This window comes from Gossypium hirsutum, chromosome A11 (genome assembly GCF_007990345.1).
Source record: "Gossypium hirsutum isolate 1008001.06 chromosome A11, Gossypium_hirsutum_v2.1, whole genome shotgun sequence".
NCBI lineage: Eukaryota > Viridiplantae > Streptophyta > Magnoliopsida > Malvales > Malvaceae > Gossypium > Gossypium hirsutum.
In genome coordinates this window covers 38,092,190-38,231,932 of record NC_053434.1, presented here as the reverse complement: position 1 = coordinate 38,231,932, position 139,743 = coordinate 38,092,190, and the positions used below count along the sequence as shown (strand labels likewise).

General features: G+C 34.5%; 2 protein-coding genes and 1 non-coding gene across 3 annotated transcripts; all 3 read right to left on the bottom strand.

Moving 5' to 3' along the window:
- Positions 1–3,213: 3,213 nt before the first annotated feature.
- Positions 3,214–9,996, bottom strand: LOC107897666 (probable inactive receptor kinase At5g10020). The gene is made up of 3 exons (XM_016823191.2): positions 8,701–9,996; positions 5,924–7,591; positions 3,214–4,026 (listed from the first exon to the last, which is right to left on the bottom strand). The coding sequence occupies exons 1-3, from the start codon at positions 9,635–9,637 to the stop codon at positions 3,449–3,451; spliced, it is 3,183 nt and encodes a 1,060-aa protein (XP_016678680.1). The 5' UTR covers positions 9,638–9,996; the 3' UTR covers positions 3,214–3,448.
- Positions 9,997–20,526: 10,530 nt separating this feature from the next.
- Positions 20,527–20,633, bottom strand: LOC121210488 (small nucleolar RNA R71). Its single transcript, XR_005905606.1, has one exon. It is a non-coding gene; the product is annotated as a small nucleolar RNA R71 (small nucleolar RNA).
- A 32,502-nt stretch (positions 20,634–53,135) lies between these two features.
- LOC121210004 (uncharacterized) lies at positions 53,136–83,033 on the bottom strand. Its single transcript, XM_041082063.1, has 2 exons — positions 82,906–83,033; positions 53,136–53,568 (listed from the first exon to the last, which is right to left on the bottom strand). Exons 1-2 carry the CDS (start codon positions 83,031–83,033, stop codon positions 53,136–53,138), a joined length of 561 nt encoding a protein of 186 aa, XP_040937997.1.
- Between the last annotated feature and the right edge of the window lie 56,710 nt (positions 83,034–139,743).

Below are 139,743 nucleotides of genomic sequence, written 5' to 3'. Positions count from 1 at the left end.
AATTAAAAAATAAACTAAATAGAGTGGTTTATTGTAAATGATTATTTGATTAAATCATTATAAGATAATATTAAATATATCATTAGTACATGCATCATTAATTAACCAAAACAAATCACCCTCGACGATATAGTTTCTTGATTTAAAGATTTAGAGTTTCCGTTTCTTCATCTTTAAAAATGATTTATAACTATTATTTCCCCGTCTTCTTTGTGTATTTATTGTACTACCATTTCCAGATTCAATGAATGTATGTATTAATTAGGTTATGAAATGCTATATGATGATGGGAAAGGTTCGGGATAATGTTTTCACGTATTTTCATTTTATTGTCATTTCCATTAATCCATTTCAACTCTTAATGATATAAGTACGAGAAAGTTTGAGATCAGAACATATTCAAGTCTAAAAAATTTGACTCTAATAGAATTCGTGTTCGATAAAGTTTAATCCGTAAAAATCTGAGTCTGAATGTTACGAGGCTAAAACTTTAGTCTGGCAAACCACATGGCCTTAGGCGATTCTTTTGCTTCAAATCCTCCCTAGTGTTTGAGTAAATATTCTCAAAAATATTTTATTACTTAAGAATCAACTGATTACAAATAAATGGGGTGACTTGATTTATAGTTGAAGCCTCTCAGATTTAGCGGTACAATTTAAATTAGATTAGCGGTCAAGATTAAAAACTTATCTACAAGATGAGAGTACATTATTATCCTTCAGGATTACAAAATATTCGTCTTGGTAAAATATAAATTACTAGAGTGTTTACATATTCTCTAGACTGAGTAGATGGGCTTTAGTCTCTCTAAGAAATAGGTCAATCCTGTCACATCGAATGACCTTAAATAAACAAAATGGATCATCAAATGGTGTCTTGGTCGTGGGCTCCTTCACGCGGTTCATGACATTCTCCACCATCTGTTCTCACGACTCCTTCATCGCGTCTGACCACCTCTAAACATGCAAACATTTAGAGTACAAAAATTGTGAAAATAAATAGATATAAAATTAAAGCGGCATCTGCAAGCGAACAGGTAAAATTGTAATATAGAAGTGTTACAACAGAACACCAGTAAGTATTCCAAGGATCATACCTAAGGGGTTGCAGATTGGAGAATTTTATCATTAAATTAATTACAGAAGATAATTAATAATCTAATCGAGTCACAAATTAGTAGTGTGAATCCAAATTAGAAGATTAATTAAATTAATTGCTCTAAATTGACCTAATAGAATTTCCTATTCCTAGTGCCGACAATGTGAGTTCTCGACCTATGATCGATTAACAGATAAAAGATTAACTTAACTTCATGGTCGTAATTAACTTCAAAACTCGGTTTTTTATTAGAGAATTAGCGTTATTATCTAGATAATATTACCTCTCGACTTCTACTGCCTAACTAATCAACCAGTACACGCTTACCTCTTGACATCACTCTCTTGACTAGGATAAATACACGATTTACTCGGCAACCTCATCTCTTGATCCATTTACCTATATTACTTTCTATGTTTGTCAAATCTAGGACTTAAAAACACATGTATTCATATAAAGAAGTGATTGCAGCCTTACACCAATCCTAATTGCTACAGATTACTCATCCCAAAAACCTCACTTACATCAAATATAAACTCTCCAACAAATTGTCTAACACAACAGTGCAAAACACACAAAGTAAAGTTAATAAAATAAACAACCAAAAGCACTCCACAAAACACACCCATGTCTGCGGTAGAACAACCTATTTGTAGGCTTAACATGGAGACTTCCCTTATCAACTTTGTGAAAATAAATTCATCCTTTTAGTTGCACAATAATTCTAGATAAAAACCTTCAATCTTTATCCTAAGATAAAAGCCTTATAAACCAAGTAAAATCAATAGATAAATCACCAAGGACTAAGGCTTAGAAGACAAGGATAAGTCTTAACAGATAAGGCATGTCAATCTCATAGTTTCTTCAATCATCCAAATCCAATTACCATGGTTTGAGATGAAAAATGTTCTAAGATTCAGTTGCTTATGGAGAAAAACATCCACGGAGGTCCAAGTAAAAAATACTAACATCCACCTCTATCCAAGCTGTCAAAGTCTTTGTTCAAACAATTGTTTAAACAGGTTGTTTCAGCATCAACACTAAATAGCAAAAAGCTCAAAGCTACCATTCTTTCCTTCACTTCCTTTCCAAATCCAATCAACAACGTTTCGGATGTGATAAAACATGTTTTGAGACTCATTGCTTATGAAGAAAACAATTTTGGAGAACCAAGTCAAAAAGCCCAAATGCAACTCGACTTGAGCTGTACAAGAGTCTATTGTTCAAAAGTTTGGATGGATAGTTTATTTAAATGAGTTGTTTAAACAAGATGTTTAAACATGAGAGTGAGCATGAGCAGTTTAGCAAGTTGTCTGAGCAAGAGTTGAAACATTAGCAGCGAGACAATGAAAGTCCCAACACACATATATATAATTATTAATTAGTCCAAAATCAAAATCAAATTTACTAATTGATTTGATTAAATTGGCTCGATAAATAATTTAAAGGAAAATAGTATATGTTGATAAACTTTGACAGATGAATTTCTTGAGTCTCCTCATCAGCCATACTGAGTCACAAAAGAAGAATGAGGGACTTCAATCAGGTCGAAGATGGCGGCGGCATATGTTATGCATGTGAAGCAGATGCACAGTTTGAGTTTGCACCATCTTCCCATACATCTTGCTATGTTTACATGGGACAGAGCAGCGAAAAGGAAAATGGGAAATTTATTTTTGTTTTTTTGTTTTTTTTTTAATTTCTTTCTTGTTAATATTTGATAAGTTGTTATTAATATAATTATTTATATTCTCGTGTAAGCGTTTGCAAGCTTAAAAGTAAAGGGGGTTGAGAAAATAAATCTTTGGTTCATTGAGAATTTTGTAGGCTGAGGCCATTATTCTGTAACATGTTATTTACTGATTGAATTGCTTCTTACCATTGTAAGAATTTAGAGTTTGTAAGTTTAAACGAGGGATCCATTATAGGAATTGAGAATTGACGGGATAATGAATAGTTTATGCATGGGTTTAAAAAATTCATTTCCCATTTTATCTCCTATTTACTTTTGTGTTAGAAAAATGCCATTTTTCCTTTCAACTTTTTTTTTTCTTTTCATCCATCCATCCATCCAAGTACATCCTAAGATAATAAAGTACTGATCAAAACAGAACTCAAAAGAAAATTTGCAATGTCTTTGAATTGATGATCAAACTGGAAACACTTTCAAATAATCAATGGCAATGGATTAGTAGTCACTTTACAAGAAAAATTTCCAGAGGAAAAGAAATGTGATAGCCCAAAATCACAAGGCTGAAAACCCCAAAAAAGAAAAAAAAATTAATATGAAAAAAAAAATCAACAAAGAGAATGAGGAAAATGAATATTCCACGATGAATGTACAAAAATTCAAACGGATATAGAACAGAGATCCTCAAATACTTGTCTAATGTTAGGCCTTTCATTTACAGGAAGAATACACTTGAGTGATATGGCTAGCAATTCATCCATCGCTTTCGTGTGTTCTTCCCCACCTGCAATGTCTCTATCAATACAGTCCATTCCCCGCCCTTCTTCATCACACAATTTAACCCAATCTGTCAGATCGACCGCACCTGATTGTCCCGATATTATGTCTCCCGCACTTCTTCTCGTTAACAATTCCATCAGGATCACTCCAAAAGCATACACATCTGCCTTCAGTGATGGGACTGGTTTAGATGCAAGAGCCAGCTCTGGAGCACGATATCCAAGGGCTCCCAGATTCAATATCTGCTCTGCAGTGCCAGTTGGTGTCATCAGCCGGTGAAGGCAATAATCAGTGATGCAAACATGGAAATTGGAGTCAGTAAGGAGTATATTCGTCGGTTTTAGGTTTCCATGTGCCAGGCCTCTATCATGGAGGTATAACAAACATCGAGCAACTTCTATGCCAATTTTCAGTCTTTGGCTAAATGATAACGGGGAGTACCTCCGAGGAGTAGTCTCTGCAGTGCCACAGACATGTATATATTGATCAAATGAAAACATAAAAGCAGAATCTCGATGCATTCATGAACACTTGCAACATAAGTTCATAACCTAAATTGCAAGACAATTGTAATGAAACCCTGCTCATCTTAAGAGTCAAATCAATTTATGGCAACAATGCCCGGTTGTAATAAAAGCTCTAGCCATGATAGAAACCTAACACTGTGAGCCACTTGCAAATTTAACACTAACCTTCACTTTTTGTTAGTGACTTGGTAAAAGAAAACCATAAAGCTTCATTCCAATAATGTAAGCCAGTGTGAATAATCAAATAAAATAACAAACATCTTCTCTTTGACTAAGTCACATTTCAAAGAGATGAGACTAGTCTAATGTTTCTATCTTTGTAACAATGTAATTTCATTTGATTATGAAAAATTTTAAGAACCTAAACCTATTGTTATTAAGACCAAACGTTTGAATATTTCTTCCACATTTAGCCTGTTACTCTTGAACTCTGATAGATGTTGCAATTTACCAATTAGGTGACCAAAGAGGAAGACTCCATCATTTACGACAATCAAAGATGAACTCCTGACAGGTCAATGACACTGCAAACATTCTTTTCAACTTCCAGCTCCATCTTTTTGCAAGGCAGAAAAACAGAAGGCATGGTAGTGGGGATGTGAAAAGAGCCAAGTTTAAAAGATGTTAACCTATAGGACTAACATATCAGAGGCATTTGATTTTTCTTCCTCTCAAAATCAGATTTAAAGCATCTATATTTTCTTCCTCTCAAATTAGTGCAATCATTTCTTGCCTACTGCCATGTTGTTTGACCTCCAAGATTTTGTACAAAAGATTTCCCTGTGCTGATTGATGACAATTTCATCAGGAGAGGATCTAAATAGGTTTTCATTTGAAACAACTATATCTATTCTCCTTGAAGTAGAGGCATTTGATTCTATTCTAAAATCAGTAGCCAACATTGATGCAAAGATATAAGCACAAAACCACAAGAAATCTTACATGTAACAAAATATCACCCAACTCATACTTGGGGCGGTAAAGTCCAGCATCAGTAACTGTGAATACTAGCAACCTAAAATGATTATAGAATGATTAAGATCACCAAGTTTTAGATTTAATTGATAAGTGACAGAAATTATTGCTACAAGTTAGGTTCATTTGACACTGATCTAACATAATTTGATCTCCATGTAGGAGGTCAAAATCCAGTTGAGCATCAGCGCATCACTTGCCTCTCCCATAGCTAGTTCAAAGAATCACAATAGACCTCAACAGTGACCTCATACATTCATCGATACACACATATTATCCTATTTAACCTCATAATCATTTGATGGCAAACTGCCCTATAGGTAGAGCAAACACATTTCAAGATTATATTTCTAGATCCTGCTACAGATATGAGAAAGCGATAATTACGAGACAACTCCCCAAATCCCCATAACATGCACGCTAATACAGTGTTCATATTGAATAAGGTGAGTAAATTTCCTCCTGTCACAACTGAGTTATGACAGCACTCAGCAAATATTCCAATAACATAAAGCTAGAAATATTTCAAAAAGAAAAAAAAACCACTCATCACAAATGTGCTGGCTAAAGTAATTTTAATATGCAATATCTTGACTTCAGTGTCACCATAACTTGCAGCAGCTAAAGAAAAACAAAGGACTAACAGCACGCCTATAAATATTAACATGCACAAACAATGACCAAATCTAGCACAAAAGGGAGAAAAAGAGATGACAAAGAAGACCACAAACATCATAATCCATTTCATAAGATAACTTCGAAACTAAAAAGGAAATAAATAGCCAACAGGCACTAGGACTTAGTTAAACAATCACAAACATTAAAAGGAAAAGAAAAATTAAAAGCTCTTACCATAGAGATGCAAAGCCAAGCTATCACAGTCAATATAATCTGCTAGGAGAAGCCTCTCTTGTTCCCTTGGCCCCCAATAGTATGCTCGGACAGGAACAAAGTTAGGATGCCTTACAGATCCTATCCTTTTTACTTCCTTAGCAAATTCTTTCTTATTTTTAACCAATCCTACACGCAACCACTTCACAGTAAACATATGTCCATTACGCAGAGTAGCTTTATATAGAGTTCCATGGCTGCCTCTGCCAAGAACTTCTGCTGGAGCTCGAGATAACTCCTCAATAGTGAATTTTAAAGAAGTATCCAGAAAGAACAATTCTCCAACCAAACGATCTGGTGAGTACACATCCAATATCGCAGGCTGTTCACATGATTCTATAAAATGTGGCGATGATGGTAATGGAGAGCCTGGGGAGGATTTCCTCCCAGATGTTGTTGGCTCATTATCTACAAGATTAGTATTCACATATGCTGAAGAGGTTGTGGCTCTCTCAGGTGCATCATGCTCAACAATTTCAGCAACAAATTCTTGCTGTCCAGACAATGACCTAGATTTTGAAGTAAGCAAGTGATCATTTGAAAAGCTCAACGAAGTTTGTGGTGTTTGAACATTAGAGTGGAACTTGAAAACAGAAGGTCGTGAAAACCCGCCCAACTTAGCATCACCTACAGTAGTCGTTTCACTAAATCCACTTCTTCCACGAAATTCTTTAACTTGCGCTCGGTGATAAGCCAATAATACAAAAACAATCATTACAGCAGCTACAACTGAGCCAACAATAATTGATACTCTAACATTGCTCTTTGAGTTATGATGTCCTGCATGATCAGGGGGCTGAACTTGAGCAGAGTTTGCTGACGGCATGCCATGAGGGAAAATTAGCAACCTGTTTCCTGGAGAAAATGAAGATCGAGGGAAGCCTCTCAAATTTTCAGGAATAGGACCTGAAAGATCATTATAGGACACATTAAATCCATTAAGATCGGTCGAAAGCCTGTCAGGGATTTTTCCTTTAAAGTTGTTTCCAGATAAATCAAGGTATTCCAGATTACTAAGTTTGCTTAATTCACTAGGCAACTGGCCTGATAAGTCATTGTCTGCAAGATTCAGCAGTTTGAGGGCAGCTATATTACCAATCTCTGAAGGCAAACCACCAGTCAAAGAATTGTAGGAGAGATCAAGAGACTCCATTTGCAGATAAGATGACATAACAAGTAATTCATTAACACGTGAACCTTGAATAGGAATTGCTCCACTTAAATGATTTCCTGAAAGATTCAGGCTTTTCAATGTTGTAGAAGTGAAGAAACTACCAGGAATAGGCCCAGTGAGTTGATTAAAACTGAGTTCAACAACAGATAATCTTGGAGAGGTAACCAATAGAGGAGGCAATGCACCGGTAAGGGAATTATTCCTAAGATTTAAGGTGTTTAAGTCTTCAAAGTGAGACGAGTTTGACAGGCTTCCTGACAACTTGTTTGAACTCAAGTCAAGAATAACCAAAGAGGCTTCCCAGTTCTCCATAACAGATATGTCACCAGAGATCGTGTTGCCACTTAAATCGACTATTTCACAGCTTCTTAGAGATGAAGGCAAATCACCAGACAACTGATTAGAAGAAAGGTTCAGAACTTTCAAAGTTGTAGAGTTAATTACACGCACTGAACCTGTACAGATTTTGAAAGATATAAAATATCAGATAAATTCGGATTTCAGTACATTCAGATGGGCTCAGGAGAATTTCAGTGAGATGTAAAATATCAAATAACTTCAGATATGCATTCAGCAAATGGGCACAGGAGAATTAGTGCAACATTAATTTACTCAAAGGACAAACACTATAGGGATTCAAGGTTGACATAGCAAGAATATTTACCATCAATGTAACACTAACACAAAGACTAAACTACTGGTTTCTGCTACAGTTAAATGTTTCATTTATGACACTCAGTGATTCGCATTTGTCAGATATCCATGTACATAAAATCTTCTGCATTGACTAAATCACTACAACAAAACACAAGAAGATTAGAGCATATCAGAAGGTGAATAATTGATACACTCCTTGAATCCCCTTAAGCAAGCATTGTATTTCATTTGAAGTAGTCTTGAGCATGTTTATGACGCAAGAAGAGTGCATCACACTTTCATCGAAAGGCAAACAGTGCATATAAAGCAACAAACAAACAAAAACACTTTCCTTCGTTTACACTCTAGAGCTTACAGGAACAGCCATGATGCCTTTTTATTTTGAACTTTCGTATTTTAAAGATCCCACAATTGTTTTATTGCAAGATGGAATATTCAACTTTACATTCAAGTAACCAACATGACTCAAGAATCTTTTTTCCCCCCAAGTTTTTTAAGACCATGAATTACAAAGAGCTTACAATCTGACTAAAGGATCACTATTACACTCAAAACTCAATCCCCAAAACTCATGAAATAAAAGAGAGTAGCACTCCATGAAATCACTTCAAGTTCGTACAATTCTAATAAAACTCAAATATTAGACAAGACAACTAGTAAGTACATATTTCAAACCAAAAAGGCACAAAAAAGGGACGTGCATGTTTAACTAACATTACTTTCTCTGGACACAAAAAAGACATTGCTTTCATGGAAAATCATACTCCATAAAATTAAATATTAGCATTAATTTGTATCGTCAAATAGCATCTATCAACAATTAGTAGCCCATTGACTACATAGTCAAACTTCATTATAAAATATAAATAAACAGAAAAAAAGGAAACGTAGACAAAAAAAGCAGTACCAGTAAATCCATTGCGACTGAGATCCAACTCTTCCAGCGGAACAGAGCCCTCTAACAACTCCACTGGCACCGGGCCGAAGAGCTGATTTGTTCCCAACCTCAAAACGCGTAAACCCGGCAAAGACCCGAAACTTGGCAACGACCCAGCAATCAAATTATCACCCAAATCCAAAACTTGCAATTTCTTAAACAACCCAATCGCTTCCTCTTTGAAAAACCCACCATTCAACTGGTTATGACTCAAGTTCACAAAGCGCGCTGTATTGGCCAAACTAGACACATTTTCAACTGCCACAGACAGGCCCCCATAAAACGCGTTATAACTTAAATCAACGTGTTCAACATTCCTTAACTCAGTGAATAACTGGCCTATATCGCCTCGAAGCGCATTGTTGTGTAAATCTAACACTCTTAATTGCTGTAAATTTCGGAACCCAGCCGGTAACCCACCGTCGAACTTGTTACCCGACAAATTCAAGTAATTTAACTCGTAAAGGTCCATGATCCGGCCAGGGATCGTGCCGATGAACTGATTATTGGACAGATCCAAATGTTGCAGAGAGGTTATCGACCCCAATGCGGGTGCGACCCGACCCGTGAAAGCGTTACCTGACAAGGAGAGGTTTTGGAGGTTCTTGAGGGGAGTGAGAGTGTGGAACTTGAGGTCTCCGACAAGGCCGAGACGATCTAAGTTGAGGGAAACGATAGAATCAGAATTCGGGTCGCGGGTGACGCCGGTCCATGAAGTAGGGTCGGGTCGGGAATCCGGATCCCATACGGAGAGTACCTTATCAAAGGGATCGGTTTTGATGCCTTTTTTGAACTCGAGTAAAGATCGGAGCTCCGACGGGTCGAAGCCAGATGCAGAGGCTACTCCCGAAAACAACAGTAACAAAAGAAGATAAGAAGAGAAAGCGAAAGAAATAGGGAGATTCATTTAATTCATTGATTAGAAAACCCAGCAACTGAAGCTTTTGCGTGACAGACAAAGAGCAAGTTAGGGTTTTCAAAGGAGAGGGGAAAAAAACCTCAACGCGATTTGTTTTTTTTACTAAATTCAACAATGGGGGGGGGGGGGTAGGGGATAGAGTTAGAGAAAGATGGCTGGTGGGAAAATGGTAAGTACAGTCTGTAAAGGCCTTACAACTTACAACCTTAGCTAAGAAAGAGAAAGAGGGAGAGAAATTGTCGATTTTCTTTCCATTTTTATTTTCTTTCGGATTTTGGTTTTGCTTGCAGGAGATATATGATAATATGCTAATAATCTTAGTTGCCCCCGCTATTCTTTAATCTTTTCTTTATTAGCTACTACTAACTGATGTTGCTTTCCCCCAAATCTCGCTCACTTGTTAGAACTTACGTGTTTTTTTGCTAAATTACACTCATGGTACTCAATTATTACTAAATTTATACTTTGATTACTAATTTATGAAAACTTACAATTTAATCATTTAATTAATCGAAATTTATCATTTAACTTATCTCTTTATTAACTTGCTGCTTAATCACTATTCCTCATTATACTACTAATTTTTTTACCCATGTGTATTACTTAAAATATATTAAAATATTTTTTTTAAAATTTAAACGTTTCACTTAGAATTTTATAAAAAGTATTTAACAAAATAAATGTTTCATTAATTAGTTTGAATATATGATATTAAAATGATTTAAAAATTAAATATATTTTTTTATGTTCTTATATATAAAAAAATTAACATGAAATTGATAAAGAGTTTATAATTTAAATAAACAAATGTGATGTTATCTTTATTTCAATGATTTATAAATTTGATTGATTAATTCAATTTAATTAAAGTAAATATAAAAAATTAAAAATAAAGGTATATTAAGTGTGTATTAATTAAATTTTATGTTCTTGGCTCGGCTTAAATTTAATTAAATAATTTTTTTATTTTTTATTTAAATTTAATTATAAAATATATAAAATTATATATTTTATTATTTTAATATTGTAAATTATTAAAAAATGAAATAAAGGTAAATCAAATTCTCTTTTTATGAAAGATTACACCATTATTTTATTATTTGCTAAAAATAGGTAAAATAATATTTTTTTTCTTATTTAAAAAAACAAATGTAGATTAAAATAATAGTTACTTTATTGTACTTATTGATTAATATAAATTATTATTAAAATATTTGTAAAAATAAAACCCACATTAAATATAATTAAAAAAATATTTTAAAACTCTCTATATTATTTCCTTCACTAAATAAAACAACCTCTCAAATGTCTTTTAAATTTTGCATTTGCATGTAGTTATTATCATTTTTATTATTAATATATAATTTTGGAATTCTAATTATATTATTTCAAAATTTTAAAATTAATATTGATTTGATTTTAAAATTACCAATATTGCTTAAAAGATTCTTACTTGAATCCTATTAATTTAATAGTTTATATTGTTTAAAATGGAAAAAGGGTAACTGCTCAATTCTCATGTCTTCTCTCTGTGAAAACGCTGGTAATGAGGATTCATCTGTAGAAGATTTAATTTCTAAAAAAGTTCGATTCAGAGATAAAGATGAGATTATGGACAGTGATATGCTGATCGATCTATCCACTGAACAATAGATCTCTTGGAGAGACAAGCTTGTAGGGTATCCTTCCAAAACTGTTAGTAATGGCTCAGAGGAAAAGGAAGACTTTGACTTCCTGGAAAGAGACATATAGAAGTCTCCTATAAATGGGGTTCCCTCTATTAATTATTCGAATAGGATCCATCAAATTCTCATCAAAGGTATGGATAATTGACAAACCATAAAAGTAACATGTTTTAATCCCATGCTTGACATGTTTTTGGATGATTTATTATGTGAATTAGTGAATTTGATGCTCCTAATCCTTTAAATTTATGTTTTCATACTTAGTTGAGCATAAGGAAGTGAAAGGAGCGAAAAATGGGCCAAAATCGGACAAAAAAGCTATTTTCAAGAACCACACGGCCTGGGCACTTCCACATGGGCTGGGCACACGCCCATGTGAGCCACACGAGTTGGCCACATGCCCCTGTGCTAGCCCATATTGATTTCGAATCCTGCTTCTCTTTTATGCGAAAAAAACCTAATTTTTAGGGTTTCTGAGCATTCCAAAGTTTATAAATACATATTAAAAGAGGACTAAAGGGAGGACGCAGAGTAGAACGAAGAAATTACTTGAAGAACACCACCAGAATCAACTTAGAAGTAATCTCCTTTAAGATTGAAAATCTCCATTCAAATTTCCTTAGTAGTTTTATTGGATTTCTTATGTCTTGTTGTTATTCTAATTTTGAAATGTTTCCGTCCCAGATTATAAACTAAATTCCCTAGATATCTAGGGAAGATGAAACCTATGATGGATCTTATTATTTTATTTTCTGAATTATATGATAAATACTTGATTCTTGTTCTCAATTATGCATGTTTATTTCTTACTTTAATATTTTTAGGATATTAATTCAAGTGTGATGTGCTTATTTTAGTGGAGCAAAAGTCCTTGTTTAATAGTAAATTTGGCATAATTGAGTGAAGTTGCATGCAATCCTAGAAATAGAATGAAAAAAATCTACAAGATTAGAGTCAAATCTAATAGGGGAATCCACAGATCGAGTTAATGCGACAATAGGGGTTTTAATTAGAAAGAGATTTCAGTTAATCAACCTAGAGTCAGTTGTTAGAAAGAGATTTCAATTAATCAACCTAGAGTTAGTTGTTCTTACTCTCGAAAGAGATATTAACATAATTTAGGTATTTCTACGATCAAGGCACAAGTGAATAAATTGTTTAATTCAAATTCAGAATAATAGGTGAAGTCTAGGTGGATTTTTTCTTGGGTATTGTTGTAACTCCCCAAACTCGACCTAGAAGTTAGGCCCGAATCTGGCATGTCATTTTGAAGTGTTTTTCGAAAACCATGTTCTCATTGAAAACCCTTCTTACTATTTAAAACCTCTGGCCATTTTAAAACTTATGAAACGTTAATTCCCTTAAAACCTTTCTTGTTGTGGAAGCTTAATTTTAAACAGTTGAGGAAACGTGATATTTTGAAAACCAATTGTTGTTTTGGAAAACCGCGTCCTACTTTTAATAGATATTAAGCGTACTAAATAAATTTCCCAAATAAAAAGTTAAGAAAGTAAAGAAGCCTTAATACAACCCAAATTAAAAACCAATGTGCTTAACTAAATAAACGAAATAGAAAACATGTGCAGTTGTGTGGTCGTCTCCGAGTCCCTCTGCGACACCGATCCACCTAACGCTGGGATTACCTGCACAATTAATAAACGGGGTGAGTTTATGAAAACTCAGTGTGTAATCCCCTCCTAAACTAAAACAGTTAGTAAATAGAAAGAGTTTAGAATTAGTCTAAGCCGGAGCCCATTACAGTAACAGAACAATGTGTGTGGGCCAAAGCCTAGTACAATTTCACTTGGGTCTCAGCCATTGTCAGAATCAAACCATATGCATAATGCAAAAATGTATGCTAACCCATCCCATCCGACCCTGCACTTGCCTCTGTCCAACCCTGCACTACCTGCGAGGAATAAATCACTCGCGCCATCCCTACACTTACAATGTTAGCACCGGTTGCAGCACTAAGTCAACAGAACAACTCAAGGCCGTAAATAGGACAGCACATAGCCTTAAACAAGACAGCACATAGCCGTAAATATTGCAGCAACGCTGCCAGATAACAGGACGGCTGGAAGCCGTAAGTAGAATGGCACAATGGCACAAAGCCATTGATAACTACATCATGTTAGGCACATAGCCATCAACTAGAGTAATATAACCGGTACACAACCCTAGATAAATGTGATCGACACAGAGTCGTCAATAATCATATATTGGCACATAGCCTTAGGCAAATACGTTTGGCACACAACTATAATTAGGTTGGCACAGAGCCATATATAGGTTGGCACAAAGCCATAATCAGAATAATTGGCTTTAAGCCATCGATAGGTGTATCATGTTAGGCACATAGCCATCAGTGACGGTAATATAATCAACACACAACCTCGGGTAAATATGATCGACACGGAGTCGTCAATAATCATATATTGGGCTTAAAAGCCACCGGCGAATCCACGATCGTCAAGCAACCATACGATCCTTAATCGGCGGATCCACGGTCGTTAAGCAACCATGCGATCCTCAATTCGATGGATCCACGGTCATCAAGCAACCATGCGATCCTCAATTTCTTCCTCCGTTTCATAATTCCCACCCATGTGCAACATCATATTATATGAATGTAGCAAATATACACATGGCATACAAAATCATACAAATCACAGTCACAACAGTCCAATCATAGTCATACAATCTCAGTCAAAACAAAGTCAAATCAATCAAATTGTATTATCAGTGAGTCATATACCTTGGAGGGGCAGAACGGTCTTTTTACCTATTAGGGGTATTTTAGTCATTTCACCTTACAAGGGTGTTTTGGTAAATCTACAAACCAAGGGTATTTCGGTAATTTTACAAACCAATGGTATTTCTGTAAATTTTGAAAGTCAAAGGTATTTTTGTAATTTTGTAAAATTAAGGGTATTTCTGTAATTTTCCAAATCAAGAGTATTTTAGTAATTTTCCAAATTAGGGGTATTTTGGTAATTTTACAAATCGAGGGTATTTCAGTAATTTTACAAGTTAAGGGTATTTTAGTAATTTTATAAGTCGAGGGTATTTCGATAATTTCACAAACCAAGGGTATTTTGGTAATTTTACAAACTAGGGGTATTTAGGTAATTTTACAAACTAGGGGTATTCAGTAATTTTGTAAACTAAGAGTATTTCAGTAATTCTACCCTACAGGGGCATTTTAGTAATTCTACCCTACAGGGGTATTTCAGTAATACTAGCCTACAGATATGAGATTCAAAGAGTCCAATCCACAATTTATCCACTTAGGCCCATGAGCCCATTGGGCCCACATGGCCCATCCCGGCCCAAAGTAACCTAAGCCCACGAGAGCACTCATGATGGCATCAACCATCACGTCAAAGCTCCCACACGTTCGCTCGCACGCTAGTGTGTCTGCCATCGCCGTGTGACAGACATTTCGGCATTTGCCATTCTACAGTTAGAGTAGTGCGAAATACACACCTGTTTATGAGAACACGCCGAAGTCCACGATCACCAACTTTGGCACATCCTGCATTAAGTCTTAATCCCTTTTTCCCCCTCCAACTCATCTGGTTCTCTCTATTTAAAGCATGCTTCTTGCCAATACTCATGTTAGCTTCCCAATGTAGGATTACTTTCAACCATTAAGAAAATTCCTTATTTATTATGACCACTTTAACCACAGAGTTCCAGTCCAACTCCACCTCCTACACAGCTCCAATAGCAAAATAAATACCCCATTGCGCATCCCAAGACTTGAACCTTAGACCTCATAGTTACACAACACGCCACCTTGCCACTCTACCACAAGCTTTTTGTGTGTCATATTTCATCCTCAATTAATTATAAGGCATATGTGCTAACGTCCAAATTCCTTTAAAAGAAAAACCAAAATAAATTGCAAGAGCCAAGACTTGAACCTAGACTCCCTTGCAACCTTAATGACGCCACAACCACTAGACCACATGCTTCCTTGTGTCATTTATTTACCATAATAATTTAAAGGTCTTCATCCAAGCACCCAGGGTTTTATTCACTTAAAACCAAATTTTTTGCTAAAGCCTAGGTTTGAACCCAAGACTTTTCGAACTCCTCTCAGGACCCTTAACCACTTAAGCAGACTTTTAATTGTGTCATTTCCTTGCATAATTAAATGCTTATATACAACCTCCTTACGGACCCATACTCAAGGCCCAATACTTTTAGGCCCAAATTCGGGGCGTTACAACTCTACCCCCTTAAAGAAATTTCGTCCTCGAAATTTCCAACTATCTGAAGAAGCGCTTAGCTCAATCTACACCACTTCGCTTCCGCTGCGCACTCTAGTTCCAAACTACACTAATACACTTTTAACTTAATCTCAAAAGCTCTCACACCCAACCAAACATCTAACCACAGAAGCAAACAGATATTTACCACACATGCATACAATTTTTATATTCAAACATCACATCCAAACAAAACAAACCTAGCTTAAAAGGAATTGTGCAATCCCGAACCCGATGCTCCTTAGACCTGCATCTGAGACACACTCTTAACTTCCTCTAGCATTCACCTGGATGGCACCTTTTGTAACGCTCGTAAGCCAGAAAGTTTAGACACGTCTTAACGCGTTTCACAAAGTGAGGCTCCTACTTCAGAGGGCTGTGATCCCTCTTTCTGTTGCACTCCAAGCGTCTAGCCTGAAGTGTTTCACCATACGCCTTAACTCTTGCCTTGAACACTTCTTCCAGCACTTCCCTTACCAACTGGGTCAGTGCCTCCGTACCAAGCTCCGAGTTATTGCTACCCGAAGTTGACGGACTTACCTTGACTACAGTTTCTTGAACCATCTCATGTTCCAGGGAGACGGGCAACTCCTCGCGACCTTGCTTGCCTTCGGAATCCATCACAGTGCTGTTGCTAACTTTAAAAAAATCTAATTTCTAGAACATACACTGAATAAATACAAAATCTAACTTTAAGTACAATCTAACAGAAAACTTACGGATTCGGCGCCGGAGACTCGTTAACCACACTTTCAGGGAAATATTCAGAAAAACATTTCAAATACTTCAAATCTTTTCAATCCTTTTTTGAAACAACTCTTTCAGAAATCTAATTTTAAAACCATTCCACAGCCGAGTTTTGCAACTTGGCTCTGATACCACTAAATGTAACACCCCAAACCTGGCCTAGAAGTTAGGCTCGAATCTAGTGTGTCACTTTGAAGTGTTTTTCGAAAATCATGTTCTCATTGAAAATCCTTCTTACTATTTAAAACCTTTGGCCATTTTAAAACCTGTGAAACGTTAATTCCCTTAAAACCTTTCTTGCTGCGGAAGCTTAATTTTAAACAGTTGCGTAAACGTGATATTTTGAAAACCAATTGTTGTTTTGGAAAACTGCGTCCTACTTATAACAGATATTAAGCACACTAAATAAATTTCCCAAATAAAAAGTTAAGAAAGTAAAGAGGCCTTAATACAACCCAAATCAAAAACCAAAGTGCTTAACTAAATAAACAAAATAGAAAAATATGTGTAGTTGTGTGGTCGTCTCCGAGTCCCTCTACGACATCGATCCACCTAACGCTAGGGATTACCTGCACAGTTAATAAACGGGGTGAGTTTATGAAAACTCAGTGTGTAATCCCCTCTTAAACTAAAACAGTTAGTAAACAGAAAGAGTTCAGAATCAGTCTGGGCCGGAGCCCCTTACAGTAACAGAACAATGTGTGTGGGCCAAAGCCTAGTACAATTTCACTTGGGTCTCAGCCCTTGTCAGAATCAAACCATATGCATAATACAAAAATATATGCTAACCCATCCCATCCAACCCTATGCTAACCCATCCCATCCAACCCTGCACTTGCCTCTGTCTAACCCTGCACTACCTACGAAGAATAAATCACTCGCGCCATCCCTACACTTACAATGTTAGCACTGGTTGCGGCACTAAGTCAACATAACAGCTCAAGGTCGTAAACAGGATAGCATATAGCAGTAAACAAGATAGCACATAGCCGTAAACATTGAAGCAACGCTGCTAGATAACAAGATGGCTGAAAGCCATAAGCAGAATGGCACAATGGCACAAAGCCATCAATAACTGCATCATGTTAGGCACATAGCCATCAACTAGAGTAACATAATTGGCACACAACCCTAGGTAAATGTGATCGACACAGAGTCGTCAATAATCATATATTGGCACATAACCTTAGGCAAATACGTTTGGCACACAACTATAATCAGGTTGGCACAGAGTCATATGTAGGTTGGCGCAAAGCCATAATCAGAATAATTAGCTTTAAGCCATCGGTAGCTGTATCATGTTAGGTACATAGCCATCAGCGATGGTAATATAACCGGCACACAGCCTCGGGTAAATATGATCGACACATAGTCGTCAATAATCATATATTGGGCTTAAAAGCCACCGGTGGATCCACGATCGTCAAGCAACCATGCGATCCTTAATTGGTGGATCTACGGTCGTCAAGCAACCATGCGATCCTTAATTGGTGGATCTATGATCGTCAAGCAACCATGCGATTCTCAATCGGTGGATCCACGGTCATCAAGCAACCATACGATCTTCAATTTCTTCCTCTATTTCATAATTCCCACCCATGTGCAACATTATATTATATGAATGCAGCAAATATACACACGGCATACAAAATCATACAAATCACAGTCACAACAGTCCAATCATAGTCATACATTCTCAGTCAAAACATAGTCAAGTCAATCAAATTGTATTATCAGTGAGTCATATACCCTGGAGGGGCAGAACGGTCTTTTTACCTATTAGGGGTATTTTAGTCATTTCACCATACAAGGGTGTTTTGGTAAATCTACAAACCAAGGGTATTTCGGTAATTTTACAAACCAATGGTATTTTTATAAATTTTGAAAGTCAAGGGTATTTTTGTAATTTTGTAAATTAGGGGTATTTCTGTAATTTTCCAAATAAAGTGTATTTCGGTAATTTTCCAAATTAGGGGTAATTTGGTAATTTTACAAATCGAGGGTATTTTGGTAATTTTACAGGTCAAGGGTATTTCGGTAATTTTACAAACTAGGGGTATTTTGGTAATTTTACAAATCAGGTGTATTTAGTAATTTTGTAAAGCAAGGGTATTTCAGTAATTCTACCCTGTAGGGGCTTTTTAGTAATTCTACCCTACAGGGGTATTACAGTAATACTAGCCTACAAATATGAGATTCATATAGTCTAATTCAATGTTTACTACACAATTAAACAATTTATCCACTTGGGCCCACATGGCCCATCTCGGCCCGTCGTGGCCCAAAACAACCTAAGCCCACGAGAGATCTCATGATGGCCTCAACCATCACGTCAAAGCTCCTACACATTCGCTCGCACGCTAGTGTGTCTGCCATCGCCGTGTGACCGGCATTTCGGCATTTGCCATTCTACAGTTAGAGTAGTGCGAAATACACACCTGTTTATGAGAACACGCCGAAGTCCACGATCACCAACTTTGACACATCCTGCATTGAGTCTTAATCCCTTTTTCCCCTTCCAACTCATCTGGTTCTCTCTATTTAAAGCATGTTTCTTGCCAATACTCATGTTAGCTTCCCAATGTGGGATTACTTTCAACCATTAGGAAAATTTCTTATTTATTATGACCACTTTAACCACAGAGTTCCAGTCCAACTCCACCTCTTACACAGCTCCAATAGCAAAATAAATACCCCATTGCGCATTCCAAGACTTGAATCTTAGACCTCACAGTCACACAACACACCACCTTGCCACTCTACCACAGGCTCTTTGTGTGTCATATTTTATCCTCAATTAATTATAAGGCATATGTGCTAACGTCCAGATTCCTTTAAAAAAAAGCCAGAATAAATTGCAAGAGCCAAGACTTGAACCCAGGCTCCCTTGCAACCTTAATGACTCCACAACCACTAGACCACATGCTTCCTTATGTCATTTATTTACCACAATAATTTAAAATGCCTTCATCCAAGCACCCAGGGTTTTATTCACTTAAACCAAAATTTTTGCTAAAGCTTAGGTTTCAACCCTAGACTTTTTGAACTCCTCTCAGGACCCTTAACCACTTGAGCAAACTTTTAATTGTGTCATTTCCTTGCACAATACAATTAAATGCTTATATACAACCTTTTTACGGACCCATACTCAAGGCCCAATACTTCTAGGCCTAAATTCGGGGAGTTACAATTGTCTTTCTATTTGGTTATATTCGAGTATTTTCTCACTCTATTCTCTATTGCGTTCTTAGTAATTAGTTTAGTTAATTTTAGATAAAAAAATATTCCCTTTAATTTATAGGCTAAATAATAGAAAAAGGTAATTATTAGCACTTTTAGTCCTCGTGGATACGATATTCCCGACTCACCATAGCTGTACTACTATGAGATAGGTGCGCTTGCCTTTGTCGTAATTTTAGTTAGTTTGGGAACTCATCAAGTTTTTGGCGCCGTTGCCGGGGACTAAAATATTAGGAACACTCGATTTTTGTTAATTTAGCCATTTTTAATTTATTGCATTTTTTTGTTTTTAGTTTAATTTTTTTTTGTTTTCTAATTTTTCTTTTGTTTGCTTCTAGCACCTTTAGTTTATGACTAGAAGAAACCCGTTAGGACCTTTAGTATTCGATAGGGAGATTGAAAGTATAGCTCGTAGAAACTGTAGAGAAGCAAGACAGAGTCGACAAAGTGAAATGGAAGAGCAAGAGGACGTTATTGTTATTACTGAGGAGATAACTGAAAATCAGAATAATCAACTACCTCCTGTGTTTGCTACGAATCCGGAAAATCCAAATCCTGCTCCTCGTACTATGCACGATTATGCCAAGCCTACTCTAACTGGGGATGAATCAAGTATCGTGAGACCTGCTATTGTTGCGAATAACTTTGAACTAAAGCCGAACACCATTCAGATGATCCAACAATTTGTTAGTTTGATGGTTTGCAAGATAAAGATCCAAATACTCATTTGGCCAACTTTTTTGAATTCTGCGACACTTTGAAGATAAATGGCTTTTCTAGTGATGCCATTCGCCTTCGGTTGTTTCCCTTCTCATTGAGAAATAAGGCTAAACAGTGGTTGAACTCCCTACCACGAGGTTCTATCACTAGATGGGATCAAATGACCGAAAAGTTCTTATTGAAACATTTTTCACAGGTTAAGACAACTAAGTTGAGGAATGATATCTCTTCCTTTGTGAAAATGGATTTAGAGACCCTATATGATGTATGAGAGAGGTATAAGGATTTATTGAGAAGGTGCCCTCACCATGGGTTACCTCTATGGCTAGAGGTTCAAACCTTCTACAACGGTTTGAATCCCTCAACTTGGAAATTGATCGATGTAGCCGCTGGTGGGACTTTGAATAACAAAACACCTGAAAAGGCTTACGAATTTATAGAAGAAATATCACTGAATAATTATCAATGGCAAGTCATGAGGACGAAGCCGATGAAAGTAGCCCGCGTTTTTAACGTAGATGCGGACATCATGTTATCGAACCAGGTAGAACTTTTAAGTAAGAAAATTGATGGTTTATATGGTTCTATGTAGGTACATCCGGTGATGCAGTGCGATACGAATGGAGGAAGGATGAACAATCTAGAATGTTGATCCTACAGCCCTAGCATGGAGAACAAACAATTCAACTATATGGGTTGTGACAGCCCAAAATTGACCCTAGTCGGGAAGTGGTTTCGGGACCGCTAAACCGAGTCATAAAAATAATTAGCTGTCATATTTGATGCTTATTATATGTATATATGCATGTGTGAAAATTTCATATTTGAATTTTGTTTAATTGTAGGTGAATTTTAGTAAATAGGACTTATGTGAGAAAATTTTGAAATGTGATAGGTCAAAGCATAAGGATCTATTAGTGCATGTAAGAAAAAGGGGGGACTTGCATGTCAATTTCCCCCCTAATTAGTAGTGGCTGGCCATGAGCATGAGAGTGGACAAAATGTTATGGGGTGAAACATCTGGGAAACATGTTGTGTTAGTGTGTTATGGGAGAAAGAATATAATAAAGGGTTAGTAATAAAGAAATGAAAAGGGAGGAGTGATGAGAACAAAGTTGTCTCATCCATGTTCTCCCCCCCCATTGCCGTGACTTGAGAAGGAAAGAAAAGAAGAAATCGGTTCTTCTTGACCGAAAAAAAAATGATAGAAGGAAGAAATATGTTCTGAGGATTTTGGCAAGATAGCAAGCTAAAAATTTGAGGTAAGTGCATTCGGTCATAGAGAAAATTGAATCAAAAGTGGGTTGATCCTTGTCCTTCATTGCCGTAGCCTAAAGGGAGGGAGAAGAAGGTTTGGTTGCCTTGATTTTTGGCTTAGAAGATGGCTAGAATGAGCTCAAGAGCTTAGAGGATCAAAGTCGGATAGGGGAAAAGAGAAAGTAAACGAATAGCCGTGGATATCTAATCGTCGACCACTTCAGAGGTAAGTTTTAAGTGTTTAAACGTTGAGTAAATTCAATTATAATAGGACATGATGAGTTGATTTAATAAGATAAGATGTGGCCATGATATGTTCTAAGCTCAAATGGTAAGTTCTTAAGTGTTTGAGCTTGGGAATTTAAGGGTAATTTGAAATAGTCTCCTTCGGACAGCAGCAGTAACGTGACTTTAGAAGATCACCATAAATTCATGGACTTGAATTAGAGGCTGAATGAGACATGAAATTAAAGCTTAATGAGTCTAGTTTCTTATAAAATAAACCGTGTAAGCAAAGGAATTTCCGATAATGAGATATTTAAAGTTGTGTGAGACGGTGTCAGAATGACTCCGAAATCCCCTGTTCTGTTTTTAGAAAATCATTATAAATTGTACAAAAATGGTTATAAGATAAAATTTATATGCTTAGACTCCTTAATGAGTCTAGTTTCAAAGGAAATCAAATACAACACATTTTGAATTCTGTAAAATGAGAAATTTGATTCGTAGTGAAGAGTGGTCAGATTAGTCAAACAGTGAAACAGGGGAAACTTTAAGAAAAATCTGGTATTGATTGGCCAAACATAAAATTCTGGAAATTTTATGGATGGAAGATATACGAGTCTATACTCAGGAAAAATTAACGAAAAGTGATTTGGAGTTTTGTAGCTCCAGTTATAAATAATTTAGTGACTATTGCTCAGGAAAAACAGCTTGTGCTGAATTTGAGATTATGTTGTGAACCTTGATAAACTTGTTTTAGTTGCTCATAAGCTATTGATTAAACCCATACTTGAATTCTAAATCGTGATATTGTAATTTTATGAGTATTCGAATATGAAATGATAGTAAGGCCTAATGGCCAATGTGATGAATGTGAAAGTGTATATATGTGATAAGGCCTAATGGCCGATGTGATGAATGTGAAAGTGTATATATGTGATAAGGCCTAATGGCCGATGTGATGAATGTGAAAGTGTATATATATGTGATAAGGCCTAATGGCCGATGTGATGAATGTGAAAGTGTATATATGTGATAAGGCCTAATGGCCGATGTGATGAATGTGAAAGTGTATATATGTGATAAGGCCTAATGGCCGATGTGATGAATGTGAAAGTGTATATATATGTGATAGGGCCTAATGGCCAATGTGATGAATGTGAAAGTGTATATATGTGATAAGGCCTAATGGCCGATGTGATGAATGTGGAAGTGTATATATATGTGACAGGGCCGAGTGGCCAACGTGATGGATGTGAAAGTGTATAAATGTGATAAGTCCCGAAGGGCATTTGTGTCAGTACTATATCCGGGTTAAAACCCCGCAGGCTTTATGCGAGAATATTATCACTGATTAATGTCCTTAAGCTTCGTGCTTGTACTATATCCGAGCTCTAAAGACCCGATGACTACGTGTGGGGATTTTGTCCGGGTAAGACCCGATAACTTCGTGTGGAGATTATGTCCGGGTAAGACTTCGTAATAAGAATTGCTTATAAATATATTCAATGCGAAAGGTTAAACAGGTATGTACTCCAAGTTTATATGTGAGCTTGATTTGCACTAAATCATAAGGTAGTTATGTGATGCATACGAGAGCAATCTATGAGACTATTCCTATGATTATGTGACATCGGATCAGTGTGAGAGGTGATGTGAAATCATACGATATATCTATGTCACATGAGCTCACTTTTATGTGAAAGTTTATCTGCCTATTGTATATGATGAGATGTGCAGATTCGGTAAAGGGATGGTATGCCCGAAGGAAGAGTGAAATAAAAATACGAACAACTATGTTATAATTTGATTGTTATCTATTGACACTGCTTAAAACTTACTAAGCATTGTAATGCTCACTCCGTTTACTCTGTTTCCTCTGTTTTATAGATCTCATTGCGAAGCTACAGGCTCGGGGATCGTCAGCAACTAGTCACACTATCACTATCCACTGTTTGGTACTGCTATGTTTCGGATTGTCTTATGGCATGTATAAAATAGACTAGTGGCGGAAGAATATTTTGGTTAATGTATATAGCCATGCGAAAATGGCTTATATATGTTCGAGCATAATGTTATAATCATTTGGTATGGAATGGTTAATGGCTATCATGATTTGTGCTATTTATGCAAAAAGGGCTAGTTGAATCATGGAAACTATGAAATAGGTAAAGTCTACCTTAAAGGCAGATGCTGGCAGCAACAGTGATGTAGATTTGGAAAATCACTAAAAATAGTAGGATTAGAATTAAATAGTGAATAAATTATGTAAACGAACCTTGATGAATCTATTTTCATAGAAAAGTAACGAAATGATCATATGGATAGTATGTTAAGAGATATTCAGGTTCTCGTGAGACAGGGTCAGAACGGTTTCTGGATTCCCTGTTCGGACTTTGGAAATTCATTATAAATTAACCAGAGATAATTAGGAGTCATGCCATATATGTCTGGATTCCTCTCTGAGTCTAGTTTCTATACAAACAAACGGAATCAGTATTGAAGCTCTGTGCAGGGAGATATCCAAGTCGTAATGCGCAAAGGTCAGTGTAGTCGATACCTGTAACATGGGAGACTTTGACTAATAAACTGTATTAATTGGTCCAACCAAAAATTCTAGAAAAAAATATGTAGATGGGAATATGAGTCTAGTTTCAGGGAAAAATCACGAAACTGATTTTCAAGTTGTGAAACTAAAGATGTGATTTTTAAGGTGACAGTGACGCAGTTAGCCAACTGCCTGGAAAAATTTTAAAATGGACTGCAATAGTAAGCGAATCTAGTCTGTGAACCCCTCGTGTCCGACTCCGGAAACGGTCTCGGGTACGGGGTGTTACAATTTTATTGGTATCAGAGCTACGGTTTAGTCGGTTCTAGGACTAACGTAGCACGCGTGAGTCTATTTATACATGCTATAAAGTGATAAAATGATAGTGTGATGATTTTTGGCTATTAAAATGTGTTTGCTGTATTGTAATGAATCTTGATCCCGATCGAGCTGTAGCAAGCTTCTGACTATGAGAATTTGCGATATAACTTCACTTAGATATGCCTAAATTATTAAGTTGATCAGGTACGTATCATGTACTCGTATTTGAATTTCGATTCGGATTGAATTATAAGGGTATAAGTGATGCAATTTTGACGGAGTGTTATGACTATAAATGTGATTTTTGTATGTGGCCATGGAACTGGAAGTTGAATGGTCGATAAACATGTCGTGTTTGTATTCAAGTAATGTAAATGATATACCAATGTGTATTGCTATATGTGTATATGTATGTAGAGACGAAATTGTCGAATGTAAAAAGGCAGTGAAGCGTATAGAGTGGTTGGTTTTCAGCACTAAGTGTGCGGGCAATAAGTGTTCACGGTTGTGAGATTGGCACTAAGTGTGCGGGCAATTAGTGTTCACGGTTGTGAGATTGGCACTAAGTGTGCGGGCTTGAAATGCATGGCACTAAGTGTGCGAGTTTAAAGTACATGGCACTAAGTGTGCGTGGTTGATTATTAAGCACTATGTGTGCGAACTCACTATATATATATTTCTATCAATTATTTACATTAAGGGTGCGACCTTACCGAGTCGATTTCGGACAGCGGAAAGGGGTAAGTTCTTGAGTAATAGAGCTTAAATTATGATTTGATTAGATCATGTTTTAAGCAAATCAAAATCATGCTCTTTGTGTGTGGCTATTGGGCCGAAATTGCAAGAATGATAAGTGTCTTGTGTTTGAGTTTTGCTAACGAAAATGAAATACGAATGTGCCATGATTTATTGTTAAATGTGCATGGTTATTTGAATGATGTCCGGGCTAAGTCCCGAAGGCTTTGTGCTAAGTGACCATATCCGGACTAAGATCCGAAGCCATTTGTGCGAGTTACTAATTTCGGGCTAAGCCCGAAGGCATTGGTGCGAGTTACTAAAACCGGGCTAAGTCCCGAAGAGCATTCATGCTAGTGATGTTTTCGGGCTAAGTTCCGAAGAGCATTCGTGCTAGTGAGGTATCCGAACTAAGTTCTGAAGAGCATTCGTGCTGGTGTTATATCCGGGCTAGGTCCTGAAGAGCAATCATGCTGGTGACGTGTATTCGGGCCTTCGTGCCTAGTAGGCTTCGTGCCGGTAATTTGAGCAAAGTTTAAGTATTCATTACTATACGAATTCAAATTTAAATGAGATGATATGTTTAAAAGTGTACATACATGATGTTTATAGACTTGGTTAAGTCATATCAACGTGTATTAACGAATGAATAAGAGCACTATGTATGTGAATAATTAGAGGCACTGTGTGTGTGTGCGAATTCCTTTAACCGAGCACTATGAGTGCGAGATCGGTCAGTGGGCACTAAGTGTGTGAAGTGGAATTCATGTAAGACCTTGTTTGGGACGAAGGCATTGATTTGAGATAGTGTGTAAGACCATGTCGGGGACATGGCATCGACTCGATATGTGAGAATATGTAAGACCATATCTAGGATATGGCATTGTAAGAGCTATATGTGCTATTGTTGAATGGACACTATTTTGTTAATCTTGTTCAAGAAATTATTTTGATTAAGTTTCGACATTCGAAAGTTTGAAAGAATTTTTTTTGAATGTTGATAATTTTGGATATACGAGTTATGCGCTAGAATAAATCTCATGCCAGAGTATTATATTAGGCTTTATGCCTATTCGACTGTATACGGGTAACGTTAACTATGATTGAATGTGCTAAATGAACTAAATGTTCAGGTACGTGAAAGTTGACTTTTCTTTTGGAAATGAAATAAGTTGAATAGTGAGATACGATGGAGTTATTAAGGATATTTATTGGGATGTTTGAGTATATGTGTACTTTTGGTCAGATTACAGCTTATACATGAATGAAAATGTGGGTTACAAATATGTGGGTTGATGATGTGAATTATACATGTTAATATGTGCTTAATATGTGTTTGAAATACATTTGTGAATTAAATTAAGCGATTATTGCTTATGAAATCAAGAAAATGAGATATATGTGCATACTTGTAGAAATGTTTATGTATTTGTCTTAGGATAAGAAAATGATTTTATGGATCGATGCGAAATCAGTAATGAATTACAATTGCTATCGATGAACTAATGTTTATATGGATATAATTCAATAAGAGGACGTTATCCTAAACTATGCATCGGTAGAAATTTTCGGGGACGAAAATTTCTTAAGTGGGGGAGAGTTGTGACAGCCCAAAATTGACCCTAGTCGGGAAGTGGTTTCGGGACCGCTAAACCGAGTCATAAAAATAATTAGCTGTCATATTTGATGCTTATTATATGTATATATGCATGTGTGAAAATTTCATATTTGAATTTTGTTTAATTGTAGGTGAATTTTAGTAAATAGGACTTATGTGAGAAAATTTTGAAATGTGATAGGTCAAAGCATAAGGATCTATTAGTGCATGTAAGAAAAAGGGGGGACTTGCATGTCAATTTCCCCCTAATTAGTAGTGGCCGGCCATGAGCATGAGAGTGGACAAAATGTTATGGGGTGAAACATCTGGGAAACATGTTGTGTTAGTGTGTTATGGGAGAAAGAATATAATAAAGGGTTAGTAATAAAGAAATGAAAAGGGAGGGGTGATGAGAACAAAGTTGTCTCATCCATGTTCTCCCCCCCATTGCCGTGACTTGAGAAGGAAAGAAAAGAAGAAATCGGTTCTTCTTGACCGAAAAAAAAATGATAGAAGGAAGAAATATGTTTTGAGGATTTTGGCAAGATAGCAAGCTAAAAATTTGAGGTAAGTGCATTCGGTCATAGAGAAAATTGAATCAAAAGTGGGTTGATCCTTGTCCTTCATTGCCGTAGCCTAAAGGGAGGGAGAAGAAGGTTTGGTTGCCTTGATTTTGGCTTAGAAGATGGCTAGAATGAGCTCAAGAGCTTAGAGGATCAAAGTCGGATAGGGGAAAAGAGAAAGTAAACGAATAGCCGTGGATATCTAATCGTCGACCACTTCCGAGGTAAGTTTTAAGTGTTTAAACGTTGAGTAAATTCAATTATAATAGGACATGATGAGTTGATTTAATAAGATAAGATGTGGCTATGATATGTTCTAAGCTCAAATGGTAAGTTCTTAAGTGTTTGAGCTTGGGAATTTAAGGGTAATTTGAAATAGTCTGCTTCGGACAGCAGCAGTAACGTGACTTTAGAAAATCACCATAAATTCATGGACTTGAATTAGAGGCTGAATGTGACATGAAATTAAATCTTAATGAGTCTAGTTTCTTATAAAAGAAACCGTGTAAGCAAAGGAATTTCCGATAATGAGATATTTAAAGTTGTGTGAGACGGTGTCAGAATGACTCCGAAATCCCCTGTTCTGTTTTTAGAAAATCATTATAAATTGTACAAAAATGGTTATAAGATAAAATTTATATGCTTAGACTCCTTAATGAGTCTAGTTTCAAAGGAAATCAAATACAACACATTTTGAATTCTGTAAAATGAGAAATTTGATTCGTAGTGAAGAGTGGTCAGATTAGTCAAACAGTGAAACAGGGGAAACTTTAAGAAAAATCTGGTATTGATTGGCCAAACATAAAATTCTGGAAATTTTATGGATGGAAGATATACGAGTCTATATTCAGGAAAAATTAACGAAAAGTGATTTGGAGTTTTGTAGCTCCAGTTATAAATAATTTAGTGACTATTGCTCAGGAAAAACAGCTTGTGCTGAATTTGAGATTATGTTGTGAACCTTGATAAACTTGTTTTAGTTGCTCATAAGCTATTGATTAAACCCATACTTGAATTCTAAATCGTGATATTGTAAGTTTATGAGTATTCGAATATGAAATGATAGTAAGGCCTAATGGCCGATGTGATGAATGTGAAAGTGTATATGTGTGATAAGGCCTAATGGCCGATGTGATGAATGTGAAAGTGTATATATGTGATAAGGCCTAATGGCCGATGTGATGAATGTGAAAGTGTATATATATGTGATAAGGCCTAATGGCCGATGTGATGAATGTGAAAGTGTATATATGTGATAAGGCCTAATGGCCGATGTGATGAATGTGAAAGTGTATATATGTGTGATAGGGCCTAATGGCCGATGTGATGAATGTGAAAGTGTATATATATGTGATAGGGCCTAATGGCCGATGTGATGAATGTGAAAGTGTATATATGTGATAAGGCCTAATGGCCGATGTGATGAATGTGGAAGTGTATATATATGTGACAGGGCCGAGTGGCCAACGTGATGGATGTGAAAGTGTATAAATGTGATAAGTCCCGAAGGGCATTTGTGTCAGTACTATATCCGAGTTAAAACCCCGCAGGCTTTATGCAAGAATATTATCACTGATTAATGTCCTTAAGCTTCGTGCTTGTACTATATCCGAGCTCTAAAGACCCGATGACTACGTGTGGGGATTTTGTCCGGGTAAGACCCGATAACTTCGTGTGGAGATTATGTCCGGGTAAGACTTCGTAATAAGAATTGCTTATAAATATATTCAATGCGAAAGGTTAAACAGGTATGTACTCCAAGTTTATATGTGAGCTTGATTTGCACTAAATCATAAGGTAGTTATGTGATGCATACGAGAGCAATCTATGAGACTATTCCTATGATTATGTGACATCGGATCAGTGTGAGAGGTGATGTGAAATCATACGATATATCTATGTCACATGAGCTCACTTTTATGTGAAAGTTTATCTGCCTATTGTATATGATGAGATGTGCAGATTCGGTAAAGGGATGGTATGCCCGAAGGAAGAGTGAAATAAAAATACGAACAACTATGTTATAATTTGATTGTTATCTGTTGACACTGCTTAAAACTTACTAAGCATTGTAATGCTTACTCCGTTTACTCTGTTTCCTCTATTTTATAGATCTCATTGCGAAGCTACAGGCTCGGGGATCGTCAGCAACTAGTCACACTATCACTATCCACTGTTTGGTACTGCTATGTTTCGGATTGTCTTATGGCATGTATAAAATAGACTAGTGGCGGAAGAATATTTTGGTTAATGTATATAGCCATGCGAAAATGGCTTATATATGTTCGAGCATAATGTTATAATCATTTGGTATGGAATGGTTAATGGCTATCATGATTTGTGCTATTTATGCAAAAAGGGCTAGTTGAATCATGGAAACTATGAAATAGGTAAAGTCTACCTTAAAGGCAGATGCTGGCAGCAACAGTGATGTAGATTTGGAAAATCACTAAAAATAGTAGGATTAGAATTAAATAGTGAATAAATTATGTAAACGAACCTTGATGAATCTATTTTCATAGGAAAGTAACGAAATGATCATATGGACAGTATGTTAAGAGATATTCAGGTTCTCGTGAGACAGGGCCAGAACGGTTTCTGGATTCCCTGTTCCGACTTTGGAAATTCATTATAAATTAACCAGAGATAATTAGGAGTCATGGCATATATGTCTGGATTCCTCTCTGAGTCTATTTTCTATAGAAACAAACGGCATCAGTATTTAAGCTCTGTGCAGGGAGATATCCAAGTCGTAATGCGCAAAGGTCAGTGTAGTCGATCCCTGTAACATGGGAGACTTTGACTAATAAACTGTATTAATTGGTCCAACCAAAAATTCTAGAAAAAAATATGTAGATGGGCATATGAGTCTAGTTTCAGGAAAAAATCACAAAACTGATTTTCGAGTTGTGAAACTAAAGATGTGATTTTTAAGGTGACAGTGACGCAGTTAGCCAACTGCCTGGAAAAATTTTAAAATGGACTGCAATAGTAAGCGAATTTAGTCTGTGAACCCCTCGTGTCCGACTCCGGCAACGGTCTCGGGTACGGGGTGTTACATGGGTAATAATTTTAAACCCCAGAATAATCCATACAGTAACAGTTATAATGGAGGTTGGAGGAACCATCCTAATTTTTCTTGGGGTGGTCAAGGAAATCAGAGCCCACAACCCCCTCCAGGCTTTCAACAACAACCTTACCAGCAAGAGAAAAAGCCGAACCTTAAGGACATGTTGATAAAATTTATTTCGGTGTCAGAAACCCGCTTCCAAAACACCAAAACTATACTTAAAAATCAACAAGTATCGATTTAAAGGCTCGAGAATCAAATAGGTTAGCTTGCTAAGCTAATTTTAGAAAGACCACAAGGTAGCTTGCCTAGCAACACCGAAACTAACCCAAGAGAGCAGCTTCATGCAATTATGGTTCGAGATGAAGAAGGGTTAGTTGAACATGAACCAGAACTAATGTAAGAAAGCGTGGTAAGTCAATGTAAGGTTGAGGTGAGCCACAGTGAACAAAAATCAATAGGTAAGGAGTATAAACCTCGTGTGTCATATCCAAATACGACAAAGAAAGACTATACAAATGAACAATTTGGTAAATTTCTTAAACATTTGAAAAAGTTACATATCAACTTATCGTTTATTGAAGCTCTTTTGCAAATGCCCAATTCAGTAAAATTTTTAAAGGGGCTTTTGGTAAACAAATAAAAGTTAGATGATTCGTTGCATGTAGAGTTAAATGCAGTGTGCTCAGCCATTTTGCAGAATAAACTACCCAACAAATTGAAAGATCCAGGGAGTTTTATTATTCCTTGTTTAATTGGTAGTTTAAATGTTAATAATGCTTTAGCTGATTTAGGGGCAAATATTAATGTCATGCCCTATAAAATGTTTAAACAATTAGGTATTGGGAAACCTAAACAAACTAGGATGAGTATTCAATTGGTAGATAGAACCATTAGATTTCTTAGGGGTATTGTTGAAGACGTTCTTGTCAAAATTGACAAATTTATATTTCCAATTGATTTTGTTCTTTTAAACATGGATGAGGATAGTGACCTACATTTAATTTTAGGAAGACTCTTTTTAGCAACTGCCAGAACTGTTATCGATGTTGGTACAGGTGAACTAATACTTCGTGTAGGAGATGACACGATTACTCTCCAAGCTCGTGATTTTGCTAAGATATCTAGTGATTGAGATGATTATATGAGTTTTGTTAATGTGAGTAACCTTATGGCTCAACCTTCTTTCTAGGAAATCCCTTGGAAAAATTTGATGGAGTCACGTTTTAGCTTATGCCACAAAAATAGAACAACTCGTAAAGAACGAATGCTACAAATTGATGAACAAGACGAATGACGGACACATGTCAAGGAGAAACTGAGAATACACGATGCAGAACTGAAGTAACTCCATGACAAGCTTAAGGATGGAACGAACCACTTTAAGGTTGGGGATCAAGTGTTATTAGATAAAACAGACCCTCGAATTGCCACTGTAGAGTTTAATAGGAATGGAGCAACACTTTTTACGGTACTTAATATCTTCCCATACGGTACAGTTGAGGTAAATCATTCTGAATTCGACACTTTTAGGGTAAATATTACTTGACTCAAACCTTATATTGATAATAGAATTGACAGCGAGAAAGAGGAGTTTCGACTCCGCGAACCACCGTGATCGTACGAATGTGAGGTAAGTCAAGCTTAAACTTTAAATAAGCGCTTCTCGGGAGGTAACCCAAGTGTTAACATGATTAATTTCTTAATTTTATCTCATGATATTTTTAAAATTAATTTTATATAAAAAAATATGTTTTTCAACCCACACAGCCTAGACACATGGATGTGTCCTTGGCCGTATGGATCCTATGACTTAGTTTTAAAATTTTTTAGAAAATCGAAAGTAAGTTACACGTCCAGGCGACACAATTGTGTAACCCACACGGCCTGGACATACGGGCGTGTCCTTAGCTGTGTGGAGCCTAAGACTTATTTCTAAAAACCGATAGAGACACGGCCTAAAGTAGTCCATACAGGCGTGTGACACGGTAGTGTGGACCACATGGCCTGGACACACGAGCGTGTGCTAGGCCATGTGAAACCTGGAGCTAATTTTCTTATTTTTAAAACAAGTCAAAAAGTTACACGAGTAAGGCACACAACCGAGCCACATGGACGTGTAGAAGGTCACATGGGCGTGGGAGAAGTGAAGAGGCTTGTACACGGCCATGCGACACAGCCGTGTGTGCTAGACGGCCTGGACACATGGGCGTGTCCGAGGTCGTGTGAATACTGGGGTATTATTATTAATCGACAAGGGCTAAACAGAAGCCGTGTGCCCAACACGGGCCTCATATGACCGTGTCCCCTTTTAACCCCCAAACCCTAACTTTTTATTTTTACTTTACCTTCTTCATCCCTTACCTTCCTAAAGCTGCCGCCACTCTTTCTTCTCTCTATTCCAGCCACCTTTCACCACCAATTACCGTATAGCACCCCCTCACCTCGTCTTTCCCTTCCTCTACATGCCCCACGAGTTGACCTCGACCCCTCTTTTCCCATTCCTTTTACCCCCGTCGAACCACACCACCCTAGTGGCCAACCACCAAGCTACAACCCACCCTCACGAACTAGCCCTTCCCCCATTTCTCCTTTTGACTCGCGCAACCCAACACCCTTACCAGCCTCGTCAGTCCTCTCACCCACCTTCCTTTTTCCTTTCCCTCAACTTGCAACCTCTATGCTGCAGCTACCTATTGTGCATGTCGACCTAACCAACTAACCCTGCACCGTCCCCCTTCGAGTTTCGGCCACCGCCTCTATCACCGTCGGTCAACTAGTTTTGCCCCTCTCTTTTATTTAGTTATTAATATTATTACTATTATTATTATTATTATTATGATTATTTATTTCTTTATTATTATTTTCTTTTTATTGGTTTTACTAATTTTATTTATTGCTTGGTTCATGTTGTGTTTATTTAGTTTCTTTATTAATTGATTTTGGATTGATTCTTGATTTAGTTGTTGGATATTCTTACTAGTTTTTTTTCTTTTATTTTATTTTTCATTCTGCAGTTTATACATCCATTTTAGTTACTTTCATTGTTGATTTTATTCTGGCTAGTTTTACTTATTCATTTTTATTGATAATTATCGGTTTTATTTTTACTATGATTTTATTTGGTATTGGCATTTTGCTTATTAGTTTCATCATGTTATAAGTCCATTCTCTATTTAGTCGAAATGTTGAGCTGAACTTGGATATTTATTTCTTGTTAGCTTGCCTATTATGTTGATTCGTCAATTTTATTTCTTTGATCATTTTATTGTAGGCATTTTATGATGAACACTTGTGGCAAATCCAAAACCGCCGTCCCTGCTTCGAAAAAGTAGAAGAGTCATGGTGTGACTTCCTCAAGCCCACCACCCTTATCTCTGATTTTCAGCGGGCTCCCAGAATGATTTATATTAGCTCTTTCAAGCACAACCACTCGACCTAGGCTGCTATATCAATTGGGCTGCATTGGAGCAGGTTCGACTAATTGATGATGTTTGCACCTTCATTACCAGAACTCCATGGGACAGATTCTTCACCATCGTCGAGCACACCTACATGGAGCTTAGTTTGGAGTTCTGCAAGATGTTTCTTGTACAACAGGTCATGACAAGCCAGGCACCATCACTTTTCAACTTGGTGGTTTAGTGCACCACATAAGCGTCCCCAAGTTCGGTGCTGCTATGGGACTTTACACAGAAGAATTTATGAGCGCCGAGAACTTCTTTCGACTTTATCGACACATCTATTACTCTTCACCTCATTGTTGGACTGAGCTTACAGTGAGTCAGACAACATACGACGCGAGTCGCTCGAAAGCGACCTCTCTTTCTCCAGCCTTACGGTACCTTCATGCATTTTTAGCTCACACTCTGACTGGTAGGAGGGAGAGCACCAGAGTCGTTAGTACTCATGAAGCATACTTTCTATGGAGCATGACCACCAGGCATGTATTTGATTTGGCGTACTTCATCGCTCTAGCCTTCCGCCATCAGACTGATCACCACAGAAAGGGCTCCATCTATTTAGGCCCTTATGTGACTCACTTCACTGACACTTCAGTCTTCTAGACAGACTGGAGCAGTCCTCTACACTCACACTAGTTAGCCAGATATCCCCTCAGGGAATTTCGAGCATGATATACATGAGGATGATCGAGCGGGGTCGTGGAGTGGATCTCCCTCAGCATCCATTGTTTCATTCTGAAGCTCAGAATGAACCCGAGGACTTCACTTATGATGATGTTCCTCTCCATCATGAGGACGCATCCACCTTTGAGTCACCTCCCTATTCCTTCTACTCCTACTTCAGAGGACATCTCAGAGCTATTCACTCGATTCGAGCAATACTGCACTCAGAGGTTTGACAGTCATAACGCAACATTGTAGTGGATTTGTCAAAGTTTCCATATCTCCTCTCTAGCGCTGGCTACTCATGACACCGATGTGTCTGATGATGAGGACCATTGAGTCCATTTATTTTTATTTTTAAGTTTTATTTCTATGTTTATTGTTATTTTCTTAGATTTCTTTTGCTTTTATATTTTGAACGATATTTTTATTTATTATGGTTTTTCTAATTGGGTTAGTAACCCTTTAATCTTCTTCACCATTTGTGTTTATTTTCTTATTAGTTGCTCAGAATCATGCACTACATTTTGTTTACAATTCCGCTTTTCACTATTCTGGAGATGTCATCCAATATTTAGGGCAGTTTCAATTCTTTCCCTCTCTTATGATATTCTGTTTCTATTGTGATTATATCTATTTGTACATTGAGGACAATGTACATCTTAAGTCTGGGGAGGTGATTTATATAATTATTAGAAAATCCCTGAATTATGTCTTGTGTTCAAATAATTTTCTCATATTAATGTTAGAATGAATTCTTATCGATTTGTGATTATCATTGATATGTTTTAGATTAAATTCATAGATATTTGTGTATTGATTTTTAAACTTTAAGACATGCGAGAACCCAGCATGATAAGTCTATTTTCAGAACTAAATTTTTTTAGGTTGTTTCCCTGAATTGAGGTATTACCTTGAAGTTTGAGATTTGCAAGATTGATAACAAAAACCATAATTTTTTGTGAGATTTTGAGCCTTTAGAGCATACACTTTTCTTGCTCATTTTATTACTAGTTATGAATGTGTCAATATTGATTTGTTATTTTAGAACTTTCTTTGATTATGCATGTTGAGACCACACCTTTGATTTGATATACTGAGATGATAAAAGCACTTAGGTTTTAACCCACTTATCCTGTAAATAGCCTACCTTCATAATTAACCCTTAGTGAACCCCTTTGAGCCTAACACACCGTTTCTTGATTTACCCATTAATGATAACCTATAACTCAATTTTTTTGTTCATTGAGAATTTTTCCCGTTTTATTGGCTCCATTTTTTATCGAGATTTGATTTGGCTAATTGCCTGATTATGCCTTTTGATTAAGTTGGTGAATTATTTCTTCTTATTTACATATTAAAAAAGTCATTAAAAAAAGAAAAAAATATACATATATAGTTACTTAGTTATTTGTTAATTGAGCTTGAACAGTTAAATTCATAATTTGAGAAGAAGCACGTGTTATTATTGAAATATTTCGATTGATGTAGTTATTTGTAATTCAACAGTTGTTATTTTTCTAGTTTGGTAATTTATCAATTCAATCTCGATTCTAACCCTCTTTTTCAGCCTTTCTCCACACCTTTAACTTAAGCCTCATTACAACCTCTTAAAGACCTTTTTATTTGTGTATCATCTCATTTTATAGTGGTGGAGATTTGATTTTCATGCAAGCCTATGGTAATGACTTTTCATGTTTGACTGTTGAGTGCTTAATTTTTGAACCTTAAACACTTTGAGTGATTTGAGTGAATCTTTAGTGAGGATGTCAATTCTTGTCGATTTTGACTTAAAGGTAATTACTTAGATAAGGGGAAATACCTATGTTTTCATGATTTAAAAAAAATGCTCGACTTGGATTATTTGAATTTTTAATGCTCTTTTAGTTGAATTATCAATGTATGATTATTTGTGAATTATGGAAAAACATTATTGATGAGAATTATGAATTGAGAAAGTTTAATTTTAATTGTGAGTTGAGGATTTTGCTTGAGGACAAGCAAACGCTTAAGTGTGGGGATATTTGATAAACCATAAAAGTAACATGTTTTAATCCCATGCTTGGCATGTTTTTGGATGATTTAGTATGTGAATTAGTGAATTTGATATTCCTAATCCTAATCGATAGGTGTGCTTGCCTTTGTCGTAATTTTAGTTAGTTTGGGGACTCATCAATAATACAGTAATTGTAAAACTTCTAGGTCGTAATATTGGTTTTTCGGTTTTACAGAATAAAGTGTATAGCTTGTGGAAACCCTTGACACCTTTTGGGTCTAGTCAGAACAGTGGTTTCGGGACCACAAATCCGACATATTAAACTTTATTTTTATCATATTTTTATGGTCTACAATTTTATGGAATTGTTTTGTGAAAATTTCGTTCGAATATCTTGACGTTTGGGCACTCAATTTAGTCAAAAGGACTAAATTTTAAAAAGTGCAAAAGTTGAGTTCTACATGCTAGAGGTGTCCAATTGTTATGAAATTTTAAATTGGAGGTCCTTATATGGTAATTAAACCATTGGTTAAGTTGGTGGACAAAAATGGACATGGTTAGGCATGTTTCCAAAGTTTTTCACTAAAGGCATTTTGGTCATTTAGTTATTAAAATGAATTAAAAACAAAATTAAAAGTCAAGTTAACCCTTGGCTAAAACTTGCATGGAGAAACCATGGATAGGGTTTTTCAAGCTTCCAAGTTTGATTGTAAGTCCGTTCTAGCCCTGCTTTTAATGATTTTTACGTTTTTGAAATCCTCATAACAAGATCTATCTATTTTTACCACTAATTTGAGATATGGTTAAAGTCTAGAGTTTTGACCCATGATGAATATATGTGTATTTTGATGTTTAATGGTAGAAAATTCATATTTATGGTTAGAGAAATGACTTTTACTAAGTGATTTTCGTTAAAAATGCCTAAAAGGACTAATTTGTATAAGTTATAAAATATGTCATAAAAGTGCATTTTAATGGAAATTGTGGGCTGTTATAGTTATGAAAATGATTCGGCTAGGCTTAAAGTACAAATAAAATGAATGAAAATCATTTTACGAGCCTAGGGGTAAAATTATAAATATGACAAAGTTTAGGGGTAAAACTGTAATTTTTTCAAATATGATTTTTGGGCTGAGTTGATTAGTATAATGATTAAATAAGTTAAATGTGATGTTTTAGATCAAGAAAAACAAGGTTAGGATCTAGATCGGGGGAAAACAAGTAATTGACGAATAAGTCATTTTTAACGATTTTACTTTCGAGGTAGGTTTGTATGTAAATAATGCATCGTTTTTACTTACGTTATCACATTTTATTATGTTTTATGAAATGTGGCTGAATATTGAATGAAATTGACAAGTATCAAAAGGTAACAAATTTCCCGGTTGAACATTAGGAACAAAATAGGATGCAAGTGACATGTCACTAGTGACTCAAGTATGGTACTATGTGAAGGCCACTTTGGAAAGAGATAGCTTGGTAACAAGTGTGGCACTATGTGAAGGCCACTTTGTGAAGAAAGATAGCTTTGGTCACAAGTGTGTACTATGTAAAGGCCACTTTGTGAAGAAGGTAGCTTTGACTACAAAGGTGGTACTATGTGCAGGCCACCAGGTATCCATTATTATTCCAATGTGTTCGACGGGAAATGACTAGGTGTAATTTAATATGAATATGTATGAATAAGTGCAAGTACATGTGTGTAAACTTATGAGCAATGTGCTTGATATGTGACTGAACATTGGTAAGATTGATATGGAGTAAGTGTTACAATGAAAGTTACTACAAAGAAAATATGAAAGAGTGAAATTTAGTAATGAAACAATTTTGGATAGCATCAGTTGTGTGACTTTGAAAAATCATAAAAAATGGTGGAAATCAAATTAGAGGTTTAATAGGATATGAAATTAAAGCTTATTGAGCCTATTTTCATATAAAGGAAACAGTGTAAGCAAAAGAATTTCATATTATGAGATATTTGAATTTATGTGAGATAGAGTCAGAATGATTTTGGAATCCCCTGTTCTAATTTTGGAAAATCATTAAAATTTGTACAAAGATAATTATGGGTTATAATTTATATTTTTAAAATCCTTAATAAGTTTATTTTTAAAAGAAACAAACAAGAGCATCATCCGAATCCGGTATGATGAGATAATTAATTTTTAGTGAAGAGGGGTCAAAATTGTCGGATAGTGAAACAGGGGTGATTTTAAAGAATAAACTGTACTTATTGGCTAAACCAAAAATTTTGAAAATTTTATGGTAAGAATATATGCGAGTCTAGTTTCTGAAAAATTTAGCAGATCTTAATTTGGAGTTCCATAGCTCCAAATATAAATAATTTACTGACTGTGACTCAAATAGACAACTTATTTTAAACTTGAGTAAAATAGTGAAATTATGTGCAATTATGATTGTGTTACCTTGAGAATATATTGTGAGAATTGGTGAAAACATGTTAATAAATTGCTTATTATTTTCATACGGGCTTACTAAGCTATATAGCTTACCCCCTCCCTTTTCCTCATTTTATAGGGTCACTAAGCTAGCTTGGGTTGGAGATCGTCAGAGATTCTATCACACTATCAAGCTATCATTTGGGTATAAGTAAATGCAAGTATTTTAATTCTATGGCATGTATAGGGACTTAGTCATTTGGTGTATGAGTCATTATGATTTGGCTAAATGTATTAGCTTGTGATGGCTAAAGGTTGGATGTAATTCGTAGCCATACAAATTGGCTTATATTGGCTAAATGGTTGTAAGCCCATATAAGTATGTATGTGCATATGTCAATGTTTTGCGATGTGGTTTGTATTTGCTTGATATATGATGGTTATGAGTTTATTAATATGTTAATATCCTTTGAGTGCAAACTTAGCATTGAATGATTTGGCAAGGCCTAATGTTATAATGCATGATAGTTGATAGTATGAAAATGATACGACATTGCTTGATTATAGTTGTTTTTGAAGGCATTTATATGCCATGATTTGTGCCATGTGATGTTGTGTGAATGTGTGTAAGTAAGGGTGACAAAATGGCTTGGAAAATAGCCTTGTTTTTGTCTACAAGGGTAGACACACGAGTTTGTGTCTAGGCCATGTGTGACACACGGTCAGCCCCATGGGCGTGTGATCCGGCTGTGTGTCTCTTGCACCTTAATTTAGGCAAGACAAAATGTCCAGAATTGAGCACGCGGGCAAAGACACGAGTGTGTGTCTCAGCTGTGTGTGCTATACGGCCTAGCACACTAGCGTTTGACTTGGCCTTGTGACCTAAATTTGATGATGACGTCATAAACAGAATGCACCCTAAGATGGACACGGCTTGAAGCACGGGCGTGTGATATGCCACACGTGCGTGGCTCTTCACTACACGGACCTGTGGACTTGTTTCATGATGAAAAATTTTTAAGTCTCCCGAGAGTTTCTAAAGTTCTCGGTTTTGTCTCGAACTGTTCCTAATGTATGTCTTGGGCCTCGTAGGCTCATTTAAGGGACGATGTGAATGTTTATGAAAATATTTAAAATTGAGTGGAAATTCGTGTCTCGGGTTTGTATGAATGTTTGTGTTTAAGTCCGATAATGCCTCGTACCCTATTCCAGCGTCGAATAAGGGTAAATGGTGTTATAATTTATATAAATGCAAAATTTTGATTGAAGTAGAGAGATTGGTTGGGAAGGTGGCCAAATTGGATATGATTATAGACAGTAGGGCAAGAGGTCACTTTGCCCAAATGGTTGTTTACGTTAATTTGGATAGGCCTTTGGTGTCCCAAATCTTAATTAATGGTAAAGCACAAAGAGTGGAATATGAATTTTTACCATCGATTTTCCTCCATTATGGAAGATATGGTCATGTGAAATAGAGTTATACCTTTAAAGTTCTTGAACCCAACTCGGGAAAAGAGCGAACACCATTTGAGGTGACATCGAAAAACCACAGTATACTTGTGGATAACCAATAGGAGAGGAGCGACTACGGGCCTTAGATGCTTGTGGAAAGGAAGCCAAGGCAGAAGACTAGGAATTTTGTGTAGAAAAATGTTGGAATTCAAGGGAAGGATATAGAAAGTTCTTGTTTTAGATCCTTGCTTGATGGGATTTTGAATTTAGAATCAATTTCTGGGGAATTGAAAGATATGGTTGTTACACGGCGTAATAAAGGGAAATAAATCCCTAATCAAAATTAGCAAGGAAGGGAAATTTTATTACAGTCCAATCGTAGGATGGCTACTGGGTCAAGGGATAAAAAAAAACTTGATGTGTTAGGATTTAGTAATAGTGTAGGCCCAATAACTATTCCTAAAGGTAACGTTGGGCCATTTTTTAGACCCAGCTCATCAAGAAAAAATAATGCAGTGGATTCGTTTTTGGACGAGGGTTTTTCCAAAAACCCAAGGGATAGAAATATCTGTGTGGGTTTTGGTGGACCTTTGGAAGAAAGGGTCCAATCTATTCTGGGCCAATTAAGGAAAGGCTTGAGAAAGCAGATTGAATCCACTGTTGGTAGTAGTGTTGGTAGTCAGGCAGCGGTGACTGAAACTAATAGCTTGTGCATTGGAGCACCCATCAGAAATGGGGCATTTTATCTGAACTCTTTATAGGTCCGAACCCAGCCTTTGAAGGACAATTGGCTGACGTGGCGTTCGTAGAGGTTGGTAACTTGGTTTTGGAGCAGACTGAAGGCTTTGATAGAGAAAGGGGAATTAAGAACAGAGGCGAATGAATAGTTAAAAATTAAACAAAGTTACCCATGGTCACAACTACCATTTCAAATAAAATGGTGGTTCAAGGGTGCTATTAAGAGAGTTAATGACTCATTTGTCTGAGAGTATTTCAATACACCTCAGTGAAGAAAGTGCTTCAGTAGGCCCCTTTAATTTTGAGGATCACTAGGACAAATTTGAGTCTCTTAGGTAGTAAGACTAGGGGTGTTTTCTTTTATTTTATTTCATTACGTCTAAACTTTATTATATTTAATTTTAAAATTTTTTATGGATTCAAATCTAAATTTTTTTACGTGGAATTGTCAAGGTTGCGCTAGCAGGAAATTTATCTGAGTTTTTTGGGAATACAATGCGGAGTATTGTCTGGATATCTTGTGCTTGTTAGAATCGAGAATTAGCAGTAAAAAGGTAAATTATTTTGAAAAATTGGGTTTTAATTTTTCTCACTACATTGAAGCTATTGGATTTTCAGATGGTATTTGGGTGGGATGGAAAGACTTCATTTAGATTAAATCCTTCAAAATCACCCTCAATTCATTCTCCTTAATCTTAATGAACCTTTTTCTATTAATTCATTTTTTATTTCTTTTCTCTATGATAGTCCTAATAGAAAGAAAAGAAAGTTAATTTGGGACGCACTAAAATCTGTTTTACCACTTTTATCTTCTCCTTGGCCTATATTGGGGGATTTCAATGCTATTCTGTCACCTGAGGATAAAAAAAAGCGCTTGTTCCATTGGTAAGAGATGTAATCTTTTTGGTAATTTTGTTGATTCGTTTGAATTATAGGATCTGGGATATAGTGGACCTTCCTTTACTTAGAAAAGATGTGGTACATTTGTAAAACTTGATCGGGCTTTAGCTAATGATGTTTTGGTGTTAGCTTTTCCGCAGTATCTTGCCTCTCATCTCCCACATATTAAATTTGATCATAGACTTATTATGCTCTGTACAAGACTAGATTTTAGTTTGGCTAAAGGGAGACCCTTTAGGTTTCTAGCGGGATGGACGAAGCATACCAAATTTCTCACGTTCGTAAAAGATAAATGAAACTTTATAGGGAATATTGTTGATTCTCTTAGTACTTTCACCTCTTATATTAGGGATTGGAATAGAAATGTTTATGGCTTCTTGGGTTCTCATAAAAGAAATTTCATGAGGTCGCTTCACAATATTCAAAAGGCTTTGGATCAATTTAATTCCAGTCATCTTCTCAACAAGAGTAAGATATTCATGACGGGTTAGAAAATGTGCTTAATCATGAAGAGCTGTTATGGAGACAAAAGGCATGATGTGGCTAGCTTTAATTTAGGGATTGAAATACAAAATTCTTCATAGTCGTATGATTAAAAGGAGAAAGTTCAACCGTATCATGGCCTTATGTCTTGTAATGGTGAGTGGTGTTCTGATTAGGAAATTCTACAAACAAAGGCAATAAGTTTCTTTCAAAAATTATATGGTAAAGTTTCTCAGAACATGGGAGACTATCCAACCAATTTCTTTCCACGTCTCAATCCTTCAGATATTACTTTTTTGGAGGAAGGGGTCACAAATGAAGAGATTAAGAGGATTTTATTCAACATGGCTCTGTTGAAAGCTCCTGAAAGCGATGGTTATCATTTACACTTTTTTCAAAGTCAGTGGGATACGTTGGTAATGATGTTTGCGAATGGGTGAAGGGTTTTTTTTCTGAGAAACCAATTGAACTAGAGTTAAATAATACTCTCATTATTCTAATCCCCAAAAAAGGTTGCCTTGAGGATTTCAGTCAGTTCCAACCCATCAGTTTGTGTTCTGTCTTGGATAAACTGGTGATGAAAGTGATTGCAAATCGATTTAAATTGGTCTTTCCTAATTTTATTTCCTAGGAGCAAGCCAACTTCATAGTTGGTAGAAATATCACTGACAATATTATTCTGGCACAAGAAGCCATTCATTCTATGCGCTGTAAATGTAAGGGGGAAAATTGGATACTATTAAGCTGGATTTGGAAAAGGCTTATGACATAGTCAATTGGGGTTTTATTGACACGTATTTGACTATTGCTCATAGTCAGATGGGGTTTTATTGACATGTTTTTGATTGTTGCTAGGATTCCTAATTTTCTTCGAAAAGTGATAATGTCGGCTATATCTTCTTCTTCTTCTTCTATGCAGGTACTTTGGAATGGAGTTCATACCCAGAAGTTTAAACCGGTTTGAGGGATTTGTTAGGGATGTCCATTATCACCATACCTTTTTGTCTTATGCATGGAATGACTTGGTCATATTATCTATTTGGAAATTGGTATTGGCAGGTGGAGACCAATTCATCTCTCAAGAACAGCCCCCGCAATTTCTCATTTGTTCTTTGTAGATGACTTAGTTGTCTTTGTGAAGTTGAGCTTAATCAAGCCCGTTTATTGGAGAGCATTCTGAATCACTTTTGTGACTTTTCGAGTCACAAAATCAGTACTAGAAAAAGTAATATCTACTTTTCAAAGGGATTGAAGATGACACTCGCAATCGAATTACACAAAATTTCAGCTTTCAGGAAGTTCAAAACCTTGGTACCTATTTAGGTGTCCTTTTTCTTTAGCACAGGATTACTAATAGTACTATGAGTTTTATTGTTGATTAGGTAAAGCAAAAATTACATAATTGGGACACGAGGAAGTTATCCATAGCGGGAAATTCACTTTGGCTCAGTCTATTTTTATTTCCATTCTGAATTACTTTATGGAGTCCATATTGATACCAAAAGGGGTTTGCATAGAAATCAAGAGATTGGTTAGACAATTTATCTGGGAGAGCATTGAGGATCACCCAATAGTGTCATTAGTAGCATGTGACTTAATTTATTAGCCACGGTCTTGAGGTGGGCTTGGTTTACATCATTTGAATGATCAAAATATATTTCCTAATGAAGATCGGTTTCAATCTAGTCTCCAAGAATAATACATTTTGGGTCTATGTCCTTTGGTCAAAATATGGCTAGAAAGAGCAATTCCCAGAATCTATTGCCAGGAGCAAATGCTCGCATTTATGGAGATTGCTTTCTAAGATATGACTATTACTTTGTGAGAATTTAGCTTGGTCCATTGGTGATGGAAAAAGCATCCGATGTTGGAAAGATCCTTGGATCCTAGGTATTAGTCATTTACTTTCACAAATTCCTTCTTTTGCTAACTTTGATCTGGATTGTTCTGTTAGGGATCTAGTTAACTAGGACAGAAGCTAGAATCTAGACCTGTTTCACTTATGGTTACCTGAAGATGTGATTGGAACGACGAAAATGTGCAAGTGTACACAATTGCAACAAGTAATAAAATGACAAGTACATGTCGAGTTATCGTACCCACAGGGACTGTGAAAATAATTATTTATGAATGCTATTTAAAACACTTTGGTGAAAAAAATATTTTGTTTGAAGAGGGTGATTAAAAACTAAGATTTTAAACTAAGTAAACTAAAGAAATAAATCTCAAATGCACGATTTCAAAATACGATTTAATCAAGATGACATAATTGTGTTGGATTAATTACATTTCTTTAACTTAGAATTATTAAACTTATGTTTATGTTATTACGAATAAATTCATGGGAACTCGATAATTTGCTAACTTAGGAACATTTTCAGCTACACAAATCCATTCATCTCTTAACATATCCCTATGTTAATTCAAACGATTAAACATATTTTAATAAGTAAACATGTTTTGCACATACATACTCATTAAATTGAACTAATCTCTTGCGTATCCCTATGTCAATTCAAACGATTAATTAAATCTAATAAGCACATAAAAGACTATGTGAGGTAACAAGGTATCCTTACCTTGAAACAGTTTAATTACAATAATCTTGCAAATTATAAAAGGCAAATGTATCGCCAGATACAATGCTAATTTAACCTTCAGCTACCTTAGAAGAATAAACATGCACTAATTAAGTATTGTGTCCATTAATTGCAATTTCAATCCGTTTAAATGACTAATTCATTAGTTACCTCACAATCGTAATGCAAGAATAACTTAGGCATGATTTTTCTTAATCAAACATTTTACCGAGGCCTATAACAGCATAAACACAATTTTAATAATTTAAGCATATGAAATGCAATCAAACCAACACGGATTAAATTTAAGCTAATCTGATTAAATTAACCATTCCAACAACATAAATATTCATAGATATGTTCATCATAACAACAACAAAAATTAAAGAGATAGGGAACAAGAATCAAATCCGGTGTTTCTCCGTGGCTTGACTAGTTTGCTCCGTCTTCATTCTCTATTGTGCTTGCCGATCAAGGATGCTATGAACACTTCAATGTTGCTCCAAAATGGCTGATGAATGCCCCTTTTCCAAGAGGAGAAATTGGAAAGAGAGCAAGGGACTTGGAATGGGAAAATGAGAGGAGAAAGTGAGAGAATGGAGAGGAGATGTGAATGAATGAGGGATGCTTTAAATGATCAGCCAAGGGGGGTTTTTTATAGCTGAATGTGGCAGCTAAAATTTGCTAAAAATAGCATCCAAAGAGCCACCCCTTGGCCGGCCACCTATGTGGCAAAGTTGATGGCTTCAACTTTGTTAAATATGGCTTGGGGCAAATCTACAAAACCACCAATTGTGGAGGGGTTGAATTGCAATTTGAACAAGTCTTCAAGGGTCTCTATGAAAGCTTAAATAATCAGCTAATGAGCTAAATTGGGTCAGCACTTGGACGGTTTTGGGCAATCCTTTTCTTGGCCGGTTCGGTTCACTCAGTTCGGTTCAATCGAACCATTTTTCATAATTAATTAATAATAATTTATTAACCCAAATTAACTTGGATATAAATTAAAATTAATTAAATTATGAATTAATAAACATAATTTTGGACCATCTTAGGCTAAAAATTAATTTTCCTCGGTACTTCAAATTGCTTCTTGGTTTTGTGCTTTTAGCAATGTCTGCCGAACCATTTTTCGCCATTGTGCAATTCTATCGAAAATAACTAAAATTAATCAAAAATAATTATGAAATTAACTAAAATTCAATATGTTCATATTTGAAGTGCACTTTAATTATTTTATAAAAATTAATTATTTTTCGACAAGAATTTAACTAAATTTGTATGAATTTAAGTTAAAAAAGGTATGAAAAAGTGTGTAAAATTTTATGTTTCTAGTGATCAACAGGATTGTCAATATCCCTTCTCCACATCCTGATTCAGGCCTAGATAGGGTGATGTGGACTCGCTCAGCATTATGCACCTTTTTAGTATTGAGTGCTTATTGGTCCTTAAGGGAAGAAGATTGGAATTCAAGAAAGAATTATTGGAAGATTACCTGGAAATATCAGGGACCATAGAGAGTGATATTCTTTCTTTGGTTAGCTTTTAAGCAGAGACTCCTCACCAATTCGGAGGATAGACAGGGGATTGGACATAGTAACTCATGCACTGTGTACGGACATGATTTCGAAGACATTATTCACGTCTTTCGAGATTTTTCGATAGCGAATGATGTGCAGATGCATGTGCTTCCAAATGATCTCCAACAAAGGTTCTTTTGTGACACTTTTCAGGATTGACTTTTTTCTAACCTTTGCTATCAATCGAGATTGCAAGATAGTGGGGTCACTTGGTTGTGCCTGTTTAGATTAATCGCTTGGCGCATCTAGAAAAACATGAATCTCTTTATCTTTCAAAATATTTCTTGGTCGGCTATTGAAGTGGTCAGAGTCTTTATCAGTTGGGCTCGTCAATTCAAACTACATATTGGTAGAGGTAAGAATAATATCCCCAATAGGGGATATGGCATATATACTAATGATACGTGGGTTCTTTTATCCACTGATGGTGCTATGGCCAGAGATACGGGTAACGCGGTTGTAGGAGGTGTATTACGAGATTAGCTTGGCAATTGGATTTTAGGTTTTTTCACTACTTCGGCAATTGTTCTCCATTCGAGGCGGAAGAACAGGATATCCTATATAGACTTCTTCTTTTATTAGACAAAGGGTACGAACGGGCCATAGTTCTGATTGATAACCTTGAGGTAATTCAAGCCTTGTCTGATTTGGGATTGCAGAATCCATGTATTACTGTGCTTAGGAGGACCCATCGTATGATGAGAGCTGATGGACAATGGAAGATCATACATCTGTTGAGAGAACATAATCTGGCTACGAATCAGCTGGCTAAACTTAGTCTGATGTGGAAATCAAGTGAGGTCTTTAAAGAGACCTCTAAGGAAATTCTAGAGTTACTACAAAAAGATAAAGAGAGTGGTGCTTTTATGCAATTGGTTTGATGTAATTTACCTTTCTTTTTTTTTTCACATACACAAAAAAGAAAAACAGTTAATATCTTAAATTATGTGTAGAATTTTTCCTATAATTTGATATCTGAATTAAATTTTCGAATTCCATTAAGTTATGATAAATAAATTTTAGTGTTTATATTAACTCATCATAAATAAATATTACATTAAATGTAAAATTTTTTGATGTTGCTTTAGATGGAAGGATTTAATTAGGTAATTGTTTAAACTATCCCTCTGCATTTTCTTTCCAATAAATAATGTTTCTTGTTCCTTATTTTTCTCCAAGCCAATATTTCCGTAAGCAAATTTGGTGGGTAAAATTAAAATTAATTTCACTAATTAAATTAATTGGACACCATAATTTTAGCTTTAATTTATCATATTTTAATGATATTTTGTTTAATACGTGCATTGGTAGTTTATTTATTTTTATTCTATAAGCAATTTTGAAAAATTTATATGTGTTATTATTTTTAATATTTTACTATATTCTTATAGTATATTTGTCAACTTATTAACCTTATTTATAGAGTTTAAAAATTTTATTGACAGTGTAAATATAAATGTAAAGAATTACTATTATCAGATTTAATAATTTTTTAATATAAATGATATAAGGAATTTAAAAAATACGTAAAAGGGGAAAAATATAATGAAGAAATAAAAAAAATTAATTATTCTAACACATAAAAATCATAGATTGAATGTTTGCTTATTTCAATTACAGTTAGGCATTAAAATACCGATTTAATAATAACCTTTTAAAGAAAAAAAATATTTAAGTGTAGCTCAACATTTAGAATTAGGAAGGATGAAGATGAAAAATAATACTATTTTTAAGATAAAAAAGAATATTATTTATCCAATATATATGGGTTGCAGAGTAAGTTTGATTTTTATTTTTTATGTGATTGCAGAAAAATTTAGAATTAAAAATGATGATATAAGGAAAGAAATTAGTATTACTTTGCCATTCAATTTGAAATTCATCAATCAAATTATTTTGAAACGGTAAATGAACATAAATAATTTAAAAATAAAGGTTTTATTGTAGGTATTAGTTTCGTTTTGGTAGGTAAATAACATTTAAACTGATAATATAAAGTATGAAATATAATGCAGTTTTTCATTTTTTAGGATGAAATATAATGTAGTTTTTCATTTTTTAGGACTAATTTATTAAGTATAATATATAAATATATATATAGCATTTAATTTTATGTGGAAAGAAATATTCAATTTTTTAAAATTTGTTTAATAACTTATAATTTGTATTTAACTACTACGATAATTTTATATAATTAAGTTGAAGGCAAATCATATCTAAGAAATGATGATAGATGAACAAATTTGGCACTTTCAGTTTCTTGGATAAAATGTGAATATATGTGTATTGAAAAAGAAGTACACATGTGGGTGTGGATGATGAATATGCCATAATAACAATAGCAAAAGCGAAATGAGAAAAAAAAATGTAAATAGATTATCCTCCAAATTCTACATTTACAAGACAAGAAAAGAGAAAGAAAGGCACTGCAATTAATAATAAATTTAGGGTGACGTATGAATTTAGGCTTGCTTTTTTTTTTCTTGAATTACCCTTATATATTATGCTTTATATAAAATTATTAATTGCTGTATATAAAAGAATTACCCGCTATCCGGACTAAGGGATTAATTTGTTACATATACAATATATTAATAAAAAGGGTATGACTAAGTGAGATATTTATATTTTAGGAAACAATGAAAAGAGTTAAGATAATTACTACAATTTCTGAAATTAATTTTTAAAAATAGTTATTACAATTGAAAACATTATGATTTGAAAAAATATTTATGTTTATGAGTGAAAGTTTTCAAAACCATTTTTTTAAATCAACTTTTTTATTTTGAAAACGAAAATGAGAGTCGTCACCAATCCTTTTTATATGAGGTGTGATTGGATCACCTCGAAACTTGATCTTTTTAATAAAAGGTTTAATTTATTAAAACAATGTTTTTCGGTCTATAAAAATCCAGAAAATGGGTTTGGGAGTTGGTTACACACGAGGAAGAATTAAAACCCTCGTGACGCCCAAAATTGGTACCTAGTTGATTACCTAATGTCTTGGTGTCGAAAATTGAAAACTTGAAAATAGTTTAAAATACGACCCCTCTTTGTATTAATTAACTTTACTTAAAAACTGTTTGAATAATTGAAACGAATGTTAAAGACGCTTTTGTCTCGTGAAAGCAAGATGTCACATCCCGTAAGTTAGGACACGACACCTTGAACCTTTGAGAATAAGCTTGCCTTTATTTTTTTATTTGAATTCTCATGTATTTTAATTTTAAAAGGATATTCGGTCATTTCGGTGCAACGGGAAAATCGAGACCCCGTAAGTTAGGATATGACCTCTCGAATCTCTAAATACAAAACATTGCATATATTTTAAAATTTTTGAATAATAATAAATGTAATATTTAAAACGATATGTATTAGTTTATTCAGGTATGGTGTAAAAACGGGCAAATATATTCGAATGTAACATTTAGCACAAGTATTAGCACCATATAACGGATAAAAAAAGATGACATAACAAGTGGATAAATCAAATAAACGAAAATATTATGCTAGTAAATAATGATAATGGACTATAATGATGATAGAATAAATAAATAAATAATTTTTTTAATAAAAATAGCAATAATTATACTAGTAACTATCATAATACTAATATAAATAATAATAATAGTAATAAGAACAATATATGTACAAGTAAAAAACATAAATAATCTAATTTTTAAAAGTATAAAAAGGGGTAATAAATAAATAGATGAATAGATAAAAAAAAATAATAGATGATAAAATAGTAATAATAATGAATGCATAAATAAAATAAATAATCAATGAAAGAAAATAAAAAGTTAAGAAAAATGAAAGAATAATAAATAAATGAATACAAGGATTAAAAAAAAAAGTAAATAAATAAACAAATGAACAATATATAAATAAATAAGTAAATGAACAAGCAAATGAATAAAATAAAAGAAATAATGAATAAATAAACAAACAAACAAATGAATGAATAAATAAAAGAATTAAAATAAAAAGGGCTTAGTTGTAACTTAAATGAAATTAAAGGGACAAATTGAATAAAATAACAAAAGGGGCTAAAATGTAATGCGTGAAAACAAGTGAGGGCCAAATGAGAAAATAACCCAATCCTCTGGACACGCGTCCCTTCTCCAGGAGACAAGTGAGCCAGGGAGTAAATTGAAACGCGCGAAAAATTTAGTAGCCAAATCTATAAAATAAAAAAAGGACTAAATTGAAGTGCGCCGCAAAAGCAGAAGGACTGATTGCACGAATATACCAAAAGTTGAAAATGCGCGGATCCTTTGGAGTGGGTCGAGTCGGTGCACGGGTTAAGGGCGAAACGACACCGTTTTAGGGCTATTGCAGCCAGCCCTAAACAACGCCGTTTAATGAGCCTATAAAATTCAATTTTTTTTTAAAAAAAATTCATTCTCTTCCAACCTTTTCAAAAAAAAAAAAAAAAACTAAAAAAACCCTCTCAAACTCTCTCCCCCTCTCCAAGCTCCTCTTTAAGTCTGACCAAGGGTCCAGTCATCGGCCACTCAGGCGGCCACAGGGCGCCGGCGCCGGCGACTCCGTCCACAGCGGTCGAAGAAAAAACATTTTTTTAACTCCCCGATCCCAAAAATGCCCTCTTTCATCGGAGATGGCGGCCTCTTCCCCCACGACGGCGCAAACGCGAGAAAAAAAGGGTAAGATTTCAGCCCCTTTTTTATTTTTGTTTATTTCTTTTAAAAAACAAGTAATAAATAAATAAATAAATAAATAAATAAGATATCAAATAAAAAAACCACCTTTGTTAGATTTTTTGATTTGCTTTTTCTCTTTTCTTGTATTTGAATCACTGTTTTTTTTATTTCTCTCCTCTGTAAAAAATTACATTGATATGTTCGTGGCTTTTATAGCCGAATAGATACAATATGTTATGCTATTTTCACTACTATTTTCGCTGCTTCTCTACTATCTGTATTGCTTCTATTTTGCTTGCTTTCGTTTCTATTTTTTGTTCTTGCAGGCAAGGTCATCTGAGGAGAAAGGTTGACCCTTTCCATTTTGGTGCAAGGGAGGCAGTCCTCAAGCGATGAGTGCGGTGATGCGGCACGTGGAGGGGGTGCGGCACACAAAAGAGGCTAAGGTTTCTTCTGTTTACTGAAGATGTTTAGGTTTTTGGGCCATTTGGGCCATTAGGGTTTTTCATTTATTTGGGCCATTGGGTCATATTGTAAATGGGCTTATAATTTTTTGTCTGAATTTTTAGACTGTTATTTATTTTTTATTTTATTTCTTGGTTTATTTTTGATGGGCCCGAGAAAATTTGGGCGTTTACAAAAATCATGTAAAAAAAAAGTTAAATAAGGAATATAATATAAAAGTTTGTGATTTTTGAGTAAAATTATAAATGAAATTTTGATTTGATTCAATTCTTGTAAATTATTAACACAATTATTGATATAACATCATTTTATGTTTATACATTGCATACATAAATAATTATATTTATCCAATATAAAAAAAATTGATGTATTTTTTTTTGCATGTGTATGATTAAATCAAAACTAAAGTTTCAAGTATACATTTGAACCACAATTAGTGTTTCACGTGTATAATTGCACCAAATTAAAGCTCATGTATACAATTGCACATTAAATCAAAGTTCAAGTATAATTTTGAGATTTATACCATATATATATTAGTCATCTAATTGCTGATAAGTTTTCATTTTGGTTACCTAATTACGAAAGGTTACAAAATAGTTAGTAACATTATTAGTTTATAACATTTTGGTCACTCATCCATTAAGTTAGTGATGAATTAAGGATGCGACACATTAACTCATATGCTTAATAGCTAATTTGATCCCAACTATAACTAAAATATCAATTTAATTCTTGATTATTTTAGATTATTTTAACAGTACTTCAAAAACAATTCCAAAAAAATCAAAATATAAAAAATCATAATTTATTTTTTGAAATTATATTTTTTAAAAAAATCACATTTATATGACTAAAAAATTAAAAAATTACCTAAAATGCCCAAAAATTCTAATAATTGATATTATCATTTACTCCACAAGTTATCCTGTTTGAGAGTTATTTGTAAATTATTTTTTGGTCAAGAAGAAAAGGAAACAAATTACAACTAAATTATACTAGTCTTAGCTAAGACATACCTTGGTAATCTTTGCTGAAGACTTGGGCAATTTCTGTAGGAGGTGAGTCAAAGGTGTAGAACTTAGGTGGATAGTCAAAAGCCAATGTTGTAATCTTATTTGCTAGTTTATTTCCTTCTGGGATACTTTGATATCCCAATTGCTCTTTATTAACCTGTGTATGACTCTCACTGTTGAGTTGAAATGAGGCTCTTCCTGGTTACTTTCTAACATCTTAATTGCAGCTAGACTATAAACTTTCAAAAGTACATGCCTAATTTCCATATCCCATGCTTTGCATAAACCATCAAACACATTCGACAATTCTACATCAATCACTGAACAACATTCGACATTCCTTGCAAAATCGACTACGCTATCACCATTAGAGTCTCCAATGACACATTCACAAGAGGCTAACCCAGTGCTAGTGCCAATAGCTCCATCAGTGTTTACTTTGCAACATCCTACTGGTGGGATATCCCAACTGATTAGATTAATTTCTCTACTTCTTGTCTTTGCATTGTTACTTCTATCCAAGACACTTTCACCTTTTCTAAAAACGTCATTAAAAATTATAGCATTCCTCCACAACCAAGGGTTCTAGGAAACGAGCCTGAACAAAGTGTCCTAGTCTTCTCCATTTTTCGCAAAATAGTGTGGGTTAGGTTGAATGAAACCCATTCTTGTAAGTTCATACTTAAGAATTCATGCAATTTGTCACTTTTCTCTGATCTTTTCCAAATTGATATGGTAGTGAAACAGTTTTGCAAAACATGCTCAATGCTTTCAACCTGAATTTTACAAAACCTATTGATTAAATCAGTGGTAAGGTGACCCCTTGCACGCTTTTTATTGATAATCAACTTGTTATGGGACACATGTTAGATTTGTAAAATAAATCTAAAATAAAACTGAATAAACCAGGATCTATCATGTCAAATCATCAAGAATAAATCAAGAATAAAACTAAAAGTAGAAGCGTACCTAAATCCATGAATTCCTTGAAGTTTTTTTCCCGATCTTGGAGGTTTGATCTACCAAATTAGTCAAGAAACTCAGAGAATATTTGCTCTCTTTTTCCTAAGAATGGGATATTAGAAAAGATATCTTGTGGATAATTTGGGGACCATAACCTTAATATTTATAACCTTGACATATTAGTTCTAATTCCTAATTAGCCCATCATTAATTAGAATTTGATTAGAACTCAATTACTAGAGTATCTACACATATTTGACCCATACTTTATTTAATAATTAAAGCCCAATAAATTTCTAACCAAATTAGATCACTTTTAATTTGGGCTAACCTATCATGATAGTAAATAATAACATGTAATTACCTTTATTATATATGTGATGTCCATATTTTCCAATAATCTCCCAATTAGGCCACACACACACACACATATATATATACTAATTCCTTCATAATTACATGTCATTATACAACCTTATGAGCTCAAAATTTTACTATCATATCCAAAAGATATTCCGAATAATCTCATCCATTAATTATGCTAACATAGAACCAAGGTGACTTTCGTTACATATATCGTAACTAAATCCATTTCTGATCACGTATATTAACACAAATAAATGACATAGATCAAGTATGGATGTGTAGCATGGAAATTACATGCAATATGATCTAAACATGTCTGTTTCCAACTGGTCCTCCTTAGTGAGATCAAACCTTACCAAAATTAGAGTGTGAATAAACCAAATAAACTTTATTTTTGCAAAAAATAAACTTAATATTTTTAAACTGGAATAACTGAAAATGTGTCTATAACATAAAAGCATTTAAAAATACAAAATCCCATTAAAACCAAATATCTTTTAAATGACATTAGACCCATATGAGCCTTAGGTGTAGTTCCTTAGTAAGCGGATCCGCAATCATGGAATTTGTCCTAATATGCTTTATAGGCACCTAACCACTCTGAACTTTTACTTTAACAACCAGGAACTTAAAGTCTATGTGTTTTGATTTTGAAGTGCTCCTGTTGCTATTGGAATAAAAGATTGCAATTTGTTTTCACAATTTGCACCTTAGTGACAAAATCTTGTATCCATATTCCATCAAAATCGGAGTCTATATACTTGATAATATTTAACTGATTAGACCTTCGATATGTGAGCATGTAATCTTTTATTCTCTAAAAATTACTTATAACCCTCTTAGATGCTATCCAATGGTCCAAACCAGGGTTGCTTAAAATATCTGCCTAACATCCTAATAGTGTACACAATATTCCAATGTATACAAACTTGAACGGACATTAGACTCTTCACTGCTATAATGTAAAAAGTCTTATGCATTTGTAATCTTAAAATCATTCTTAGGGCATTAATTGAGACTATACTTGTTATTGACAAGTAGTATGGGATTAACATATAAAACCAAATATAAAACCTTACTCCCACTTGTAACAGCCCGTTTTTAGTCAATTAAAACAGTGGTTTCGGGACCACAAATCTTAGGTTAAAATATTTATTTTATTATTATTTCAATGCTTACAGTATGATATTATGTTGGTGTGAAAATTTTTTTAAGAAATTTTATCGTTTGATTTGTCAATTTTAGAAAAAGGACTAAATCGCGTAAAGTGCAAAACTTGTGTTCTATTAGCTAAAGGTATTAAATGGCTAAGAAATTAAATAGTGGAGGTACTTATGTGATAAATATAACATTTTTAATGTTAGTGGGCTTTTATGGACATCTTTTAAGTGAATTTCAATATTTTAATTAAAGGCTAAATTGGTAATTTATGTTTTAAGTTAAATTAAAAATAAGTAAAATAAACATATCATCTTCTTCAACGGTTTCTTCAACTAAATTTGAAGAACAAAATACTCCATTTTAGGGCTCACACATTTGACACTTTCCTTGGCTAGCATGTAAGTGATTTTGACTCGGTTTTTAATGATTTCTATGTTTTTGTGATCGTTGCAACTAGTACTAGCTAGCCCAAGGACTATTTTACAAACTTGTTAAAGATTTTAAATGATTCCTTTGATGAATACATGTGTATTTCGAAGTTTCTTGATAGATTATGAATGCTTGTTGATAGATATACAAGTTTTGTTAAGTGATTTTTAGTGAAAATGCAAAATAGAGATTAAATTGAGAAATATGTAAAGTTAGTGGTTAAAATGTGTAATAAATGAGAAATATGGGATACTAGGGGTATTATGGTAATTCGGCTATCATGGGTATTGAAGAATTTCATGAATTTGTGATTTTGTGTAATAAGGACTAAATTGTAAAAATGTGAAAGTTTAGGGGAAAATGTGAAAAATAGACCTAAAGTATATTTTGAATTGAATTGAATAAATAGATGATTAAATAAGTTAATTTTGAATATATTTAGATCAAGAAAAGCGAAATTCGAATCTAGATCGAGGGAAAACTAAAGTTATCGACTAATCGACTTATTTCGTCGTTTCCACATTCAAGGTAAGTTTGTATGAGATAAATTTCAATACAAATGTATTTTATATGATTCGATATTACATAAATTGTGAATACAAGATTGTGTTTATGAACGATATTGATTTGACGACGATTCAACATACGAAATCCCGGTTGAACCTTAGGAATAGTTTAGAATGCTAGTGACATGTCATTAGGAAATATGTTGAGTTGGCTTCGGGCCATGATATAGCACTTCGGGTGCGAGTTATACCGATTTGGCTTCGGGCTATGCATATCGGCTAATTTGGCTTCGGGCCATGATATCAATACTCGGAGATAAGTTACCTTGATTTGACTACGGGCCATGGTATAAGTACTTATCGTGTGAGACCCTTGAGTATCCAACTTCTATTCCGAATGGTTCAACGGGTAAACATAAGACGAGAATGTGTATGAGATTTGTACGAGCTGGCACAGGTATGTGCATAAATTATTTTAGCATTGAATCAAAGAAATAATGATGAAAGTATATAGTTTTGTGAATGAGTATTTGAAATGTTTGTTAGCTAATGTAAGCTACATGTTGATGTATTAAAATTATTGAATTATATTTATGTGATTGCATTAAGTTTATTTCATACGAGCTTACTAAGCTTTATAGCTTACTTTGTTTATTTTTCCCATGTTTTATAGTGTTAACAAACTAGCTCAGATTCGGGGAACGTCGGAGATCGTTTCATACTACCACCTATCACTTGGTACCTTTGAACTTTGGTATTTTAAATATATGACATGTATAGGTATTTTGAGTCATTTTGATTATGGGTTATAGTGATTTTGCTTATTTGTAATGACTTGTAATGGCATATGTTTTGGTTTGTAAATATGGTTATGAGTGTTGGCTTAATTTAGTGGATTTGGTTATGTGCATATATATGCATATATGGTTGATATTTTGAGTTCATGGAGGGATATGCGAATGGTTTATATTATGAAGCTTGTGGATATTGATATAGTATATGCTAAATAGTTGATATTATATATGAATTATGTTTGTGAATTGGTGCAAAATGATGTATGTTTGGTAAAGGTTTAGTTAGTTGATTTATATATGTGTTTTGGTATGTTTTGATTGAGGAAGACTTGAGGTTATAAGTATGCTGGTTGTTAGTATTGGAAATGGTATGAATTAGCCTTGTTTGTGGCTAAATTAGATGTTTATTTATGCTATGAATTGGTGCCATTTTGGTTGTGTAGGTATATGCATATTTGGGTGGTAAATTTGCTTGGTAAATAGCCTATTTTGTCCACATAGGCAAAGACACGGGCGTGTGTCTCAGTTGTGTGTGACACATGGTTATGTTACAAGGCTGTGTGTCCCCTGATGTTGAAATTGAAATCAAGTTAGTATGCTCCACACGGCCTCATACACGGGCGTGTGACTTGGCCATGTGGCATAAGTCAGTATATACCCTATAGGTTTGGCACGACCTAACACACGGCCTGGCACACGGGCGTGTGTGCCCATTTTTAGGGCACACGAGCTAGCCACACGGGCATGTGTGTTGGTAATGTGACCCAAGTTAGAGAGTTACATGGGGTCAGACACGGGCTGGGACACGGCCATGTGCTCCCATTTGGAATGTCTACATAGCCTGTGACACTGACATGTCTGGTGGCCATGTGAGACACAAGGCCTGGCCACACGGGAGTGTGTCCCCTATTTTGAGAAAATTTTTTAAAGTTTTGTGAAAGTTTCTTAAGTTATCGATTTAGTCCTGAACCACTCCCAATGCATGTTTAGAGCCTCGTAGGCTCATATTAGGGACAAATTGATTGAGATTGAATGATGATTATATGATTTGATTAAATATATGTGAAAAGCATGTTTAAATATGTTATCAGTCGGGTAATGCTCCGCAACCCTATTCCAACATTGAATATGGGTGAGGGGTGTTACACCACTAAACTTATGGTATATACAATTATAGACAAAATTCATCTCTAAACCGAATGAGATAATCATTTGGTAAAATTGTAATACTATTGACGAGAAGTATGCTTAAACCCATAGATGAAGTTCTTTAATTTGCAAATCATTAACTTTGCATCATTAGACACAAAGTTTACTAGTTGCACCATATAAATGTATGATCATTATTACCATTGAGAAACTATTAACTTAATATTCATCTGACGCAACTTAAGGTCAAAATATTCCATAAAGCCATTATAACCCTTTTTCTAGTGGACCTTTTTAATGGAATTCATTCTTGAGGTTGTTGAGTTCTTTCTTCTGGAACAATGACCTCATCTTGAATAAGGAGTTGTTCAACACTATCTTATTGAGTTTCTAGATTCACTTCTTAATCAATAATAGGTATGAGAACCTAAACATCATAAAAAGTGATAGTATGAAATGAATTAGAATTCAATTCTTCATTAAAAGCAATGTCTCTAACCTTATTTCTCCTTTCAAACTCAACATCCTAAAAGAATTTTGCAATTCTTATCTTAAAAATATTCCTAATTGTGGGATCATAAAACTCATAGCCCTTATATCACTCAGAATTTCCTTAACCCTTAACTTTATAGACATCAAAGAAGTCAGAAGTAATGTCATTTCAACCTTATCATTTTTAGCAAAATGTTTCTCAATTTCGTCAAGGAAACCTTGGCCTGAGTAATCTTTTCAGATTTTGTGCCCCTAAAGGCTTCTAAAATGCTGTGCTTCATGATCATTAAACTCTTGCAATTTGAACAATCCCACCTCTTAAAATCCCTTTTAACATGGGGGTGCTTTCTGCAGTGAGAGGTACGAGTTGTTCTTCCCTTAGTGCAAGGTCTATGTTCATACAGCCAAGCACTATAAGTAAATGCCTTTTCCATTCATTAAAATTAGTCCCATTAAGCATGGGTATATAATTTATATTAGCAGATATTGTGGTAGTAGAAGATGAATTAGTTGAATATAGAACAAAAAGTAAATAAAAATAAGCTCACATCAATATTCATAAGTAAATAATAAATTCAGGATAATGGCTAATCCCATCTCAAGATACCAAACACAACATTAATATCAAGTCTTTGGACAGTAATATTAGTAGTAAGCGATACTCTTGTTGTAGCAATCAAGCATTGACAATAAATTATGTTAAACAATTAACTAATCTTTGGACTAACTTATTGCTCACATAAAACACCTCATAATTGTCACACATTTATCACCACGGATGTCGTTGAAATTTTACCAAATATTAACTTACCTTTGGGTCAATTAATAAACGCATGAATCACAAAAACATATAATCATCTTGATATTTCAAATAAACTAATCTACACAAAAGAGGTCACTTTGGCGACATTTTGTTTCAACTAATCTATTTAAAATATTAGACATCCTTAATTAAAACCTAAAGTCAAAATCTAAATTTATTTGTTTCTAAATATTTCTCTTAATTTCATCTTCAATCAAATTAAAAGATAATAGTATATATATGTATATATTTATCCCAAAACAACATACAATGATGTTGGCAAATATAACAATAGTTGAATAAATCATAAACCATAAACCATAACCAACTTCATATAAGACTTCAAATTTAAAACAAAATAATATGAATAAAGGTAAACCTTATCTCCAGATATCGGACACTCCATTAATATTTCATCTTTGGACAAAATATTAACTTGTAAGTGATATATTAGTGTAATAATCAAATATTGACAATAAGAATGTGTCGAACCATAAATCTTCCTTTGGGCCAATTTATTATTCACATGTAAAACCGAATAATTATCACATGTTTATTACCATAGTTGCACATTTAATATTATTAACTTTTATTTGGGCCAATCAATATTAACATAACTTAAGTTATATGCACACAACCTTTTGTATTTTAAAACAAAATAATTTATATATAAAAAAAATCACTTTGATGACATTTTGCTTTAATTAAGTTATTTTAAAATATATATAAATATACCAATATTCAAATTTAAAATTTCCCTAATAGTCAAATGTCAAAACTATTTTTTTATTTCTTTATAGACTCTGAAATAACCCAAAATAAGGTTGTCTTAATAATGCAATAAAAAACTGAAAACCTTAATTTTTGACTATTTCTTTTTTGTTTCAAAACCATATATATCAAAACCAAATAGAAATAATGTAGTGGTTCAAAGCCAAATAATTAATAAGTACATGTATTCATAATTTTGACATGGATAAAAATACCAAAGCAATTCACGCATATACATGTATTCACAATCAAATAGAAAAACTTACCCTGAATTTACCATGTAAATCCAAAGTTGTATTTATGATTAAACAAAATATTCACATGAATACTTGAAAAATATTTTCAAGCCAATAAATCTCAAAAAAAGAAAATCATAATAGTTGGCATATCCCATAATTCATACAATAAACCATATCATCATAATTTAATCAAATATTTGGAATCATAACATGTCAAAATCTAAGATTATAGAACTAAAATTAAAATTAAAATATTTAAATATATATATAATTGACATGAATTTGCATCAAAACCTAATTTCATCATAATTAAGTCATAAAAATATAACCGTGATTGACTTGCTTGCATATCTCAAGCAAATCCAAATCCAAAATATATGCTTAAATTGAATAGTATGAAAAGAATTAGCATAGAAATTCAATAATAAATATCAATGGATTAATGTTATTCCGACAACCCAGCCATAAACAAATAAAACCTTAAACATGCTATTAACAAAACTTTTATAATAAAATTAAATATTCTATTTATCCTAAAGCTGCAATAACTAAACAAAAGAGAGTCAAAGACTGAGGGTGAAAGAGCAAACGAAATATATATTGAAAAAGCAAATTACAATTATCACAAAATTTATAAAAATATCACTGACTTTTTCAATAATAGATAAACGTGCATTCAAATTTAACATTCAAAACTAAAATTTAATAAAATTAGACGAAGACCAAAATTCATAGCCATTGTGGATTGCAATTATTGCTTAAATCAAATATTGAACCATGTTTCAAAAGTCTGTAAAACTGAAATGAATAATGCATAATAAAATATAATCCTCAAAAGAAAATGCAAATTTGTAAAACCAAACTGAATAAAGTTTTCAATAAATGGTTTGATAATGAAATACAATATATTAGGAATCAAAACTCAAAAATTTATCAAGAATCTCAAAAGGTTCAACTTAATATATATTTAAAATATCAAATTCACAAAATTAAAAAAGAAAAACGAATCAATCCAAAAATAATAAAGAATCCATTAATTTTCAATGCTTCAACATGACAAAGCTCTAATACCCCTTGTTAGATTTGTAAAATAAATTTAAAATAAAACTGAATAAACCAGGATCTATCATGTTAAATTATCAAGAATAAAACTAAAAGCGGAAGCGTACTTGAATCCATGAATTCCTTAAAGTCTTTTCCCGATCTTGGAGGTTTGATCTTCCAAATTAGCACACAAAAAATTTAGAGAATATTTGCTCTCTCTTTCCTAAGGATGAGATATTAGAAAATATATCTTGTGTATAATTTTGGGACCATAACCCTAATATTTATAACCCTGACATATTAGTTATAATTCCTAATTAGCCCATCATTAATTAGAATTTGATTAGAACTCAATTACTAGAGTATCTACACATATTTAACCCATACTTTATTTAATAATTAAACCCAATAAAATTCTAATCAAATTAGATCACTTTTAATTTGGGCTAACCTATCATGATAGTAAATAATAACATGTAATTACATTTATTATATATGTGATGCTCATATTTTCCAACAACACAAGCCAAAGAAAAACCTTCACTCGTTGAGTTCCATACATGCCTCCAAGAATCGTTAATAGTACCTATTATGTTATTAAACCTGTAGAAAAAATAAATTTAGAAAAAGTTTTTGTTTCCATAGTGAGATTTTAAAAATTTTCTAAAACTAAGGAAATAATTTTTATCAAATTTAGTACTCGTGTTATTCGTATAGCAAGATTTGTCAATTCATAGCTTTCAACCAATATAATCTTCTCCACTATTTCGAACCCTCGGTTGCTTAGGGAGTGGGCTCTAATTCCTAAACTGATCACATAATGAAAACTTTAACTTTCTAGTGAGAAAATTTAATTCTCTCTATAGGTAAAAGAACAAAATTAAAAATTCTCACAAAAATAAAAATTATTTTGGGAAAATAATTCTCACTATTCAATAGAGTAACTACTCTAAGTAATATGTGTTTTTTACTTAATCCATGGTCCTTATATTTATATTTATATGAAATATCACAAGAGTTCTACTAGAATAAGAAGAGTCAAAATGATAATATTTTAATAGAAAACACATAATCCCTTAGAGATTATACCAAGTGGGTAGCGCACACTAGGCTCCAGACTCAATGTGCCACCTACCCCTTATATTGTGGGCTTATTGGGCCTGCCTCATGTATTACATATAATTATATATGCTATTTAGTATTAAAACAAGCTCATATAATTTATCTAACCCAATAACTAATTTTCTATTCTCAAAATATTATTTATTTAATTAAAATAAATTTAATTAATCTTTCAATTAAATCATTTTTTTCAAACCAATTTTAATTCTGTTAAAGTCATGATGACTTTACCATACTAGAATCTATGAGTAAATAAATTTAATTGTCTCGTTCTGTTAAATTGCTATGATTATTTAATTTAATTTTTCACTTTGAACTCAAATATTTAATTAAATTTAATTATTTAATAGTCCCCAACTTCGATTTTGTTGTCCAACCATAGCCTAGTGGTCAAGTTTCTGATTGGAGGTGGTTTTAGGGGTGTTTTGAGGTTTCCATTACTGTTTCGTACTGTTCACCATTTGGTTGTTGTTTGGGGTGCTATTTTGGGTGTTGTTTAGTGTTGTTTCAACACTAATTTTTAATTGGGGGTTGTTTTATTGGAAAAAAAATCTAATTTGAAAACGGTTTTTGTACACAACTACGAAGCATGTCTTCAAGAATTTGGATCACCCTCTTTAATTGACCATCAGACTGTGAATGATAAGCTGAACTGAAATGAAGCCTCGAACCCAAAGCCTCATGCAATGTCTTCCAGAATCTCGAAGTAAACTGCGGATTTTGGTTTGATATGATCGAAACAGGAACTCCATGAAGATGAACAATCTCTCGGATGTAGAGCTCAACTAACTCATATAGACTAAAAGTCGTACAAACCGGTAGAAAATGTGTAGACTTCGTAAATCTGTCCATAATCACCCAGATTGAATCTTTACGTGTCGAAGTCAAAGGCAAACTCGAAACAATGTCCATCGTAATCCATTCCTATTTCCATTCCAGAATCAGATTAGGTTGAAGCAAACCTGATGGACGCTGATGTTCGGCGTTCACCCTCTAACAAACCAAACATCTCGCAACAAAGTCGACAACATCCTTCTTCAACCTAGGCTACCAATACAGAACCTGAAGATCCTAATATATCTTATTCCCACTGGGATACATAATAAAAGGACTGCTATGAGCCTCGGTAAGAATCGAGTGCCTCAGATCCTCGTCTCTCGGAACACACAAGTGACCTTGGAAATACATAACACCATCGAAGTTATGATCATAATCCCCCTGAACACATGACTCAACCTGAAATATCTGATGAGCCAAACTCTTACCAAAAGGCTGACGCTCATGAATATGCTGCGAAAGAACCTACCTCACCTAAAGTTCAACCAACAAACCCCTATCCTCAGAGACAAACAACCTCGTAAACATATCCTTCAAATCAATCAGAGACTTGAGACTCATAGCATCTGCAACTAAGTTCGACTTCCCCGGATGGTACTCGATCACACAATTATAATCTTTCAACAACTCGATCTAGTGCCTCTGTCTCAAGTTCAACTCCTTCTAGGTTAGGAGATACTTAAGACTCTTGTGATCGTGTATATCACACACTTCTCACCATACAGGTAGTGACGCCAAATTTTGAGCGTGAAGACTATGGCAGCTAACTCCAGATCGTGAGTCGGATAGTTGCACTCATGTGGCCTTAAGTGCCTCGACGCATAAGCAACTACCCTACCCTCCTGCCTTAATACACAACCCAATCCCGTATAAGAAGCATCACTGTAGGCCACATACTCTTTAACGAATACTGGCTATGTCAACATAGGCTCTTCGATCAAAACTGACTTTAGCTTCTCAAAGCACTTCTGCATCTCATCAGTCCACTCAAATCTAGTGTTCTTCTAAAGCAACTTCGTTAAAGGAGCAGTAATGCTCGAAAACCCCTCGAAAAAGCTACGGTAATAACCAGCTAACCTCAAGAAACTTCAGACCTCAGAAATAGTCCTCGGTGGCTTCAAATCTAAAATATCCTCAACCTTATTTGGGTCAACTCGAATACCCTCAACTGAAATGATATGACCTAGAAAAATCGCAGCACTAAGCCAAAAATCACACTTGCTCAGCTTCACATACAACTACTTCTCCTGCAAACTTGCAGAACCACTCTCAATTGCTCATCGTGCTCATCCTCTGATCGAGAATACACCAATATATCACCTACGAAAACCACTACAAACTGATCGAGGTAGGAATGGAATACTCGGTTTATCATGTCCATAAATGCGGCAGGTGCATTCATCAACCTAAATGGCATGACAAGAAACTTGTAATGACCATACCGAGTCCTTAAAATAGTCTTCAACACAACTGAATCCTTAACCTTCAACTGATAATTCCCAGACCTCAAATCAATCTTCGAGAAGACTGAAGCTCCTCGAAATTAGTCAAATATATCATCAATCCTAGGTAACAAATACTTTTTCTTGATAAACTTATTTAGCTGGCGATAATTGATGCACAACCTCAAAGTCCTATCATTCTTCTTCACGAACAACATAGGTGCTCCCCACAGATATGCACTCTAACGAAGGAACCCACGATCCAACAACTCTTGCAAATTAAATTAAAAGGATTAGCAAATTGTCAAACTCCATTGGGAAATTCAAAAATTTTAGTAGCCTAATTACGATTAATTGGATCTCAATTCTGGTTCGGTTAGGATGGATCTGATTAGTTCCATAGTGGGAGATAAAATGATTGAGTATGGAGGGTTGAGATGGGTGGTGAAGTCTATGCCTAAAAGAGTATATATAGGTGTGTGTGGAGATAGAATTTTTTCAATCCTTTTTAAAAGATGTGCACTTTATGCCTGATATTCCCTAATACTTTGGGTGTAAGTAAGAAATAAAATCTCTGAGAATCTGTCAAAATATGGTTACCAACGTCATCCTTGCTTGGAACCCACATTTAGGCTTTATGGCACAACACAAGTTGATGTAGCTCAACACAGGACTGCTGTGGCTCAACACAAAGTTGTGTGTTGCAACATAGACCTTTCGTGTCACGCCACACACATTGTGTGTCACGCCATGCAAGGCATTTTATGGTTTTGGACATTTTTCTCATGCTTTGATGGCTTAAGAAGCTTGTGTGTCACTCACCCCAAGTTTCTTCATCAATTGCGCCTAAAATTTAGCCTCATGTACACTTAAATACCCAAAATTAAACCTACCTAAGGCCTATGTTGGCCTAATAGGTCATCAACACTTAAAAATGTGCTTAAAACACTTATTTTTTTATTAAGTTTTAATCCTAAGTCATAAATACTGAAAATGCAATTGTAAATACTAAATTGATTAGAAAACAAACTCCTTAAGTGCGAAATTGACCTGAACTAACTACTACATTTGACGACAGGTCACGGTGCTTTAGGTATACATACCCATATCTAGAATAGTCATCATTACATAATACTCATAACCACCTCTTACACTAACGCTCATTGGGCCACATACGTTAGTATCCACAAGTTTTAAGGGTTTTTTTTCCTCGTTCCTTTTGTATTAAAAGATCACTTAGTGATCTTGCCTTTCAAGCAATATTCACATTATGGAGGATCAACTTCTTTAAGTGAACTTAAGATGCCACCATTCACAAGTCTAGTGAGTCTTTCTTGGTTAATATGATTAAGTCTCAAATGCCAAATGTACGCCTCATTAAAGTGAGATGTTTTAAGTCTTTTATTCGATATTTCAATTTCAAGCAATGTGTACATATTTGGTTTAATAAAATAGAAATTATTTGACATCTATCCATTACAGATAAGATTACGATTTCTAAATATTGCAATTTTATTATTAAAAGTCATGGTCAAGCCTTCTTTATATAAAAATGCAACAGAAATTAAGTTTTTTTTTAAAACTTGGCACATAGAAAACGTCTTTCAAAATGATATTCCTAAAGTTATCAAAGTAAAGATGTACATCTCTCATTGCTTCAACCACTGTAGTTGTCTCGTTTCTGGTCCACAACAATAGATTCTTATATCTAAGATATTTCGTCTCCTTGAACCCCTATTGAGAAACACAAACATGATCAGTGGCTCCCGAATTAATGACCTAGTAGTCTATCAAATCCTCCACTAAACAAGCTGCTATAATAAAGATTTCCATACCTTTACCTTTGGTGGATAGGTATTCTTTCCACTATTTATAGTTTTCCTTGAAGTGACCTTTCTTATTGCAAAAGAAGCATTTAAACTTGGATAAGTCTTTAGGCTTCTTGGTTCTCTTCCTTTCCAACTGTGGTGGTTTAGAGACCTTAGTGTTGCCTTTCTTAACTCGCTTTCCCTTTCCTTTTGAGGAAGAAGTGACAACTATGTTTGCTTCTGCTCTTCGGACTAGCTGATCGCTATTCAACATCAACTTATAGGATTGTAACTCCTTTATGAGTTGTGTAAGCGTTAGGTTTTTGTTGCCAATGTTATATACGACCCAAAAAACAACAAAATCCTTGCACATGCTCTTGAACACCATCTCAATTTGAGAGTTCTGGTCCAAATTGGCTTCATTGCCTACGACCCCAACAAAATATCCCATAAGAGTAATCATATGGTTTTTGACTAAAGTGTCAAGTTTTTGCTGAACATTTTGTTAAACTAAGCCTTATTAGATAATATGTTTTGATATAAAAAATTAAAGTGTTTTTGAAAAAAATAAAGTTGAGCAATTTTATAAAATCAAGTTAAAATGGTTTCAATTGAGTCAAACATTGAAACCATTTTCAAAAAAGTTAGAATTGCTTCAGGACAAAATATCGATACTTTTTTGTCTAAGTATCGATATTTTACAAGATATCGATACACTCTGATAATCGTTACCAAATTAACATTCTGCCATTTTCAAACCCTAATAGGTATCGATCCAGTATTGATACGTTTCTTAAGGTATCGATATATTTCCTAAGGTATCGATATTTTTACTCCAATGGTCACTGAAATTAGCATTAATTACAAAAAATATTGATACCTTTTTAGTAGATATCGATATTTGTTGCTACAGGTGAAGTTAATGGCCTAGTATTTCATCCCCAACAACTACATTCACTTTTACAACAACCACAATATTTGGAAATAAATTAGAGGGTATAAATACCATCTTCTAAAGGTTTAGCAACAACAAGAAACATGTGCAAAGCTTAAAGATTAATCAAACAACCTAGAGCTTAATTCTTTCATACCCTTTACCTTAAGTGTTCTTCTTTGTATTTGTGCTTAATTGGCAGACATCCTAATCTTGTAAAGATTGTTTCTTTCTTTGCTTATTTGTTTCTTTCTTTGTTTACTTGTTTCTTTTTGAGAGAGGGTTAATTTTTAAGGTTTGGGTAGAAACCTTAAGGAAGTTATTGTAACACCCCTTACCCATCTCCATCATTGAATTAGGGTTACAATATGCTACAACAATTAACAAAACAAACATAGGCTATTTCAATCCAAAGTTTACTTTAAAATAATGATCAATAGATTTTCATTCAATTAACATGTCATTCATACAAGAACAAGACTTAAATTGAGCCTACGAAGCTTTAATTAATTTAGGAACAAGTAGGGACTAATTTGAAACATAACATAAAAGTAGGGTAAAATATGAAACTTTTCAGAACAAATGGCTACCAATCATTTAATTATATTAACAAGATTCATAAATAATTCAAAAAAGAATAATCATACATTTACGGACCTTAAATCAGGCATTCGAGGTCTTAAAAATAGTTTAGAAACAATTAGGGGCCAAGTTGAGACAAAACAAAAAATTTTGGATAAAAATGAAAAATTTCAAAACAGGGGTCACACGACTGTGTGTTTAAACCGCGTGAAGACCCCAGATCACATGGCTTAAGACATGGCTGTGTGGCTATCTCACACACCTGTGTTCAACCTCACACGCTTGTGTGTATAGACTGTGTAACTCTCTGATTTGGATCACACGGCCGTGTGTTAGTCCATATGTATCACACAGCTGTCTGACAGCTCATGGGTGCCAAAAAATGACCTATTTCAAGCTTATCTCTCAACCAATTTCACAATTAATTGTACCATTTCATAACATGCATAAACAAGCTTCCAAAGAACACCATAAGCACCCCTTTTTATGCCATTTCATATTAGGTCATTTAAGCACCAACTTGAATGAACCATCCATACCACCTATAGTTGTTCAAAAAAATTATATCAAAGCATAACACTTACAACCAAAAATAAATTATGAACCTTTGCAAACATAGCCAAATTATCCTATTACATGCTATATAAGCTAAGTTAAATTCAAGGTTACCAAAAGAGTCCCCGGATAGTGTGATTTCTTCATACTGACTTGATCTCCCGATCCGCAAAATGTTATCTACAAGAAACACAACAAAATATGAGTAAGCTTTTATAAACCTTAGTAAGTTCACTGATTAAACGATAAAGCTTACTAAATTACGCATAATAATTCGATTAATAAAACTTGTAAACAATGTTTCTGACAATAAAGTCCGAAACAGAGTTCCTAGCTATAAGGTTCTTAACAGAGTTCCTATGAACGAGGAAATTATCAGAATTTCTGTCAATCACAACTCACAACATGTGAGAAATGCTCAGTACAATAATACAAATTAGTTTCCACATTTCAATAATTTTTCAGAGATTAATAAAACATAGCTTGATGAACAATAAGTGGATACAAGTACACGGTTAACCATCTAGCATAACAGATGCTCAAATAATAATTTTAGGAAAACATGCATGTCCGCAACGGAGTCAATTCAAGATATCAAGGAAAAGTCATGCCATTCAAAGTCATTAAATAAGTATATTACAATAATTTACGATATGATGAATGACTTACAGATACGAGCACAGTAGTCCTACTGAAAACACGCCAAATGCTCATAAGAGCTAATTCAATTAATAACACAACAATTGCTCCGAGGATCTAGTCCAACTGATATGCATTAATATCTTTGTATTAAGAAAATGTTTGAAAATGTTTTGAAACATTGTGATGTGCATTAAGATTATGCATGCATTTTAAATTAAACCTTGAAAACATTTGTAAGCTGTTGCAACGATAATTCCTACACTCATTGAATCAAGCCACCTTGGGGTGATCATGGTCAACTAGTAAGAACATAAATTTCCATCCAATTAGTACATGAATCTAATTCCTTAGACATTCATACATACTAATAATCGTGTAACATTTGACCATCATTCTGACTTAATTATAGTTCATTGGGGAATTACTTAACTAGATGATCTTAAGAGTATAACCATCAACTCAACACCTATCGCATCATGAACCACAATGAGTCATCTTGGGACAATCTTATTGAGTAGCATGCTGTGACTAATTTTCCTCTTTGAAGACATAATTTCTTGATGTATCGCATGATAATACCTACCACAGAGGTCGATCCAACTATCATACAATCATAAGAAAATTCTACTTACTTTTAGGAGATCTCCTCAGTGAGATCCACATGGGGTAGGTCCGTTTCATGCCATCATAAGAAACCATTGATGGAGGTTGTAGGTCTTGTTTAGGGACCTCCTCCTACTAATATTTTAAAAACATACAAGGTTTTTAATTTTTGGTTTCAATCATGAATGATCAATATATGCCCGACAAGTACATGTGGCATTCTCCCTTAACCTATATAGCATGCTTATCTCATGAATATACATTTGTAGTCATAAAAATATCATCATGCGTATCTCATAAATATAAAAGCATAAAATTTAAATGACTCAAACTAGTAAAAGTTTCTATGATTCCATCCTAGAAAAAATAATAAAAAAATAAATTACAAAATTCACCCCAAAGCATAATTTGGGTCTTCAATATTGCCACCATGGTCTTTTGCTACGTATCGATTCACGTTTCCATCATCACTATCTTTATGTTATCATTTCCATGTCACCTATAACACCCCTTACCCATGTCCGACACCGGAACAGGGTACGAGGCATTACTGGACTTAAACATACACATTCATGCAAAAATCAGGCCATAAAATCTCTTTTAATTCAAAACCTTTCAAACAAATGCATGTCGTCCCTTATTTGGGTCTACGAAGCCAAAAACATTCATCAGAATAGATTCAAGACTAAACCGAGAACTTTGAGAAGTTTCAGGAAAACTTAGAAAATTTTCCCATGAAACAGGGTCACACGCCCGTGTGGACATAGGGACACGCCTGTGTGCCTTTGGCACGCCAATGTCCTCAGGCCGTGTAACTCTCTATTTATGACATCAGCATGCACATCGAACCACACGGTCAGGCCACACGCCCGTGTCTCCAGGCCGTGTCCCTCACACGATTGAGACATACGGCCATGTCTCAGCCCGTGTGGCCAATACTTAGGCTATTTTCCAAGCCTTCATGTTACCCATAATCGCTTACAACCTTATGCACATCAAATCACAAATCATGACATCATTTTAGTGATTAAACACTTTTATTTAAGACATATCCTTAACATTAACATGTCCTCTTACAAGTAATGCATCTACTCATGCAATACCAAGTCTAGATTCCTTATTTCACATTCATAAGACTTGTCATTTTGATGAACACTTTTACCATTATACTATGGTTACCAACTTATCCATCAAGCACTCAAGTTCAATCATTATCACGTTGTGTTTATAACGTGTGATTACTACATGGCTATGACCACCTCAATTGGTCATAGAGCATACACCCAACACACATGTCATATTACTAACCAGGCATGGCAAACAAACATAATCACCTTATAAACATTAGACATGACATGAATAGCTAGGCTTACAAGCCAAAATCAATATGAGCCACATCTCATGGCCATATACATATAACTCAATATAAGCCAACACATTTGGCCAAAGCAAAATAGTACATGTCAATCAACTAGATCCCTATACATGCCACTCACTTGAAATTTCTAATATATGCTTCATTATTCCAAACGTAGTGACTTGATAGTGTGATGCTGCCTCTGACGATCTCCAACCCTGAGCTAACCTGAAAACACTAAAGGAAAGGAAAGGAAGTGAGTAAGCTTTATAGCTTAGTAAGACCGTATGAAGATAATAAGCAATTTATCAACTTGCTTCTCATGGAAATACAACCCTATTTGCATTTTTACTCATGTTCTAGTCAAGTTATTTTCTCGAGTCATAGTCACTAAATTATTTATATCTGAAGGTACGGAACTCCAAATTAAGTTCCACTAATTTTACCTGAAACTAGACTCACATATCTTGTTACCATAAAATTTTTATAATTTTTGGTTTAGCCAATTAGTACAGTTTATTCCTTAAAGTTACTCTTTTTCATTGTCTAAAAGTTCTGACCCCTCTTCACTAAAATCTATTATCTCATAATACGGGACTCAGATGATGTTCCCGTCTATTTCTATTGAAAATATACTCATTAATAATTCTAAGCATATATATTATAACTCATAAATATATTTTTTAAAGTTTCAATGATTTTATCAAATCAGAATAGGGGATTTCGAAGTCATTCTGACTCTGTCTCACAACAATTAAAATATTTCATAATATGAAACTCTTTTGCTTACACCATTTCTTCCATGTGAAACTAGACTTATTAGGATTTAATTTCATATTTTATTCAGCCTCTAGCTCAATTTCCACAATTTTTGGTGGATTTTTAAAGTGGACTATGGCTGCTGTCTAAAACTGTTTTAGTGTAATTAACGATACTACGTTTATCACACTATATTATTTCATTTTCACCACATTGGTAGGGTTACATATTCATAAATCATAAGTATAGACCTATAATCACAAGGTCATAACAAAAATCATTCTCATAAGCATGAATTACCTATTTACATCTTCACTAAATGTGCATCATAAACTGAAATCATTTCTCGTGAGCTTGGCATACATACTTGTGTTACTCAACATGCTCATATTCATTCCTTACTAATCATATAACATGAATTGAATTCACATCTCATCAATTTCATGTAAGTACCTGTACCACTCACAATATGGTCACAACCTTTCTCATTTAGCTTAAACCATAACTCTCAATGTTGAACCATTCCAAAAGCTATCGGATATTCACTAAGCCTCAAACATAGGGTATAATGCCGACGCCATGTTCTAGACGTGGTCTTACATTGGCTCATCCATCAAGTCGATGCCATGTCATAGACATGGTCTTACAATGACTATCAAAATCAAGGCGACGCCATGTCCCAGACATGGTCTTACACTAGCTCACATATCCGTGTCGATGCCATGTCCTAGACATGGTCTTACACTAGCTCTCATAATGTAGCTGATGCATGTCCCAAACATGTCTTACACTAGCACACAAATAACCCGAATGTCATGGCATGAATATCTGAATTGTTTCTTAAAGTTCAAACGGGAATTCTACTATCTCAATATTCATCATGCATAATCATTTCCACAACCAAGCAATTCATGCTATATCCATTTAAACACATATAATAACAATGTAGTTGTATTATTTTCATACAACTTACTCGTTTCAATGGAATATCCTATTCCATCAAATCTCCAAGCATTCAATCAACACATAAATGTTATTTACATTTGACATCAGTTTCTCATATACAATATTATCAACATAAAATTTATCACAATCATGGAAAGATATATTTTCAAGTATAATAAAAATGGCATAAATATCATGCTCATTTAACCACACGAACTTACCTCAAATGCAGTTTCAGCTAATTATTCTCTTTTTGTCTTTAACTATGCACTTTCTCGATTTAAGCCCAAATATCGATTTTCTTGATCTAACATGATGAAATTCACTCATTTAATCACTAAATAAATTTGGATGATCAAAATTCATATTTTTTGCAAAATGACCATTTTGCCCCTAGTCTTTCAGAAAATGACCATTTTATCCTTAGGCCCGAAAATCATTTTTTATTGAATTTCGTTATTAGCCAAGCCTAACCGACCAATTATTAATCTTATGACAACCAAAATTTTCACTATTTCACACAATTACTACCTATTTTATAAATTTTACAAAATGGCCCTTTTAGGTGTTTTCCATGAAAATCATTTCACAAAAGTTGTTTGTTATACAACCAAGACTCATTTTCTTCCATAAAAATTCAACAAACAACATAAATGCTTTCATGGAAAAACCCTATACTTTCAACCATTTTGCAAAATAGTCCCCCCTTTAGTTAGCTTATGCTACAAGGGTCCGAAAAACACAAAAATCAACAAAAATGATCATCAAAATCACTTGCAAGGGATGGAAGTTGCTGAAATTTTGAGCTTTCAAAACTTCTATTTTTCTGGTATTTTCGGTGGGGGAAGGAAGAAAGATGAAAAGATGACATCTTTTTCTTTTTCTTTTATTTTAATGCCAAATAAGCTACCTAATACCCACAAACTTTGATTTTTCAAGTTCTCTCTCTATGGCCGGCCAAGCACCCTATTTAGGGTCTATTTTCACTTTAAACACCTTAAATTTTGGTTCTCTAGCTATTTAACATATTTAGCTAGCAAAACAAAACTTTTGCCCTTTATGCGATTTAATCCTTTTTCGCAATTAAGCATGAAATCGCTAAAATTATTTCACCAAAATTTTCATGCACTTATATATTCATCCTATAAAACATAAAATAACATTAAAAGTAACTTCTCTGACCCCAAAATAGTGGTTTCAAAACCACTATTTTGACTAGGCCCAAAATCGGGCTGTTGCATCACCGCCACCATCAGGCCACCACCGACCACTGTTGGGCCACCGTTGACCACTGCCGCTGGACCACCACCGGCTCCACTAGGCTAGGTTTTTGTTTTCTTGTTTTCTAGGTTTTTTTCGGGAAAAAGTTTTACAAAAATTCCTATAACCATTTTCAAACCTTACCATCTTACGTAGTCAGTTCGCACCTTATCTCGGTGAGCACATAAGTAGATTACGGAGTCAGTACGCACAATGATACAACTTAAACATTGCCATAACACACTCATCAATTTGAATTGCGCATAATTACCTTTTTTAGAGAGCTCGAGTTCGCACGTACATGAATACTTTACAAAATCCGTTGACGTAATTGGTTGGCTCGCACATAACCATTTACATAGAGCTTAGATAACATGACTTGCATATTCCATAGCTCACATATTGTTACAGCTTGCTTGTCATCACAACTCACATATACATTACAATACACCTGACACGTGCTTTACTATATAGATACAATTTCTATACAACTATATTGTAACATCAGCCAATACATATGTTACAGTGCTAGTGCACATATAGAACTTTACATAATTAGTATGCACATACTTTGCATAAACAATTTACAGATAAAACTTTACATAATTAGTACGCACATACGTTGCATAAATAATTACACATAGAACTTCACATAACCAGTACAGACATACTTTGTATTCACATATAGAACGTCACATAACTAGTACGCACATACTTTGCATAGACAATTCAAACATAGAACTTTACATAATCAGTACGCACATACTTTGTATAGACAGTTCACACAGAGAACTTTATGTAATCAGTGTAACAGCCCAATTTCAGTGAAATTAGAATAGTAGTTTCGAGACCACAAATCCGAGTCCGAAAAATGAAATTATTTAAATTTCATAAAATGATAGGTATTATGATAGGAATATTGCATGAAAATTTTTATCAAAATTTTTTTATCAATTATGTGTTTAATTGCAAAAAGGACTAAATTGAATAAAATGTCAAAGTTGAATTCTAGTAGTTATAAGGATTAAATAGCTATAGAATTAAAAGTGAGAAGTCCTTATATGGAAATTAGACCATTGATGAAAAACATGTAGATATTTTTAATGAGTCATCCATGGAAAAATTGAAAAAGGTTAAGAACTAAATTGGAAATTGAATTAAATAAAGTATGATAAATGATTAAACAAAATTAAATCCATTTTATATCATCTTCCTCTTCATAAAATACATGGAAACCTTAAGAGAGAGAGAGGAAATTTCTCAAGCTTGATTTGGTAAGTTCTATGCCCCGTTTTTAGTAATTTTTATATTTTTGAGATCGAGAAAGCTTAATTTCTTTATTTGGGTGATTAAATTGAAAGAAAACAAAAATTTAGAAAATTACCCATGGAAGAATATGCTGTAAATTGAATTTTTTTGATATAAAATGAAAGATTATTGATAGATAAACCACTTTTACAAAGTGTTTCTTAGTGAAAATATGTGTAGGGACTAAATTGCAAAGTAGTGAAATTCTTGGAAAAATTCTAAAATTTATGAAATACATGTGTTGTAAAAGTTATGTTAGAATTTTGAATAAGCTTGGAATAAGGAGTAAATTGCATGAATTTCAATTTCCGAGCCTAGGGACGAAATTGGAATTAATTAAAAGTTTAGGGGCAAAATGGTACTTTTGCCTAAAATGTGAAATGGGCTTGATTGAATGTAAAAATCATAGAATTGATTATTAAATTTATTTACATAGATCCGGAAGGTCGAATAAAGAAAAAGATCGAGGGAAAGAAAAAGTTTCGGATTAGTAGATTCGATCAATTGTCAAGGTAAGTTCGTATAACTAAATTAAGCATGTAAATGTGTTGAATTGATTGTTGAATTATGTGTATCATGCTTTGTAATTGGTATGTACATGTAATAAACCAATGTTGATTTGTGATTTACATGTAAATGATGAAATGGTACATGAATCCGTTTGAATATTGATTTCCGATTGGACAGGTGATTACCGTGTATATGAGATCCTGCATATGTTGCAGTAAAGGTTCTTCCGAAAGAATAATCTTTTGATCTCATTATGAAAAGGAATGTAAACTGAAAGGGTAATACATGAAAAGGATTTGTGTACTCAAATGGTACAACTTGAAAAGGTTATGTACACTTTGTGTGTAAACTTGGAAAGGTTAGGTATACTTTGTGTATACCATATGAAAGGGAAAGGTATACTTTGTGTGTACCATTTGGAAAGGAATGTACACCTCAAGTGTACAACTAGAAAAGGAAAGGCCCATCAGAAATTCAATAATTCAGCGGTAACGACATACATAGTGATATAAAGAGAAATGGCATGATGAGCTCATCTATGCATTTTAGTATTTTTGGAAACAAATCAATTGGTTGAATGATTGTGCAGAGGCCTTATTTGCTAATTGACTAAGTTAATAGACATATTACTTAATGTATGAATTACTTGATGAACATGAATGGTAAGTGTATTTTGGTTATATGAACTTACTAAGCATTAATGCTTACTAGGTTTATTTTTCCTGTTTTACAGTGCTCAAAACTCGTGAAGGTTGGATTTGGGGTCGGAGTTATCATCAAACTATCAATCCTTTGATTTTGGTATATATGTTAAACTTATTTTAATATAATGGCATGTATAGACTAATATGGACAAGTAATACTTAAAAATGTTGGTTTGTAATCTAGCCATTGGAATGGCTAGTAATGTATGTTTTAATGATGATGTGGTATGGTGTTGTATCATGAGTTGTTTTTGGTTAATCAAGTTAAGTAAAACCATCCATGAACTTAAATTTTCAAATTTTATGTAAGAGTAAGTTTAGAAACATGATTGAAAAAAATTACATATCAATTTGAATATCGAAAATTGATTAAAATGGATGGTATATACTTGTAAGTTTTCATGCAGGAAAATGGTTAAGTTTGGGTGAGGAATAGGGCTAGGAAATGACCTTATTTTGTCCGTACGAGTAAGACACACAAGCGTGTGTCTAGGCCGTGTGTGACACCCGGATAGCCCACGGGCATGTGAAATGACTGTGTGTCCCCTGTATCTTTAAATATGAAGTCAGGATAGTACACGGGTAAAAGACACGGCCATGTGTCTTGATCGTGTGAAGAACACGACTTTCAAGCATGGTCGCGTGTCAAAAATCGTGTGAAAATAACTTAAAAATGGTGAAAATTTAGTTTACCACACAACCTAACCACATGGCCATGTGCCCCTTTGATGCTAAAGAATTTGCAAGTCAGAACTGCCCACGGGCTGGCCACACGGCCATGGGAGCCACAGGGGCTGGCCACACGGGCGTGTGCCCCTAACTTCAAGAAATTTTTTTCAAAGTTTTCCATAGTTATCGGTTTATTTCCAAATCACTTCTAAAGCATATATTGGGCCCTGTAGGCCCATATTAGGGACTTTTTGATGAAATTTGAAAAGTTTGATTTGGAATACAAATTTATGACTCGGTTTTGTACAAATGCTAATGTATAAGTTTGATAAAACAACCCTATTCCAGGGATGGATACGGGTTAGGGGTGTTACAATCAGTACGCACATAATAGTTTATTGACCCTTCCTTGTGCTGGCTTTTGATCCTTTCATTGCTCCGAAGAGCCCATATTTTATTTATACCAATCTACCTCTACAGATCCTCATTGTTAATTTAAACACATTCGTGTTCCTTTGTAAGGTCGAGGTCTTTCGCCAATCTATGCATTTACATGCCTTACCGGAGGCAAAGCACACATCATTTCATATCATTATTATCCATTCGATTCTCCCATCACAACCACACTTCAACAGTCACATTTATTTCCTTTATTTCCTTTATCTCGGGTACTAAGCTTGTGCACCAAGGAAGGAGTAACCATTTCGATCTTTCATAAACACATTCAATATAATTGTTACCATTTTCTAACACAAGAATGCTTATATGAGAATCAACTCATGTAGGTTGGTAACATTTCTATCAATCAATACTAATAAATTGATAGAAAACAAGTTTCACATAAACTTAAACAACATATAAGGAGTAACAAAAAAAACATAACCAAACTTCACCTAGTCATGTGACATCTTTAAGTTATATCATCAATATTTAAGCACAATAGTTAAAAGAACTCACTAGAAATCTGTTAAGGATGATTTTATCTACGCAACGAGCTCATTCCCTTTTCTACTAGGACCTGCACCACTTCTTTAGCTATATACATTCAATATTCACAGTTACAATGAAATTAACCACAACATCAACTAATTTCTTTAACGTAGATAAGAATCTAAAAACTATGTAACATGCATCATTTACAATAGAAAGGGAGATTCCTATCCATTCCAAAACTTTCAGATAAGCTCTCTCTATTATAATTTCCAATTGCAACTTAAATAACAGGCTACAACCAAAAGAGTTTTCAAGAAATTTACCAATACCACTCGAAAAAATAGCCTCTAAGCAAGCCAAAACCACAATTTCTCTAACATGCAATTGGAGTTTCCCCAATCAAAATTAGTCAATGGAAACAAAAGGAAAAACTTAGAAAGACAATGAAGTCTTCTTTCACTGTGTAATTTATACTGGACGAAAATTTAAATTAAATATTCTTCAACCAATCATTGTTCATGCACACACAAATCTACTAACCATTTCTATAATTGAGGGCCTGGACTAGCCATGCACAGTGACACATTTCCTTTCCCCAGGCGTAATACATACCTTAAAATGTGTTATACACACTGCGAGGTACTGATGTAACATACGAGGTTGTAAGCTAATGAGCTCGAGGAGTGGCAAACTCCCGAACTGGCGAGTTTGCAAAGTAGCAGAGGTAGTTTGCCACATGCGAGGTGGAAAACACGGTACAAAAAAGAACAACTACTGGCTTGCGAGGAGTGGTTAAAATATTAGCAAAAACATGCATAATAAACATGTTCACTAGTTCCATTTCAATCCCAATTGGTCAAAGAAATCTAGTTTATCGATTTAAATATCCAGGGTGTGTCATTTATGGGCTCGGTTTATAAAAATGAGGTCCCAAAATAACATTTTTCGGCACCATGGAAAGTCGAGTCGTTACAATTGAGTGTTAATTTCATAGACTTGTCCCCATTTGCCTAAAAATTATTTATGTCTTTAGAATTTTTGCATATGAGCCAAGATTAGAATCCCTATCTAAATATCCATAATAAACAATATTGGCAACAAAAGCAATAAAAATTCATTGATCTTCTTTTAGATAAGATCCACTAGATGAATCCTCATCACTCCTAGTTACACGGAGTGAATTCTTTTTATTTTTCAGAGTGTTAGCACACTCAGATTGGATATGACTATATCCTTGGTACTCAAAACACAGTGCCCCCTTCTTTTTCTCTTTCTCAAGTTCTTCCTTAATGACTATTCTCTTTGACTTATTTATGGGAATATTAGCATTGACTTTAAACCTTTTGAATCTTCCAGTCTATTTCTTTAAAGCTTTACTAAAATTCTAAGTAAGGCTACATTCTCCTAAAGATCTTCAATGGTGGCTTGTTGGGAGTTGGCATTTCCTTATTTACCTTTAAAACAATATTTTTATCTCCTTTTGGCTCTACTACATTTAGTCTCATCAAAATTTGTTTCAAAGGTTTGTAAGGAACTAATGAGTTTATCAATAGTTAACCTTTAAAATCTTTAGCCTTTTTAATAGCTTTGACCTTAATTGAAAATCTTTCTAGAAGAGATTTTAACACCTTTCTAGTCAGCTTGGTATTTGAATATTCCTCTCATAGAGCAAAAACCTAGTTTGGCATATCACACAACTTTGCATAGAATTCTGAAATAGTCTCCTATTCTTGCATTCTTTGGCTCTCAAACCTCAAAGTCGACATGCACATTTTTGACTGCTTGATAGTGGATATTCCTTCAAAATCAATCTCCAAGATACCCTAAGTAATCTTCGAAATAATGCATTTGGCAATACTTTTAAACTTTTGCGAGTCAACTCTACAAAAGATCACATACAAAGCTTTTGAGTTAGCATTTGCCAACTTTTTTTCCTCAGTTGTCCATTGCGCTTTAAACTCAATAACTCTTCCATTTTCAGTATCCATTTTGGATGGATCCTATCCAATTAACACAATATGCCATGCTTTCTCATTAATAGGCTTAATGTAAGCTTTCATAAGTACTTTCCTATAAGCATAATTGCTAACCTCTAGTAGAGAGAGTCTTGAAGTAAATGTACCTTCCATAGCTTAAATATGACGATGTTGGGGATTTTTCTTTAGCTACTTTAAGTGGCAAACTCTGATACCAATTGAAACTTTAATACCACTAGTGAGATATAAGCTATGTGCTTGGAAGGAGTAAGAAGGGACTGAGCACCCTTTCAAGCATTATAGTACAAACAATGAACAAACAAAAGGCATAATAGTTGTTTGCGTAGTGTGGTTTTCATGTGCCTGCGAAGCCTAGCTTAATGAGAAATATTCATTATCTTTAGTGTCGAAACCTTATTTTTTGAAAAGGCGTCGACTTTTATTTAAAAACAAAAATGGGAGTAGCCACCGATTTTTTTGAGGTGTGATCGGATCACAGAGTAATTTTGTCGTTTTAATGAAATATTTTGATTTATTAAAACAACGATTTTGTTCTATGAAATTTGAGAAAATGGGATCGAAAGTCTGTTACATACGAGGAAGGATTAGCACCCTCGTCACGCTCAAAATTGGTACCTAATTGATTAATTAACTTCTCAATGTCAAATGCTGAAAATTTTGAAAAGATTTTAAAACATGATCCTTTTTTTTATCAATGTTCATTTTAAAAATGCTTGAACAAACCTAAACGAAATGCTACAGACTCTCTCATCTCGAGGTAATAAAATATCATATCCCGTAAGTTAGGACATGACACTTTGAACCCTTGAGAATAAGCTTGCTTTTAAATTTTATTGAAATTTCACGTATTTTGAAATTTAAAAGGATATTTGGCTATTTAGGTTAAACAAGAAAATTGAAACCCTGTAAGTTACGGTATGATTTCTTGAATTCCCAAAATGCGAAATATTGCCTTATTTTGAAAATTTTTGTTTTTGAATAATAATGAGTACTACATTTACGATGTGTGTTTATTTTGTTTGGAGTAAAACCAAAATGTTCTATATTGGATAAATACATTGGAGCTTAATTCACGATGCAATGACATGAAATAAAAATATAGTAATGAGCATGAAATAATAATTCATGAATACAATATTGTACAAGTGAATGACAATGATATGAAAAATACGAATGAACGAATTATAATACACACAATGGCAATAATCACATAACATATGTCACTTAAACACCAACATTAATAATCAAAAGAATGAAATAAATAACATAAAACAATTTAAAATAAAATAAAGCAACTTAAAATAAATAATATATATAACAATTTAAAATAACATATAGAAAGTCTAAAATAAATAATATGTAAAAAGAAATTTAAAAGAAATAATATACATAAAAAATAATTTAATATAAATAATATATATATAAAAATAAAATGAATAATGTATAAAAGAGTTTAAGATAAACAATATATAAAAACTTGAAAATAAATAATCTATATAAAAAAAGAGTTTAAAAATAAACAGTATATATAAATTTATAATAATAAAACAATTCAAAAATAATATATAAAAAGAGTTTAAAATAAATAAATAAAGCAATGTAAAGTAATTAATATATAAAATAATTCAAAATAATATGTATTAAAACAGTTTAAAATGAATACTATATAAAAAAATTTAAAATGAATAATATATAAATTAGTTTATAAAAGCTGAAATTGAATAAAAGAGGACTTAATTAGAATAAGAATGCAATTAAAGGGGATAAACTATAAATAATAAAATAATTATAACAAAACCTAAGATTAAATGAAATACGCGAAGAAGTGGGGATTAAATGGGAAAATATCCCAAGCCCCAATTAAACGCGTCGTTTCCTCGACAAATCAAAGGACCAGATCACGCAAGAAATAAAATGAGACGGGAAATTTAAAAATAAAAAAAGACAATGAGGCAAAATTGAATAAGAGTGACAATGCGGAGGGATTAAAACAGTAATTTTCCCATTTGGGCCTTGAAAACGGGCCGATCTTCAGCTAAACGGGTCGGGTCGCACGAGTCACCTTAAACGGCACTATTTTGGCGTTGGTGACCTTGGTGCAAAACGGTACTGTTTCATGCCTCCATTTAAGCTCAAAATTTTTTAATCATTCATTTCAGCCCTCTTTTAAAAAAAAAAAACTAAAAAGAAACCTTTGAAACCCTCTCATCCTCTCCTCTTGTCTCCGGCCAAAAGGGTTCTCGACAGTCCACCGCGTCACTGTCGTGGCCAATGGCTGGCATTGCACGAAGCCCCATTCCAAATGGACTCGGAAGGCCATGCTCTCCAAACCTGAAAAATGCAAAAGAAAAGGGCCTCTCCCCATACCTTTTAGATCCGATCCCGACGATGGAGAAGAGATCTTCGACGACGTGACCATGAGCGATTCTGGTGAGATTTCCCCTTCTCTTTCCTTTTATTTATTTTCGTATATATGAAAAAATAAAGAAAAATAAACTCAAGATTATAATAAAAGAAAAAATAAAGTGAAAATCACCTTTTATTTCAACAAATTTCTATTCTTTCTGTTCGAAAGTTCTTTTGTATTTTCTTTTTTTTTGCGTAAAAAAATACAAAGATGAAGTTTTGGGCTTTATAGCCGAATACAAGACCGTTTGTTTCTATTCTTTGTCTGTTTCTTAGTTGTTTGCTATTAGTTTTTTTGTCTTCTTCTTCGTTGTTTTCTTGAGTATTGTCTTTGTCTTGTAGGTGACGTGAGCAACCAATCGGTGGTAGCTCGTGTGTCAGACGCATGCAAGGCCGGCGATGGCATGCAAGGGAGGCCTGTTGATGTACGGCGTGCATGGGGCGGAGCAGTAGTAGAGAGACCTAGGTGCGTCGCACCTAGGGTTGTTTCTTTCTTCTGCTTACTTTTGTTTTGGGCTGTATTGGGCTATTAGGGTTTAGATTATTGGGTTTGTAATTGGGTTTTAATTTGAGCTATCTAATTTGTAAATGGACTGGGTCATGGACTGTTAAAAAAACTTTGGACTTTTTTCTATTTGTTTGGGTTTTATCCATTCAACTAGGCCAGGCCAAAATTGGCCTATTATAGCTGCCCTCATTGCTCGTTGACGTGTAACGTGAATGGTGAAAAGACTTCAAAAAGGGCCAATTTTGTCTGGTCTTATCGAATCTTGACTTTTGGTGCTTCTTTCCTTCAAGTAGCCTGATTCCATCTCGTTGCATCCTAAAGAGTATAGGAATTAGTGCTTCGATGCACTCCACTAAAACTTTAGAGATATTAGACCTGTAACTTCAATCTTCTTCACTATAACTTCAGGAAGATAAGATTTGTCGTTTGTAGATTTAATCAGCTCTACTGCAACTTTAGAGAGATAAGATTTGCTATCTTGAATATGTTCCTCTGTAACTTTAGGGAGATAAGACTAATGGCTTCAATATGCTCCATTGCAACTTCAGGGAGACGCGATTTGTAACATCAACCTGCTCCACTGCAACTTTAGGAAGATAAGGTTTATGGTTTTAATCTACTCTACTGTAACTTTAAGGAGATAAGATTAGTGGCTTCAATCTGCTCCACTGCAATTTCAGGGAGATAAGATTGGCCACTTGAACCTGCTCCACTGCAACTTTAAGGAGATAAGGTTTGTGGTTGTAACTACTCCACTGCAACTTCAGGGAGATAAGGTTTAACATGGTGGATTTGAGCTGACCTACTGCAACTTAAGAGGTATAGGATTTGTGACTTGTAGCCGTAACCTATTCCTCTGCGACTTCAGGGAAATAAGAGTTGCTATCTTCAATCTGCTCCACTGTAACTTCAAGGAGATAAGATTTGTGGCTTTAATCTACTCTGTTGCAACTTCAAGGAGATAAGATTCGCCATAGTGTTTTCAATTCATCCCACTGTATCTTCAGAGGTATAGGATTTGTTACTTTAATCTACTCTACTGCAACTTCAGGGAGATAAGACTTGTAACTTTAACTTGCCCCCACTGCAACTTTAGGGGGATAAGGTTTGCTATCTTTGATCTACTCCACTGCAACTCCAGAGAGATCAAATCTGTAACTTCAATCTACTCCACTGCAACTCTAGGGAGATAAGACTCGTGGCTTCAACTTGCCCCACTACAACTTTAGGGGATAAGGTTTGCTATCTTCGATCACTCTACTACAACTCCAGGGAGATAAGATTTGTAACTCCAATCTATTCCACTACAACTTTTGCGAGATAAGATTAGTGGCTTCAATCTACTTCACTACAACTTCAAGGAGATAAGATTCGCCATGGTGATTTCAATCCATCCCACTACATCCTCAAGGGTATAAGATTTTTTGTTTCTCTGGCTTGTTACGTCATTCTTTGGGGAACATGACCTTTAGAATCTATTTCATGGGCCTATTTATTCCAAATGATTAGGATGTCATAATCAGAGTGAATCAAATGCTCCTAACTAGATGTGTATGAATGATGTTTGCATTAATGCAAAAATGTCATTTTTAGCCTGATCTTTTTTTAATGCTTGTGTCGACATTGCTCGTTGTTCATAGAGGTTTTTTTTACCGATGCACTACTCTGTCTTCTTCTTCAGCTGGTATCTCTAACAGAAGACCCGAAGAATAATCACAATTTGGGCTATTCTTTTCCCAATGTTTCCAACCCTTAGGCTTGGTTAGTTCTAACTAGTGGTCCTGCTTTAGGTCCTTGTACCATTTAGAAGCTTTCAGAGAAATATGCAAAACCCCTTTTACTTGAATATTATTAGTCCATTAATCGTTATTTCAATGAAAAATGCTTGAAAATGACTATCACAATGGACAAGAGGAATTTTATTGAGAGCGAAGCTCGAAATGAATAAATTGATCAAGATAGAAAATTTTGTTAAAATACAAAATGAATAAGATAAACACAGACACCCCAGATATTGCAGCATGGGCTTCGTTGCACAAAACTTCTTGAGGACCCTTTGAACTTGATATGTGCTTAGAAAACCTATAGTACTTTGTTAATGCCCCAAGATGTAGCATCCTTTCTTCTTGTTAATTTAGAGAAAACAAGATTACCACATGCCCCATCTTTGATCAAAATTTGAATTGCCCATTCTTGGGTTTTCAACTCAAAACCCCTTTGGTTTCAAAGCGCCCTTTTGCGGGTTTTCGCCTTGGCCTCTCCATTTTTTTAGGTGAAGTACCTCTTAACTAAATCTGAATTCATAGGATTAGGAAGGTTTTTTCCATCCATCTCAGTTAAAATCAGCGCTCCTCTAGAGAAAGCCTCCTTTACCACATAAGGTTTCTCCCAGTTTGGCATCCATTTTCCTCTGAGGTCTCTTTGTACAGGGAGGATCTTTTTCAAAACAAGGTCTCCTTCATGGAATTCTCTAGGGTGAAACTTCTTATTATAAGCCCGCATCATTCTCTTTTGGTACATTTGACCATGACGGATAGCTTTCAGCCTCTTTTCTACAATTAAGTTCAGCTGATCATATCGAAATTGGATCCATTTTTCTTCACCTAACTTTAGTTCTGACAGAAATCGTAGAGAGGGAATCTCAACCTCAATAGGTAGAACCGCCTCTATTCCATAAACCAAAGAGAAAGGCGTTGTCCCGGTGGAGGTTCTGATAGGTGTTCGATAAGTGTAAAGGGAAAATGGTAACTTCTCGTGCCAATCTTTATAAGTCTCAGTCATTTTTCCCACGATCTTCTTGATATTCTTATTGGCTATCTCCACTGCACCATTCATTTTTAGGCGATATGGTGACGAGTTATGGTGTTTGATCTTGAATTAGCTACATACCTCCCTTTATCGTGCAATTGTTCAAATTTAATGCATTGTCAGATATGATCCTTTCCGACATTCTATATCGACATATGATCTCCTTCTTTAAGAACTTGCTGACTACAAACTTCGTGACATTGGCATAAAAAGTGACCTCTACCCACTTGGTGAAGTAATCGATGACCACAAAGATGAATCGATGCTCATTAGAAGCTTTTGGCGAGATCGGCCGAATGACATCTATGCCCCACATAGAGAAAGACCACGGATAAGTCATGACATGAAGCGGTGAAGGAGGCACATGAATTTTGTCTCCATAAATTTGACACTTATGGCATTTCTTGGCATAACTGATGCAATCACATTTCTTGGCATAACTGATGCAATCCTTCTCCATAGTGAACCAATAATATCCGAATCTCATGATTCTGGCCATTGTGAAGCCATTAGCGTGTGTTCTGCAGACACCCTCATGGACCTCTTCCAAGATTTGCTTAGCCTCAACATCATCCACACATCTTAGTAACACCTAATCCTTCCTTTTTTTATATATAGGATCTCTCCATCTAAGACATAGTCATTATCCAGTCTTCTCAATGTCCTTTTATCATTCTCAGTTGTTTGGTCCAGGTATTCACAATTCCTCACATATCACAATATATCGTGATGCCAAGGGTAATCATCTTCTTCTTCTTCTTCTTCGATGTTGTAGCAATGAGCTAGAGCCTCATAATACTCATTTGGATTGGCTTCATATCCTCTTGCTTGTTTATTCTGATCATAAAAGCTAAGGTAGCTAAGGCGTCAGTCATCTGGTTCTCATCTCGTGGGAGGTAACAGAAAGTGATGTCGTCAAACTCCTCGATTAACTCCAAAACTATATTTCGGTAATTGATCAATTTGGGGTCTCTTGTTTCCCATTCACCTTTGAGCTGATAGATCACTAGTGCAGAATCCCCATATACTTCTAGCACTTTGATTTTGCATTCAATGGCTGCACGGATACCCATGATGCATCTTCATATTTTTCCATGTTGTTTGTGCAATCAAAATCCAATTTACTAGTAAAGGGATAATGATCTCCGTTTGGGGATACCAAAACTGCCCCGATTCCGTTGCCCATAGAGTTTGAGGCTCTGTCAAAGTTTAGTTTTCAAGGATCACCTTCTTGAGAGTATTCTTCAGTGATTGCAACATACATTAGATCTTCATTCGAAAAATCAAAGCTCAAAGGCTCGTAATCTTCTAGAGCTCTACTGGCTAGAAAATCTGCTATTGCACTCCCTTTTACAGCTTTCTGGTTCACGTGGACTATGTCAAATTTAGAAAGAAAAATTTTCCATCGAGCCATTCTTCCATTCAAAGCAGTTGACTCCATCATGTACTTCAGAGGGTCTAGTTTTGAGCTGAGCCAAGTTGTGTGGTACAACATGTACTATCTCAGTCTCCGGGTCGTCCAAATCAAGGCGGAACACAACTTTTTAATTAGAAATTATCTTATCTCACATTCAGTGAACTTCTTGCTGAGATAGTATATCATTGTTTCTTTTCTTCCTGACTCATCATGCTGGCCTAACACGCATCCCATAGAATTTTAGAATACTACCAAGTACAGTATCAATGGCTTATTTAGGCAATGTGGCATTAGTAATGGGGTATTGGACAAGTATTGCTTGACCTTATCAAAAGTTTTCTGGCACTCCTCATCCCATGCACTTGGATTGTGTTTCTTAAGGAGACGAAATATGGGGTCACATATCTCAGTTAGTTGTGAAATGAACCGGGCGATGTAATTTAGTCTTCCTAGGAAACCTCTAACTTCTTTTTGAGTGCACGGTGGAGGCAATTCTTGTATAGCCTTGACTTTGTCTGGGTCAATCTCTATCCTCTTTTCACTGACTACAAATCCTAGCAGCTTCCCTGACCTATCCCCAAAGGTGCATTTTGCTGGGTTGAGCTTTAACTGGTACTTTCTTAACCTTAAGAATAGTTTCCTCAGAACTAGCACATGCTCCTTTTCTGTTCGGGACTTTGCGATCATATCATCGACATAAACTTCGATTTCTTTGTGCATCATATCATGGAACAGGGTTACCATGGCTCTCTGATATGTCGCTCCTGCATTTTTTAGCCCAAATGACATCACTTTATAGCAAAATGTTCCCCACATGGTTACGAATATGGACTTTTCCATGTCTTCAAGATGCATCTTTATTTGGTTGTATCTTGAGAAGCCGTCCATGAAAGAGAAAAGTGAGTAACCTGTCATGTTATCCACTAAGGTATCAATGTGAGGCAACGGGAAATTGTCTTTTGGGCTGGTTTTGTTCAAATCCCCGTAGTCTATGCATATTCGTTCTTTCCCATCTTTTATAGGAACGGGGACTATATTGGCTACCCATTCTCAGTACTTAACCACTTGTAAGAAACCAGCATCGAATTGCTTTTTGACCTCCTCTTTTATTTTCAACAAAACGTCGGGCCTTATCCTTCAGAGTTTTTATTGAACTGGATTACACTCTTCCTTTATGAGGAGTCGATGTACCACTGTATCAGTATTTAACCAGGCATGTCTTGATATGACCATGCGAAGACATCCTTGAATTCTTTAAGTAACTCAATGAGGTCTCGCTTTGTCTTTGCGATGATACAAGCTCCAATCTTCACCTCTTTTCCCCCTCCTAAGCTCACAATTTCCACAGACTCTTTGTGAGGTAGGATTTGTTTTTCATCTTGCACTACCATCCATAACAAATCAGGAGATAGGTTACAGTCTTGATCATCTTCAAAATCCTGAGAATCCTTCATACCTGCATCTTGCTCAAAAGAGGACTCTGAGTCAATAGCAGCGTCGCTTATATCATTGATATTTAGGGACCTGTTATAGAGATGAAAGAAGACCCAAAGAAAAAAAAGAATATAAGAATAAATATCCATATAATTGGTTATGAACGAAATGGAAAGAATAAAAGAAAATGAAATGAAAAGAATAAAAGAATACTTGCTCAGAATGAGACACCAAGATGCATTTTATTGAAATAAAGAAATTTTGACATATGTCTATTTAACAAAAGGATTCTTATTTCCCTTAGGCTTAGAGCAATAAGCTTGTTTTGAACATTATTCTAAATTAATTTTAAAAGTTACAGAGATCTCCTTCAAGGTCCAATTGTTCAAAAGGCTCCCAGGTACGTATGGGCAAATGCCTGATAGATTTTCTTCTCCTAGTTCTTCCTCGAATATGGCGTTAATGCTCAAATTTTCCAACATTTCTTCAGTAGACTCCTTTTTTGTCATCTTCTGCTCAGGGTAGATTGTTCCTCCCGATACAAACGCTCTAGATATACGAGGAAAGGTCATTGGCTCCTATTTGACCTCTCCCCCGCTCAAACGCTCTCTTCTCCTTTCTTATTTCTTCTCTTGCTCCTTTTTCTTTTGCCTTGCATCTGGCTTGAATCCTAAGCCAAAGCGAGCTCGTTTATCTTTCAACATTGGTGCATCAACCCTTCCTTAGAGAGATCTTCTAAGTCCTCTTCCCAACAAGGCTCCCTTTTCGATCGTCAATCGCAGGTCCATCTTTGTAATTTTGGATATTTTGGGCATTAGGATCCTGTTCCCTTCGATAATGAATATTGCGTTGACAAATTCCAGTGATCAAAAGGAACATTCTATCGTCTCGTCGTCTGCCCCTATGTATGGTGCGTCATTGGTAATGGATGCAATAATATCTTCCTCTGCGTTTACCGTTACCAGTCTACCCTCAGTTACCAACTTTAACTTTTGGTGTAGTGATGACGGCGTTGCTCCCGCTGAGTGAATCCAAGGTCTCCCCAATAAGCAATTGTAAGAAGGCTTAATGTCCATCACTAAAAAGTCTACCTTGTATATGTTTGACCCAATTAAAAGAGGTATCTCGATCCTTCCCATCACCTTCCTTTTAGTGCTGTCGAATGCTTTCACTATGTTTTGGCACGTCTTCATGTGAGAGCTATCCACAGGCAACCTATTCAGCGTGGATAAGGGCAAGACATTCAATGCTGATCCATTATCAATTAAGACACCCGGTAATGTATATTCTTTGCAAAGGGTGGTGATGTGCAGAGCCTTCGTAGATCCCATACCCCCCAGAGGTATCTCATTATCATTGAAGAAAATGAAATTGTCAGCACTTATATTGTTGACTAGACGGTCTAATTTGTTTATAGATATTGTTAGCGACATAAGTTTCATTCAATACTTTCATCAACGTGCTACGATGAGTCTCCGAACTTAAGAGTAAACCTAGCACTAAGATGCGAGTCGGTTGCTTATGTAACTGCTCTACATCGCTGTACTCACTATGTTTTAAGAACTTTAGGAATTCCCTAGCTTCATTCTTAGTTACTGGTTCATTAACTAGTGATTCGAGCCTGACCGTCTTCTCCTTCTTTTGCTCGACTATTGGGGTCCTTCCTTTAATAGTTTCGATTCTTGTATTCCCAGGATCATAGCGCCTCCCACTACGTGTATAAAAACCTATATCTTGGCTCTCCCCTGAAATGCTAACCAGGTTCTCCTCTCCCGGGTTTGTCACGTTGCATTCATAGTTCCAAGTGCCATTTGTATTCCTGCTTCATTGTTTCTTGGTCGCGAAATGATCAACACAAGGTGATTAACTTTTTGGACCCTTTTTTGTTGATCCCTCCTCTAAGGCGTAAACCTCTCCTTCTTCTGATCCTTTGATCTCTTCATAAAATTTGATCTCTTTATTGTCCATCAGATTTTGCACTGTGGTCCTGAACTCAGTGTATTCTTGGATGTCATGACCCTCATCAGTATGGAACTCACAGTATTTTCTTGCTCCTTTGGGCCTTTCCTTTGAATCTTGTGTGATTAAACTTTCATTTACCATTTGTTCCCAAACTCACCTCAGTGGGGTTTTTACTTCAGGTATGTCAGTTCTGATTCTTTCACCCCCACTCTCGATTATAGTGTTTACCCCTTTATTAGAATAATTGTGTAACTGATTCCCTGCTACGTTAGGTACTGAGGGGTCATCGAACTTTACGATACCTATTTTGATGAATCTTTCGATCAACTTTTTAAATGCAGTGTAGTTCTCGATCGAGTGCCTCGTTATCCCCGTATGGTACTTACATTGGGTGTTTGTGTCATATCACTTAGGGAATGCAGGTTACATAGGCTTCAAATAGAAAGGGGACACCACATGTGCATCGAATAGACTCTGATACAACTCCTTATATGACATTAGGATGGGCGTGAACTGGAGTCTTTCTGTACTTGGCCTTGTATTGGATTCTTGCCTCGGGGGACCCTGATGGCTAGTAGTTAATGTCCTCGACTGGCTTACAGTAATTGGCTTTGAATAGCCCTTATTATACATGCTCACATTATTTATCTCGTTATCCTTCTTCCTCGGGGCTAATCTCTTAGTGTCTTTCCCCGTGTATATCTTCCCATATCTTATCGCGTTTTCTATCATTTCTCCAGACATCACTATGTCTAAAAATCTCTTTGTAGCTCTTCCCAGCATATGGTTGATGAATGGAGCCTTCAGAGTATTGATAAAAAGCATGGTCATTTTCTTCTCTAAAAGAGGTGGCTGGACTTGCTTCGCTATCTCTCTCCACCTCTAGGCATACTGCCTAAAGCTTTCACTTGGCTTCTTCTCCATATTTTGCAATGTGATTCTTTTGGGTGCTATGTCTGTCATGTGACTATATTGCTTCATGAAAGCCTATGCCAAGTCCTTCCATGAATTAATTTAGGCACGACTTAGTTAGTTGTACCATTTGGTCGTAGATCCGATCAGACTATCTTGGAAACAGTGAATTAATAACTGATCATTATTAACATATCCTGTCATTCTTAGATAGAACATTGTGATGTGAGCTTCGGGGCAGCTAGTCCTGTTGTACTTTTCAAACTCTGGAGTTTTAAATTTTGGTGGGAGCTCTAGATCTGGGACCAAGCTCAAGTCCTTAGCGTTAACCCTGCAATGGTAGTCAGCGGTCTCCATTGCTTTGAATTTCTCTTCGAGCCATCTGCACCGGTCTTCAAGTTGTTTTAGCAGATCTACTCTTGCCTTTTCCATTTCTGTCACATCATCGAGGTCTAGGACAACGGGATTATTTGGATTCTCTCCTAGATTAGAGTCCAAGCCTATTGAAAATTTCATCGATATCGAGGTACCAACCTGATATTGGGATCTAATGGTAACAGGTACCCTTTGTGGGTACACATCTGGTTGTGCTTGAGTGTTTGTCGGGGCAAAGCCTGGAGGATATGCAGGGTCTTCATTATCATTCCCCGAGTTAACCGCAGTGCTCTTCCTTTATTCACGTTCTCTAGCCAGCAACTGTGCTATCTGGCTTATCATACTTTTCTGGGATTCTTTCATTTGTTCCCTCATATCTTGTTGTATTTTGGCTAGTTGCTCTTGTATCTGTGCTTGCAATTGATCTTGCATATTTCTTTACATTTGTTCTAATCTTTCCATTATTTGATCCATTGCTTTCATCTTGCGGCGAGTACCGTAGTGATATTTGGTTGGTGGATTTTTGTTGGTTTCCAGGGTAACTACCATAATTTTAATTAATTAGGTTCTTTTTATGAAACTTAATGCATATGATGAAATGTAATGCATATGAATAAAATGAATGCAAAAAGAGGCGTTGATTCTGATTCAATTTCATTAGAACAACTTTGCTAGAAAACAAATTTCTTTACATAAAATGGATTACATATACAACATTACCCTAATACCCAAAGCTTTAACTTTCCTAAGAAGCCAAGCTAACTCTCAGCCCCGATCTGATTCTGCCTCATATTTTACATTTAGTACATTAGCCTGAATCGTTAGGTTTTACAAATGGTTAGCCACCTCTTGTACTTGAGCCACGGCTTTGCCCATGATATAATCTCTATCTTTGATATGATCTTGAGAGCGGTGGAGTTGCTCTTTCCAACATTCATTGTTTGCTTCAAGAATTTCAACTCGAAGTTCACCATTTTGCAGTGCAGTCTCAAGTTCTTCTATCTTTCCTTTTAACTCCTCAATCTTGTTTACGCTGGCCCTTAATTCGATTACGGAGTTGCGACTACAATGCTGATGTAGTGACTTTTCTAACTCTGCCACTTTAGCTCTTAACCTCTCCTTTTCACTTTAGCTCTCTAACAAACTCCTTTTTATAGCATCCTCCTGTGTTCGAGCATCTTGAAACTTCTCCCACTGATCGGCTCTAGTCATTTCTTCTTTAATTTCTTGCCGCTATTGCTCGGACGTTTTACCCAAACCGATAGTTCTTATTGACATACATAGCTTCTTGTAATCCGTTTTCAAACTATCCAAATCTTCTTCGACCTTGTTCTTTCCTTTCCTTAATTTCTTGGCCTCTAGGTTATAGATGTCGTTGTCTAGTCCTAGCCGCATCTTTTCCTCCTCTAACTGCTCTATCTTCTTTCCTAATTCCCGACTCCTTTTTTCAAAATCTTACTTGATGATCTCTAATTCAGACGGGATTACTTGTAAGTGCTCCTCTATCGGCCGAGCATTTTCTTGACTTGGAATTGGGATGTTGTTGTTGATTCTTTTACCCCACCACCAGTCATACTCGGGGGTCGTCATCAGACCTGCGGCGGATCCTTTCATTCTACGGGTTTGGTAGCATTCGATATTTCATGAACCTTCTTCTTATAATTATCACCCTTATAAGTGAACTCGCATTGAGCCAACCATTGTGTTGCCGGTATGAACTGCCTTGATTGATACTGCCTTAACACAAGAAGTGGAGCATATCCAACGGCTCCCCATATCCTAAATAGGGGAACCCAATCAAAGTCTCCACAGCAATACAAGATTTCATCAGGGATCATCCATGGAGCCTTCCATTTGGTCTTTAACTTGTAGATTCTGAAGAATTGCCATCCATTTCTCTTCTAAAATGTCATCTCGCCTCGGTGTAGCCATTAATTCCTTCAACGGGGAGTAGTTCTCGAAAAAAACTCGATATGAAACCTTTTCTACCTTCCAGAAGTGGCTATGGAACCATGCAAACAATAGCTTTGCACACTCTATAAATCTTTCCTCGCCTGCTCACCGGCACACGTTTAAAGACTTGAAAATTTTAGCTAAAATTGCAGGAATGGGTGTAACCCCTTTGTCAAGTCGATAAATAGGTCTGAGACTGTTTTATCTATGTACCCTAATGCCTTGGGGAAGATGACCAACCCGTAGATGCTTAAAGCAAAAATGTCAACCCTCTTCTTCATATCCGGATGTGATAGAATCAAATCTCTCAAGTTCTTCCAGGGGATGCACTTACTATCTCCTTTTTGCTTGATTCGGGTTGTAACTCACTGTTTGCTCATCCTTATGATGCTCATCAATTTCTTCAAAAAGGTCAGGACACTAGCGGCTCGCGAATATGCTTTGTCTGCTTAAATCTTCGGGCAACGAAGTAAGGCCATGTACTCCTCCACGGTGGGTACCAAATCGACTCTTCCAAAAGTGAAGCAACTGTAGACAGGATTCCAAAATTAGGCGAGGGCTTGGAACAAATGCTTGTCCACCTTTATATCGAGTAGATAGGGCAAATTGCTGCAGTTACAGTAAAATGGCTGCTTGATCTCATCTCCTCTTTGGTCCCATATTCCTTTAATTTTTGCAGGTTATTCTGAGTCACACTGATGCGAGTGAAATCCTACAACTGTGATACATATCCCTCGATTAGACTATCACCTTTCTCTTGCTGCGTCCTCTCGGACCATGTTCAGACGTCCGGATGTGAATCAACACCTTTTTATGATGAAATGCCATGCAATAACAGCAAAACGCAACAAGTCAGTATTATGTACAAAAAATATAACTCAAACCAAACAAGAAATAATCAAGCACCTATTCGGGTAACCACTAGGGTTTGGCGTAGTTCTACCTAGTGTAGGCTCCTAGGGCTCATTACATGTGGTTTGGTTCTAAAGCAAACATACCTGAACCGCCAGATTCTTCGATCCTCACCCATTATAGGTTCATAGGACCGAGTTCAGTTTAGGGGAATACATTTCCCTACGGCTATACGGAGATGAAAATCTCACGAAGACGTAGGTACGGATGTATCCCGAAAGTAATCCACTATCCTATACGGAGGTGAAAACCTCACGAAGGAATAGTTTCTGACTCCCACTTAAAAGGGTAAAACCGACCAATTTATGAGATGTAATATGCAAAGATACATCAAAAGATTTAAACCACTAAAGCAAGGATATTATGATGAAATCCACGAAAGTGACGGATAAAATGCAATGGAGCAACAATAAATTTAAAACAGATTTTTAATTTTTCGACCAAAAGACAAAAATTAATCAATTTATGACTTGACTCTCTTATTTTGCATCCCCAGTGGAGTCGCCAAGCTGTCAAAACCTTATTTTTTGAAAAGGCGTCGATTTTTATTTAAAAACGAAAATGGGAGTCGCCACCGATTTTTTTGAGGTGTGATTGGATCACAGAGTAATTTGGTCGTTTTAATGAAATATTTTGATTTATTAAAACAACGATTTTGGTCTATGAAATTTGAGAAAACTGGTTCGGGAGTCGGTTACGTACGAGGAAGGATTAGCACCCTCATCACGCCCAAAATTGGTACCTAATTGATTAATTAACGTCTTAATGTCGAATGTTGAAAATTTTGAAAAAGATTTTAAAAAATGATCCTTTTTTTTTTATCAATGTTCATTTTAAAAATGCTTGAACAAATCTAAATGAAATGCTAAAGACACTTTTGTCTCGAGGTAATAAAATATCACGTCCCGTAAGTTAGGACATGACACTTTGAACCCTTGAGAATAAGGTTGCCTTTAAATTTTATTGAAATTTCATGTATTTTGAAATTTAAAAGGATATTTGGCTATTTAGGTTAAACAGGAAAATCGAAACCCCGTAAGTTAGGGTACGGTTTCTTGAATTCCCAAAACGTATGTAACACCCCGAACCCGAAACCGACACCGGAGTCGAACACGAGGTGTTAACTGGCTTTAACCCCTTACAAAATTTATTTTCCAGACACTGCCCAATCTGTGTACTAGTCGTTTTAAAAATCATATCTTGAGTTTCGTAACTCGGAAATCAGTTTCGCAATTTTTCCCCGAAACTAGACTCATGTGCCCATCTATGTATTTTTTTCTAGAATTTTTGGTCAGGCCAATTAGTACAGTTTATTAGTCAAAGTCTCCCAAGTTGCAGGGGTCGACTACACTGACCTTTGCCCATTACGACTTGGATATCTCCCTGCACGGGGCTCCAATACTGATGCCGTTTGTTTCTATGAAAACTAGACTCAGAGAGGAATCTGTACATATATGGTACGACCCCTAATTATCTCTGGTTAATTTTTAATGAAATTCCAAAGTCGGAGCAGGGAATCCAGAAACCGTTCTGGCCCTGTCCCACAAAAATCTGATTATCTCTTAATATACTGCCCATATGATCTTTTCGTTACTTCCTCATGAAAGCAGACTCATCGAGCTTCGATTACATAATTTATTCATCAATTAATTCCACTCCTACTATTTTTAGTGATTTTTCAATCTCATGACACTGCTGCTGCCAGCATCTGTTACGAAAGTAACTAGGTCCATTTCATGCCTACCCTTGATCCAACTCAATCGAACATTCGTGTCATTTTCGCATGGCTTAAAGTTTACATGCCAAAATTCAAACACAACGTAATAGCTTATACATGCCAAAATGTTCTTCTAAGCCAACTAAGAAGAAAATACCAAAACTTGCTATCCGGTGTGATGACTTCGATGACGGCCCGACCCCGCAAAAATAGATGAGTCCAAGCAACCTATAATGGGTGACAAGGAAACACCGGGTGAGTTTATAACTCAGTAAGTCATAAGCAATGCACTACTATACATCAATAACATTATCACAAGAGGAAACAAAATGGAATGAGACAATTTACTCCATCCATACCGAACCATACCATAGTTCCTCCAACCTATCGATTCAATTTCATACCAATTTATGCATTCACAATCCACATACTCATCAATAGGATATTCGAGGCATTTTCATAAATCATTTTATTTTCGTTACAAACATACAACTAAACGGCCTTTCACCCATTCTATGATAATTTTTATGTACGTGACTTCAAGTATATTTGTCACATAGGTTCAACTTACCGAGCTCAACACCAAGTATAAGCATAGCACATATTAGCCATGTACTCAAGACACTTACCCGATCCGCTGTCCGCGATCGACTCAATAGTGTCGCACACATAGTGTCCATAATGATTCACGAATGTATTTTGAGCCCGCACACTCAGTGCTATATAATCAACTCGCACACTTAGTGCTACGTAATCAAATCGCACACTTAGTGCTACATAGTCAACCTCGCACACTTAGTGCCGCATGGTCAATTCGCACACTTAGTGCATCATATTCATTTCGCACACTTAGTGCAACATAGTCGAATCGCACACTTAGTGCTGTACAATTTAATCCCGCGCACTTAGCGCCAATCTCATGGTCATAAATGGTTATCCCGCACGTTTAGTGCCGAGATCAACAACTCAATACATCTTACCTCTTTTCTTTCATTCAACAATTTCATCATCACATACGTACACGCATATATATATATATGTATATTTATTCATTCCATTCAGCATCAATCCATAACGTTATGACCATTGAAATAATACCAACTACATGCTTAATGACTTACCTCGTGTTGGGTAAGACGGTTCCAACTCGGCTACTCGATAACCTTTTCTTTGCCTTTGCTCGATTCACCTCCTTTAACTCCTTGAGCTAAATCAATAATTTAACTAGTTTAACCACCTTGCTAAATATTTACAATCCAATTTCACATGTATATGTATGTTAGTATATTCGGCCAATAGCCTCATGCAACTACCAAAGCCGAATCAACTAAATATACTTATGAATATATATATTTATCATCATCGAAATCACCTAAGCTTAGACATCAATTTTTAATTCCAAGCAAGTTGCCGAATGCAACCTTACTAAATTTTCATGGATTCAATATACCGTTACCATGGAATCAACAACCAAAAATTCATAGACAATTTAGGAAAATCACATTACAAATCTCAAATTCAAGCAAAGACCATGGCCGAAATGCATGTATACATGTACAATGTCAACTATAACATCATTTAAACACCTAATTTCATCTCATGAACACTTAATCGAGTTTTCCTAATCTAGCATATTTTCACATCTATTTGTAACATCATGTAAGTCCACATATAACTACATTTCTTAAGTCCCACATCTTAATGCCCATTACAGCCACTCCCCTAGTCTAAATCTAGCAATCGGCAACACCACCTTTCCACTATGTTAGCCGAATACTCATTCTCTTCCTAGTCCTAAGTTCGGCACCTCCAACAAAATAGCTTAACAATTTTCAACTTTCATGCTAACATAACAAGCAACTTAACACAACCATATAACTAGCATGCTAATAGCATCAAGGTATCAACTAGCTTTTATTTTTAAACTCCTTAGCCGAATCCTAACTCTCCAACAACCCCAAATCCAACCATGGAATAGATAGAATCTAGACTCATCACCCCAAAGGTAGGGTAAGCTTCCAAAAATATCATTGAACATACCTTGGTCTAAAGGACCACCTTGGCCGAATCTTGCTTCCTCTTCTTCCTCTAGTTAGAACAATTGCAAAAGAAAGAAAATATGAACACTCCTTCTTCCCTCCTTATTAAGCATTCAAACTCCCTCATTTTTCATGCCACAACATCAAACACTCTCCCTAGGCACAAGCAATGGCCGAATTCCTTCCAAGTTCTTTTCTCCCCTTCTTTTTCTTGGTTTTTCGGCTAGGAGATGGCAAGTATGACACCCATTTTTTTTTGTTCCCTTTTCTATTATTATCCCCATCATTTGTTCACCAAAGAAACATATTAAATTAGAATGAGTGGAGCATTATCACTCCTTGGCCGGCCACCATGAATTTTATGGGCAAATTGACATGCAAAGCCATGCTTCCTCAACCTATTATTAATTAATCCTTATAATTCATCTATCATCTTTCCTAACTTCGTCAACTAGGTCCTTTTTGAATGAATTCACAATCCTAATGCTAATATTAAGCATTTAATTTCTCATATATTCACTGTCACACAACAATTTATGCAATTAAAACACGAAAATAAATTTTTGGCTCGGTAATGTGGTCTCGAAACCACATTCCGACCAGGGTCTAATTTGGGTTGTCACAACGTAAAATATTGCCTTATTTTGAAAATTTTTGTTTTTGAATAATAACAAGTACTACATTTACGATGTATGTTTATTTTGTTTGGAGTAAAACCAAAACGGTCTATATTGGATAAATACATTGGAGCTTAATTCACGATGCAATGACATGAAATAAAAATATAATAATGAGTATGGAACAATAATACATGAATACAATATTATACAAGTGAATGACAATGATATGAAAATACGAATGAACAAATTATAATACACACAATGGCAATAATCACATAACATATGTCACTTAAATACCAACATTAATAATCAAAAGAATGAAATAAATAATGAGACAATTTTAAATAAATAATATATAAAAAATAAGTTTAAAATAGGTATTATAAAAACAATTTAAAATAATTAATATACAAAACAATTTAAAATAAAATAAAGCAACTTAAAATAAATAATATATATAACAATTTAAAATAACATATAGAAAGTCTAAAATAAATAATATGTAAAAAGAAATTTAAAATAAATAATATACATAAAATAAAAAATAGTTAAATATAAATAATATATATAAAAAAATAAAATGAATAATGTATAAAAGAGTTTAAGATAAACACTATATAAAAATTTGAAAATAAATAATCTATATAAAAAAGACAGTATATGTAAATTTATAATAATAAAACAATTCAAAAATAATATATAAAAAGAGTTTAAAATAAATAAATAAATCAATGTAAAGTAATTAATATATAAAATAATTCAAAATAATATGTATTAAAACAGTTTAAAATGAATACTATATAAAAAAAATTTAAAATGAATAATATATAAAATAGTTTATAAAAGCTGAAATTAAATAAAAAAGGACTTAATTAGAATTAGGATGCAATTAAAAGGGATAAACTATAAATAATAAAATAATTATAACAGAACCTAAGATTAAATGAAATACGCGAAGAAGAGTGGGGATTAAATGGGCAAATATCCCAAGCCCCAATTAAACGCGTCGTTTCCTCGACAAATCAAAGGACCAGATCGCGCAAGAAATAAAATGAGACGGGAAATTTAAAAAAAAAAGACAATAAGGCGAAATTGAATAAGAGTGACAATGCGGAGGGATTAAAACAGTAATTTTCCCATTTGGGCCTTGAAAACGGGCCGATCTTTAGCTAAACGGGTCGAGTCGCACGAGTCACCTTAAACGGTACTATTTTGGCGTTGGTGACCTTGGTGCAAAACGGTACTGTTTCATGCCTCCATTTAAGCTCAAAATTTTTTAATCATTCATTTCAGCCCTCTTTTTTAAAAAAAAAACTAAAAAGAAACCTTTGAAACCCTCTCATCCTCTCCTCTTGTCTCCGGCCGAAAGGGTTCTCGGAGGTCCACCGCGCCGCTATCGTGGCCAATGGCTGGAGTTGTGCGAAAAGCTCTGTTCCAAATGGACCCGAAAGACCATGCTCTCCAAACCCAAAAAATGCGAAAGAAAAAGGGCTTCTCCCCCTCCCTTTTAGATCCGATCCTGACAACGGAGAAGAGATCTCCGACGACGTGACTGCGGGCGATTCCGGTGAGATTTCCTCTTCTCTTTCCTTTTATTTATTTTTCGTATATATGAAAAAATAAAGATAAATAAACTCAAGAATATAATAAAAGAAAAAAATAATATGAAAATTACCTTTTATTTCAACAAATTTCTATTCTTTCTGTTCGAAAGTTCTTTTGTATTTTTTTTGCGTAAAAAAATACAAAGATGAAGTTTTGGGCTTTATAGCCAAATACAAGACCGTTTGTTTCTTTTCTTTGTCCATTTCTTAGTTGTTTGCTATTATTTTTTTTTGTCTTCTTCGTTGTTTTCTTGCGTGTTGGCTTCTTGCCTGTTGTCTTTGTCTTGCAAGTGACGTGAGCGGCCAATCAGTGGTAGCTCGTGTGTCAGACGCATGCGAGGCTGGTGATGGCATGCGAGGAAGGCCCTGCTAATGTGCGGCGCGCATGGGGAGGAGTTGCAATAGAGAGACGTAGGTGCGGCGCACCTAAGGTTTTATCTTTCTTCTGCTTACTTTTATTTTGGGCTGTATTGGGCTATTAGGTTTAGGTTATTGGGTTTGTAATTGGGTTTTAACTTGGGCTATCTAATTTGTAAGTGGACTGGGTCATGGACTATTAAAAAAACTTTGGACTTTTGTCTATTTATTTGAGTTTTATCTATTTAACTGAGCCAGGCCAAAATTAGCCTATTACATTTAGTACTCACAATAAGTTATCCTAAATTATCACACACTACGAAAAAAAGTCAATTTTTATATTTCGCATCTAATTGACTTGCGGAAATATGATAATTTCCTTCATGAATTATTATAAACCAACTCGTTGGATTCACGGGTTACCTGATCTTCCGTTTCTAGGCCCAAGCCAATACCTCCAGGAATTTGAGGAATTTTCTATTGCATGATACCTGGTTATACATCGACAAGCAAGAAGAAGAAAGAAATTATCTGTGATAATTTTCTTACCTTTTTACATTGAACAATGAAATGCTCACTATTAAATCACCCTTATGAATTAAGTACCTTTTTACATTGAACAATGAAATGCTCACTATTAAATCACCCTTATGAATTAAGTAAGTAAAACCAAAACAAAAAATGTTTTACTATCAATATGCAACCACAAAATAAAGCTCCTCACAAGGACATCAATCTCTCAGTACGATAATCTACACAAGTCTCTCAATTATATAAAATATTTTGAGATTTGCTACCTTAAAAAGATTTATATCAATCCCTATAAAACCACCACATTGTAAGTTGAATAAAATATAATAATAAGCAAAATAAACATCGACTCTTTATAGCGAAGAATACAATGTTCCAATTCAATCCAATATCAACGATTCAAGAGATTAAATAGAGGTGATCTGATCTGATTCGATCCTCCAAATATGTTTCCCCAAGTTGTATGATCTTTGTTAATGAACTAGATATTATCCACATAACCAGTTAAACTCATAAACACTGTTAAGTAAATTACCAACAATATAAACATGAAAATTGTGTCAAACGGCTCAGTGGTCAAAGAGTTGGTACTCTCTCAAACACTCAATTATCAATTCCATATTTTTCAATAGACGTGATATACACATATATTCATATCATATGCACATCTCATTTTAACTTAAAAAAAACCCTTGCTCTACTCTTTCAGCCTTCTCCTACTATACATATATTTTTAATGAAAAGACACCAAAAGAAGCCAACCCATTGTCTCGTTGGTCTAGCTTGCTGCTGAAGAATCAGGAGACATGTCCAAATAATCTATGACTCATGAATCTCTTATAAATCAAAGTCAATTGATTCTAATTAATTATGAGTTTGGTACAAATAAGTTTAATTTCTTTGAGATCTCAATAAATAGCTCTTCTTCCTGCACTGCAGTGTGACAAATCATCAGAATATGAAGTTTTCAAGTCTGGTTTTGGTGTTTCTGTCGTTGATTTGGTGCTTTTATATGATCTGTGTTGTGCATGGGAAAGGGGAAACTACTAATGAGCTGCTGTTGGGTGCTGTTGGGGACTCCGTCCATTCGGTGAGTTACTATCAAACTTCAGAGCACTCAGAAAATCCTCCTCTCTTTTTCTCAGATTGATTAATTTTGAATTTGTGTTTTTATGTATATTTTATGTCATTCAAAAGTTTAAAATCAAGGTCGTATAAGTACTACTTTTATAATACGGTTAAAGTGATACTGATACAGGGAGAGGGGAATGGAGGAGCTGAGTGCAGCAAGGAGAAGAATAAGGGTAGTGTAGATTGCAAATTACAAGCAAAGGGTGGGGCTGCTGAAGAGACTGTTCTTGATGAAGATTACATTCCTTGTAACTAGTTATATTGCACTTTTAACTTTATTTTTAATGCAAGATCAATCATGTTTTTTCCCCTAATTTGAAGTCCATCATGAGCAAAGTTAAAAGAACACAATTAGTTTATAGAGTAGCATGATTTTACATGCATTTATAATTATTTTACCTGATTTATATTTATTTAATATTTATCGGAACATTTTTAATTAATCTCATGTTATATTTTATTATTAATTTAATATAAAAATTGTCAGTCATTGAATATATAGACGGTATTATTCTTAATTACCATAATCAAACCGATTTAAATTTTATAATTTACTTAAAAATTTCATTCTTTAAAAAAAAAACAATACTAAGTTTTTTCGTTAAATTACTGATAAAAAAATCAACACATTAATATTTTTATACATAAAAAAATTAACATTTCAATAATTTATACACAATAAATTAACAAAAATTAGCAGATATATTTAACAAAAAATAAACTTATTTCTGAATTTTCATAAATATAAAAACCAACTTATTACAATTTATAGTAGAAGGTAATTAGCCCAGTTTTCATAAAGCATAGAATGAAATCAATAATTAAATCGAAATATGATGCATGTGATTGTATTGTTAAATTCAATACCGATTTATTTATTGATTTAAAAAAAAACCCAAAAACAGCTTACAAAATTTGAGGATAACAACATATATCCCCAAAATTACAATACAACATTTTCCAAATCACCTTATAGAAAAATAAAACAACATTAAATAAGCTGCAACACACTTAAACTCCCAAGCAATACCAAAATATAATCAACGAACTCTGTGTTAGAGATTCAAACTTATATTTAGATTTGGATTCCAAGAATTTAGGTTTGGAATTTATGAATTTTAAATTATTTATTTGAGAATTAAAATATTTCAAACACGCAAATTGTGATTAATTTAAATTTAGATTTCCACTATCTTTAAGGATTAATTTTATTTTTAGAAATAAATTGTTTATAAGTTAAAAAGTGAAAATACTATAATAATAATATATCTGTTATGAATATCTTATTAAGTAGATGTCCATCATGATCAAGATAAAGTTTTAATATACTTTAAATTCTAATAGTTATTATAATTAGATCTCTACTTCTTTTATACTTCTTATGTCTATAAATAGAGACTCTGATAAAGCATTGTAATTGCTCCTTTTGATCAATAAAGTTCATTATCTGTTGCTCTCATATTTTCTTTGTTCTTTATTCTCCCCATCTCTCTATTTTATAACACGTTATCAACACAATCTTGCTCAAACTGATAGTTCCTTTTATCGACGATCAAATTTATCCTTTATGATTTTTAATTTCTTTGACGGCAAGATGCAAAGTTTTTACAGAAAGTTTCTTTTATTTAATGTTTCATATCTGATTATTATTTTTCATTCTTCTTTCATTATATGTTATCATTGTTTTGATTAACTTATTTTACTTCTTGTTCTTAAGGATGGTGAAAGATTTGACATCGTTATCCATATGAAATCAAGAATATTTTGGAACTATTTTATACCTTCTAGTGATGATGATGATGTTAAAGATCTTCAGGTATATTTTACTATGTTTTATTTATTGTTTATTATAATTGGAGACTAATCATGACAACATACATACATAGATTTTGATTTGAAATCTCACGCATGTTTACGATGGTAATTATGAAATAAAGAATCTATTGGGATGTTTATAAGTCTGTCCTTCTAGATTTGTTGCGTTCCCTGAAGTGAATGCAAACATAAAGAAAATAAAAGATAAACTCATGGACCACTAAAAGTGGGAACATAGTAATGAATAAGAGAACAATGAGAGTTCTCAAGATAGTTTTTTAAAGGGTAAAGATAACTTATGTTATCAACGTGATATGGAAAATTATTGGCCACATATGTGGCGTATGCCCAAATATTTTATTTCTATTAATATTCTTTGAGGAATGATATGAGAATGTAGTAATAAATTCTAACATCATAAATAGAAAATATTTATCTTATTTGTTACTGAAATAAACAAATATATTACAATATTTGATAGTACAAAATTAGTTGAAAGCTCCAGAAAAGCTAATATATCAATATCTAAAAAGCACAAAATTTATGATGGTTGATGAATTACTTTTAAAAGATATTTATGATAGATATTATATTGAGATTGTGAATGAAGATAAGTATCTATTTTGAAAGGGTGAGAAAAGGGGCAGATTGAGTTATTGATTACTCTTGTTATTAAATTAAATTAATTGTGATTATCTTTGTGATATTCTTTTGCCATCATCCTCTTTAAGGGGTTGGAAGTAAAATATTTGACTGTGAAATATTTATTTATGAGCAATAAAATATGATAATTCTATCTAAAGTTCATTATGTGAAGTTGCAAATTTTGTTTAGATATTTGAAGATTTTTGCATATTCCCTGAAGCGAATATTGCATAAAATTGTTTAGAAATTATATTTATTTTTTTGACTTAGTGACATTATAATATTCACATTGATTTAGACATTTCCAGTAGTAAATGTCACAATAATACTTATATGTGGATATAAATTAAAAGGAATGATAATAAAATTATCAATTTGTTACAATTTAGTACAATTAAAACACATGTTAAAGTAAACCAGAAGTTTACAAATACAAATGTGTTTACTACTTGGCGTGACTAGTTAGACCATCCTGGATCATAAATGATGCGAAAATTAATTGAGAATTCATATGGACATTCAATTAAAGAACCAGAAGATTCTTTACTTTAAAGAATTCTCATTTGTTGTTTGTTCTCAATGAAAATTGATTATTAGAAACTCACTAGCTAAAGTTGAGATTTAATGTTTTGCATTTCTAAAATGAATATGGGCCCATTCATCCACCATGTGGATGGTTTTGATATTATATAATTTTTGTAGATGAATCTACAAAATAATCACATGCATTATCAACTCACAACCTGTCGTTTGCGAGATTGCTTGTTTAAATAATTAATTTCAGATTATGCAATTAAAACAATTCATCTTGCTAATGTTGGTGAGTTTACATCCCAAGTTTTTAATGATTATTGCATGTCAATTGAGATAAAAGTTGAACATCCTATAGCTCATGTTCACGGACAAAATGATTTAGCTGAATTGTTTATCAAATACCTCCAACTAATAGCTAAATCATTACTTATGAGAACTAAACTTTCTATTTCAGCATGAGATTCATGCTTGTATTGATTTACATGTTGTACGCATCAAGCCAATAAATTATAAATAATCCCCATAACAATTGATTTTTGGTTAAGAGCCAAATATTTCCCATTTTACAATTTTTGGATGTGCGGTATATGTTTCAACTGCTCCACCACAACGCACAGGTCATAAGAGATTGAGAATGTATATTTTTATGAGTCTCCTTATAATATTTTTGAGCAATTAATTCGAGACTTAATTGTGACATGAGTTGTCAATTTTCTCAACACTAGGGGGAGAGAAACAATAACTTGTAATGAGTTAGGGGGAGAGTAATTGAACCAGAATTTCAATAAGGATAACTCATTACAAGTTAAATATTAGATGTATTTACAAACTTAATGAGACTAACCAAGTGTTATATACCATCTAATATTTTAATTTGATTCAATGTCCCAATAGGACAATCAATTGGAATAAATAATAGATTGATCGGTTTCAAATATGAAAATTATTCTAGATGGTCATTTAGTGGAGGCGGGTGCTCCAAAAGAGACCTAAGACATAACTAATAAGTAAAACTTTAGAAGAGATTTGGATACTTGAAACTGAATTTTAAAATAATTAAAATAAGAGATCTCGATAAGTTATGTCAATTCGAGAAAATGTGGAACCAAATAATAAAAGTGGTCGATAATGATTTTGCATGCAGTATTATTATAATGAAATAAAACGAAGATCCTGAATAAATCTATTGAGAAATATAGATATAGAATAAATCGATCAAAACAGAAAGATGCAACTCAAGTACAATTAAATTTGTGGAGTTTTTGGCCCAGTAGTCCAAATATCTAAAGGTATAAAGCCAGTAAAGGTGCAATTAAAGTAGTTTTGCAAAAGCGGAATAAAAATATGAATTTTTTCGCTAAGTCCTGGTATTGATTATGAAAAGATATAATATTCTTTTATGGTGGATGCAATAACCTTTAGATATATTATTAAATTGATAATTCATAAATGATTTAACTTGCGTCTAATGGATATTCTTACAACCTTTTATGAATCACTATATAGTAAAGTTTATATTAAAATCCTTGAAGGATTTAAAATGCTAGAAGCATATTTAAATTCTCGGGAAAATTTTCATTTATATGAATTGAAATAATTGAACATATGTGTTAAATTTGATTAGTGAATTGTAGTTGAAGGAGGATTATAAAATGATCCAAAATACCTATTTGTGTTTTTATAAAAGAATTATGATTAAAGTTTGCTATGATTATTGTTGAAATTTCTAAAGAGATCAAAATATGTTTTCCCAAAATTTTCCCTCACTCATGATTTTCAAAAGAATGGTGGTATCAATGCTTAGCAATACATTCAAATAGTCATTTGAAAAACTAGTATTCAAGATTGAATATATAGAATATGGGAAAATATGTGATGTTTTTATGAGGGAGAGTAAATACGCGTTGGACTCTTTTTCCCTTAATCGAGATTTTGTCCCATTGAGTTTTCCTGGTAAGGTTTTTAATGAGGCAGCATATTATGCATATTATAGATTGTGTACTCTTTTTCCTTCATTGGGTTTTTATCCCACAGGTTTTTCCTAATAAAATTTTAACGAGGCATATTATTTATCAATGGACATCAAGGGGAAGTATTATGAATATCTTATTAAGTGGATATCCATCATGATCAAGATAAAGTTTTAATGTACTTTAAATTCTAATAGTTATTAGAATTAGATCTTTAATTCTTTTATACTTCTTATGCCTATAAATAGAGACTCTGATACAACAATGTAATTACTCCTTTTGATCAATAAATTTCATTCTCTGTTGCTCTCATATTTTATTTGTTATTTATTCTCCCTATCTCTCTTTATTTTATAATAATATCAAATTTATTTCAAGTTCAACCTCTAAAACTTGTCACTAAATTAAGATTTGAATTTAAATCACTTCAAAACTAAAAAAAATAAAAATCAATTACCTAGTTATAATTAAGAACTTTTAATTAGTAATAATTTAATAAATAAGTAGTTGGAAGAAATGGAAATAAACTTTTTCTTCAAGTATTTAGACCAAGTCGAAGATAAGGACATGTGCTAAGGAGCTTATGAGTGCTAGGTTGCAAAAATGATTCAGTGCCTAGATATTTCATCAAAAAGATCTGGAGCTTCTGTACCTGCTTTTGGTAGCACAGGCAGCAACGATGATAAAGATGGTAGTGACAGCAATAGTGGTAGAAGTACTGGAAGGGTAGAGTTGATGAGTAACTTGGGTTTAGATCATGGTAATTGGTACTATACTAATTGATATATACTGTTTTGATTCTCAACTAGTATTAAATAATTTTGGTTATGTTTTGACCAAGATTTTAGTGTCTTTCCATAATTCAAATTTATTTCGACTCGTTTCGACTAATGTCAGCTTGTACTGGCCCATATAAGTTGGTGTAAATTTTTGACATTTTAAACTTAACTTATAATTACTTTTGTTATACACATTTAAAAAAATTACATTTAAACTTAAAATATAATTATAAATTAAGTTATTAAACCTAATTAACCATTTTAAGAGTTATAATTTACATATAAATATATTTATATAAATGCAAATTATTAAGAAACTAAAAATTAAGGATGGATATATATTTGAATGTATATATAATATATAATTTATTAAAAAATTAAAAATTTATTAATATACATGTTAAAATAAAAATATTGATAAATTTGAAATACATTGATATCGATATGTACTATACTAAGACAAAAATGCTCTGCTCATTGGTACAATAGTAATTACTTTTGTTGACGGGTTTATAGAGAAAAAGAAAAGTTTAATTATTTTAAAATTTTTCTTTTTTCTTTTTATGTTACTAGATATTGTAAATTTTAAGTTTTAAAATGAAATTTTAAATCTAAATTTTATCTCGAAATCTCATAAATTGAGATCCATATTTTTTTATTGAATATCAAACAAATAAATTTAAAAATTTTTAATTTTATCTTGAAATCTTAGTTTTCAAATTGACCAACAATGAATTCTCAAAATATGTCTCTCTTTAGGGATAACAATGGAGCGGGGTGAGGGCATATATTTCTAAATCTATCATCGCTTCACAGTTAGCGTACTCTGCTCTACCACCACTCAGCTCCACTATAAATGTATAATCTTGAAAATTATTACCACCTTCATGGATGTTAAATGTATTCATCTTCACTCCACCTTGCTCCAATTCAATTTAACTTTCACTACTTATTTTTAATATTTTCAATATTTATATAGTCAAGTAAATATTTAAATATAACTCTTAAAAAAATTTAAACATAAAATATTTTTGACTTTTTCTATATTATATTATCACAGTTTTACTTTTCTAATAATTTATATATATAAAGATAAAATGATAATTTTATATAGGAGAGCAAGTCAAGACTTGGCAATATATTACTATAATCGCTCCATACCTACCATTCAAAAGAAAAAATCCGCTCCACCTCACATCCACTTTTGTTAAAAAAAAAATTCACTCCTATATTCAAAATCTATCATATGATTAGAATTTTTCCATCCGTACCTCTCCTAACTCTTACAATCAAGTTCAACAAGTTCCGCTCAATACTAACCATAGAACACAACCCTTCACCATCATTAATTGCCAACCCATTCGGTAAGGCTAAGCAACATTATAACTGGAATTATGAAAACATGAAAATTACTTGAAATGGTACAAATTTATCCTCACCTATGTTTAGCTACTTTCATTTATGAATTACCGAGAAACACTAGCTAAAATCTGATAAGGAAATAAATTTTAAATTTTGTTTTAGGAGTTATAGAGATGACAAAACCTGAATCACCACTGATCTGTTTCGAATGAAGTGAATTTTTTCTTTGAAAAGTAGATGTAAGGTGGGGAATGGTGGATTTTTTCTTTTGGAGGGTGGATATGAAACAATTATGGTAATTTCTTACCCCGCCCTGTCCCATTCAAGTATATGAAATTCCATTTTATCCTTATATATGAACTATTAAAAAGGTAAAAAATGTAGTAACGTAATAGAAAAAATTCTATATATTTTAAATTTAAATATTTTTAGAAAAATTATATTTAAATATTTACTTTAACTTTAAAACATTTAAAATATTAAAGATAAGTGAAAAAAATTAAATTGAAATGGAATGAGGTGGGGTGGGGCTATAATGAAGGCATCCAACATTAATGGAAGTGGTAGTGGTTTTCAAGATTACACATCCATAGTGGAGCGAGGCGGGTGATGGAGAAGAGCATGGCAATTGTGGAGCGGTAATGGATTTAGTAATATTTCCCCCCACCCTACTCCATTGTCATCTCTAATTGTCCATACAATAATATTTATTATTAAGGTGGCACTTGATTTGATTGTTCAAAAAGAAACATTGCTCCCTTTCAACCCTATTTGATTCACTAAGAAAAATCTTTAAAAATTACATTAACCAAAATTCAAATTAATGTCATCACAATGATACAGACATTTTCCATTTTATTCATAAGGCAATTTTTCACTTGTATATTTTGGAGTGAAATATATTTGGAAATGTCCGAGGACATAGGCATAATTTGTCGAGCCTCGTTAATGTTTTGATGTTGTTTATTGTTTTTATTTATCTTTCAATATTTTGTAGGGTATAATTATAGTGATATATTGTGCTATTAAATTACGTTGTAGGGTGATTCTATCTAAGATGTTAGGTTTTAAGTCAGACCATTTGTGACCCTCCAATCTTTCATAGGAATTAAACCTAGTGTGTTTTTCTAGTAAGATAATTTACTTTTTTTTTATCTTATTCGCATAACAAGTGATATCAAGTTCGAAGGTTATTCAAAATATGCTTTGTGGTTGCAGTTTAAACTAATCTTCTATATCATAAAAAATTTCCTTGGGCATATTGAAAGATTATGGCTAAAATGGTAGACAATCCAAAAGGATCCACATCAACAGCTCCAACATCATCTATGTGGGCAAGATCGAAAGTGTATATGAGATTGGAAATGGAGATCTTTGATGACATAAACATTTCGGCATGCGGCAAAGTGATGTTTTAGATGTTCTCTTTTAGCAAGGTCTAGTTATTGTCATTGATGAAAAGAAACCAAATGATGGGGAGGAGAAGAATTGGAAGAGTATCAATCATTTGACATGTGGTACAATTTGATCATGCCTTTATGGAGAATAGACGTATGCTTTCTCAAAGGAGTCTCAAAGGAGACTTCTGCAAATAAGTTGTGGTTGGCACTAGAAGAAATTTTTTTTAAAGAAAAACAATCAAAATAAGGTACACATGAAGAAAAGGTTGTTTCACTTTACTTGTGTTCCAAGTACCATTATGAATGATCACATCACTAGTTTTAATCAATTAGTTATTGATTTGGTGAATATGGATGAGGCTTTCAAAGATGAAAATTTGGCTTTAATGTTGTTGGGGTATCTTTTTAAGGACTTTTAGTTCCTCGAAACTACTCTATTTCACGGGAAGGCTGATGTATCTCTCAGTGAAGTGTGTGCACCTTTATACAGTTCTCAACTAAAAAAGAAGAAAAAGTAAAGAAATTCAACCGGAGATGCAGAAGCTTTATTAGTTGATCTGTCGTAATTTGATATGTCAAATTAGGCTCTCCATTACACTCTAGGAGCTTATTTTTAAGAAATTTAGGTTTTTTTTCTTTACTTTTGTCGGTTTTTAGCTTTTGTCGTTAATAAATGTTTGTTTTTTGTTAGTTTTATACCATTTTGAGACTCAAATTGGCCAAATGACGCCATGGGGACTTAACGATATGATTGAGTGGTGTAGGAAGTTGATAATGACTCAAACTTGAAGAAATCATCATTCAGAGGGGGTATCGCGACATTATGGCATGAAAGTCGTGATACCCCTAATAGTGTTAAAGTGAAGAAAATTGAGGCCAACTCCAATGGTATCACGATATTGAAACCCTAAGACTTCCAAGTTCAATATTATTTTGGGTATCAGGATACCAAGGCCTTGTTATTGCGATACTGTTGTCTAATGAGGAGAAAAATAACTGTAGGGGTAGTTGTAACATCTCGATTTAGGGTCTAGTCAGAATAGTGGTTTCAAGACCACAAATTCGGCGTAAGAATTTTTTTATTATATTTTTATGTTCTACGATTTACAAAATGATTTCATGAAAATTCTGATGTTTGGGCACTCAATTTAGTCAAAAGGACTAAATCGTAAAAAATGTAAAAGTTGAGTTATACATGCTATAGGTGTCCAATTGTTATGAAATTTTAAATTGAAGGTCCTTATATGGTAATTAGACCATTGGTTAAGTTGGTGGACAAAAATGGACATGGTTAGACATGTTTCCAAAATTTTTTCATTAAGGGCATTTTGGTCATTTAGTTATTAAAATGAATTAAAAACAAAGTTAAAAGCCAATTTTTGTCCATCTTCAACCTCTTGGCCAAACCTGGCATGAAGAAACCATGGCTAGGGTTTTTCAAGCTTCCAAGCTCGATTGTAACTCCGTTCTAGCCCCGTTTTTAATGATTTTTACGTTTTTGCAATCCCCGTAACAAGATCTATCTATTTCTACCATGTATTTGAGCTAGGGTTGATGTTTAAAAATTTAACCATGTGCTACATGTGTATATTTTTATGTTTAAGGGAGGAATATGGATGTTTTTTGTGTGTTAAATGACTTTTATTAAGTAGTTTTCGATGAAAACGCTAAAAAGAACTAATTTGTAAAAGTTATAAATTTTTTCATAAAAGTGTGATTTAGTGGAAATTTTGGGCTGCTATCATTATGAAAATGATTCAGCAAGGCTTAAAGTGCAAATAAACTGAATAAAAATCATTTTACGAGCCTAGGGGCAAAAGTGTAAATATGATAAAGTTTAGGGGAAAAAATATAATTTTTACATAGTATGATTTTTGGATCACATTGACTAATGTGAATAATAAATAGACTAAATGTGATATTATAAACCAAAGAAAATGAGGTTCAAACCTAGAACGGGGAAAAACGAGAAATTGACGGTTAGGTCCCTTTTGCCATTTTGGTGTCGAGTTAAGTTCATGCATAAATAATGCAACCTTATGTTATGTATTTAATATTTTGATATTGCATGAATTGTATACATTTGTTTTTATGAAATTGATTAATGACGATTTTGACGAAGTTTCGAGAAATGGGAAATCCTGATTTAACCTCAGGAGTAGAATTCAAATGTCATGATATTAGGGCTACCGAGATTCCAAATAAGACCATATCTGGGATATGACATCAGTATGTGATTTCGTATAAGACCATGTCAGAGACATGGCGTCGATATGATATTTCATGTAAGACCATATCCGAAATATGGCATTGATACGGTACTATGGGTATGAGAACCCCGAGCATCCTTAGTCTTCCAATGTGGTTCAACAGGTAAATCAAAGATGAGTATGAGAATGAAATTATTACGAGTAAATAGGCATGTACATAAGCCTATAATTGTAAATTCATGATTATTATGGAAATAATTGTTTCTTACCCAATGTGATTAATAGTGCACATACTTGTGATGTTGGATATATGATAAATATAAATGATGATTACGTGTTAGGCCGTTGGGCCGAATTGAGATGTGATCTAATATGCTTATTTGCTTGAATTATATTTTCAACAGGTATGTTAAGATTGAGAAAGTATGTGACCATATTTCGAGTGGTACCGGTATGTACACATAACTCATGTGAAGTGAGTTTGGTATACGATAAATTCTTGGTGAGAATATACATGAACAAGTTACACTTGTGAAAGATTGATAACCTTGTGGCAAATGATCTATATTTATGATGAATGGATGCATGATAAGATTTGATAATGATCATGTGATAGGCTTACGAGCCTAATTGATTTGTAATATTTTACGGTTCATTTATTTAAATTGTATTTCATTGGATATGAGGAAAAGAAAGACATGTATAATTGCCGAATAAAGACATTATGAGAATATTGTAAGATACGAGCTTAGACAAGTGAAAGGTCGTTGAACTATATGTTGAAATTATGATTACTCACAAATAATGTGCATGTGATTAAGAGGATGGAAATAACTTGTTAGTTAATGTGATATGTTATAATAGGAAGACTATAGTGGCTAGGCTAATGCTAAGGCATGTAAATGGTGTTTATAAGTTAAAGGAGTAAGCACTATGAATGAATAAATAGAAATCTTAAAATCTAATTCCAATTGGAATTATAGTACTCTTATGGATGGATAAAGTAAATGAATGTTAATAGTTGTTTATTATTTGCATATGAACTTACTAAGCTATATTATATAGCTTACCCCCTTCTTTCCCATGTCTTATAGGTTAATTTAGCTAGCTCGGGTTGGAGAACACTGTAGATGCCATCACACTATCAAGCTATCATCGTGGGTAAAAATGTATACAAACCTCTTAAGTTTATGGCATGTATAGGGACTTAGTTAATTGTGAATGTGCCAGTACGATCTAGCCAAAGGTATTGGCTTGTAATGGTTAAGGGTTTGATCTAATGTTAAGCCACGTAAATTGGCTTATATTGATATTTGATTCATTTTGTATAAGGCAATGAGATGTGGTCTCATATTGATTATTGGGTTGTAAGCCTATTTATTTAAGTATAAATGTGCCCATGCAATGGTGATGTGGTTGGTGGTTGTGTGAATGTGATGAGATGTGTTGTGGTTATGAATGCTTGATGATTTAATTGGGATTTTTTTAGTATGATGATAAACATGGCTTAAATGAGAATTGGTAAGTTGGGCTTGACAAAGTATGAAGTCTTATGCATGTATAAGTAAAGATGAAATGATCATGTTCATGTCTTGTTTGTGTATGTTTAAGTGCTCACTTATCCCATGTTAATTGCCTTTGAGGTTATGTATGTGTATGTGCAAATAAGGGTGGCAACTAGCTTGGAAAATAACCTCAAAGTTGTCGACACGGGTAGGCACACGGGCGTGTGTCTAGACCGTGTGTCACACACGGTCTGCCCCATGGGAGTGTGATCTGGTCGTGTGTCCCCTGCACCCTAATTAATGCAAAATAGAATACCCAGTAGTAAACACACAGGCAGAGACACGGCCGTGTTTCTCAGCCGTGTGGAGGACATGGCCTAAGCACACGGGCGTGTAACTTGGCCATGTGACCTAAATTTAGCTGATGATGTCATACATAGAGAGTTATAAGGGTTGAGGACAAGGGCGTGTCCCAAGCCACACGAGCGTGTGAGACCACACGAACTACCCACAAGGGCGTGTAACCCTCCAAAATAGGAAAATTTTCTAAGTATTGTATAAGTTCCGAGAGTTCTTGATTTAGTCCCGAACCACACCTAGTATGTTTTGGGCCTCGAGGGCCATATAAGGGTTGATATGCATGTGAATGAAAAGTTGTAAATTTGGACTAAAATTCATGTCTCGGTTTTGTATGATTGTGTGAGTTTATGTCCGGTAACCCCTCTTACCTTGTTTCGGTGTCGAATACGAGTAAAGGGTGTTACAGTAGTTTTTGTCCAACTCTAACACTAATCAAAATATAATGTCCAAGGGCATTTTTGTCTAATTTTTTGGGTTGTAATAAGATGTAAAAGCCACTTTTGGCTGAGAACAAGATAAGGTTGTTCATTCTTACTTTTTCTTTTATCTTTTTAGCTTTCTACTAGTCTGCTTCATATTTTTAGTGTTTAGTTTCAAAATTTTCTGGCTTTTAGTTGAGTTAGTTGGCAGCTAGTTAGTTTTTACTGTCCTAATTGTTGCTCAGTATTCAAACATTATTTGTATTTTCATTTTAATCCATAACATTTAATGTAACTCAACTTTGTCTCTTTTTCTTAGTTAAACATTTGATCTTTGATAGTATTTGTGACTTCCATTATTGTTATCTTCATCTTCTCCAAGCAGCCATCAAGAAATCACTAAGCTTTCTTAAACTCTACTTTTGTGTTTAATCTAAGATATGCTTTGATGGTTTATTGGGCTATTGTTTGTATGGAAATGATGCTAGGTAGTTAAGTTTATGGTGGTTGGTTGATGAAAATATTATTTGGTTAGTTTTTGGTATATGAACTAAATTGAATAAACTTCAAAACTTAAAATTGACGCCTCGAAGGGAAGATATAGATAGACGAGACCGAGAGGAGATCCTATTGAGCATTAATTTGTTTATCCCGAGTTAGTTTGTTGAGGTCGAGAGATAACGTACTAAATTGTATAATTTGGTAAAATGGTGACCGAAAGGTAAAATTAAGACAATTAGAAGTTTAAACCTTTTAGATCCCTAATACAAAGACTAACCAATAACACGGAAATCAACTGACGACTTGTGTTTCTTGAATTGTTCATTGTGTAAGTTTACCTGTTTTACAATTTGGCCTTCCTTAGTGTTAAGTAATCGATTAGTCTAAATTACCTTTGACTATGAATTGTCTTAATATGATACTTAGCAAGTAGCAAGACTTCCTATTTGAATGCTTGTTTCGTAGGAATCACTTCGTCCCTAAACTATCTTAGGTTCAATTGTTGGAATACTCGAGTGTTCCATTGTAACATTAAAAATATTACAACTCAACCTATTATACTTGCAGTATACTATCCATTATTGATTGTTTTTGTGTTGATTCTCAGTGTCAGGGCACAGTCAAGTTGTTGGCACCGTTGTGAAGGAGTTTGTGTGTGATTTAGTGATTTATTTGATTATTTCATGTTTACGAAAGAGATAATTAGCAAAAGCTAGGTTTATAAATACAGTGCTCTTGTTCTAGTGTTTATTTTTTATTTTATTGGAAAAGTATTATTTTATTCATTCATATTTTCCTTGTTTGTAGAGTTAGTGCATGACTCGGGGTGACAATGAGTTAGTCCCATTTGACTTGGAACCATAAAGGTTACCATAAACACATAGAGGGGTCAACTTTCAAGTGGAGCCCCACTCCACCAATAGAACCACCAATTTTTGAGCCTTCGATTGACAATCCAAGAGTAGAGGAACTGCACTTTGATCTTCCTCAAGACGAGGAGCATGCACGCATTTTCCACCCAAGAAAAATAGAGCAATAAATGTTGCACGACTATGTTATTTGAACTTAAATATGGTCTAAGGGAGCATCAACTGTCCTACTAGCAATGCTAACAACTTTGAGATAAATTTGGTGATGACCCAAATGATCCAAAGCAACCTCCAATTTTGGGGGTTAATGAATGAGGATTCGAACTAACACTTAAAGCATTTTCTAACCCTTTGTGACACTTTTATATATAATGGTGTATCCGATAATGCTATATGTCTTCAGCTATTTCCTTTTTATTTGTATGATGACACTCTTATGTGATTGGATTCGTAGTTGGTGGTCTCGTTGAAACATATGGGACGAGCTTACCAACTAGTTCCTCGCCAAATACTTTCCCTTGAGAAAGATGATGGAGTTGCGAATGGATATCATTAACTTCCAACAATTGGAAGGGGAGTCACTATACGAAGCGTGGAATCATTTCAAGCTTATGCTATGTAAGTTCCTTTACCATGGCTTACATGATTGGTTGCAATCTCAAACTTTTTATAAAGGGCTTGATGGGAACTTACGATCTAGCTTAGATGGAGTGTCTGTATGGGCGTTCATATCTAAAACATATGTTGAGGGATGCCAACTAATGAAATCCTATATGTGGCCAAATGAACAGTTCACATGCCGAGCTAAACTGCCAACTGTGAATACAGTTGGTGGTAAGGACAAATTCCAACAAATCCTCGTGTAATAGTCCATTTCAAGCAGTGTCGAAAATAGTGCTTTCAGGACCACTGCTCCAACGAGTGAATAAATATTTTATTATTTATTTAATGTCTATGGGGTTAATTTTATGTAGTATTAAATTTTCGTTAAGAAATTTCAAGGTTTAAATGATTAATTAGAAAAAAAGGGACTAAATTAAAAAAGGTGCAAAAGTTGAATTCTATTAGTTAAATGACTAAATGACTATGGAAAGGAAAGCTAATGAACTTGATAGTAAATATAACATGTTATATGATGTGGATGTTTATGGATAGGTTCTAATGAAATTTTAATAATTTGATACTTTGTAATTTGATAATTAAATTAAAATGCTAAACAAAGAAAAAGGAAAAATGTTGTCATCTTTCTCATTTTTCCTATCTCAAAATTGAAAATAGCAATTTAAGGGGGAGAAAGCTTTGGTTTTTAATTTTCCTTGCATGGTAAGTATTTGAGCCCCGTTTTTATTGATTTTTATATTTTTGAGCTCGTTTTAGCTTAAACTACTTACCCGGGGGTTAATTTGCAAAATTGTTAAAGGTAGAGGGACTTATCATGAATGAAACTGTTGTGTTTGTGAAGTTTATTGATAGAATATTAAGGCTGATTGTTGAATAAACTTGTTTTGTTAAGTGGTTTTTGATAGATTTAGGGTTTAGAGACTTTTTATGAAAATAGTAAAATTTTATGGTGACATGATGAAATGGTGATTTAATTGGGTTGATATGGGTCCTTAAGAAATTCGGTTAGCATGTATGGAGGGTAAAAATAGTATTTTTACAAGTTTCAAACTTAAGGACCAATTTGTAAAAAAGTTAAAATAGGATGGGTAAATTTGTAATTTTTTGATAATGTGAATTGTAACACCCCAAACCCAGCCTAGACGTTACGACCAAATTTGGTGATGTCACATGAAATGGGTTTGAAAACAAGCTAACTTGATAAAAACCTTAAGCTTATGAACCCTTATTTGCTTTTATTTATTTCAAAAAATTTATTCATTTGCCTTAAAATATTTTAGCGCGGAAGCTTATGAAAAACCGTGATGTTTAAGCAATACAGTCTGTGATTTAGAAAACCTTGTTTAAGTAAACTGTCGTTTTAGAAGAAATCATTTTGTTAAAGTATACATAAATCGAGCAACAAAACCAAAATTGCAGTTAAAGTCTATATAGTCCAGAAATTACAAACTCCCCTAAAAAAATACCAAAACTTAAATGAATTCATAAAGCAAAATAAAACAGTTCTATGGCGAGTGGTCACTATCGAATCCTCCACTACACCAATCCGCCTAAGACTGTGGATTACCTGAACAGAATAGACAGAAAAGAGTGAGTTTACATAAACTCAGTGTGTAACCCCACATAATTAAACATGTACAGAACCAAAAATCAGAATCAGACAGATAAAGATTCGGGCCTAAGCCCATTACAGTTACAGATATAGAAGTGTAAACTAGAATTAGAATCAAATATCCTACCCCCATTCTCTACACACCATCCTCGACCATCCCTAAACACCATGTGGGGTTTAAAACACCCACCCAGCCTTGCATACCATGTTGTACCGATGCAGCACATAATAGATATAATGCAGCCATGCTGCCAGATAATAGGCTCAAAATGCCTTTCAGAACACGTCCTCCAATATACATCATCCCATACCCAATATTAGATAACATAACATACATACAGAATTAACCGATATATCATACTTAACATGATTTTGTGAACAGATAACAGATGTACAAACATAGGCATGCTCATAACCATATTTCAGTCTAACATGTCACTTGGTTTTATAGTTAGATAGTGTTTACCGACCCTACAATAGGCCCACAGTCAATTAGGATGATCCAAACGACCCTACAGAAAATCCTAGTATAATGGGCCCACATGCCCGTGTGGATTACTTGTGTGGCCCACACCCAGATTGCCCTTCCCGTGTGGCCCACACAGCTTGGCCCAATAATCGACACGCCCATGTGTCATGCCCGTGTGAGCCCATACGCCCAACTTGGCCTAGCCCGTGTGGCTCACACGGCCACACTCGAGCCACTATGCACCCGTGTGCTGTGCAAGGCCATGCCTTTGTCAATCACACGGTCGTGTCCTTTCACACTGCCTACCACACGGGTGACCACACGCCCATGCGTCGACAGTGGTCTTTTTTGGCTTTTGCCGAAACCTTGTTTTCTACGTTTCGAGTACACACCTAGTATCGTTTCGATGCGAAACCACTCCCGAGCCTCTAGAACCAATGCTTAGAAACAAACTTAATTCACAACTAAATCGTAATTACAAAACCAATACTGAAATCCAACACTTACTCTAATCCCTCGATGATTCGCTTATAATTCTGAACAAGGAAAGCCCCTACTTTCTTGATTTGCTGCTGTCAAAACACAAGTACCTCGTTAACAGAGCATTCGACAAGCCCAAAAAGATTAACAGAGGCTACCTCCTCGGCAAAACTCACCACAAGTTACCAAATAAAAAGCGCACAATCAGAAATATCATGATAATGAAGCACGATTTTGTCAAAATGAGTAATGAAAAGAGAAAAATATTGTGTTTGGAAAAGAAAAAGGAAAACGCCAGAGGAGAAGAGAGAATTTTTGAGGAACGTTAGAATTAGGAAAGAAAGCCGAAATTTTTGAAAAAGAGTAAAATAAAAACAAAAATAAAATCTAATAACTTCCTAAATCCCTTAATTATCTCTCCATTAACCCACTAACACCCAACTCCTCGGAATTTAAATTCAATTGAAATTCTGACGCAAAATCAAGCAAAAATCACCCACACTCACGCAGGGATTCGAACTCAGGACCTCCAACACACCAATTCCGTTACCACCTGAACTAGCAGGCTCATTCTGATTTGGTTTATAAATAATTAAATTTAAGCCCACTCCCCAGAAGCAAGGCTTAGATCAGAAAAATATCAAAATTTGCCAAGTGTAGGGCTTGAACTTGGGACCTCACACATACACCCATAACACTTAACCACTAAATCAGATACACATTTTGTGTCGGCTTTTCACGAAAACAAAGATATAAAACTTGAGGCGTTACAACTCTACCCCCTAAGAGAAATTTTGACCTCGAAATTTACCTGATTAGAATAGATGAGGATACTCCTATCGTATAGAATCTTCAAGTTGCCATGTGGCTTCCTCATTGCTGTGATTCTGCCACAGAACCTTCACTAATGGAATGGACTTTCTCCTTAGAACCTTAATGTCTCACTCTAGAATCTGAACCGGCTCCTCCTCAAAGGTCAAATCTAGCCTAACCTCAATATCCTCAACGGAGACTATGAGAGATGGATCAGATTGGTACCACCCCAACATCGAGACGTGAAACACATCATGAATACGGTCTAACTCTGGAGGTAGCTCCAACTAGTAAGCAACCGATACCACTCGTTTCAGAATCCGATACAGCCCAATGAACCTAGGGCTCAACTTGCACTTACGACTGAACCTCAGAACTTTCTTACATGGAGAGACCTTAAGGAATACAAAATCCCCCACAGAGTACTCAATATCATGTCTCTTCAGATCTCATACAATTTTTGCCTATCAGAAGCTGCTTTCAGACGGTCCCAAATCAATCGAACCTTGTCATCTGTCTCAGAAACCAGCTCAAGACCTAGAACCCGATGCTCACCCAACTCAGTCCAGCATAGTAGAGTATGACACTTACGACCATACAGAGCCTCATAAGGTGCCATCTGGATGCTAGACTGGAAGATATTATTGTAGGCGAACTCAGCTAGTGGCAGATAATCCTCCCAACTATCTTAAAAATCAATCACACAACTTCGACGCATATCCTTCAATATCTGAATCTCCTTCTCAGATTGATCATCTTCCTGAGGATAGAACTTAGTACTGAAGTCCAAACTTGAACCCAAAGCCTCATTTAACTTCTTCCAGAACTGAGATGTAAAACGAGGATATCTATCAAAAATAATCGACACAGGTACCTCATGCAGTCTAACTATCTTTGAAATATACAACTTCGCTAGCTTCTGTAGGGAATAATCAGTTCGAATCAGAATGAAGTGAGCAGACTTGATCAATCGATCCACGACGACCCAAATAGAATCCTTGTTTGTGGGTGTCAAGGGCAACCCACAAACAAAATCCGTCGTCACTCATTCCCACTTCCATAAACGAATCTTAACTGGCTGCAGTAAACCTGAAGGCGACTGATGCTCAGCCTTAACCTGCTGACATGTCAAAAAATGAGTAGCGAAATCAGTAACTTCACACTTCAAAATCGACCACAAGTATAACTCACTGAGGTCGCGGTACATCTTATTACTGCCAAGATGCATAGCATAAGGGCTACTATGCACCTCCCTCAGAATCGACTGTCTCAGATCTGAATCATTTGGCACACAAATTCGACCTTGAAAACACAGAACACCATCACTATTTAACCCAAAGTTAGAAGTAGTACCACTCTTAATCTGACAAAATCGTAAACCCAGAGTCTCATCCACTAACTGTTTATCTTGAATCTGCTTAATCCAAGTCGGCTTAACCTGCAACTCGGCTAACAGATTCCCATCATCAAACAGACTAAAGCGAGCCAACATTGCCCTCAAATCAGACATCACTCTTCGGATTAGAGCGTCGACCACCACATTGGCCTTACCAAGATGATACTCGATGGTGCAATCATAATATTTAAGCAGCTCAATCTATCGACGCTTTCTAAGATTCAACTCCTTATGAGTAAGGAGATAGTTGAGGCTTTTGTGATTAGTGTAGATGATACACCTTTCACCATACAGATAGTGCCTCTTGATTTTCAATGCAAAGATCACCGCAACCAACTCAAGATCATGCGTCGAATAGTTCCCTTCATGTGTCTTAAGCTGACAGAACGCATAAGCCACAACCTTATCATCCTGCATCAGAAAACAACCCAATCCAACATACGACGCATCATTGTAGACCACAAACTCCTTACTAGATTTAGGCTATATTAGAATAGGAGCTTGAGTCGGAATAGTTTTGAGCATCTCAAAGCTCAATTACTACGTATCAGTCCAAACAGATGGAACACCTTTATACAGAAGCTTAGTCAACGATGTAGTAATAAAAAAGAACCCCTCAATGAAGCGTTGATAGTATCCTGCCAAACCCAGAAAGCTACTGATCTTAGATACACTCTTAGGCTATTTCCAATCCAGCACTGCCTCGGTCTTTCGGGGATCAACATGAATCCCTCAGCAGAAACCACGTGCCCCAGAAAATTCACTTCACGTAGCCAGAACTCACACTTGCTTAACTTAGCATAAAGTTGCTTCTCACGCAGAATCTGAAGCACTACTTTAAGATGCTCATCATGCTCATCCTCAGTCTTAAGGTAAACCAAAATATCGTTGATGAAGACCATGACAAATTGATCCAGATAGGGCTAAAACACTCAGTTCATCAGATCCATTAATATGGTCGGTGCATTCGTCAAACCAAAAGACATAACTAGAAACTTGTAATGCCCATAACGAGTTCTAAATGTAGTCTTGTGAACATCAGCCTCCTTAATCCTCAACTGATTATATCTCGATCGAAGATCAATCTTGGAGAACATAAAAGCCCCTCGGAACTGATTAAACAAGTCATCAATCCTCGGAAGTAGATACTTATTCTTTACAATCAGCTTATTCAACTGTCGGTAGTCGATGCACATCCTTATGGTCCAATCCTTCTTCTTAACAAACAGGATTGATGTTGTAACACCCCTAACCTGTATCCGTCAACGGACTAGGGTTAAGAGGTATTACCAGATGTATCATCCACACATCATAACATCATAGTTAAACATCATCACAAAGTCCCTTTCTTATGTCAACGAGACCTTAAAATGCTTTAGGAAGGGGTCGAGACTAAACTGAGCACATACAAAATTTTTCTAAAACTTAACAAATTTTTCAAAGTTACAGAGGTCACAAACTCGTGTGGGCAGGCCGTGGCAAAGCAGGGCATACATACTGACTTATCCACATGGCCACATGACACGCCCGTCTGTTAGGCCGTGTGAAAATTAGGGAGGTTACTGACTTCGGTCACACAACCAACCACACGCCCATGTGCCAGATTGTGTGCCACACACGGTCAATAGACATGCTCGTGTGTCTATGCCGTGTAACTCACTGACTTGTTTTGACTAAATGCAGGGGTCACATGGTCGAATCACACGCCCGTGTGCTCAGGCCATGTGGCATAAAAATAGGCTTGATTAAAGCCACATTTCACACCCTTCTTAAGCATACCTACAAGCATCAAATGACAAATAATTCATACCCAATTTGCATCCAAAACATACTTAATTCACATAACAAATCTTATGCCAAAATCATACCAAATTCTCAACTAAATCTTATGTCAAACTTACCAAATTGACCATTTTCACGAAGCCATATATGAACACATTATGAACATCCAATTTTATTACATATCATAACCAAAATAAGTTCTTCATCTTAAGCCATATCACATGGAAAGATTCACTAAACAAAACATAACATATTCCCCCTAGCCTATACATGTCATACACCAATATTTACAACTTCAAATGTACCAAAATATTGATTGATAGTGTGATGATGATCCTTGACGATCCCCGAGCTCACGATAGCTTCGATAATCTATAAAACAATTGAAAAACACACAAAGTAAGCTTTCCAAAGCTTAGTAAGCCATATGCAAATAAACCTATCACACAAACAATTATAGACTAATTCATACATATGAATCATGGCAAAACACATTTGTAAGATCATATTTCTCATATAGCTCAATTGTTCATAATCGTTTGCTTATAAACACATCACATTTTTCATATAGTTCATGTATCAAATGATCATCTTCATTCTTACTTCTCATTGCCAAATTTTATATACCTTTCGTATGTACCTGAATTGGATACACATTTACTTGATCATTTATTTATCAATAATGCCCGTTGAACCGTTCGGAAGCTATAAGGATACTCAGATAGCTTGGAAAGCTCGTACAATGCCAACATCCCAGACGTGGTCTTCCATGTAATCAAATATCGATGCCATTGTCCAAGACATGGTCGTACACGAAATCATATACGATGTCGATGTCCCAGACATGGTCTTACATGTAAATCTCAAGTCGATGCCAACGTCATAGACGTAGTCTTACACGATATCACACCTTAGAATCCTATGTCATGACATATGTATCCTATACTATTCATATAGCTCGTACGGGGCTTTTGGATGTCGTAACTTTGTCAATACTTTCCTGGATTCAATTATTCAGCTCTCATAGCAATTCAATACATTTCTACAACAATCAAACATATATTATTTAACTGAAATACATTTATTTGCATATGAACTTACCTCAAAAATGAGAACGGCTAAACGAGTCGATTATTCTACAACCTTCGGCTTTCCCCAATCTAATTCCGATTTCTTTCGTTCTTGATCTATATAAATTCATAGTTCACTAATTTAATTACACGTTTATTCATTTCAATCCACAAACACATAATTAGGGTATTTTACACTTTAGCCCCTGAAATTTCACATTTTGACATTTTAGTTCCTATTTCATAAAATCACAAAATACACACAATTTCACATTTATAGTCTCTAGTAGACCATAACTTTCACTTATTTCACATTTTAACCCTTCAATCTCTCGTTTTCACAAATTAGCCCATAATAATCAAGTTCATCAAAAACCCCAATACAAAACATATTAATCCAACACACATCTTTCATTTTTCATCAATTAACAACACAAAACTCATGGATTCATCCATGGCATATCTCAAAATCATCATCAAATTCAAATATTCAAGCATGGGCTAGCTAGAGTACTAAACAACAATCACAAAAACATAGAAATCATAAAAATGGATCAAAAATCACATACCAATTAGCCAAGATAAGTGCGGGATGTTTGAAGGCTTAGAAACCCTATTTTTCTTTCTTCAAATTCGGCTAGATGATGAACATATTAGCTAATTTAATGTTTTGTTTTATTTAATGCACATTAATAAACTATTTACCAATTTAACCTTAATTATAACATTAATAATCCACTAACTCATGTCTAACTTTGTCCATGCATTAATCCAAGGGTCAATTTACAACATAAGGACCTCACATTTAATATATCAAAGCAATTTAGCACTTATTCATGTAGCACACAACTTTTTGCATTTTCTGTGATTTAGTCCTTTTGTCAAATTGGACACTCAAACGATAAAATTAATCTACGAAATTTTCTCACATATCATATAACATACTGTAAACACAGAAAATAATATTAAAATATTTTTTGACTCAGATTTGTGGTCTAAAACCACTATTCTGACTAGGGTCTAAACTGGGTTGTTACAGATGCTCCCCACGGAGACACACTAGGACAGATGAAACCATGGTCCAGAAGCTCTTGCAGCTGAGCCTTAAGCTCAGTAAGCTCTTTTGGTGCCATATGATAGGGGGCAATGGACACCGGAGCCATACCTAGAAGAAGCTCAATCCCAAACTCCACTTCCTGATTAGGAGGTAATCTCGATAACTCATTAGGAAAGATGTCCGAAAAATCCTTTACTGTTCTGATTTCCCAACAGAAGAGTCCCCAAAATCAAAAACACTTACATAGGCCAAGTATGCCTCACACCCTTTCCGGACTAGTTTCTCAGCTACTAGTGCGGAGATCACATGCGACAGATAGTCTCGATGCTCACCAATCATAACCACCTCCACATCATCCTTAGTTCTAGAACGACCCTCTTAGATGTGTAGTCCAAAATAACTCGGCCAGTCCATACCCAGAATTAGGTCGAACTCCCCAAACGGAAGCTCCATTATATTCGCCAGAAAAATAGTCCCTTGCACCTCTAATGGAACATCCCTATAGAGTTTACTAACCTGAACAGACTGCCCCAACGGACTTAGTACAATATCTTCACTAGTAATGATCTCCACAGAAATCCCCAAAGTTTTAGATATAGTACTAGCTATGTATGAGTGAGTAGACCCTATGTCTATCAAAGCCAAGTAAGGTACATCAAATATAAAGACTGTATCGGTGATGATGTCAGGAGCCTCTCTGTCCTCTCGGCAACGTGCAACATAAACCAAAGTAGGCTGTCTCGCCTCTGTGTGACCCGTACCTTTTCCCGGTGCTCTCTGCCCTCACCCATGCCATTACCACCCCTAGTCTGGCCACGACCCCTAAGTGGCTGTTGAACCGCCCTCTAAGGCGGCACAAAACTCAGAGCCTGCGTCCGATCTACCCACTGTGGACAGTCTCTGATACGGTGCTCTAAAGACCCACATCTTAGACATGCCCCAATCCTCCTCCAACACTCGCTTGGATGGCGCCTACCACAATTACCATAAGGCTACAACCCAGCTGAAGCAGCAGGAGCCCCCACTCTAACTGGCCTATCAAATTTGACCTTTTTCTTAAGCCTTTACATAGAACTCGAGGGCTCCGATTCCCTCTTGTTGTTATCTCTTTTCCTCTCTCTATTCTAGTGCTCCGCGTGCCTAACATCTTCGGTGATCTTCACCTTCTCAACCAGAACAGAAAACTCGCGCTTCCTTTGAGGAGCTATCAAGACTCTCAAATTATCTCTCAGTCCATCCATCCTTAAAATGAGCACACCTCTCATAGTCCGATGCCATCATACCTCGAGCGTAGCGGCTCAGCCTCAGAAATTCAGCCTCATACTCGGCCACAGATCGATCACCTTGAGTGAGGTTCAGAAACTCACACCTGCGAGCATCAATGTAACTAGCTTCCGCATACTTGCTCTGAAAAGTAGTCTTAAAGAATTCCCAAGTCAGGCGATCTGGCCGAGTGCCCTCCTTAATCGTCAACCACTACTGATAGGCTTCATCACGAAGCAAGGAGAGTGCACCCTTCAATTTCTACTTGGGAGTACAGTCCAAATCATCCATAATCCTCTTAGTGGCCTCCAACCAATACTCAGCCACATTAGGGACGACTCTTGTGACACCCTAAACAGCTTAGCTCCAGTAGACTAGAGTAGCTCAATTACCGACCCTCAGCCCCCAGATTCAGAATTGGGTCCAACGACCCTCTCTAATATCCTTAGCATGGCTTGGGACAGTGCGTCATCCCCAGTTGAACGACTCTGAGACCCAGTCTCAGTAGCAGGTGACATAGGTGTCTCACTAGTGTCCAAATTTGGCATACTGCCTAGAGATGAGGACTCAGCTTGAACCCCTCTACGGCCTCTACCACGGCCTCGAGTGCCTCGTTCGCAGATACCTCGTATGCTCTTTGTCTAATTGAGTTTATCTACATTAAGAGTTTTATGCATCAATTCAATATTTATTAACAAATGTTTTATGTAGTAAATATTAAAAGTTCAGTAATGTTTCTGAAGGTTTTAGTTTCTATTCATTTCACTACAGTTTCAGAGATTACTAACTAAGTGTTTTCAGAGTATGCTATTTATAGTATTTCAAAATAACTATCTAAAGTTCTGAATAATTACAGGATTGGCGTCGGAGACTCAGTGTACCACATACTTAATCAAAATATTTTTTTAACCATTTGAAAACCAATTCTAGAAACATATTTTGGAACCCAAAATCCACAGCTGAGTTTTGCAACCTAGTTCTGATACCACTAAATGTAAGACCCCAAACCCGATCTAGATGTTACGGCCAAATCTGGTGATGTCACATGGAATGGGTTTGAAAACAAAGCTAACTTGATAAAAACCTTAAGCTTATGAACTCTTGTTTACTTTCATTTACTTCAAAATATTTATTCATTTGCCTTAAAATCTTTTACTACGAAAGCTTATGAAAAACCATGATGTTTAAGCAATACAGTTCGTGATTTAGAAAACCTTATTTAAGTAAACTGTCATTTTAGAAGAAATCATTTTGTTAAAGCATGCATAAATTGAGCAACAAAACCAAAATCGCAGTTAAAGTCCATATTGTCCAAAAATTACAAACTCCCCAAAAAATAAATACTGAAACTTAAATAAATTCATAAAGCAAAATAAAATAGTTCTATGGCGAATGGTCATCATCGAGTCCTCCGCTGCACCGATTCGCTTAAGACTGTGGATTACCTGAATAGAATAGATAGAAAAGAGTGAGTTTATGTAAACTCAGTGTGTAACCCCATAGAATTAAGCATGTACACAACCAAAAATCAGAATCAGATAACATATCATACTTACAGAATTAACCGATATATCATACTTAACATTATGAACAAATAACAGATGTACAAACATAGGCATGCTCATAACCATATTTTAGTCTAATATATCACTTGGTTTTAGGGTTAGATAGTGTTTACCGACCCAACGGTAAGCCCACAGTCTATTAGGATGACCTGAGTGGCCCTACAAAAAGTCCTAGTATAATGGGCCCACATGCCTGTGTGGGTCTACATGCCTAGCCTGTGTGGCCCACATGGTCTGGCCAAATAATTGACACGCCCGTGTGGCCCACACGTCCAACTCTGTTTAGCTTGTGTGGCTTACACGGCCATATTCGAGACACCACACGGCCGTATGCTGTGCACGGCAGTGCCTTCGTCGATCATACGACCGTGTCCTCTCACACGGCCTACCGCACAGGTGACCACACAACCATGTGGCGTCGACAGTGGCCTTTTTCGGCTTTTGCTGAAACCTCAATTTCTATATTTTAGGTACACACCTGGTATCGTTTCGATATGAAACCACTCCCGACCCTCCAGGAGCCTAAAAATCGACAATCCAATGCTTAGAAACAGACTTAATTCACAATAATTATGAAACCAATACTGAAATCCAACACTTACTTTAATCCCTCGACAATTCAATTACAATTTTGAACGAGGAAAACCCCTACTTTCTTGATTTGCTGCTGTCAAAACACAAGTATCGCGTTAACAGAGCATTCGACAAGGCTAAAAAGACTAATAGAGGCTCCCTCCTCGGCAAAACTCACCACCACTTACCAAACGAAAAGTGCACAATCAGAAATACCGCGATAATGAAGCACGATTTTATCAAAATGAGTAAAGAAAAGAGAAAAATATTGCGTTTTGAAAAGAAAAAGGAAAACAATAGAGGAGAAGGGAGAATTTTTGAAGAACGTCAAAATTGGGAAAGAAAGCCGAAATTTTCAAAAAAGATTAAAATAAAAACAAAAATAAAATTTGATAACTTCCCAAATCCCTTAATTATCTCTCCACTAACCCACTAACACCCAGCTCCTCAGAATTTAAATTCCACAGAAACTATGACATAAAACCGAGCAAAATATCACCCACACTTACGTAGGGATTTGAACTCAGGACTTCCAGCACACCAATTCCGTTACCACTTGAAGCAGCAGGCTCATTCTGATATAGTTTGTAAATAATTAAATATAAGCCCACTACCCAGACATAAGGCTTAAATTTGAAAAATATGAAAATTTGCCAAAGGTAGGGATTGAACTTGGGACCTCACACACACACCCAAAACACTTAACCACTGAAGCAGATACACATTTTGTGTTAGCTTTTCATGAAAACAGAGATATAAAACTTGAGGCGTTACATGAGTTATGGATTGAATTGAATACTTGAGGTTAATTGAAGTACTTAATTGAATGTCATTATCTATTTAGATCAAGATAAACAACAACGAAACTTAAACCGGGGAAAAGCTAAAGCTTTGGACTATACTTCAACTCGGTTATTGCAACCATAGTTGTCTAGGTAAGTCTGTATGAATTATAATCTTATTAATGATAATTTGATTGGTTATTTTTTATATTATGTTAGTATAAACCGACTTGGTTATATGAATATATTGATATTTTGATTAAATGATGGATAAATGATTCCCGTTTGAACCTTAAGAATTTTTAGGATACGAATGACATGTCACTAGGGATTTCATGTTTTGGGTGCTGGTCTTGAATGTTGTAACACCCCTAACCCGTATCTATCACCAGAATAGGGTTACGGAGCATTACCATACAAATAGAACATTAAATCATTCATTTCATACATTCGTACAAACATAATCTAATTACATTCAATCACATAAATAACATCTTTTAATCAAGCCCTTAATTGAAATAGGGATACTCAACAACAAGTATTGATATTTAGTAAGACAGGTATCAATACTAATAAGAAAAGAGATACCATTCTAGCATTCTGTTTTTCCAACTCAATTTCAAACCAAAACATTTTATCTAAACATAAAAAAAGGTATCAGTATTTTTACCCCAAGTATTGATGCTCGTGATTGGGTATTAATACTAAACTGAGCTACTAACTTCTGAAAATATGATTCAACACCGAGGTATCAATATTTAATCCCTGAGTATCGATACCTCTACTCAAATTTGCAAAAACAAAACAAAACAAAGTATATTTCATGCTCAACACATTCCCTTTCCAACATTCATTATCCACCATAGCATTAAACATCAAAATTACCCAAAACATAGTCCAACATAACATCAATACCGTATCGGTCCAAATCCATAATAAAACAATTAAGAGTAATAACAAAAAATATAGTAATATAACCAACCAAAATTTCAAAACTCACATTTCCTTTATTCAAAGTTCAAAAATAATTATAAAGCTACATACTCAAAAGTTTATCGCCTTTCTAGGATCACTTTCTTGGTTGCATCGCTCACACTGAAAACACTAATTATTTGTAAAGATTTAGTGAGGAGTGTGCGAGCTTAAACAAGCTTAGTGATTGTTCATAATTACCGCTAAGCATACACAATGTCACAAGTTAACCAAGAGCATACTATGGCTTACTCATAACCATTTTTTTATCAAGTCAAAATAGTATATTTCTTTCATAAATGTCGAAAGCTTAAATAATATTTTCCTTACCTTTAGACTTGCTTCTAGTGATTCTTGATTGATCTGACACTTTACACACATAACAAACTCATAAAAAAAAACCTTGAACACTAGCAAACATCAAGAAATATACAATTTAAGCCTCTCCTTTCTCACTACCTAAAATTAGGTAACTTTTTCAAAATAGAGGTTTTGACATCCTAACCTAATTTCTAATCCTCCATTTTGATTCCAAACATCCTAGATAACATTTAATTTCATAACTAAACCATTAATTTCACCTAAATCCATGGTCCTAAATTTTCCAAAAAATTAAAGCTTTTAAGAACATATAAAAGGGAAAAACACTTGATTCTTAAAAATTCGGTTATGAACTATCAAATTGAAGTGAAATATACCTTCTAATTAGGGTAGAATGAATGAAAAATCACTTTGAAAGCACAAGTTTTCTAAAGATTGCGAGATTTGCCATTTTTTTAAATCTAAGCTTTCTTGAAAAACATCAAATCTAAATATAATTATTTAAAACTCAATTTGAATTAACAACACTCTTCATTTAACCACAGAAAGTCAGAATATTACCTTGATTTGATGAAAATGATGATCTACAACACTAATTCGGGATTTCAAGTCAAGAATAGCAATGGTAGATTAGGGAAGAAAACATAATTTTCGTTTGAAATTGGGGGTTGTTTCAGTGTTTAGGGAGTTAATAAATCTGAAGGAATGGATTGGTTTTTTTAAAACTCTCTGATTTTAGTTTTGGAAAATTTGAATGTTTTGGGGTTTGAAAGAAAAAGATGTAACTGCTTTATGTAGGAGACCTTTTTTTCAAAAATTGGGCAATTTTCCCTTTTGGTCACTCCTAATTCTTCCATACTCCAATTAGGTCCTCAATCAATTAATTTTTTTTTTCAAATTAGACCTCAAAATTAAATTCCTTTTTAAGCTATTTAATAAAATAAAAACTCGAATATGCCACTTTAATTCTTTAATTACTCACTTACGACCCTAATTCCGATACCTAACTCAACCCTAATTTAATGACCAGGTTCTATTAACCCAAAACTACTAGGCCGGGTTTTGGGATGTGACATTTTCCAATTAGTATAATTATCATGTAATATCATGATAATTATGGACTAGTTGGTGTTAGATTTTGATTTGTTAAAATCATTTAATATTATTTTTTTTATTTTAGAATATTTTCTTATTACTTGATTATTAAGAATTTGTATAAAAAATAAAACAAGAAGTTTATCCAACTTTCTTAGTGATTTTCGTCCACCATTCTTAAAGAAAAGAAAGTTTTGCTTTCTTTGCAATTTGGTCCTTCCCATCAAAATTCACCCTTTTCACCTAGAAATTAAAAAAATTTTCATTGCCACCAAGAGGAGAAAAGGATAAGAAGACTATGGTGAATATGAATATCAACTTGGATTCAAGACAAATAGAAATTGGAGGAGAAAGAAAATCAAGCTAAGTCTTGATATCAAAAGAACAATGTAAGAAACTCAAGTATATCTTATAGAATTCATGTTTAATTGAAATAGAGACATAAGAAAGTGATTTTAGTGTGAGTTTTGATTATGTATTTGATGTGTTCAAGGAATAGGAAAAGAGAAGAAATGATGAAACTTTTGAAAACAAAGTAAAGGTGGTGAAAAAAGTGAGGAAGGAAGAGAGTTAATGCAAAAATGGTGAAACTCTAACAAAATAGAGGTAAGTACTTCAAGAATCTTACCTTACCAAATTATAAATATGAGTGATGTATATTTAAATTTTCATGTTAATGTTATTAATATTTACATATATAGAGAGAAACTTTGTTTTTGAGCTTATAACACTTTAAACTATATATGAATAAGATTGAAATGATTTATGCAAATTTGATTAAGGGAATTTATAATTTAGTTTGTTATATTGAAACAATTGAAAACCAAAGCTAACTTATATCAATACAAGTACTCTAGAGAGCAAAAATGAACAATGTCAGGGGAGTTGTATCCATACTTGGAATAGTGAGTATCAGTACAAGTGCCCTATTTTGAGTTGCTTTTTCTCAATTTGACTCGAACAAGCCTCGAACCATTTCCAATTGTGACTAAATTTTAGAGGAAGCATAGAAATAGTTCAAATTACTTCAAAAAGACTCTAAAAAAGTTTAAATGAAATTTTTAAGATTATTTATAAAATTATGCAAAGTTATTGAAATTAGTGCCTAAATGTGGCATCCTTTGTTATGATTATTAGTTTAACTCGAGTAATGGTGTTGTAAGGAATACCAAATATTTTGAAAAAAATATAAAAACTTTTAGGTAATCATTAATATTTTCTATAAAACCAAAATATTGGGTTATCTTAACAAAATTTATTTATTTATTTATTTTTCAAAATTTTTAAATTTATTTATAGAAATAAAATTTTTTATTAGTATACAATTTCTTTTTGGAATACTAAAAAATTGTTTCACATTTCAAAACCAAAATTTCTGAAGGAATATGAAAAATTCTAACGGAATTCCAAAATTTCTGAGAGAATGCCAAATTATCCGATCAAGTTTCAAAAACTTTGAGGGAATACTAAAAATTCTAATGAAATACCAAATATTGGTTCGTCCCAATATTATTCTTTCTTTATTTAATTTTCAAAAAATTGAAATTTATTCCTATATATAACAAAATTTCTTGGCATATAGAAAAAAATTGGAATACCAAAAAGTTGTTTCTCATGCAAAAATTTTTGAGGGATTACAAAATATTCTAAGGGGATTCCAAAATTTCTAAGGGAATACCAAAATATTAAAGAAAATACCAAAATTTCTGAGGAAATATCACATATTGGTTTGTCCCAATAAATTTTCTTTATTTATTTCATTTTCAATATTTATAAATTTATTCATATAAATAACAGAAGTTCTTAGTATGTATCTAAAAAAAAAGTATATACTGAATTTGGTTTCCCATGTCAACATCAATATTTTGAGGGAATATCAAAATCTGTGTGGGATACTAAAAATTCTGAAGTACCAAAAATTCTGAGGTTATATAAAAAATTTTCAAAGGAATACAAAAATTTCTAAGGATATTGTAACACTTTAAACCTGGCCTAGAAGTTTAGACCGAATCTTGGATGTTACATTGATCACCGAAGTTAAATTGGAATTTGCACCTCAGTTTCATAAAGCCTTTTCAAAAACCAAGTAACCAGTAAGAACTGAAAATACAAACTGATAATAATTTATTTCCATCGAGATTATCCGAGACCTCTACACACCAAGTCCAGATTCAAAATTCAGAAATGTACTTGAAAGGGAAACACTAATAGGGGGTGAGCTACTTCAGCTAAGTGTGAGTCCGAATCAAGACTAAAAATAGAAATACAGAACACATTTCAATATCGAACAACTACGGATATATATACAAAAATAGAAGGTAATTCTGAGATCAACGTCCCAACGGAATGTAACATTTCAAACACACACCATTTCACACACAGACACTCAGTCATATGAGTTTTTAGTCAGATGGAATACAGTCAGATAATCTAGCAACTAGAATGCTCAAATAGATGCGTATGAAAAGCAATCAAACAATAAATCCCACCCATCCAGCCAACACACCTTTCCGTCCCCCGATCACACCCCATAAGAGCTTATTAAGCTCGTCCAACCAAAATACACCACATAGGACCTCGAAAGGCCAATCCAACCCTACACACAAATAAAGTCATTCAGGGTTGCTCAGCAACAATGACCTACCACCCCAAGTTGCCTGGCAATGATGGCTTATCAATGTTCAATTTAATTGCCAAATCAATAGTGGTACGCAACAAAGCTGAAGAACGTGCCGTACAGTGCAGTAAACCGCTATACGAATAAGCTTGTAGTTAAAACTGCCAAATCAGATTAGATTCAGTCTCCTTTCTTTCCACAAACCCACCCATAACACTACTTTATGCATGTGTATGTATTCATACAATCTCTCAGAATAATGCCACATTAATAGAGAGTCAGATAGAACAAATATGCACATACACCCAGTTAATCGGGTTCAGAATCAAACATCTCTCATACATCAGTCACAAATTACACATGATCAGAAATCCATAGCAAAGTCTTATTCATTCTCACTAAAGCTTAGCCAAGAGTCGAACACATACAGACACGATTTTAGATCAAAATGCACATAGAACCAAATCTGGCCGTGTTGAGTCGCCTAGGTAGTATGGGAGGTTAAATGCTTGTGTGAAGAGGGGCACACGACCGTGTGGCTGAGGCACACGGCCGTGTGACTAAGGCATATGCCAGTGTGGACCAGGGACATGGCTGTGGAAACAGGTCGTGTAACTCTTTGTCCATTCATACTATATTAGAGTTCAGGACAGACATGGCCGCGTGAGGGTTTTACACGCCTGTGAGCCAACCTGACACGGCTGTGTGTCCAAAACACACACCCGTGTGAAATTCCTAAATTCCCAAATTAGCCACACGGCTGTGTGGCTGGGCCATGTGGCACCAAATCACTCAATCCCTATTTCCCAATCACAGACGCCTGTGTGCTTGAGGAACACTACCGTGTGAAAATCGAAAAAATCCTCAAATTGACCACACGGCCGTGTGGCCCCTAATCATACTAAGAAACCCTAATTCCCAATTCCACAAGGCTGTGTGATTCGACACACACCTGCGTGGCCACAAAAGCACCCATAAACAGCCCGCAAATCAAGCTTTTTCGGTCACTAATTCGACCCTCAATCATTGGGACTCAGAAACACACTAACCAGAACGGTTTTCATGTTATTCAACGGTACTATCGAACCTCGACAACCAATTTCCCGGAAGACAACAACATTGCCACATTCTATCAAAAGCCAATTTACAGTTCACAAATAAAAAGAATAGTTTCAAAACCCACACCTGTTTTGATGATCAAAAACGTCCCGATGCTGACTCGATGACAAAGAAAAACGAAGCTTTGCCAAAACCACCACACAACCGATTCAAAAAGAAGGAAGCAAAGAAAGAAAATAAACTAAAAAAAGAAGAAAACACATGAAAAGGAAAGGAAAATAAAAAAATAAAAAAAATAAATACCAAATAAATAAAACTAAATAATTATTTTAAAACATAAAACAAATCCACTATTTAAAAATATAAAAGATAAATATATAACACCCAAAACACACACACAAGGGCTCAAACCAGGGACCCAAAGATAAACTAACACACACTCAACCACCTGTCCAACAAGCCTATTCTTACACTTTAACACGTGACTAAACACAATAGCACACCCTTCTCTGTGACCCTAACCACAAAACCCAAAAAGTTCTAACCCCAAAATTCGGGGCGTTACAGATATGGTGCTAGAAATTTTGATATTTCATTAAAACTTTTGATATAGGCTTAAAATTTCTAATGATTTTCTTTAAATTTTTTGTATACCAAAATATAATAACTCAATAACATCAATAATTATTACGTGATTTTTTTAGAGTAAAATGTAATTTTAAAGAAAATGTTGAAATAATTCCTCCAAAAATATACTTTTCATTTTTAACAGGTTATAAATTTTGTTTTTTAGGAGAACCGATGGAAAGCGCTCCCTAGAATTTCCCATGTGCTAATGAGCCAATTCTGCAGGGAAGCTTTAAAGAATTCTTCATGTTTTCTTTGGGACACAATTGCTTTCCAACTATATTACGCCACTTTGCAATATCTTAATGCATGCACATTTGTTTCCTAACAGGCACCACACAACCTACATGAAGCAATGTTAGACACGTCGCAAGTTTTTTTTTGTTTCTTAAGACTGGTCTTACAAGGTTCTAATTTTAGTGCTTCCCATTCACTTGCACAGAATAGTACTTCAAAAAACTTGAGTATGTAACAGTCGCATGAAATCATACAAGCAAGTTATAAGGTTTTTTTCCTGACAGTAGCATAAAAGGAAACATGTTTTTATAGAGATTTTTCACTAAAAAATAATCAATAACCCATATATGGGGGAATTGATAGAAATTCTACTTTGTAACAAAGTTTAATTAAATTATTGTGAGTTTTTTGGATTCAACTTCAGAATTATTTTTATTTTAGGACTTGAATTAGGTAATTGTTTTCATATTAGAGTCTGAATTTTTTTTTCTAAGTAAATTTATGAACTTAAAAATGTTTAAACCTCTCTATGAAAATAATTACGAAATTTAGAGACTATTTTTTTAAAAAAAATAATTATAAAATTTAAAGACTAATGTAAACAAAAAAGTTCAAACTCCAATTTTAAAATACTTATCAAGTTGAGTGTGATATGTTAATCGATTTATAGATGCCATGTTCCTTACGGTAAAACTTGAAGAGTTTCAATTCTTTCATTAATTTTGAAATGTATTAGCACAGCTTAAGACTTCACCGTATATCTTGGTGGAGTAATAATTAAATAATTTCTTTTATGTTCAAAGATATTTAAATATATATATATTGATAGTCGCTAAACTAACTAAAAATTCGACAAAGGCAAGCGCACCTATCGAACAATAGTATAGTTATGGTGAGACCGAAAATATCATATCCACAAAGACTAAAAGTATTAGTAATTACAATCTTTTTATTATCTAACCTAACAATTAAAGGAATGTTTTAACTAAGACTAATTATCTAATTAACTAAGATTACGACAGAGATAAAAGTTGAAAAATACTGTTTAGAAAACCGATGGAGAAGACAATATGTAACACCCCAATCCCGTATCCGTCGCCGGAATAGATAAAGGGGCATTACCAGTCTTGAAACTCATATCAGAACAGTAAAATGTTTTTTTTTGAACATTCCTTTAGATAAGTACTAGAGACAGTCAGGGATACAATTTAAACTTCTATAAGTACACATTCAAAAGATGCCATTTTCGCATGGCTTATATACATTAACCAAAATATCCTCTCACTACTAGTCTATTCTATACATGCCATAAGATAATCCAAAACGTAGCAGTACCAAACAATGGATAGTGATAGTGTGACTAGTTGCTGATGATCCCCGAGCCTGTAGCTTCGCAATGAGATCTATAAAATAGAGAAAACAAAGTAAACGGAGTAAGCATTACAATGCTTAGTAAGTTTTAAGCAGTGACAACAGATAACAATCAAATTATAACATAGTTGTTCATATTTTTATTTCACTCTTCCTTCGGGCATACCATCCCTTTACCGAATATGCACATCTC

What these genes read in the sequence shown, in the direction of transcription:
- LOC107897666 (XM_016823191.2), bottom strand. Translation starts at nt 9,637, where the DNA reads ATGAATCTCCCTATTTCTTTCGCTTTCTCTTCTTATCTTCTTTTGTTA. An exon ending in CAGTCGCAATGGATTTACTG is followed by an intron (nt 7,592 to 8,700) that starts GTACTGCTTTTT and finishes AAATCTGTACAG; the next exon opens with GTTCAGTGCGTGTAATTAAC. An exon ending in CTTGGCTTTGCATCTCTATG is followed by an intron (nt 4,027 to 5,923) that starts GTAAGAGCTTTT and finishes GTGGCACTGCAG; the next exon opens with AGACTACTCCTCGGAGGTAC.
- LOC121210004 (XM_041082063.1), bottom strand. Translation starts at nt 83,033, where the DNA reads ATGGCCTTCCGAGTCCATTTGGAATGGGGCTTCGTGCAATGCCAGCCA. An exon ending in AGGATGAGAGGGTTTCAAAG is followed by an intron (nt 53,569 to 82,905) that starts GTTTCTTTTTAG and finishes TGACGTTTTTAG; the next exon opens with AAAAGGTGAAAGTGTCTTGG.